Source organism: Passer montanus, unplaced genomic scaffold (assembly GCF_014805655.1).
Source record: "Passer montanus isolate IOZ18808 unplaced genomic scaffold, ASM1480565v1 scaffold123, whole genome shotgun sequence".
In the NCBI taxonomy this organism is placed as follows: domain Eukaryota; kingdom Metazoa; phylum Chordata; class Aves; order Passeriformes; family Passeridae; genus Passer; species Passer montanus.
In genome coordinates this window covers 503,281-643,041 of record NW_024359056.1, presented here as the reverse complement: position 1 = coordinate 643,041, position 139,761 = coordinate 503,281, and the positions used below count along the sequence as shown (strand labels likewise).

General features: G+C 48.7%; 4 protein-coding genes across 12 annotated transcripts; 2 read left to right on the top strand and 2 right to left on the bottom strand.

Moving 5' to 3' along the window:
• Positions 1–33,231: 33,231 nt before the first annotated feature.
• On the top strand, positions 33,232–114,264 carry DOCK5 (dedicator of cytokinesis 5). Its single transcript, XM_039698364.1, is given in 49 exon segments — positions 33,232–33,513; positions 48,817–48,900; positions 55,094–55,134; positions 56,013–56,068; positions 56,827–56,923; positions 59,989–60,137; positions 60,857–60,992; positions 61,151–61,308; positions 61,952–62,033; positions 62,868–62,997; positions 63,889–63,961; positions 65,394–65,787; positions 66,305–66,443; positions 67,428–67,531; positions 67,808–68,000; positions 68,722–68,819; positions 70,096–70,185; positions 70,538–70,638; positions 71,466–71,600; positions 72,299–72,410; positions 72,695–72,765; positions 74,041–74,147; positions 74,771–74,907; positions 75,572–75,667; positions 76,946–77,044; positions 79,238–79,332; positions 79,869–79,947; positions 80,146–80,246; positions 81,037–81,095; positions 81,560–81,714; positions 82,542–82,627; positions 84,340–84,496; positions 86,154–86,194; positions 86,289–86,379; positions 87,075–87,194; positions 88,197–88,286; positions 89,050–89,154; positions 90,416–90,557; positions 92,757–92,838; positions 93,031–93,115; positions 93,476–93,562; positions 93,988–94,164; positions 96,630–96,713; positions 97,113–97,250; positions 98,617–98,783; positions 100,388–100,565; positions 106,105–106,243; positions 108,163–108,260; positions 110,103–114,264. Coding segments are annotated over 49 exon segments (5,583 nt in total). The 5' UTR covers positions 33,232–33,470; the 3' UTR covers positions 110,205–114,264.
• Positions 108,272–117,711, bottom strand: GNRH1 (gonadotropin releasing hormone 1). Of its 3 annotated transcripts, XM_039698361.1 has the most exons (4): positions 117,696–117,711; positions 117,053–117,194; positions 116,230–116,325; positions 115,494–115,727 (listed from the first exon to the last, which is right to left on the bottom strand). In XM_039698361.1, exons 2-4 carry the CDS (start codon positions 117,191–117,193, stop codon positions 115,560–115,562), a joined length of 405 nt encoding a protein of 134 aa, XP_039554295.1. In that variant the 5' UTR covers position 117,194; positions 117,696–117,711; the 3' UTR covers positions 115,494–115,559. The 3 variants fall into 3 exon arrangements, with proteins under 3 accessions (XP_039554297.1, XP_039554296.1, XP_039554295.1); XM_039698363.1 differs by lacking the exons at positions 115,494–115,727; positions 117,696–117,711 and adding an exon at positions 108,272–108,388 and having other exon boundaries at positions 117,053–117,205; XM_039698362.1 differs by lacking the exons at positions 115,494–115,727; positions 117,696–117,711 and adding an exon at positions 114,540–114,706 and having other exon boundaries at positions 117,053–117,205.
• A 1,953-nt stretch (positions 117,712–119,664) lies between these two features.
• Positions 119,665–127,677, bottom strand: KCTD9 (potassium channel tetramerization domain containing 9). Its single transcript, XM_039698374.1, has 12 exons — positions 127,551–127,677; positions 126,588–126,709; positions 125,582–125,625; positions 125,325–125,421; positions 125,063–125,121; positions 124,312–124,440; positions 123,831–123,898; positions 123,402–123,497; positions 122,625–122,774; positions 122,267–122,372; positions 121,919–122,052; positions 119,665–121,732 (listed from the first exon to the last, which is right to left on the bottom strand). Exons 1-12 carry the CDS (start codon positions 127,596–127,598, stop codon positions 121,616–121,618), a joined length of 1,170 nt encoding a protein of 389 aa, XP_039554308.1. The 5' UTR covers positions 127,599–127,677; the 3' UTR covers positions 119,665–121,615.
• Positions 127,678–127,795: 118 nt separating this feature from the next.
• Positions 127,796–139,521, top strand: CDCA2 (cell division cycle associated 2). 7 transcript variants are annotated; one of them, XM_039698402.1, is made up of 15 exons: positions 127,796–127,989; positions 129,000–129,560; positions 130,296–130,426; positions 130,996–131,137; positions 131,695–131,894; positions 132,138–132,216; positions 132,557–132,819; positions 133,378–133,465; positions 133,962–134,173; positions 134,632–134,710; positions 135,310–135,365; positions 136,002–136,145; positions 136,630–136,804; positions 137,405–137,604; positions 138,152–139,521. In XM_039698402.1, exons 2-15 carry the CDS (start codon positions 129,059–129,061, stop codon positions 138,971–138,973), a joined length of 3,093 nt encoding a protein of 1,030 aa, XP_039554336.1. In that variant the 5' UTR covers positions 127,796–127,989; positions 129,000–129,058; the 3' UTR covers positions 138,974–139,521. The 7 variants fall into 7 exon arrangements, with proteins under 7 accessions (XP_039554336.1, XP_039554339.1, XP_039554335.1 ...); XM_039698405.1 differs by having other exon boundaries at positions 127,796–128,006; XM_039698401.1 differs by having other exon boundaries at positions 127,796–128,112.
• The last annotated feature ends 240 nt before the right edge of the window (positions 139,522–139,761 follow it).

The window sequence follows — 139,761 nt, the reverse complement described above, 5'->3', positions numbered from 1 at the left end:
ATTTCTGAGGGATGGAATAGGAACCCCCTCCATCACTCAGGTTTATTTTAATTCATCACTTAATTGAAAGGTTTGCAGAGGTCTGCAAATACTCATCTCCACTTCAGCTATTTCATCCCTGGCACTTCTCCTCCTGGAGAGAAAAGGGCTTTGCACCATTCTGATGCAGAGAATAAATTATAAATTACCCAGCCTGGACACGAGGTTCTCCCAGCAGGGTTTACTGTGAGTACCAGGATTTTCATTGGCACTACTGATAAGTGAAGATAAGGAGTTGCTGGTTTTAATTTTGGTGGTTTTTTTTTTTAGGGAAATATTTTTGTATATTTTTCTCTGTACAATTTTTTTTTCATAAATACTTCACTGCCATTTAAACTGCAGCTGGATTTTCCTTTTTTTTTTTTTTCCCTTTAACATCTCTTTCTCTTAGTCCTTTCTATAACCCTCAATAAAACATTAAGTGGTAAAAACTTGAGTATTGAGACTTCTGTTTCAGACACTTTATTTGGATCCTTTAATAATGTTCACATTAATAAACCTTTACCAATTCTTTTCTGTTGGCTTGATCATCATAATAATATTTTTCTGGTTTGTTAAATATACATTTATTATTCTTCCCACAATCTTTCCCTCTGTCCCATCCCATTTTCTGGGTGTTTCCTCTAGACTTAATTGATGCCAAAAGGAGTTCAGAGCCTGTTTTCCTGAAGAAGACCTTAAGGATATTCAGTATTTTTAGTATTCCAGCACTTGCTTTGTGACAAGGCAAGTGCCTTTAAAAGCCTTTAGGTTGGTAGAAATTACAGTACCAGTTTGGCTCTTATAGAAAAGAAATGTATTCTTGAAATTGGCACCAGTATTAGCTAACAAGGAAGTGGAACATTAATTGTGGGACATTCCTGGGCTGGCCCATTGCAATGGGGTGAAACTCCCCAGCAGTGCAAGGGCTGCAGTTTTGGGGCCTCCACAGCAACAAAAATCAGAGCTAAATCCTTAAGGCTCTGCTGATTCTCAAACAGGGCCATCAGAACTCCTGGAAAAGGCTTTAACTCTGCTTTTCCAGGAGAAGAGCCTTTGACTCTGCTCTTCCAGAACAACCTCTAACTTTGCTTTTCCAGAACAGCCTCTAACTCTGCTTTTCCAGGAGAACAGCCTCTAACTCTGCTTTTCCAGAGCAACAACCTTTAACTCTGCTTTTCCAGGAGAAGAGCCTTTGACTCTGCTCTTCCAGAACAACCTCTAACTCTGCTTTTCCAGGAGAACAGCCTCTAACTCTGCTTTTCCAGGAGAACAGCCTCTAACTCTGCTTTTCCAGAGCAACAGCCTTTAACTCTGCTTTTCCAGGAGGACAACCTGGCCGTTTGTCCTCAGGCAGGACAAGGCACCTGAGCTGGGGCTGCAGAGAACGGGCAGGGATTAGGAAGAATGAGGCAGATTTCTCCTTTGTTTCCCATTTTCCTGCTTCTCCCATGGGATCCATGAGAGGCTGTTTGTACAGCTGTAAAAAGGACATTTCAAAGGCTGAAGGAAGCAGGGGAGGTCCCATTTCACCTTCCACTACACAACGAAGCAGCTGGGCAGCATTGTTGGTTTGCAGGGGAAGGTTTTGGGGTGGATTCTCCCTGGTTTGTGCCTGGTGCAGCTGGAATGACGTTTGGGAAAGCTGGGAAAGCTCCCTGACCCACAGCACTGGACTGCAGTGTTCCAGTGGCCCTGGAACAAAGCTCTTTTTGTGGGATAAAGGCACCAAAGTGATAAAACAATGGGAGCAAGAAATAACCAGGAGAGAAGAGATGGCAGCAAAGGGTTTTCAAGTGAGGGATTCACTGAACCATCAAACCAGGTGTGTTTTGTTCCATGGTTTGAGTTGCTACATGTGCATTATATATCCAGCCAAGGTTCTCCCTCCCAGTTCCGTGCCTTGGGCTGGAATTCCTGGAAATCTTCATCTGGCAGAGGATAAAACACTTGAAGCTCTGTGTAATTGAGGAGAGGTTTGCATCTGTGACACTGCAGAAGGGCTGGAAGGGTTTGTGGCTCTGTGTTAGAGGAAAATCCTGTGTGGTTTGGGAAACGTTTCCCTGGTGTTCAGAGGCCTCTCATCCCCTGAGCAAAGCAGACATGAGTCCATGGACAACCCAGAAATGGGGGTCAGCAGATTGAAGGAAGACTGGGCAGGTCAGTCACTCCTCACACACCTTCACAGCTGCTCTGCAAAGCAGCAGCTTTGGTGTCTCGGTTTTCTGGTGAACATTTCCCCTTCCCAGCTCCCGTTTCCCTAATTCCACTGCAGGCTCTCTCTCAGAATTTGTGTCCTCACAGTCTCCACATGACTGACATGGGTTTGCAACGTGAGGCAGTAACAATAACTGTGGAGATGGTTTGTCATCCTGAGGGGAAATGGCCTTTAGAAGGTGCCACGGAAGATTCTGTAAAAGCTGCACTTTTGAAATAGTGAGGAAAAGATTTCAAAATTGTTTTTTATTATTTCAAGCAACATTTTTAGATTTCAGGAAAGGAGGCTTTGCTTTTTATGCCTGTTGCACATCATGGAAAGCAATTTCACAAATACTTCTTGGCAGTTGTTTTGTTTTATTTTAATTTGGTTACAAGCAACGTGTTTTCCATCTCCCCTTCTCCTTTCAGTGTGCAGGTGAAGAGAGAAAGAAGGAAATTTTCCCGTTCCCCAGACACATCTCCGTGAGGCTGTGCTGCTCCTTCTGCTGGATTTATTGGTTTGGGAGTGTGGCAGGGCTTCTTCCCAGGCATCCGAGCACACAAGTGGCACAGCCTGGGCTGTTCCTGTCACTAAAATCACATTTAATTTTTGGAACACCTTAATGTTTGTTTTAAGACCACAAAGCTGGGTGGAGGCTCTGAGTCTGCAGAGTTGGCTGCAGGAGGAGGAGGAGTTTTGGCAGCTCCTGCACAGCCAGGAGTGAGCAAAGGGCCAGGCAGAGGCAGCTGCAGGTGCCTTTTGGGGCTCTTTCCTCCAGGTGTGTGTGGAAGAGCTGGGGCTGAACCAAGGAGAAGGAAGGAGTTATTCCTGGCAGAAACACAGCTGCTGAATAAAACAGGAGGCAGCCACTGAGCTCAGAGGAGAGGGAGAAAGCCCAACCAAAAACCTCCTGCAGATTTCATTTGGGCTGGGCAAGAGTGTCCAAATCTGGAGCTGCCATCCCTCTCTTCTGACCCAAATCACCCCTCGGGAGCTCCTCGCCCCTGGAGCAGCCTGCACGGAGCTGGGAGATGCTGTGGGTGGGGAAGGAAAAGGATGCAGCAAGGGTTAATCCTGGATTTGCTGGTCCCTGGGGGAAAACTTCGGGAATCTGGGGCTCCTCCAGCGCCTCCTTCTGGGAATTCTCCCCTAGGCAGCTGCGGTTTGGGGGATTAGGGAGCGCAGAGAGAGAGAAGAAACTCCTCCTGCTGGATTTTGGAGGGGAAAAGCTCCTGCAGGAGACCCGGGGTGTCAGGAGAGCACCAGGGGCAGCCCCAGGGCAAACCTGGAGCCCAGCGTCTCTGCCTCCTTAGGGAGGAATGGGATGTGGCAGAGAGGGACGTGGCCTTTTTCCTTGGCAAAGGAGGGGAACTGCCTTGCAGGAGCCCTTGGCAGCGCCCTGTGCTTTCTGCAAATGCGGTGGTGGGACCCAGGGACTTGTGAATGCTCTGAGCAGAAGGAGAAGGGCTTGTGTGAGCCCTGCTGCCAAGAGGAGCCCAGGGAGAGCATTTTCTCCACCTGCCTGCTCCCTCCTCCCTCTGCAAAGCTGCTGCTGCTTCTGCAGCAGGTCCAGCTCCTGGCAAAAGTTCAACGCTGCAGCAGCTCGGGAGGAGAGAGGAGGAGAGTCCCGCAGAAAGGAGGAGCTCCGCTGCTCCAGGCCACCTTTGGCCAGCAGCAGAACTGCTGCAAGCCAGGCAAGGGCTGCAAAGAGCCCGTTCCCCTTCTGCATCAGCAATTCCTGCTGTGCCCCAACCTCCAGAGGGTTAAACAGGCTTTTAGCACCTCCAGCATCACCCTGAGAGCTGCAGTTTGTGTTTTATGCCACATAAAACTAACCCAAACGAGACAAAAATGCTGCAGCAAGAGATTTGGAATGTCCATGGGAGCAGAACAGTTTTGTCTCAGGGAAGGTGGTTTGGTTTTTAATGAGGCCAGGTAAAACTGGATGAATGGGGGGAAAAGTCCATTTACACCCCAAATCAATAACAGTCAGGAGGAAGGTGTTAAATGAGGAATGGAGAGGTAGGATGGGAGCAGATGGAAAGCCCCAGGTTTGTAGCAGCCTTGGGGCTCTTCTCCCTCCCTCCTGCCACCTTTCCCAAGCCCTGGCACACGGCAGAGCCTGTGGGCACCCAGTGCTTCTCCACACCACGTCCAGGCTGCAGGAGTGGGAAGAGCCCAGTTCCCCACTGTGGGATTGGGTCCCCACTGCGGGATTGGGTCCCCACTGTGGGAGTGGGTCCCCACTTAGGGATTGGGTCCCTACTGTGGGATTGGGTCCCCACTGCGGGATTGGGTCCCTACCTGCCCTCACACCCCTGACAAAACAAACCCAGGTGTCCCAGGAGCTTGTCCAGGAGCACCTTCCCGTGCTGCTGCTGCAGGAGAGCAGCCTCAGCTCTGGGTCTGGGAGTTTGTCCCAATTCCCCCCACTTTTTTTGCTGCCATGGCAATTATTAGATCAATTACAATTCTGTGAGGATTTGGAGGGGTGCAGGGCAAGAGGGATCAGCTGCTCTTGGTGAGTGGGAGGTGAAATGGCAGAGTGGGAGCGAGCAGCAATTCCTGCAGATCCCAGGGAGGGTGGTGGTCTGCCTGGATTGCAGAGGGAGCTGGGAACATCCTGGCTCTGCTGATGCTGTCCCTGCAGGAAGGTGGGAACGTCCCAGCTCTGTCCCTGCAGGAAGATGGGAGAGACCTAGGAAGATGGGAACGTCCCAGCTCAGCTGATGCTCCTCCTGGAGCCAGACCCTGGGAAGGGGCTCAGAGTTTAGGAGGGTAGGGGTAGTTTTTATGGTTTTTTTTTTTCCATTATGATCACACAGTAAATAATTGTAAAATGTTTAAAATGGTGAGATAGATGCAAAGAAACATTTGACCATTTGACAAACCATTAAAATCCAGTTTGTCCTCAATTTCAGGACCAGGGTGGCAGGGGTGGCTTTGGAGGGCGCTGGTTTTGCAGGAGGTTTTGGGGCAGGGAGGGGTCTGGCGGGGTCGGGGGTCTGTCCCGCAGGGATTGCCGCTGGAGGAGGGCGGGCGGTGCCCCGGCCCCGTTTTGCCGCAGGAGGAGGATGCTGAGGAGGAGGAGGATGCTGAGGAGGAGGAGGATGCTGAGGAGGAGGAGGAGGATGCTGCTGGGGAGGAGGAGGAGGAAGATGCTGAGTCACTCCCGCAGCTCCTCCGCCCGAGCCTTTCCGCAGTGGCAGTGATGGAGACAGCTCATGCTTCTCCCACAACCTGACTTTTGTTTCTCTTCTCTTCCTCTCTCTCTTCCCTCCCCTCTCCCAGTCCCAGTCCAAAGGAATCATTGCTTTAAAACAAAGATCTACGGCTGCAGCTGCCACGAGATGCTGCTGAGTGCTTTCTCATGTGGTAATGGATCTTCCGTTCCTCCGGAGAGCAGCAATAACCTTTGATGCACACTGAGAATGCTGCAGCAATTTTCTTCTTTAAAGGAGCCCTCCCGGGCACCGAGTGAGTCAGCAGCGATTCTCCATCACTGGCACTTCTTGGAACAAGGGCTGGGCTGGGGAAAACTTGATTTTTTATTGTTTTTTTTTCATTTCTTGCAGGAATTGACAGCAATAAAAAGCTCTCTGCTGCTGCTTTGCACTGCCTGCTGTACAAGCTGCTCCTTTAACCCTTTTTTCCTCTGGGATTCCCACAAAAGAGCTCAGTAAAACTCTCAGAAATTGTCCAATGCGCAGCTTTGGGGAAAATGGGAAACATTCAGTGAGGCCAGGCTGGGTGGGGCAGCCTGGACCAGGGAAAGGCCCCTGCCCATGGCAGGGGCTGGAACGAGGTGGGATTCAAGGTCCCTTCAAACCCAACCCAGCCTGGGATTCTGTGGATCATTCATTGCCTCCAGCTCTATTTTTAAATCCCACTTTCATTTGTTCAGAATTTTTATATATAATATTAAAAAGAAAAAAAACCCCAATTAACTTTTGCTTTAGAATCTCTTTTGCCTTCCCATATTTTATTTTAAAATGCCATCATGGTGAGCATTATTGCTCAGTTACCTTGTTTCCCTATGACAAAGTTTTTAATTAAGTGATAATGCACATTGTTTTCAGAGCACTTGCAGATTCATGCAATGAACTGAAGTTTATATATTGACTTTTTATTTTATTTCTGTAGTGTTTAACCCCATTTATTTCTGTAGAGTTTAACCCCAGTTAAACTCCGTAGTGTTTAGAAAATTTTTCCACATTTTTTTCCATTATGATCACAGAGTAAATAATTGTAAAATGCTTAAAATGGTGAAGTAGATGCCAAAAGAAACATTTTACCATTTGACAAACCATTAAAATCCAGTTTGTCCTCAATTCCAGGACCAGCCAAGGCCACTTGTGGCTGGTCCCACAATAAATCTGCCTCGTTAACAATTCCTGGCCTGAAATCTCCCCACAGAAAAGAAAAATCCATGGCAGCAGCAGGGCAGCAGGTCTGCACATGAAAAATCCCCATCCCTGCTCCTGGCATTTGTAACTCTTTATTTTGGCTTTTCTTTCAGTTTGGTGGCCACAAATCCAAATGTCACCCATGGTGCTTGGTTTTAAATCTCACCCAGCCCAAATCCTGACTCCTTTGGAACACGACTTCCAGAACTTTCTACAAGGACTGAACTTGAAAATTTCTTCCTGAGCCCTGAAATTCCAGATTTTCCTGAGCTGCTGACGAGGTCTTCTCCTTTTTCCTTGGAATCTGCTGGAGGAGTCATTGCTCCCTCTTTGAAATGCGTGCAGACATGCTCAGCTGGGATGTGGGGGTGGAGGGGGAATACTGGAGTTCAGAAGCTCAGAATTAGGAAATGCCTTTTCTCCAGCCCTGTAATTTCCACGGAGCTGTTTCTCCAGACAGAATTGTCTGTGTGACATCAGGTACAGCAGGATTTCATCTGAGCAGCCTGAGGGGTTGATCCAAGTACCAAGGAGTGTGTGGGAAGTGCAGGCCTTCCCTCCTCTGCCTCCCTCCCACACTGCTCAGCAAAGGCTCCAGGGCTGAGAAACTCTTCAGGAACATTTGGAGCTGATCCCTCGGAGCTTCCTCTGGGAGCAGCTCGCTCCTACCACACCCCACGCAGCCCAAAAGGAGCATTAAAGCCCAGGCTCCTGAAATGTAAGGTTCAGCAAAGAAATGGAAATAAAGGATGGAGGAAAATGAAGAGGAGAGGAAGCATCGAGGTTTTCCCAGTTATTTCATTCCAGAGGGTGCTCCTCTATATGATAATATCAATAATATATGATAATACATTATTCATATATATCATATTAACATTATATAGACAATAATTAATAAGTATATACTTATAAGATACATGTTATATATGGAATATTATCTATCTATTAATATATAATAATAATAATATATTTTTGTATATGATAATAACAATTATAATGTCTTGTTCTGGAGCTTTCCATTTGCAGATCTCAAGATGCACCAAAAACATGAATCAGCTTCAAAGGAGATTTGCATTGTCCCAGCTAAATATGGAGTTAAGATTATTTCAGTGGCCTGGCAATGGTTCCCAAGGATGTTCCTGTTGCATTTGCTCGTTAAAAACACCACAGACACCCACTGGCTCCTCATGAGCTGCTCCAAAATTAGACCCCTGCAAAATGAACCCCAAATGGGGACATTTCTCTCAGTGCCTTGTGGTAATGCTTTGATATTGATCCTGCTGCAGAATCGAGCCGTGTCTTTCCAAAGGGAATTGCTGCGCCCTGCCCTGTGCCAGCCTCTGCAGCGACCTGTGCAGGGACAGCTCCTCATGTCACCAGACCCCCTGCTGCAGGAGGAATTTACACATCAAGGCACAAAATTGGCTTTGCATGGCCAGGAAAATTGGGATGCAGATCTGCCAGCTGAGCCCTGCTGCAGCCAGGGCTGCACTGCGGGGCTGGGCTGGGCTGGGCTGGGCTGGGCAATAAAACCCTCCCAGTGACAGACCAAGCTGGGCTGGGCACTAAAACCCTCCCATGGACAGACCAAGCTGGGCTGGGCACTAAAACCCTCCCAGGGACAGACCAAGCTGGGCTGGGCACTAAAACCCTCCCAGGGACAGACCAAGCTGGGCTTTGGAGCTGCAGATGGGGCCCAGTCAAACCCCTGAGCACTCCCAGTGCCCTTCATGGGGAGCAGGAGGTGGAACAGGCTGTGTCTGTTCCAGCCTTTAGCAACCACATTTAGGAAAGGCTTTATTTTCTCCTGGGGTGTTTTGTGGTACAGGTTATCAATGGTGAGTTTATTAATGAAATGGTTATTAATGAGTTAATTGATTAATTACTGTGCTGTGAAGGAGGGAGCATGGGCTGAAATACAGTCAGAATGTTAAAGAAAATGTGAAATTTATTAACATTTAAGGGCACCTCTGTTATGGATATGACACTGTCTGTCATTACCTGTGCCTTGCTCAGGACTATTTTATTTTAAAATAAAATCCCTGGCAGTTTCGAGGTGTCAGAGCAAGGCAATGAACTTGGTCCCAAGGCTGGTGTCACTGGGGTTTATTTCTGGGGACCAGGCCCTCCCTGGACAGGCAATGTTACACCTTTGACACCAGAGCAAATCTTCACCTGCTCCCGAAAACCCAGACAGGAACAGTTTGAGGAACAGCACCAGAGATATCTAGAGATGATTTTCTGAGCACTTCCACAGCAGGGTAGGGACCTGAATTCAGCCCCACTGTTACCCCAGAAATCTCCAGTTCTCATAGAACATAAATAAAGACTCAAATAAAAAAAGAGAGGACAAAAGTCTCCCCAGCTGCACCCACACAGAGCCCAGCTCTGTGATTTCCCTGGATTTATACCCAGTTGTGGTGTAAGGCAGAGCTGCTCTCATCCACTGCCCCAGATCTGCAGCACTTTGAGATGCCCCTGCCTGGAACAGCCAGGAATAAAGTAATGAATGACTGCTGAACAGCTGGAGATTCTATTCCACGTGCAGCTGCTGCAACGTTTTTAATTCAATTTATTAAAGGATATAGACATCAGCTCTATTAAATTACCTGCCCATGAGGAATGGGGGGATGGAGGGACCGTTAGCAAATGCCATTTGCTGACCTCAGCCTTGGCCACGGGGGGAATGAATTATGAACAAAGGCACATCCCCCTTTTGTGGTTACCCAGAAGGAAGAGGCTTAAAGGGTCAGCAATCCATTATTCCTGGAGACCAGGGGTGGGTCTGGGCCAGGGGCAGATGTGAGATGTGATGGATATTCCTGATTTCAGCCCCAACAAGGGCTGAGCAGAGCAGGAGGATCCTGCTGGGCTCACCCTGGATTTCCTGAAGCTGATCTGCCCCCTTTCACCAGCAGGAATGGTGGCACGGACTGGAAGGAGCAGGACAAGGCTGTGTTGGATATTGAGGGGTGCTGCCAGGGCACAGTTTTGGTGCTGTCCTCAGAAGGGGCAGAGCCCCCAGCCCTGCCCGGGCTCCTGTCACTCCCTGGGGAGGGAGGCACATTTGGTGCTCTGCAGTGACAGCCCCAGACCTGGAAATAACCCATCAGCCATCCTGGCTCCAGTTCTCTTCCCTGACACAGCCCCTTCCTGCTCAGAGAGCAAAACATCAAATCCAGATTTACTGAGATTTTTTAGATAATTCAGATTTTTTTTTTCCAGCACACTCATATTCCAGCTATTTGATAATACATTTTCTTCCAAATGCTTTTTATTGGAGTGTTTCAGGCCTGCCCAGAGCCCTGACCTTGCTTTGCTTTTCAGAGCTGTTGTGTAGCTCCCATTATGTTTTCCTGGATGAGAACTAAAGCCCAGCGTGCCTCCAGAGGATAAATAATGTATAGAATCAAGCTGGAAGCTGGCTAGAAGATAATTGCCTGCAGTCCAGTCATTTGGAGCCCCATTTAAAGTTCCATTTAAGGAAGCCAATCCACCAGCAGGGCTTTGGGGATCAGATCACTGCTGCTGCTCCCTGTCCATTTCTGGTCCATTGATGCTGTGTGCAGCTGCAGGCCCAAATCAATCAATCAATCAATAGGATCAGGCCCTGCAGCTGATCAATGCAGCTTTAAAAGCCTGCAGATCACATTACAAGGGCACCTGCTCCTGCAGGCTCAGCAGATGTGGCTGCAGGCTGGGATTTGGCACGGAAATTATGGAAGCAAGGCAGCCCCCAGCCAGGGAACAATGAGCTTTGAATCCATGATTTCAGGAGGCTGATCAATTGCTTTATTAAGCTATACTGTGTTATACTACCCCTATCCTAACACTACATTGTACTATTACACTATACGAAGAAAACCCGTGACCCCTTACAGACAGTCACCACACAGCTTTGGCCTAATTAGTCAATTTTATCAGCCGTGCAGGGACATCCCACAGCCTGTTATCAGCAGATGTTCCCCAGGAAGGATTGGGTGTGGAAGAGATAAGGAAAACTGCCGGATGAACAGGAGACAGCTGCCATGCAGATGGCAAATGGAATCCAATGTGCTTGGCAAGCCAGGACATCAGTCAATCCAAAACACCCATCACCAGTGCCCAATTAACAAATCCCTTTGGGTAAACAATCTCCATAACACATTCCACGTGTGCCAAATAACAGATGCAAGTGAAGGTAACAATTGTTTTTCTTCTTCCCTGTGCTTTCTCATAGACTTTCCCAGGCAATCCTGGGAGAGAGAATTATGTCTTTATGTCTCTCTCTGGCCAAAGAATATATGAACACTACACAGAAATGGGAATGAAAATGAAAACGAGCCAGGCTCCCCTGCACCCCACCCTACCGCCTTTTCCTGGGGGCCCTCTCTTTAAAGCCCTTTTTGTGCCATGGCTCTGGCATAACCAGAAATTTTCTTGGGTTTTGTCCTTCTGTTCCGTTCTTTGCACAAAGCAAGAGGAATTTCACCTCGGCAAAGCTGCTCCAGCCCTGCCTTCACTGATCACACCCCTGCCCACAGTGACAATATCCACCAGGAGAGGAATTCACTCCCACTGTTGTGCCTGACTCCCACCCTGGGGGCACCGAGCAGTGCTGAGGATGGGATGGAGCTGAGCAGGTCAGGGGATCTTTTACCAGACATCACCCACCAGGATTTACTTATTTCCTTCCACTTGATGTGCAAAAATGTGCGTTTTATTTCTGGCAATCAGCCTTTTTCCACTTATCTCATCTGTGACATTTTGACATATCGATAACATTCTGAAGGCTCATCCCAGTGGCAAGATAATATAAAAAAGCTGAGGATGAAATATCCAGGTTTGTAGAAGTTTTGGAGGAGAACTCTACAAGCACTGATTCCCCCTGAGATATTGAGAATTTATGAGGCAAGTAAAGAATGGAGGATTTGCCCAAAGTGACACAAAGCAGTGAGGAAGAGCAGTTTGAACCTGGACATTATTCACAGCTACCCACTAATTACTGTCCCTCCTTAACTTACACATAATAATAAAGGAAATTCCACAGAATTCCACACAGGAAAACATCTCCAGTGCTGTGACCTCACCCATCAAGTGCTTCTCTCACCTTTATGCACAGCATGCCCTAATAAATACCTGCATCCTAAAGCACCTGAAGAAATTTGGGCTCTTCTCTTGAATTCTCTGGACTTTTAATTAGGGATCCACCTCTAATTAGGGACACAAAGGTGCCTGAGCCTGTTACAATTCCACCCAGTTCAGGAGAATATTCTTGCTCCTGATTTCTCAAGCCAGCAGGAGTTTTCTGTGGGATGGAGACACCCCTGTGCACATCTCCTCTGGGAGGGGCAGAAATGAAGAGAAACTTTTGAGGGTTAATGCCAAATGCTTTTAAATCCTTAGCAGCCATGGCTGGGCTCCACAGACACTAAAATACCTAAAAATCTGTTTATTTAACACCTTGTTTCAGCTCAGGGATCCTTTTTCCTCCAAACCCTAGTGCCCTCCCCCTGTTCCACAGCTGATGCTCCCTGCAGATCCCTCTTTCCCATTTCTAATAAATTTGTTCTTTTGAAATGCAGAGCAGTGGCAGGAACTGTGGTAGGGGGAGAATCCTGAGTCTGTAGCTGAGAAATCTTTATTTTAAAAACGGGGGGTTCACAAACAGGACAAGAAAAGCTGTGCAGGAAGAGGGGGTTGGCTCTTCCTTCCCAGGCTGCAGGTAACTCCTGTTCTCACCCAGAACTTGGGGCCATCCCATTCCAGTGTACATTGAATTCCAGCCTGATTTTTTATTGATCCTGAGATTAAAGGAAGGGAATATCAGACCCTGGACCACAGGAACACTGCAAAGCCATAAAATGTTACAGAAAAAAATCAAGAATCATGGAATGGTTTGGGTTGGAAAGGACCTGAATCCCATCCAGTGCCCCCCCTGCCAGGGCAGGGACACTTCCCACTGTCCCAGGGTGCTCCAGCCTGGGCTTGGACACTTCAGAGAACCAAGGACAGCCCCAGCTCCTCTGGGAATTCCATCCCAGCCACTCCCCACCCTCCCAGGGAGGAATTTCTTGTAATATAAGAACCCTCCTATACAATTTAAATTTTTGTTACCAAGCACAAAATCCTGCTAATTTTCTTTCTATTTTAGCCACAGGGGTGTTTGTGTAAGGAGAGATTCAGGACGGATTTTACCTTTTATTTTTCCTGAGACTATTTTTGCCCAGCCTGGCTTGGCACAGCTGCAGAGTGACCATGCCTGAGCTGTCTGGAGATCAGCAGTGACAGCAGAACACGACACAGATCAGCAAACAAACTGACCCCGTGTATCCCGTGTGGCACTGCAACAAACCACTCTGTTCTGCTGGCTTTTTTCCCTGCTTTTTTTCCTCTCCCTGCTTTTTTATTCTTTAAATATCTTTTATTCCTCTCCAAAAGACTCCCAGCTGTAGCATTCACATTTTCAGAAAAATCCCTTTGCTCAGGATTTTCTCCTGGGAAGCTGAGAAGCCTCAGAGAAAAATGAGAACAATTTTGTCTCATTTGCTTCTCCTGTGTTGTGCTCCTTTGGAATGTGGTTGGGGATTGTTTACCCACAGGTGATTGTTTCCTTGGTTTCATGTGAATTGTTTTCACTCTTTGGCCAGTCAGGGCCAAGCTGTGTCAGACTCTGGAGAGAGTCACAAGTTTCATTATTATCTTTTTAGCCTTCTGTAAATATCCTATTCTTTAGTATAGTATAGTTGAGTATTCTTTAATACAATATGATATCATAAAGTAATAAATCAGCCTTCTGATGTCAATGGAGTCAGATTCATCATTCCTCCCTGCCACGAGGGTCCCTGCAAATACAATATCCAGAAAAGATTATTTATTTAGTGCAGTGCAAATTCACTGCTTCCCTACCACACTCTGTTTTGTCCCCATCCTGTGTGCTCCACACTTCCTGTTCCAGCCACCTCAGGATCCTGCCCTCCTCCAGTTCCCATTTTAAATCAAATTACATCATGCCATGACATTCTTTGGGAATTTTTTTTGTTTGTTCCTTCGGGTACTGAGGTCACCCTGAAGATTCTCCTCTCCAGCTGAACATCCCAAACTCTCCCAGCAGAGCTGTCCCTTCCCCTGATCATCCTGGAGCCTCCTCTGGACTCTCTCCAGCAGCTCCAGCTCCTTCTCTCCAGCAGCCCCTGGGCTCAGGGCTTGGCCAGCCCTGCAGGTGGTTCTCACCTGGCTGGGACAGCATGGAAGAAGCTGGGAATGTTTCCATGGTTCCTCTGGCCTGGCTGGGACATTCCTGCAGCAGCCCCAGCCCCACCTTGTCTGACTCAGCAGTGGCAGCCAGGCTCTCCCATGGAGCCAAAAACCAGCCCAAAGCCCTGCCAGGTTTTCATTTCTGCTGCTGGAGCTCCAGAACACAGCAGAGTGTCCACACTCACCCAGTTTGCTGCTCCAGGCTCCTTGTGCTGGGAGCTCAGGGTCACTCCTGCCTCTCCCAGGGATTTCTTGGGCTCCTTCCCTCTCTGCCTGGGGATGTTTCACCCTGCCCTGGTTTTCCTCTGGTTTGCCCCTGGTTTTCCCCTGGTGCAGCCTCAGGCTGGGAGCAGCAGGGCTGGCAGGGCCCTGGGGCTGCCTCCCTCTGCAGTGCATCCTCCTGGCCCTGCTGCAGAGGCATCAATAAATCCCAGAGCTTCCTCAGCACGCCCAAATCTGGGCTGCCCTTCACAGGGGACTGAGGAGAATGCTGCTCTGGCTCTTCCCAGATTCAGATCAGTTCTGACCTCGGGAACTGCTCTCATTTATGCTCTGGGGCAGCTCTCAGTGACAGATCAAAAGTAGGGGACTGCAGAATATCCTGTCCAGGTTCCTCAGACCCTGGCACTGAGGTTTGTCCAAGGAAGAGCAGCAATCCAGGTGAAATATTTGTGTGGAATAGATGGATTTATTTGGTGATCTGACACAGATTCTTATCCTGGAAAGAAATTCAGGTCAGTTGTGAAATTAAAAGTCAAGACATTCCCTTAGGAGATATTTCTCAGATTAACTTCAGCAAAGTTCCACTTTTGCTTCATCCTTCTGGCCAAAAGTATTTTCTGATGCAGAGCTGGATTTACAAAAAACTAATTTTTCACCAAAATCAGAGCCTGTGAGAGAGTTAGCGTGGAGCCTGTGCCTCAGTTTGCCAGATAAACCAGCAGGGCTTGGGAAAATTGCAGTGTCATTCCTGCCTTGTAGTGGAGCTTTGCAGTGAGGATCCAGGAACTTGGATTCCCAGGCAGGCACTTCAAACCCTGCTGCCTGCAGCAAGGAGAGGAAAAAGAACAAACAAAAATATCCTTTCCTTGCCCACATGCACAGAAATATCTACTGAACTTTGTTAGGAGGGAAGGGGCAGTTGCAGCAAACACAGATCACTCCAACCTGGAGTTTCTGGCTGCAACCCCGCATTTTTCTGCCTTTTTAATTAATTTATTTATTTTTAGGCAGTTTGCCCTGAAAAGAGTTAAGCTCTGGGTTTGATGCCAGCATTGCAGCAAGGGGATGGAGCAAAGCTGAAGGGCAGCAGGATGGATGTGCTGCATCTTTAACTGGGTGTGCCCAGCCACTTGCTGCAGTCTGTGCTGCAGTGAGGGCTCTGCTGCCTCCTTAACCCTCTTCAGTTAATGACAACTGCAGCTGGTGGCACACTCAGACAGAGAATTTGTCTGCCCCTTGATGTGAAACAAAAGTAGCCCATGAAGGGTGGGAAGCCTCCCCCAGCACATCCCCCAGCTCTGCCAACACCCAGCCCAGGGCACTGGCTCTGACCCTGTGCTTTGGGGAGTTCAGAGGCGCTGCTGGGCACAAAAAGGAGCCAGGCAGGGATTTCAGCACCCGCAGCATCTCCCTGCTAGAGCCTCACACCCATCAAACACTTCTGCAGTCCCTTAAAGCCATCTGATGTGTGGCCATGAAAGGTGCTGGCTTCTAAAAGTCCTGAGAAGCAGCTTTTAGAGGATTAAGATAGAAATTATTTTGAAACTGTGTTCTGCCTTCACAACTGCAGTGGCAGCTGGGCTGTGGCCACTGGTCCTGTGAGGGCTGGGGATCCAGAGCTTTCTATGGGATGTTTGGGGATCCAGAGCTTTCTATAGGATGCTCTGGGGATCCAGAGCTTTCTATGGGATGTTTGGGGATCCAGAGCTTTCTATGGGATTCTTTAGGGATCCAGAGCTTTCTATGGGATTCTTTAGGGATCCAGAGCTTTCTATGGGATTCTTTAGGGATCCAGAGCTTTCCACGGGATGCTCTGGGGATCCAGAGCTTTCCCAGCCTCCTTGGGGGCTCGTTCTCTTTCTACAAAACCAGCCATCTGTGACAGAAGTAGCATATTAAAATCCTGTGGAATTTGTTTGTTCTAAACTTGACAGACAGTGTTTGCAGCTATTTTTAGAGACATTTCCTCAGCACACCTTGCAGCTCCTCGCTGTGCAGACACAAAGTGCTGCTCTCAGAACAATCCCAGTGTCACCAGCTGCACTCTCTGCTCCAAACCTCATCCTTTTTTAATTGAGGTTTTGATCACAAAATGCATCTGAGACTTGATCTTCCTTCTGAGAAGCTGGAGTTGGTTTTTTTTAACCTAAATCCGAGAGTGATACTCAACCACAATGAAACCCTGATTTCGCTGCTGCTTTAATAGCAGCCTGCACGATCTCACCCAGTGGTGTCTGGGGCTCGTGGGTCTGCGTGAGCTCCTGCAGGATGTGTGGCACCCAGCAGAAGCGGCCAGCTCCTGGCGAGGCTGATGGAGGGATCGGTCCCGGAGGGCAGGGCAGGGCAGGCACCGGCCCTGCCCGGGAGGGGCTCGCTGTGCTTTCGGGGAACGGCAGAAGTTGTTCTGTTCCCACCGCTGCTGGGAAAAGTCACAGTCCCGAAGCCCCGTGGAGCCTTCAGAGGGGGCTGCAGGAAGCAGAGGCATTTCAGTCAGGAGCAGAGAGCGCTGACATTTCCGAGGGATGGCAGAGCCAGGATGGGAGGGGTGGAACGCAGGGAGCCGCTCGGGAGCCCGGCGAGCACCGCACAGAAATGCTGCTGATTCATCCGAGCGCTCTCCTCCCTCTTCGGACGAGCTCTGGTGCCACCAAGTGCCAGCTCCCCGGGCACGAACCAGCCCTGCCCTCCCCGCCCGACCCTTCCAGGGAATGCGGCGGGAGCAGAGCTCAAATAACCCGAACGGCGCTAGGAAGGGACACTCACACTAGAAACACTCCCAGCACTTGAAGGGGACATTTGCACCGTGGGACTTAAACCTGATTGCAAATTAGCTGTTAATGAGTGATCTAGCCACGTTCTCAGCTTAAATGTGGTGACTGGAATGTCAGAAACAGCAATGCAGGAGGCGACCCAGCAGATGTAGGTCCTGCAGCTGAGTTTAGACCCAAAGAAGTGTCAGATGCTTCATTCCTGAGCATGTCCTTCTCCCCAGCTAGAGCCTGGGCAGGTTACTCAGCAAAATGTGCAGGGGTGGCCTGAGAGCCAACTTGGGGTGCTGGGCTGGGCTCTGCACCCAGGGAAAGGGCTGGAAAAAGATTATTTTGGAAAAGATTATTTATTTTGAAAAAGATTATTTATTTGCCAGGGAAAGAGCTGGGAAATGATTTTTTTTGTTGGCCTCTGAAATCCAAATTAAAACAGAAGAGGAGGGAAGGTACAGCCTTAAACTGTGACAGCTTTAAAGCTCTGACGGGTGAGACAAAGGCACATCCTGGGGATGCACTGATCTTATGTAATGTCAGATGTAAGAGTGCCAGCACTGACGTAAACTGGGAGCTGGGACATTTTTAGGTATTCACTCCTGAGTCTCAAGTGGACTGGCTCTGCCAGCACGCTCTGTGCTGCTTGGCTTTTGTTCTCAGGCACTCAAGGTGATTCAGGCTTGTCCTGCATTCCTTCTGTGCTCTGGGAAGGGAATAATGCCTGGGCTTCAGAGCTCAGGTAATATAGAAATAGAAACTCCTGCTGTTCTTTCCCATCAGCAGACTGTGCTGAACTGCACCATCTCCAGCAGCTGGGGGCTTTTTTCAGCCCTTGATTCCTTTAGAACAAAACGTGGAATATTTTATTCTGGCTAAGGATGGTGTACTACTACAGCAGTGCTGTTAATAAGACTGGATGTTTATATATGGAATTAAACCTGTGTTAGCAGACAGCTCTGAGTATTTGCAGCACATCCCTGCTGGAATGGGGATTTCAGTGGAGAATTTTCCCCCACAGTGGATTTTCTGATCACTATTTTCACTGACATTTCCCAAATCAGTGAAGATGGGAAGCAGCCACAGGACAAATAAGGCTCTCTGAATGTTCCTTTTCTGCTGTAGAAGAAAGGACAGAGTGCCTCAGTCTTGGCAAAGTGGATCACGAACCTCCCCAGGAGCTCAGTCTGCTCCTGCAGTGCTGAACAAAACCTTTCCATGTTCCCAGGGCTGGGGATCATCAAACACCAGCTCCACTCTGCTCTGCTCTGCCTCCCTGCCCTGAACCCATCCATTGATGTGCCTGAGCTGGGGCTCGCTGGGAGCTGAATCACAGCCCTGCCTGTCAGAGCTGGGCTGCAGCTGATGGATTTGTGCTTTGAGGAGCACTCAGGAGCAGGAGAGGAGTCAGAGCAGGCAGGGAGTGGGGCTGGCTCCCAGCAGGTCAGCTCCTGCACGCTCCTTGGCTCTCTGTGCACACTGCGGATCAGTAATTAGGGACTGATGGAAGAAATGTGCTTATTTTCTCTTAGCATGACAGGATCCATCCTTCTTGTGCAGTTTTTTCCCTATTTCTTAAGCAGTGAGTCTCTAATTCACATGTGAGCCCTGAGTCCCTATTCTGGGCTGAGAGCTCTCATCCCTCCTCTCCTGTATTGAAGAGTGTGCCTGGATCTGGAATCTCGCAGAGGTTAATCCTCCACCCCGAGAGCTGCTGCTGGGTCAGGCACTTCTGTCTTACACTGCTCAGACTTGGATTAGGAAAGCCATAATAATAATAATAACAATAATAATAATAAAACCCAGCCTTCCTGCCTTTCTGTGCAGCTTTGGTGAGATGAGGCTGCTGTGTTAGAGATAACTCTGGTGGGGCTGAATGACTGGGGCAGGGCATGGACAAGCTGCTCCTCGTCCACATCTACACTAAACTCAATAATTCAAATCCCAACAAATAGCAAGACACAGAGAAGCTTTTCCTCACGCACTACAGGCAGTTACAAGTTGCCAGCAAGTAATTCTATTTCCCTTTGCTTGCTGGGTTGGTTCCCTGCTCCAGGCAGTGGGTACAGCTCTGAAAGCCTGGCAACAGCGAGCTGACATCAGCCCAGCAGTCCCGAGCCCTGGACTGAGCTTTGTCAGGAATTCTCCTTGGCCAGAGCCACATCCAGCCCCAGCAGGCACAGGCTGGGATGGTAAAATCAGGGCGCCCCCGATGAAGGAAATGATTGGCATCTGACCCCAAGGCTTTGGAATGCTGAACTTTATTAAAACTATATTATTAAATTGATTATATTTATTAAAGCTTTATTAAAACGATATTATATTACATTATACTATACTACATCTATACTACAAAGAATCCTAAAGAATACTCACTGCTAACTACTGAGATATTGCCAACAGTTAGGACCCAGCTTGAACTGATAGGCTAATTAACATAATTCTACCAGAATCCAATCAAACAATTCCTTCAGGTAAAGAACCTTCCAACACATTCCACATGAGTACAAACACAGGCGCAACAAATGAGATAAGAACTGTTTTGGTCGTTCTTTTCTCTGCTTCTCTCGGTTTCTCTCTGTTCGGAGGGCATGTGCGTACCCCAGGCTGGGTCTCGTTCCCTGGGAGCAGAGCGGGGCGAGCCGGGCTGGCTCTGCCGGGCTGCGGGTGGTTCATCCGTGCTGCCGGGCTGGGAGCAGCGAGAGCCCCTTCCCTGCAGGAGAAAGTCGCTGCTTGTCACCGGCTGCCACCTCCCGTGCACGGCAGGGCGGCACAGCCGCTGCTCTCAGCATTCTGGGCAGGACAGGGGTGCCAGTCCCTCCCAGTTCTGCAGGACCAGCTGGCAGTGCCCTCCCAGTGCCCCTCCCAGTGTCCTCTCCCAGTGCCCCCCCAGTGCCCTCCCAGTGCCCCTCCCAGTGCCCTCCCAGTGCCCTCCCAGTGCCCCTCCCAGTGCCCTCCCAGTGTCCCCTCCCAGTGCCCTCCCAGTGTCCCCCCAGTGCCCCCTGCCCTCCCGCGCTCCCGCAGTCACTCAGAACAGGCGATTTTACTGAAAAATCGATGAATATTCGTGTGTGACGCCCTCGAACCGAAGCGGGGCTGGGATGGGAGCCCCTGCCGAGGGGATGTGTCACAGGGCTGGGAAGTCTGGGGGTTGAACCCCGGTGCTTTGTCACTCCTAAAGCTTCAGCCGGGCGCTGCAGTTCGGAGAAGGGAGGCTGCCGGGGCTGCACTCGATGTCCGCAGCTCCGGAGGGTGGTGGCACAGCCTGACTCTGCAGGTGGCTTTCTGTCCCCGCACGGAGGAGGGCAGGCTGTCCCGGGCTGCATTTCCCTGCAGGAGGACATTAACCCTCTGCTCCTTCTTGCTGCTTGCTGCAGGAACCCCCGGGGCGAGCAGAGACTCGGGAATCCCTGCAGGAACCCAAGCACCGCTGCAAATTGCTTTTCCCGGCATTTCCGGAGCTTTTCCCGTGCCTCTGGCTGGGAACAGTGAATTGTGGAAAAAGAAACAAACTCCACAACTTTTGCGAAAGTTGTAACGCCGATGTGTTTATTATTACAGCGCTGGACGCGTGTGGGGATCGCCCCCCCTTAAAAATACATGAGTGCCTCTGGGAACTCCAGATCCTTTTTTGTCTTCCTTACTAATCCGTACGCACGGATTTCACAACAGGTTTATACGTATTCATTCACTGATTTCGCGTTACCCTTGCAGCTAGTTTATTATCAGAAAGTACAGAAAGAACGCCTGGGTCACCCTGCCTGCCTCCCGCAGTCTGTCTGTCTGTCTGTCTCCCCTTATCTCTGTCCTTCAGCCCAGGCAGTTTTTTCCAGCACAGCTTTTTTTGCGAGAACAGGCAGGCAGACTAAACAGCTATGTTCACAAGCCACAGACTTCATTCAAAGATGTACTTCCTACCTGAATTGGAATGGATTTCTGCTCTGGATAATTTCCACTCTGTCTCACCAGCAGGGAGGAGAACAGAATTAGGAATCAGGGAATAGGATAGAGTCAGGGAATGGTTTGGGCTGAGAGGGATTTAAATCCCATCCAGTGCCACCCTGCCATGGGCAGGGGCTGTCCCGGTGTGCGGAGCATCCTCTGCCGGCCCGGGCTCCTCCGGCTGCCCCTGCCCGAGCTCCTGGTGGCACCGGGCGCTGGACACCGGCAGCAGCGGCTCCTCCCGGCCTCGGGGCAGCGGCGAGTCCTGAAACAAAGCGATCTGCGTTTTTTGGACACAAAACATCCAGCTCCACCCGCGGGCTGGAGGCTCAGACCTCGGAAAGCAGCTGTAGGATAAGGGGGAATGGCCCTTATCAGATTTAGGTGAGATTTTAGGGAAGGAATTCCTCCCTGCGAGGGTGGGGAGGGGCTGGGATGGAATTCCACAGGATGGAATTCCTCTGGATCCCTGAAACGCCCAAGGCCAGGCTGGACAGGGTTTGGAGCACCCTGGGACAGTGGGAGGCGTCCCTGCCCATGGCAGGGTGGCACTGGATGGGATTTAAATCCCTCTCAACCCAAACCATTCCCTGACTCTATCCTATTCTCCTCTGTTCCCTGATTCCTAACTCTGTTCTCCTCCCTACATCCTTTGAGTTTGGTATTTAGTGAGTCCTTTCTCAAATTTTGATCATCAATTCTCACTCTCAGGGCTTTGGGATCTCCACTGCCCTCAGCTCTGCTCTCCCTGGCCCCACAGCTGGCATTTCCCTGCCTGCTGCAGCCGGAAAAGCTCTGCAAGCAGGGAGCACCAGCATTGCCCAGTACTGCCCAGTACCACCCAGTACTGCCCAGTGTCACCCAGTACTGCCCAGTGTCACCCAGTATCACCCAATGTCACCCAGTACTGCCCAGTACCACCCAGTACTGCCCAGTGTCATCCAGTACTGCCCAGTATCACCCAATGTCACCCAGTACTGCCCAGCATCGCCCAGTACTGCCCAATATCAATCACCCAGTACTGCCCGATATCACCCAGTAACACCCAATGTCACCCAGTACTGCCCAGTATCACCCAGTACTGCCCAGTATGACCCAATATCACCCTGTATCACCCCATATCATCATCCAGTGTCCCCCAGCATCACTGGTTATCACCCAGTATCACCCAACATCACCCAGTACTGCCCAGTACCACCCAATACCACCCAGTATTGTCCAGTATCACCCAATATCACCCAGCATTACCCAATATCATCACCCAGAATCACTCAATATCATCAGCCAGTGTCCCCCAGCATCCCTGGGTATCGCTCATTATTGTCACCCAGTATCAGCCCATATCAGCTAGTGTCACCCAGTAACTCCCAAAATCACCCAATATCACCCAGTAACATCCAGTATCACCCAATACCACCCAGTATCACCCAGTAACATCCAGTATCACCCAATACCACCCAGTATCACCCAATACCACCCAGTAACACCCAAAGCTGGATTTCTGCAATGGAGGAGTTCCCAAGACAACCCAGCCTCTGGAGAATCCAACCTGAATGTGCCTGGACAATCAATTTCCTTTACATTTTAAAGCCTTTCCCAAGCCAGAGAGGACTGATTTACAGAGGACACTGAAAGCTCTCAAGTTTCTTATCAGCAGCTCTGCAAGCTGCAGTATCCTGGAAAAGAGATGATTGTGTTGCTTTTGTTTCTCTGTTGTGGTTCTCTGTATGGGGAATATGTCTCTTTCCTCTTTCTCAATGGGACAAAAGGGAAATAAAGTTAAATGAAAAAAAAAAATAGAAAGATAAAACTCATAAAAAGAGCCAGCACTGGATGAATGGAGAAATTCTTAAGGCTCTGAATGTATCATTGATGTGCTCATTTACTCGTATGCAAATGCAGCTGAGTCATAAAAGCAGACAGACTTTATTTTTTTTAATTCTAAAATGTGCTTCTGCTTTTTTTTCCAGATCATTTCTTGTAAAGATCTCCAAGCTGCTTATGCAAATAAATTAAACCCTGCAAGCAAGTAGAGAATTTGTGTTTAAAGAGGATGCAAAGAAGATGCTGCCCTTAAGTTGTAAATTAGTGCTTCTGAAGAATTGCACAGAACCACTCTTTATTTGCAGCAAAATCAAGCCCATCTGATGTTTGTAGCTCCATCCTACGTGGAGACCAGTCTGAGCCACAACATCTGGTTTTTTGTGTGGTTTCTTGGGTCCTTTATTGTCTGTGATTAGATCTAGAATTGGTTGAGCTCATCAGCTCTAAGATCTGGATTTTATTTTTCTTTTTATTAGCATTGATTTGTTACTGAAGCAATAATTAAATGTGACAGCAGAGACGAGGAAGCAGCAAATCCTGGGAGAGCACTCAGGTCCTTCCCTGCCTCTCTCTGTCAGCAGAATTTAAAATTCCCATCCCAAACCAAAAGTTGGTGACTTTTTGTGAGAAGCAACCTGTAAACCAAGGCTGAGCAATCATTTTTTGGTACAAAATGCATCTGAATTCCTTAGGAAAAATATTTTATTCCTGCATGGGGTGGGAGAGGGACTTTGGGGTGTGTGGCAGGGCTGGCACTGGAGGATCTTTAAGGTCCCTTGCAACTCAGACCATTCCATGATCCCAAACACATTTCCAGTTTAAATTTGGGATTTTGGCTCTCTGCTCTCCTGACTGCCAAAATCAGAGGATTCATTATATAGTAACACTTTTCACATAAACCTCCCAGGAGCACATGAGAAAAAAAATATAAAATAAAAGATTACTGCTTTTAAAAAAGGAACTCATTGATTGCCATCTGCTGAGGACACGTCCCAAGAATTATTGGGAGCTCATTTCCAGCCTTAGAAATGTTGATTAAATCTGACCACACCACCCCCCTGCTGAGGACACTTTCGGGAACAAGGCATTAAAGATGTAAGAGCTGCATTAAATATAAAATAATCAATATCCAGGGCCCAGCTGTGATGGATGGACACCACAGAGGGCTCCTCCTAACAGGCACTTCGAAATTAGCCAGGGGTTATTAATGAAAATCCTGCCAGAACTTCCTCCTTTTAATCTTCCCCATGATCTGGGAAGGGAGAGAAGGAGGGAGGGAGGAGCAGAATTACTGGCACAGAAAGGAAAATGTGAATTCAGAGTCTGGAATTCTCGTGGCACCCCTGGCTTAGGGCAGTTCTGTAACCCTGGCTCTGATTGAGGGTTCAGAGGTGCAGGAATAAGGGGGGAACTGGAAAAACTCCACCCGAATTCACACTGATGTAAATAAGCAGAGTTACTGCCTAAGATGCCAAAATTCTCACTGAATTTTCATCTTCTTAGCCCAAACAAACATTGCCCCTGATCATCTCAGCTGCTCAAGTGTTGGCAAAACACCTTTTTGCACTTACTGCTAAACCCAAACCCAGTGCAGCTCTCCTTGCTGTGCAGAAATTAGGAATCCCCTCATCTTGTCCTTCATCCTTCAGCCTTTGTTCCCAGTGAAATTCCTCCCACGGCTGGGTGAGGAATGCCACAAGAGCAGAGTTTATTCTTCCACCAGGAAACGAACTGAGCTCTGTCCTATGGCTCTGATTACAAACCCAGTTTAATTTCCAAGGGAAATGGGAACAGTAGAAACAGAAGAAGCCCCACAGAACCTCAGCACTGAAATTCAGTGTTTTATCAGCAATACCTTCCTACAAAACATTTATTTCCCCAGGAATTACTGAGGCAGAGAGCACAGGGGGCCTGGGCACATTCTCAGTGTCACAAACCTCATCTTGCCCTGGGGACACTTCTGCTGCTGTTCCAAATCCAGCAGAATTCCCTGCTTCCTTTGCTTCTGCACAGCTCCAAACCATCCATGGAGCTGCTCTGTGGAATTACCTGCACAGACAAAATATTAGCTAATGGGTGAATGTGGGAATTTTAATATGGTTGGAAACAAGGGGCCAAACCCAAGCCTGTGGCCTTTTAGCTCTCTAGAGATCATGAGCGGGAGGAAAGAAAAGAGGGAAGACTTCTGCTGCTGTTCCAAATCCAGCAGAATTCCCTGCTTCCTTTGCTTCTGCACAGCTCCAAACCATCCATGGAGCTGCTCTGTGGAATTACCTGCACAGACAAAATATTAGCTAATGGGTGAATGTGGGAATTTTAATATGGTTGGAAACAAGGGGCCAAACCCAAGCCTGTGACCTTTTAGCTCTCTAGAGATCATGAGCTGGAGGAAAGAAAAGAGGGAAGGGGAAGGAGAAGTGAGGATGTAACAGAGATCTTTGTCTCCAAACATTTTGTAATAAAAGCTGGGAGAACTAGAAGTCTGTATCTGCTCAGATTGCTCACTCTTTTATTTCATAGAAATAGCCACGACTTCCAGCCCAAGAGTTTTGATGATGAGATTTTACCCAAGGCCACTGACTTGAAAAACCTTCCATCAAACTCTCAGCAGCCTTCAGACACAGGAACTGCAGCACAACCTTTGCTGCCCTGTTTATGGGATGCTTGACAGGAAGATAAAACAATTCTGCTGCAGGGAAGGATCTTGGCATCACTGCCTCAGCCACAGCAGTCAGGTGGAATTCGTGTCCCAGCCCTCCCGACACTGCTGGGACCAAGGTTTGCTGTGTGAAGTGTGAAAGGAAGGCAAATTGATTCCTTGCAGTGAGGCTGGGCCGATGTCCCCCCTGAACGAGTCCCTGATCCGAGGAACAAAGCCTGGCTTCCAGCAGCAGCGCAGGCAGGAGCCCGAGGGCTCCTCTGCTGCTGCTCTCCTCGGTGCACGGGGCAGCAACACACAGAGAAAATGCACGGCTGGGCTTGTAATGTGCTTTTTTTGTTTTATTAGTATGCTTACTGTTTGATTTGTAGTTTTGTAATTTCCTTATGCTGTCCTTTCCCTGCCTTTAGAGCAGCACAGGTTTCCCATTTTGTATTTTATGTTTTAAAAACTAGACTTGCTTCCTTATTGTTATTTAGTTTAGTTAAGTGCTGGTTTTTTGCTTGTTACCCAGCTACTCCCTGCCAAGCTTTAAACCCCCTCTCCAGTTGCTAACCCTCCTGTCCCTGCCCTTTCCCAGAACCTTCCTTACTCTTCCTTTCATTAAATGTCAATCTCTCCCCGAACCTGCCTTCCCCCTAGAAGCCTCCCTGTCAGTTTTGCATTCTCCCAAACCCCATTAGTTCACTGGAGTTGTTTTTCTCCCTTGAAATTCTTTATTGGTTTACACATTGTATTCCCCGCATTGTTTTTCACCCCTAGTTCACCTGATTAGTTAAATTATTGTACCCTCCCCTAGACCTGCCCCTGTTTATAAGTCATTGTCTGCCCCCAGTTTGGGGTCCTGCGACGCTGGGGAGGGGGAGTTCTGCCATGGAATGAAGTTTCCCCAGTTCCACCCCAGGCCCGTGCTGCTGTTTTGTTTCTGTGCTGTGCCTCTGTAGCTGGGATTCAGCAGAGCTCCAGGCGGCTCTGTCACAGCCCTGTCACCACAGAGCAGGACAGCCTGGGACCTCTGGGTGTGCCACCAGCACTGGTACTATCCCCGACGTCTGGGAAGAATGATGAGCAGAACTCCATGATATCAGAATCATTAATTACTTTAATACTATATTATACTATGTCACAGAACCTTACACCAACAAGAACGATCACTCACTAGCTGCAAACCCGTGACTCCTACAATCCATATTAGGTTCTGTTTTGTCGGGCCAGGGTTTTATGAGCTTTCAAAAGGGAACCTAATACACCAAGGAGAGCTCAGCTATTACCGTTGGAGGCAAAGAATGAGCAGGATGGCTTCTGCTGCAGTGTTAGAAACAAAAAGGTTTAATAAAAGGCAAAATAACAAACAGAAAATCCGAGCCAGGTACAGAGGTCTGCTCCTGGTAGAAACACGTTCACAAAAGCAGTTCAGTTCTTTTGTCCTCCTCTTTTTCTACCTGATGGCCCAGGCGGGACTTTTTGGTTTCTATCCAATGAGGTGACCCCAAGGTTTTAGTGAAGTCTCTGGGGTCCTATAAGGTGGCTTTTCACCTGATCGTTGGGAGAAACTTCTGGGCTTCTTTCCTTTTTTGGGGGACAAAGGCCAGCTTTGCCACTCTGTCATTAGGGGCACTCTCCTACACTCCTACAAATCCCGACACACACACGTGGATGCAACTGCTCAACAAATCCAAACACCATCGCCAAACCCAACCAAGCAATCACCTCGGCTAAACAATCTCCAGAACACATTCCATGTGGGCACAAAGACAGGAGCAGCAAATGAGATAAGAATTGTTTTGATCATTCTTTTCTCTGCTTCTCTCACAGCTTCTCTCGGGAGAATCCTGAGAAAGTTGAATTTCTGTTCAGAGGGTATGTGAATACCACACTCCACCACCTGAGGGATCGCTTCCCATCATGTTTCCCTTCAGGAATATTGGATTTAGGACTTCACACCTTCCTCCTGTGCTCGCTGGTGGTCTCTCCTGAAGGAAATTCAGGCGTTTCAATCGCTGGCACTGGCAGCACAGGACGTGCTCTGAAGTGCTGCACGTGTGCTGGGCCACCTTCAAACACTGCCCAGCTCTTCTGCTAAAGCAAAAGCTGATTTTTGTGATTGATGCTTTGATCTGCACGGCCAGAGCTGCCTGAACAAAGGGAAATCACCACCTGGGGAAAGTGCTGGCTGAACGGGAGGTTCTTCTGCCTCTCCTTAGAAAGAAGCGGATGGAGGAGGGGCAGGGAAGCCAAGCTTTGAAATTTTAATAAATTCAGCCGTAAAATAGAAAGTGATGAAAATGGAAACGGCACCTGACAGCTCCTCTGACTGCAGGTACATCAAGGCAGAAACCTCCCAGCTGCCCGGGGGCTGCTGCAGTCCCATTCCTGTTTCATGGAGAGGAGCCAGCCTTCAGGAGTCAGGTGGCTCTGAAAAGATTTGCATGGAATCACAAAACGGCAAACATGACATTTCAGGGAATATTCCGCCAGAGAAAGAGCCATCAATCTGTCTGACAAACCACTGCCCTGCTCAGCTCTGTGTTACCCAATTTAACAGGGGCAAAATTCTCCTGAATCAACAGCTCTGCCCCACTAGGGCTGAGGGACTGCAGGGCTGATGGGAATGCAGGGAATTCCGTGGCACTGTGACAGAATTCCATGGCAGGTCCTGCTCATAAAGGGAATTAAAACCTTCTGGACCTCTCCAAGGAGTCTGTGCCTGTGCATTGTTGGAATCCAGATCCCAAAGTCACTAGAACTGGGAGGTTTTGGACATTGCTGAACCCAGCTGAGAGAGCTGTGGTGGAGCCACCACCCCTGGAAGTGTCCAAAGGCAGGGTGGGATCTGGAGATCTGGGGATGTGCTGTGCTGGCCACGGTGGGACTGGCTGGGGTTGGGTTTGGTAGGATTTTCCCAACCTTGGAGGCCTTTCCCAACCTCAGTGATTCAGTGCCAGGGTAGGCCTTTCCCAACCTCAGTGATTCCATGCCAGGGGCTCTGCAGCTCCTGGGTTTGAGCTGGGAGTGCTGGGGAGGTGCAGAGCCAGGTCATTACTGACTCTGACACTCACAAAGCCAAACCTGAGTGACTGCTGGGGAATTCACTGTTCCTGGATTCCTACCAGCAGGAATCTGAGGCACTTTTGGACTCTTACAAGGCGCCTTTCAGCATCATTAAGCACCTAAACACCTTTACAGATCTGTCCCCAGGAAATCTCCTGTCCAAATCCTGCAGTGTTTGGTAGTTTTACACAAAAGCAACAATTTTTTCAGGAGCACAAATCCTATTTCCAGCTGAGGAGCAGGCAGAGAACTGTGTCACCCACTGCTGCAAGGTTTCTGTCTCCTGCAAACCCAGTTCAGAGTGTTTCACCTTCCTGCAGGGAAGGAAAGAAATAATTCCTATACTGGATGAAACAACAATTTTTCTCCCCCCTGTCCAGCTGCAGATGGGAACAGGTTTGTCACACCTGGGCTCCATCAGAGCTGGGCTGTGGTGCCTGTAAATCCAGTTTAATTAATGAACTCTGCCCTTTCTCACAGCTAGGCTGGAGCCAAGGGAGCTGGTGGTGGTTTTGATGAAAAAATGTTTAGAAATACACCTGACACCTGAACAGAACACCAAATGAACTGCCCAGAGGGTAATGCAGACCAAGGGACAAAATAACATTGTCAGACAATTGGGTCACAAAATGTGCAGAGGAATATTCGGACAGAGACAGTATCTGGGCACTGGGATTGTCAGACAATATCTCAAACATTGTTCCACGATAAAACATGTGCAGGCAGCTGGGTAAACCCACTGCTTTCCTCCTTTTTGTGGGGTATTTGCATATTTAATTATCCACCCTACTCTGCTGCTTTTTCTGTATGGTTTCTGCTTGGGATTGAAAATCAAGAGTTCAATTCTTATCAGACCTGATCGTTCATCTTCCAGAGGGACTGACTTAGCACATTAATGAACACATGGCTTTTGTTGTATGAGGTTTTCGTTGGTTTCATTATTTGATTTTTTTCTCCAGTTCCATGTCTTTCTCTTGCTAAAATATAAATTGGTTTATTCAAGGACCCTCTTTGCTGTCTGTACATGCACAAAACCTGTCTTAAGAGGATCCAGACTGATCCAGGAGAGTTCTTAAGCATTATCCCAGAAAAAAAAACCAAAAAAAAACCAAAAAAACCCCAGTTTTTTCTTACTTTTCCCATCATTTTAGCTGTAGTAACACTTTAACTGCTGTAGTTTTGATTTGGACACAGGAGGGCACCAGAATCCCATTTCTTAAACTTCAGTTGTGCCACAAAAAATAAAAAAGAGGAGAGGATTTCAGAAAAATCTGTAAGAACAGGGCATTTTTTAATGACTTTAACTTCACATTTAAAAACTTAGAGACATTTAGAAATGTAGAGAAAGGTTCTCCTTTTGCAGCCTGATCGTTTGCAAATGTGTTGCTCTTTCAGCTATAAAGGACTCAGGAGTAACACGACTTTTTTAGAGCACTAGAAATGTGGGTGAACCTCAGTCACCCAAATTCTCCCCAGCTCTGATCTGTCCCTCAGAATCGGGGGTTTGATGTGGCTGAGAGTTAATTTCTGCTGCAGCCTCAATCAGAATTTAATTATTGATCCTGTTCCTGCTCAGGCAGAGAAGAACAGGCTCCCCACCAATGGCCTTGTGAAGCAACAGAGAAAACAGAATGAAAACATGGATTTGGTGATAAAAAATGAAATAAAAGACTTTCTGAAATAACTCCACCTTTCAGTGAGAGCTGAGCTGGCTCCCTGACACCTGCAAATCCTGATATTTGATGGAGCATTCCCCAAGTTCCCCCACTTGGGTAAAACCAGCACTCCAGTTGCTACTTGCCTGCCTTTCATGCTTTGCTCTGGTTTTCATTTGCTGCCAAGAATTTGTTTCACCTGGGCTGGAAAAACACTGGCACAGCTCAGGCAGCTTATCTAAAAATCAGGAATCTTACAGTAAAATCGGGGCCTGGGCTGTCAGTTCCACTCATGAGCAGAGAATTCAGGAGGCATTGAAAGAGTCTGTGTCTCCATGAAAACTTTTCCTATTGATGATCTGGCCCCAGATCTCAGCAGGTTCCTCAGTCCCCTCCTGTCCCCTACAGGACACCTCTCATGGAGCTGTTTCTCCTCTTTTTTTGGGGGTTGTGCTGCAGAAATCAATGCCCAGGCCAAGTAAAATAAAAGAAATAAAGAAATAAATAAAACTGCCTTTCTAAGGAAAGAAACAGCTGGTTTTGCTCTGCTGAGAAAAACATTTTAACTGATTTTGGGTGTTAGCACACAGAGGGCACCGTGAATTTCAGCAAGGAATATTTAATTCAAAGCATTGAAACTTTTACCAGATCTAACCATCAGCCCTGGAGGGTGATGGATGGAGCACTCCCAGGATGGAAGGGAATGCAGAGTGATCCAAAAACCCTGTTCTCCTCTGCTTCTCTTGTTGCCATACACTGCACAAAAAGGCCACAGAAAAGCCACATCCCAGTCACAGCAGGGAATATTTTTAAATCCAGGCAGTCCAAACTCAAACCTAGATAATCATGGTTAAATATCTTGACATCCTACTGACACTGCTCTTCACATGAAAGCCTCCAAGCCCTCTGCAATATGAAGTTTCCATTTATAAAGCCTGCACCAGTGAATCTTTCAGGATTTGCCAAACCCACCAATATTTTCTGTTCCCATCCCACCGGGAGGGGCCTTGGCAGGGCCTGTGAGCCCCCAGCTCCAGGGAAACGCACCCTGGCCCCACTCAGTCTTTAACCAGAGGAACTGCAGCTTTTTCTGCGTGACAACAAGGATTTTATGTGCCAGGACAACGTCTGAGCAAGGCTGACTGTGCTGAGTTGGTGTTCTATAAATAACAAATCAGTTGAGCAGCTCCAGCTTGCAAATTTTGTCTCCTTTTCCTTCTGTCCCTCCCTGCCACGCTCTGTGCTGAGCCTCAGGTGCTGCTGGAGTTCTCAGGAGCACCTTGAGCCCCTGGGCTGCCGTGTCTGGGGAGGAGCTGGGAGCATCTCCCAAGCAGCAGCCCTTGCACAAGATTTCAGGGCAGGGTTTGGGTCAGGGTCATGAACTTTCTATAAAAACTTTTATGAATTTTCTATAAATAGGATTATGAATTTCCTATAGATTAATCTCCCCCATTTGGCTGCCTGCTGTGAACTGGGTGTGACAGGACTGCACATCCTGGGTGAGTAAGGCTCTGTGTGTGTGTGACAAACCCAGCTCTGTTCCTGGGGGGTGCCAGATCAGCACCACAGTCACAAAAACCAGGGCACTGAGGAGGGACTGTGCCCAAGGGTGACAGGGAGTGTCCTGCGTGCACCTTTCGGCTTTTGTTTGGGTTGATTTGTTAGAGCAAATTGCTGATAATTAATTCTTACTTGTGCTGCTCTGCCCCTTTCAGGCGCCAGTGAAGAGGAAGGAAAACTGAACTTACTGGAAACTCAGGTGAGAGAGGAGGGTGTATGGAAAGCTCTTCCTGAACACGCCAGGCTGGAATCACAGAGATCCAAAGTGATCTGCCCAGGGCACCCGAGAGCTGAGCAACAACCCTGCCCTGCTGCCTCTCACTTGCAGTGCAAAATAATCACAAATGTGATGATCTCTCCAGATCTTCACGCTTTAATGCAATTTAAAAAGTGGTCAGATGTTAAAATATTCTGAATGATCATTGTTTTCATTTGTGAGAGACAGAGGTGTCCTGTCCCTGGCAGGGGGCTGGAAGGAGATAAATAAAAGTCCCCTCCAGCCCCACTATTCCATGATTCAATAGGCTCCACAGGCACTAACACAGACCACATCCAGTTACAACAGCCCTGGAGAGATGGGAAGAGCCTGGATCTGCTCAGTTTGGCCCTAAGGCTGGGTGAACAATGTGATTTAAACCCCTTTGGGTGTTACTGAGCACCCCTGTCCCGGGAGCTTTGCCAGCCCAGCCCACACACCTGCAGGACCCAGCTCGTGCTCAGCTGGTCCCCTGTCCCCAACTCGAGGTGCTTCAGCTCAAAGCCCTTTCTGGAGTGGCAGCTCCTGTGCCTGGAGCACAGCTTTGCGTCACGAGCGCCGAGTCAATCTCGAGAACATCGAGTCTCCTGTGAAGTGTGGCCCTGTGACATTTCCCAGATGCCTGGAGTGCTTTTCGAGTAACCTCGTTGTTTTCTTAGCTATTAATGAGTTACTGGGAACAGCGCAGCAGCCTCGGAGCAGCCTGGGCTGGTGGAAGGGGCTGGGATGAGATGGGCATGAAGGTTCCTTCCAACCCAAACCACGCCGTGATTCTGCAGAGTCCCAGAACACCCTGAGCTGGAAGGGACCCACTGGGATCATCCAGCCCAGCCCCAGGCCCTGCACAGACACCCCAAAATCCCACCCTGGGCATCCCTGTCCAAACACCCCTGGAGCTCTGGCAGCCTCGGGGCCGTGCCCATTCCCTGGGGAGCCTGGGCAGTGCCAGCACCTCTGGGGGAAGAGCCTTTCCTGAAATCCAACCTTTCCCAAAATCCAACCTTTCCCTGATCCCCAACCTTTTCCTGGCCCCTGACCCTTCCCTGGTATCCATCCATCCTTTCCCTGGTATCCAACCTTTCCCTGGCCCCCAACCTTTCCCCGACCCCCACTCTGGCTGACAGTGAAACCCCTCATTTCCAGGGACAGCGGGGCCATTTCTGCACGCTCGCACCCCAAATCTTGAAGCAGCGATACCGAAACCATGACCCGGCCCAGTCCCGAGCGCTGCCCCGCGGCCGTGTCCCGGTCCCGGGCCGGGGCCGTGCGGGGCAGGTGGTGCCGGGGGCCGGGAGAGCCTCCTCCTTCTCTTCTTCCTCTCCTCCTCCTCCTCCTCCTCCTCCTCCTCCTCCTCCCGCCGCGCTCTCCCCGCCTCTCTCCTGCGCTCGGCGCGCCGGGGGCGGCTGTAAAGTTGGGCGCGTGCCGGGGAGTTTAGAGCGTGTTTGGGATCGCGTTTGGGCGGCAGGAGCGGGGCCAGGAGCGGGCCGGAGCGGGCCAGGAGCGGGCCGGAGCGGGGCCAGGAGCGGGGCCAGGAGCGGGACAGGAGCGGGCCGGAGCGGGGCATGGCTCAGCAGCCCGGCGTGCCCGGCCCGCGGCTCCAGCGCGGGGCTGCGGCGGGCGAGGCGCGGCGCTGAGGAAGCCCCGAACCCCCCAAAGCCCCCGGGACCCCCGGGCCCGCCGGCATGGCCCGCTGGATCCCCACCAAGCGCGAGAAGTACGGGGTCGGTGAGTGAGAGCCAGCCGGGATGCCCCGGAGCTGTGCGCCCCTTCCCATCCCATTCCCCCCTTCCCGTGCCTTCCCTCTGTTCCGTACCTTCTCTCCCACTCCGTCCCATCCCTCTCTTCCATCCCGTCCCTTCCCTCCTTTTCCTTCTCTCCCGTGCCCTCGGAGCCTTTCCGTGCTCCGCTCCTCCGCCGTGCCCGCTCCGGCGGTGCCCGCTCCCCGAATCCATCGGGCTGTGTGTCCGGCGCTCTTCTCCACGAATCCCTCAAAGTTCGGGGCTGACTTGTATCATTTTGCCTCTCCAGCATGTTTTACGCTGAAAAAGGCTCTAGCACAGCAGAAGAAATTTGCCTGCTGGTGTGCCTGGAAGGAGATGTGGTTGGAAAGGATAGAGGCAAATTGAGGGCTCAGGGTGGCGTCTTTGCCAGCGGCTGGAGATCTGGATTTAGGGTGAAAGCTTGACTGGAAATGTCCCAGGCCTGGTTGGACGGGACTTGGAGCAGCCTGGGATAGTGGAAGGTGTCCCTGCCCATGGCAGAAGTGACACTGGAGGAGCTTTAAGGACCTTCCGACCCAAACCATTCCATGATTCTGACTGACACCTTGGACCTTCTGCTCTGTGCCCTGTTTAAAAGGATTTTTCTGAGTGCTGGCTCACTTGTATCTAACAGGAACAGAACTCTGTGGTGTTGCTGATAAAATTCCGCTTTGCTTGAGAGTTTTAAACCCACAGTTTTGAGGTTGGTGGTGAGAATTGGGCAGGGAAGGTTTGGCAGGAAGCCACTCATGACACAGAGCTTTTGATGATTTATGTTACTAAGAGTGATCTGTGTCACTGGTGCTCAGCACTGGACTTCTCAATGTGAGAAAAAATTACGAATTTTGTGCTTGCAAAGTGTTCATTGCCCCAGCTCCCACGAGGGTGTTCAGCCCATGAGCTTGAAGGTGAAAAACCTCACCCTGCATGGTTTTCACAGCGAATTCGAGCTGGGTGACCCCTCCACCCAGAGTGGCTGTGCAGGGAGGCAGCTCAGCTCCTCGCAGGAGCTGCACAGACATTTTACACCACACAACCTTATCTGGTTTCTCCAGGTAACTGGCAGGGTGTGGAGTGCTGACACCCTGAACTTTGTTTCTTGCTGTTTATCCATGGAAGTGTGTACACGGCCTGCTGAGATTGCTGCGGGCACCCGTAACTCCCAAACTTCGGTGGATGATCAGATAACCCGTATCCTGCCGGCTGATTGCCGTGCTGGTGTTTTCTGAGCACACCTTTGGGCAGGCTGCTCCCCAGCTCTGATGGCCTTGGGCAGCAGATGAATCACAGGCACTCCTCTGACTTCCCTTTTATTTATTACCTTCCGGGGTGATTTTCCGTGCTGGCCTCAGCCAGCTGCTCCTTGTGACAGCTCCTCTCCCAGAAAAGGCACTGGCCTGACAGCAAGCAGGGTGGAGGGAAAAAATGCCTCTCCCTGCATGTTTCCACCCAAAAAGTGTGTGGTGGGATGTATCTTGTGACTCCTGGGTGATCAGCTGGATGAAGAAGGTGGTTTTTTCCTCCTGGTGACATGGGGGCTGTCCTGCTACAGCTCAGGGGTTTAATTTGCAGCCCGGACTGATAAAGTTGATCCACAGGCAGTGTCAGAATTATTTAGGCACTGCCTGGCTTTGTCAGACTTTGACAAAGAGTCAGAGTTTGTCAGAGTTTGACTCACTTGCACTGTAATTTGGTCAGTTTGGTGTTTGCAGACTTGATGAGTGTCTCATCTGCAAGCGTGTCCCGTGCTGTGCTCGAGGGCCCAGCTCTCACTGCTTTGGGGTCACCTGGAAGGGGTTGGTGAGGTTTACAGGAAGGTTTGGGCTTTTGGGCTGGGGCTGTGCCAGTGCTGAAGTGGCTGCAAGGACAGAATGCCCTGGTTTGTGTGGCGTGGTGACACATCCCAGCCAGGCATGAAGTGCAAAGGCACAGCTTTTGTTCAGAAAGAAAAGACTGAGGGGGGAATCTCATCAATCCATACAAACATCTCCAGAGGGTGCCAGGATGGTGTCAGAGCCTTCCCAGTCATAATAAAACACAAGTTCCACCTCACCATGAGGAAGAACTTTTTCCATGGAGGCAGATCCCTGGAACAGCTCCAGGGAGGGCCTGGAATCTCCCTCTCTGGTGACTTTCCAAAGCCACCTGGATGATTCCTGTGTCCCCTGCTCCAGCTGACCCTGCCTGGGCAGGGTCTGGACTGGATGAACTCTAGAGGTCCCTTCCACCCCTTAATAGTCTGGGGTTCTGCAAAAGAACACCCAGGTTGTAGCTGCTGCTGCTCTCTGCTTTGGAAACTTCTGTAGAGCTGCTTGGATTTATTTAAAACAGACCCTGGAAGTCATGGCAATGGAGTGGGGAATTCCAGGAAGCCAGCCGTGTGATTCAGTGTCACTTGTCTGATTTCTGCCCTTCAGAAGGGTTTCTGTCCTGGGTTGGATGTTACAGATCATGCACTGTGAGTTCCAGTGGATTTGCTGGGTTTAGCTCTGCCCTGAACTGGTTAAACTGGGGAGGGCTCCCCTCCCCACAGATGGCAGAGGGCTGAGTTTGGAGTACCAGCAGCAGGGAGGGCAGAACTGGGAATTGCAGTTTTCAGGGAAGCAAACGTGAGAGACAAGCAGCTTGCAGCTCTTGCAGCTTCTCCCTCGCAGTGAGTTCCCAACCGAGTGACAGATGGGATTTGGGAGGGACAGAAGCACCACAGCTCAGCTCACAGGCAGCATCTCCTCCCTGAGCAGCAGGGTTTGCTGGTCTGCCACAGCCTCCTTGCCACAGGCTTCACCTCTGGTGTTGGACTGCAAGAGCATCTTCATGGGAAGCTGATCATTCTTGGGCCACACTGAACAAAATAACCTATTGTGGTCATGTGTTTCTCTCAAAAAGGAGTTGTCACTTGCAGAAATCCTTTCACAAAGACTCCTTCTGGTCAAAAAACTGCTTTGAGGGAAAGAGCACCTTAGGGTATTCCCAAGACTTTTAACTTTTCTTATCTATTTGTTTTAAAATTATTAACTTAGCGCATAAGGAACCAGTAATGTAATTACTTTCTTTTTCTGCTGGCAGTAACCTGGATTTGCACTTTAACTCAAGTGCTACACCTGGGTTGTAAAAGCAATTCTGTCATTGCTCATCAGCTGTTCTTCACTTTATGGCCTGGAGACTTAATGGAGTGAGAGACCCTGGAGTCTGTGGAATCTGAAATGAGCCTGTAATAAATCCATTATAAACAAGCCACCAGATCCCTTTTCCTGCCCCTTTCTGCTGGAGTGGCAGTGCTGGCCTTGGGGCCAGGCTGCTCTCCAGGTGTCTGCAGTGGTGATGGATCAGCACACCAGGTTCTTGTGGCTCCTCTGACTATGAACCAACAGGATGTGAAGTGTTTATTCATCCTTGTGCAGCCTGGGCTGAAAATGCACCAATTGTTCAGTGAGCACACAAATCTGAGCTTCCAGAATCGGGAATTATTAACTCAGGTTTGCTTGGAAAAGCCCTGAGATGTGAAAACCAGAGTAATTTGCGTTTTGGTGAAGGTGGTGGCTTGCACCTGGATGCACTGGGAGGGCTGGGGGGATTCCATTGTCCTGAGGGAACAGCTGGAGCAGTGCCAGGGGATTTTAGGTTGGAATTTGGGAAAGGTTCTTCACCCAGAGGGTGCTGGGCACAAGGCTGCCAGAGCTCCAGGAGCTTTTGACCACTGCTCCAGGGATGCCCAGGGTGGGATTTTGGGGTGTCTGTGCAGGGCCTGGGGTTGGATCAGCAGTCCCTGTGAGTCCCTTCCAGCTCAGGACTTTCCATGATTCCTTGACCCTCATTTTTGGGGCAGTGTGGCTGTTCAACAGAGTGTGTGGTGAGACCTGGGAGATGACCCTGGAATTACCCCTGCCAGGTTTTGGTGCCTCTCCCACCCCTGGCACCTGTCCTGGCTGGCAGCAGCAGAGCACTGAGCTGCTTCATTTGAAAATAAGCATTGAAATTTTCCCTGTGTGGGATCCCACTGGTGGCTGGTTCCAGTCATGGCTCAGGTGTTTGCAGCTCCTCAAACAGCAAGCAGGGCCTGCCAGCCCTGGGGGATTGATGGGGCAGGGAGGGAGCTGCAGGACCAGGTCTGCTCACTGTGGTTTGGTTTGTGGCGACTCCTGTGATGCCTTGGAGTGGCTGCCTAGAACAGGGGCTAGACAGAGTTTAAGTGGGTATTCATTCATAATAAATAATAAATGGATTAATAAAAATAATAAAGAGCCATAATAAGAAATTAATAAATATTTATTAATAATAATAAAAATATTAAAGGCCTTCAGTAGATACACCCTGGGCAGTCAGAAGCCTTCAAGGTGCACAGTGCTCACAAGTTTTTCAGACAAATAGAAGTTTGGTCCATTTACATATCAGGGGTTCACTTACGGCTTCAGGTCATGCAGTCCTTTACCCCCAGTTTGCTCCCCCCTTTCCCTTCTGTTGATGCTTTTTGGGGCTGAGGCAGCAGAGTGTCCTTGGCTCTCAGGCTGGAGGGATTGTTCTGTGTGCCCAAAATGTGAAGACAGTAACTGACACTCTCTGTGGAGCTCAGAGTTCTGCACTAAGGCAGTGCAGGGTCTGGGAAATATAAAAGCTAAAATTTAATGCATCACCTGGGCTGCTGGGCCATCAGCTCCTGGCTCCCTGTCCCCATTCCAGGCACCTGCAGAGCTCTCCCCACAGACAGTCTGGGATCAAAGCCCTTCACACTGCTGGGAGTTGTGCATCCTGTCAAATTAGGGCAAAATCCATATTTGTCTCAACTTGCTCCTTGCTTTCCCCCCACCATTCCTGTTCTGACTTGGAGCTCACGTCCCCTGTCGTGCCTCTGGTTCCTTGCAGGGCTCCAGAGGCTGGAAAAGCCAATCCCCCCATTCCTGCTGCAGAACTGCCCACCTTCCTTCCTATGGACACAAACACTCTGCTCATTCCTCCTGCTTTATTGTCATTTATGGCTAAAAATCCTCTGATGGCAATGCCAACAGAATTCCCAGTGGGGAAAAGCAAACCTTTGGCATTGTGAACAGCAAAGAATTGAATCTTCCCAGCAGATGACACTTCATTTCTGATCTAGTTTCCCAACTTTTATTGCTGTGTCTGCAGTTGATTTGATGTGAAATTTGGCTGTGCTGCTTCTTGTTTCCATACTACTTTCTATTTTTTTAAAAATCCATATTAGCCAGGGTCTGTCTTCTCTTATTTTTGCTGATTTCTACTCTCTTGCTTAAGTCATTCCCTGTGAAATTAATCCTGTGGACTTCAAAGGCATCTCACTGCCATGAACAAGACTTTCCAACGTTCCTTATCTTGCTCTTACTTTGAAAAGAAATATTTCCCCAAGTGTTTTGTGACTTGTGGGTGCTTCAGTTTCTGGCTGACATCACCTTGGTCTTCGGGAACTGTCCCACAGTTCATCTTTTTAGCAATTAAATCCCTTTATGGAGGCTCTAAAGAGGCATCCAGAGCTTGGCTGCTTCTGGAGCTTGGGCTGAGCTCTGTGCTGCTGATTAAATGTGGGTTAATTGTTCTGAGGTGTCAGGAGATGACAGGAACCAAATTCTCCCAGAGCTGGGTGTGGGACCAGTGCTGAATTTCACACCAGAGCTTGATTGTTCTCGTGGTTCTTCCTCTGGCATAGGGACTGTATTTGCCAGCACAACTGCAAATGGGAGTTAAGAAGAGGAAGAGTGAAATAAACACTCAGGAACTGAGAAAAACGTAAATATATTGGTCAAAAAACAGTGACGGTACTAATGTATAATATTTATCACCATGTGTAATAATCCTTATCATTCAGCTTTGAAAAACGCACATCCCTTCTGCCTGCAAACTTGAATTGAAAATCTACATTTTTTGCTCTTCAGCTTGCACTTTACTTGACTGGTAGGACATTTCATTCAACTATTGCTTTTAAAGAAATTTCTGCCAGGACATTAAAGACACAGCCATGACCACATCAGCCCACAGCCATAAACACATTTTCCCCTTGCTGCTGGAGCTGAGGGGATGTTTCAGGTCCAGTGCATTTAACTGCTGATGCCTGAAATCCTGCCATGGATTTGGGTGCATTTGCCAGCAAACCTGTGCTAATAAAACCAGCCCATAAATACAAGTTACTGAACAGCTTTTTGGGCTGGCAGTCCGTGGTTGCTTTCATAAAGTGATGATGTTGCAGAGTTTTAGTTGGAGCAGTTGCTAAAATGATAAAAATGTCATTTTGGTGCAGTACAGGCTGTTCTTCCCAGGGAGATCTCCCTGGACTGGGGGGAAGCAGCATTTAAAGGATTCATTCTCTGGCAGCCACGTTCAGATGGTGTCTGGCACCTTGTCACAGAGCACAGCCAAAGCCAGCAGTGCTGCTCGTGCTGTGGGGAGCATCGCTCACTGACACTGAAATTTTGGGAGCTGGTGGTGCAATCCAAGTGCCCCTCGTCCTGGAGGGTGCTGAGTCTGAGCCAAAAGTTCATTAAGGTGCAGTGGAGATAATGATTCCTGCTCTTGGGAAGCCTGGAACTTTGATCCTCCATGCAATAAAGCCATTTATGGCTTCAGCTCCAAAGTTCTGAAGTTCTGAGAGTGGCTCAGAATGTCATGGGCAACTAGTGGCCAGTTAGTTCTGGAAAAATGCCTTTTTAATTTTTTTTTTAATTTTTTGGCTTATTTCACCTGATTCTTGCAGCAGTTCCATTCTCCTACTCTGACAATGCCATGGGGGCTTCAAGCTGCAGAGACAGAGTTTGATGTAAAGGAATAAAAGTAGGGAAGGCTTCAGTAGTTAATTCTTCATCATCTGGCATCTCAGGCAGTTTAATTAAAACTTACTGCAAATTTTAGAGTAGTTTGTTCTTCATTCTTCCTGGCAACAAAATAATCAATATTTTTGTTTGGCTTTTTGCTTCCAGTGTAAGACCCCTCCATTCCCTGCCAAGATTTCCTGCTCCTCATTTTAATCCTATTCCCCCTTTTCTTGTTACCTGGGATAGGTGGCAAGAGAAGAACGTCTTGGAATTTGCATTTCTCTGGAAATGAGAAGCTGTGAAGCAGTCTGTCTGTGTGTGCCCGTTCTCTGATGGGCTGTGTTCTGCAGAACGGGGTCAGTGAGCCCCAGGCCATTGAGGGAAGGGGAATCTGCCCCAAAGTCCACCTTGGGTGAGCAGAACTGGAGGTGCACAATTGCAATCCCATTGTTCTGCACGTCAGAAATTCTCCTTGTGTTACCCCTGCCAGCTCCAGAGCGCTCTGGGGTTTCCTTAACAGGTTTAGTGGAGCTAAAATCTTCCTCAGCCCTGAATCCCAAATTTCTGCAAATGGGCTGAGCCACACTCTGAGTTCTTTCCTCAACCCCTGGGAGAGCTGCCCTGTCTCCTCCTGAGCCTGGCTGCACAGGGGAAGGTGTTGGAGCCTTTGATAAAATTCCCAGCTGTGACTCGGGTGGGTTTTGTTTGCAGCTGACAGGGGGGGTCCCTCAGCTTCAGCCTGGCTTTGCTGTTGGTTGTGTTCATGCCAGCAAGGGACGGGCTGAAGTTTGAGCTCAGGGGACCTTTCTGGTGAAGTTCAGCCCACAGGCACTGTTGGACCCTGTGCTCAGATGTTTCTCTCTTAAATCTCTGCCCCCTCAGGGTAGGAGCACTCTCAGCTCTGGGCAGGGGCATTTCCAACTTTTCCTGCTCCTGCTTTGATGTTTTGCCCAGTGAGAACTGGGACAGTAATTTCAAGCCAGTGGCAAATCAATTAATTCTTTTGAAAGTGCCACATGCTTTCATGTTGGAAATGAGCTGAGCGGTCCAATTTATGGAATGGTGGGGTCTTGCTTTTACAAATCTGCCTGAACATTTCATTGGAAACGTTATTTTGTTGTACTTAAAGTACCCAAGCACAAATTGCACTTTTAGCTCGGAGGAGAAAAGGTAATTACAGACAGACGTGATAAAATCCAGTTGCAGTTGTGTGGGTGTTATAAACAAACACTGCATCTTCACAGGCTGTAAAATGAAAATTAAATCAGAGGTTGCTTTTGTGGAGTTGGATTTCAGAGCCCTGGTAGGGGTGTGCAGTTATTAAATCAGAATCAGTGCCACGGTACTGTGGGGTATAAACTCCTTCTTGTGGAGGGCACAGCCCCAAGAATGGCTTTGTGTTCTCCCAAGTCTCTTTGTCCAAAGGAACAAAGGAAAACCAAAATAGCTCAGGTGTGTTGAGTTGCAGTGATGCCAACAAGCTGGGCTGAGCACAAACCAGGTTCTGCCCCTGAAAACCACAGGCAAAACCATTTGCTCTGTGGTCATGTTGGAATTGCATGGGGTCAGGGGGATTATTTTAAATGTTTTACTGTATTTTTGGGAGAATAGTGGTCCTTCAGTCTGGGGTCCCAGAGAGGCAGAGCAAAGCTGCAGGGCTTGGAGGACAGTAACATCAGCAGCTTGAACTCTGACAGGATCCCTGGCAGGGATCACCAGACCTGGAACACTGCAGCCTTCAAAACTGTTTGAGGCTAAGCTTCACTATTTCTCTCTCCTTTTCATGTTCAGACACTTTCAGGGAGGTGCTGCTCTCACTGGGGTGCACTGGGAGCAAAAGCTGGGCATTCCCCAAACCACAGCCTGGGGAATCACAGGATCAGGGAAGATCAGGTTGGAGGAGACCTCAAGGATCACCTGGCCCAGCCCTTCCTGGCCAAGCCTTGAGGAGCACCACAAACAGATGCATCAAACCTGATAACATTTACAGAAGTGTGAAGAGAGGCCAGGCTGTTTTTCCAGCTGTGTCTCTGCAAAGGGAACATTTCCTGGTGTTCCAAGGGGACTGGAATTGCAGGTCTGGGTGTTTTGATTTTTTTTTTTTCTGAAATCATGGCCTAGATCTGGTTGGGTGCTGTGAATTCAGGAGCAGGTTGGCTCCTCTACTGGCAGCACTGATTTATTTCTCCTCTGGCTCACAGCACTCCCTCTTGCTCCAGACAGGAGCTGAGACAGCTCATGTAGATTAATTCCTTATCTGAGCTTAAAACCCCCAAAGGCCCTTCAGAGTGAAAATAATAGAGGAAATGGAGAGGCCAGTGAAGAAAATGACACAGCAAAAGGTTTGTGTGTGAGTATTCATTGGGTGGAAAATAAACCAGAGTGTCTGTGAGGGTCAGAGCACGGGAGCAGCTGAAGTTTGGCTCCTTCCACCCTGAACATTCTCAGAGACAAAGCAGTTTGTGCTGGGGTGAAATTGTGCTGGTGCCCAAATCTGGCTGTTTAGGGTGTATCTGTGTCCTTGTGTGCAGTTCAGATGCACTCTGAGAACTGAATATTCTTTATTTTTACACAGATACCGTGGTGTAAACACTTTGCAACAAATATTTGAGGAGAAGGCAACTGCTGGGGATTCTGCAGACATGAAAATACAGAGATTATCTCTTTTTTTCCTTACAATCAGGCTATCTCGTGCTTCAGCAGTTCTGAGTGATCTCAGTTTGCCTGATTTGGATCTGAGAAGCTCTAATTAAAATCCAGGGACTCATCTCTCCCTGCTCCAGAGCTCTGTTGTGGAGCTGCCTGTGGGTTTGGGGGTGTTTAAAGCCATAAGAGACCATGGGATCATCCCCTGGGAGCCCTTGTGTAACCTTGGGAAAGCCTCCCCATTCCCATGGGCTGGGCTGTGAGGTTGTTTTTCCTAAAGCAATCCAGGCTTTAGGAGATTAAAGCACTGAGCCCAGGATCTGATCCAGCCCCGGATGGGGAGTGAGACAGGATTAGCCCAGAGATGATGAGGGCGTGGCTGGAAGCCTTCCCTGCTCCCAGATCTGGGAATCTGTTCCATTTGGGCTGTTTGGCCAGGGCAGAATCTGCAAAACCTCTGATTATTGCCTGGCTCACTCCAAGATAATCCATTATTCAGAGGGAATCAGGGAAATCTTTCAGGCTTTGATCAGGTGTGCATCAAGTCCTTGTCCTTGGCAGGTGAGCAGGACACCCTCATTTGGGATTGGCTCCTGGAGCAGTCTGAGGTTGGAAGTGTTGGAAGCCTCTTGAGGGCAGTGGCTCTTCCTGCTTTTCTCCAGGTTCCCAGAGAGAGGGTGAATGTAAAACCCAGCAGTTACAGCACCCAGATTAGAAAGGGCACGTCCCATCCTCCTGCAGAGGCAGCTGATGTCATTGCTGAAATGATTTAATGCTTATTTTTGAGATAACACAGTTGAAAAATGTTGAGTGCATTCATTGTGTGAGGTCAGCCTGGACCAGTGAGTGCACAAGGTGCTGGAATCATAAACCCACAGAATTCCAGGGAGTTTGGGGCTGGAAAGGACCCTAAAGAGCCTCTCATTCCCTGGGCAGGGATAGTCCACCTGAGCTCCTCAGAGGCTCTGCTGTCTAAGGGTGGCTGTTAATGAAAGCATTTCCAGCTGCATAATCCCATTAAATCTGAATTACTGACATCCCAAATGCTCAGCACTCACTCAGAACTTTTGGAATTGATCTGAATGGCAGCAACCACCATCCAAGAGTGGGAATTTTTTCATAACAGTGACTAAATGCCTGTATTTCCAGTGTTGAACCATGAATTACTTTTTTTTTTTTGAAGCAGAAAAGTGGCCTGACATCTAAATCTTAATTATGCCATTCTCGGTTTGTCAGACACAAATTCCTGGGAAGTTACCAGAATGTTTTTGCTCCATACATAAAAAAGACTTTGTTCCTCTGAAGAATTAATTCCTTGGGTAGTTCCTTGTTTTTTAAATAAAGCCACTGTGTTTTTGGCTGGATCTTGGCACCGGGGACCATCCCAGGCTGTCCTGCAGAAAGGCCATTCCTGAGTGCTGCAGCAGAGATCAGATCACTCTGGTTGTGTGCTGTGGGGTTTGCTGTGGGGCTGAGGGATGGAAGGAGCTCCTGCAGGGCGCTGAATGGAATCCTTTGTTCTGGGGAGCAGCCCCAGCCCCTGCTGGCAGAGGGGAGGGCAGGGGGAGCGGGACGTGGCATTTGGACAGGGTTGTTGTGTCTTTGTGGTGGGTGGGGCAGGGGGGGCTCAGAGCCAGCTCTGAGATAATGGATCTTGCAGGGGCTCTGTTTTCCAGGCCAGTAATGCACATTTCAAGTGCCCTCGTGGAGGGAAAGATTCCATTTCCTTCTGATTTGAGTTACACAGAAATTGTGGGTGGCAGTTGCTGCTTCCTTCTCTTTGCATTTTGAGGCGTTTTAGCCCGGCTTGGCCTTTAGGGCAGTCTTGAAAAGGAATGAATCTGGGCAAAATGGGTCTAGAATTAACAGAAGCATGGAATCATGGAATGATTGGGTTGGAAGAGACTTCGCAGCTCATCCCATCCCACCCCTGCCATGGCAGGGACACCTTCCCCTGTCCCAGGCTCTCCAACCTGGCCTTGGACACTTCCAGGGATGGGGCCACAAATTCTGTGGGAGCTCCAGACCACCCTCACAGGGAGGAATTCCTTGCCAACATCCCATGTAACCCTCCCCTGTGTCACTTTGAAGCCCTTTCTCCTGAAATGCCCCATCTGTCCCTGGTTCCACCCAGCTCAGGTTCCATGAGCTGCTCACAGACCTCTTGCACACCGAGGCTTCTCCGGGGGCTCTTGCACAAAGAGGAGCTTTGTGGGTTTTAAAGCGTGTTTTGGGGTTTTCACCTGCAGTGGAACTGTTCTTTTGCTTTGTGCCCCGTGCCTGGCGCTGAGGCGTGCCCTGTGTGAGCTGTGGTGCCGTGCTCAGGGGTGTGTGCTGGGCTGGCCTGGTGGCCCAGGGCAGTGACGGGGCCAGACCTGCTCCCTGAGCACCCTCCTGAGCCCTGGCTCTGCCAGGCTCCCTCTGCCACCGTGCAGTCCCTGCTTTGGGGTGACTTTGGGGCAGAGCATCCCCCGAGGTTGTGCAATGCCCTGAGGGTTCCTCCTCCAGCCCCGCTGAGGAATCACCCTCTGCCCTGGAGCAGGAAAATTGCTGCTTATCTTCACCTTCTGGCCCTGGCTGTGCCATAAAACCAACTGCTCATGGAATTATCTGCTGCCCTTTCCAATCCTGAGGGATTCCATGGGCCGGGTGCACTTGGAAAACACATTCTTCAGCTTTTAACCAAACTGAAGCACTAAACCAAACCGAGACGTTGCCTCCAGTTGTGCTCAAAGAAATTATCATTAAACAAACCCAAGCTCGTGTTTTCCACCTCTACCTCCTTATTTGGATTAAATTTCCTCAATTTCAGTGCTGCTTTTCATCTGGGATGATAAAAGAAGCAGGATCAGCACTCTGAAGTGAATTTCAAAGGACAAAATCACAGCTAAGTTTAGCTCGGAGCAAAAAGACTTAACTTCAGATATTGCTGCAAATTTGAATACAAAAGTCCCTGTATTATTTTTCCTTCTTCCTTTCTCGCTGCTCTGTCAGGATTTAAGTGAAGGGGTTTTATTTTTCCACACCATGCCCATGTTTGTGCTGTGAAGCTTCCTTTTCCTTTCAAGTCGGTGAGAGGTCACGGAGGGGGCTCAGAGCACAAATCCCTGCAGATGGGATGGCTGAGGAACAGCTCTGACTTCCAGCAGCAGGAAACATCACTTCCAACCAGCAAAGTTCCCAGGGAAAATATGCCAGCAATTTGTCTTTTATAATCTTGTACAAGAGCACGAGGGAGGAGGTTTCAGACAGTGACCCTCTGTTCTGGCTTAGTACAGTCTGGCATGGCAAGGAAAGATAAAATTGACTTTTTTTGTTGGGTTTTTTTTGATGTGGGAGTTCCTCCAGGTTGTAAATGCTGCGTGTTGGGATGTGAAACCTGCCTGGTGGAGCAGGCAGGGGGAAAGCAGGGGTCAGTTCTGTCTTGTGGCTGCTGTGATCTTTAGGAAGGGGAAGGGGACGGCTGGGTCCTCGCTGGTGCTCTTGGCGCTGAATTAACTCTGTGTTCCCACAGAAAGGCTGGGCCTGTGTCCACCCACCTTTCCCTGGGCAGCAGTTTATGGGAAAAATGCAGCCTGGTGTTTGTATAATGAGTGATTGTCCCAGAAAAAGCCAGGGCATGTGGGGATTGTGTGTGGGAATCCCTGGGTGTGGCAGCCCTGCAGCGCCACAGGGACCTGGAGGGGAACTGGGGGTGCTCCGGGGCTGGGACCCCTCTGCAGGGCTGGGACAGCTGGGAATGTCACCTGGAGAGGGGAGAGATCCAGGGAGAGCTGGGGATGTCACCTGGAGAGGGGAGAGATCCAGGGAGAGCTGGGGATGTCACCTGGGAAAGGGAGAGAGAATGTCACCTGGAGAGGGGAGAGATCCAGGGAGAGCTGGGAATGTCACCTGGATCCAAGGAGAGCTGGGAATGTCAGCTGGAGAGGGAAGAGATCCAGGGAGAGCTGGGAATGTCACCTGGAGAGGGGAGAGATCCAGGGAGAGCTGGGGATGTCACCTGGAGAGCAGAGAGCTGGGAGTGCTCACCTGGAGCAGGGAAGGCTCCAGGGAGAGCTCAGAGCCCTTCCAGAGCCTGAAGGGGCTCCAGGAGAGCTGAGAGGGACTGGGGACAAGGATGGAGGGACAGCACACAGGGAATGGCTCCCACTGCCCGAGGGCAGGGATGGATGGGAGATTGGGAAGGAAGTCCTGGCTGGGAGGGTGGGAGGGGCTGGGATGGAATTCCCAGAGCAGCTCTGGCTGCCCCTGGATCCCTGGCAGTGCCCAAGGCCAGGCTGGAGCCCCTGGGACAGTGGGAGCTGCCCCTGCCCTGCAAGGCTGGCACTGGGTGGGATTTAAATCTCTCCCAACCCAAACCAATTCCACGCTTCTCATTCACGTCCACCTCTGGCCATGAGCATTATCCAGATTTTTCTGTTAAGATGTGAATGGAATTTTTACTTATAGGCCAGTTCTGGGGTCTTTAAGGTGTGTGAACTGCACACCCAGCTCACCAGTCAGCTTTAACATCCTGATTTCCAGCCCCTTTGTGGGGAGGAAGAGGAAGGTGGGTGCAGAAGCAGCTTTTAGGAGCAGAAATCCATTAAAATTCCGGTAATCCTGTGGAAATAATGGGTTCAGAGCATTGTCCATGTATCTGTGACACAAACTGGGGCCCTGGGGACAAACCCCTGCAGCAGAGGAAGCTGTCCCTGCTTGGGATCGGGTCCTGCAGGGATCCCCAGCCTGCTCCTGCTGGGAGATTTGTAGCCACAATATTTTGAAGAAAGCTCCAATCTGGGAGAGAATTCCCGGTGGTGAAAGCCCCAGGATGTGCTGGAGCCCTGCCAGGAGGCACAGCACCTCATCCCCTGGGAATGGGAGCACTTCATGGGAATTTCCTGGCAGAAGAGCTCTGGTTTTTATTTATTTATTTCAGTCCCAGTCCAGAGCTTAAACACAAACTTTGGGAAGTCTCAAGAATTCTCTGAAAATGTTTGGGTGATTTTTTTTTGCTTTGTTAAAAACAAATGTGGTTCTTCACCAATGGATTTCCTCAGGGATACATAAATATGGGAATTTTGGGAAGATTTCATTGCTGCGTTTAGGATATGATCTATTCTTAAATCAGTATTTTAAATAAATTAGGTGGTCTGGGTTTGACCTGCTCTGACTTTGCTGACAATTCCTTGAACCACAGCAAAGCATTTCACTGATTTTATGTCTTGGTTTGAAAGCAAATTTAATTTACACTTTCTTGCCTGGTGCTAGGGAGGGCTCTGCTTTGCCCAGTGAAGCTGCAGCAGGTCCCAGGGAAAGGGAACTCCAGGAGTGTGGGCTCCTGCACTTAATCCTCTTCCCCCTGGAAATCCCATAAGCATCCAGCTTAACTTTGTCTTTGGGAGGGATTAAATTGGCACAGAATCCCAAGTTTTGGTGCTAAAATTGGTTCTTGGCTGGGCAGAGCAAACAAGGGTGATTTGGTTGGGAAAGGAGTGTTTGAGTCTGGATTGGGGGTGGTTTTTATTAACATCCCATTTCTGATGTTTTCTGATGCTGGAGTTACTCCTGAGAAAGACTGAAAATGATAATTCCAGAACTTGTTGTGCCTGAGGGGGTGGTGAGCTCTGAGGGCAGGTTTTGGCAAAGTGGGAATGTTCAGCTCCTGCAGAAGTGTCCCAGGCCTGTCTGGAAGGTAAAACCCCACCTTTGTTCTCTGTTAGTGATACTTCATGATAAAATCTGGAAATACATCCATTATGTCCTTTCCCAGTGTATTCCATACCCAGAGTGACTTCATCCCTTTATCGCCTTTCCCAAAGGAAATGGTTCATGGTTCATGGTTTTCATGGCTCTCTTTTGCCCCTTTTCTCCCCATTTTTCAGCCATCTACAACTACGATGCCGTGCAGGACGTGGAGCTGTCCCTGCAGGTGGGGGACACTGTTCACATCCTGGAGATGTACGAAGGTAGGTGCAGCTCACAGGGGGTTTGAAGGGAAAACAGGAACAAATCAAGATTCTTTTTCAAATTTTAGATCTGTATTTTCAACTTCTTTTACACCCCAAAGCACAGATTTGGTGCGTAGTGGCTGCTGTAGCATCTTAATTTTTAGAATAGTGTTAAAAATGTAGAAGTGCAGAGGATTTCTCATCTCTGTGCTGTTCCAGGCAGAGTTTATAAAGGTAAGGTTTCACCAAGGTTTCATCTCAAGGCAGCAATAAAAGAGAGAGAAACATTGAATTCTGGCTGTTCACTGCTGTTTTTCACCTCTTTGCTTTGGCTCCTCTTTGGGCCAGGCCAGGCTCATGGGATCAACTGATCCTGCTGGAAAATAAGAATAATAATTTAAGAAAAACCCCTAGCTTTTAACCTGAGTTAGTTCTTGATCTGAGTAGATGACAGAAAAGGAGAGGAAAGGGCGGATTATTTCATAATTCAGGTTGTTTTGAGTTGTAATATCACAAACTGGCATTAAATGTCCTTAAAATGCTCCAGTTGTGGAGCTTCCATGCCCTTTTTAGGCTGTTTCTCCTAGTCCTTCACTGGGACATTTTTCATAATAACTTAATGCAAACCACAGAGTGAACAAACTTCTTAATTTAAAGATTAAAATGACACTTGAGTGTTTCAACCCTCCCTATAAAATTTGATTCTTTGACAAAGATTTCAGTGTTAAGACTGGAACAGAGCCATTCAATCATTTCAAGGAATGCTCTGGTCACTGCTTCCCTCTCCAAAACTCAAAGGTAAAATATAAATCCAATTATTTTCACAAAGCAGCATCAGTTTGAATGCAGACTCTGTGCTCTGGCTCAGCACTGAGAACAGGGAGCTGCTCCTGTAGCAGTTTGTTCTTGGCCCTTTGCTCCCTTTCCCTCCTCAGCAGCAGCTCCCAGTCCTGGCAGAGTCTGTCGTGGTTTTACCCCTCTGTGGGTGACCGTGGTGGGGGAGAGGGGAAAAGGGGAAATACCCTGTGGAAATCACTGATTTATGACATGGTTCTGCAAAAAGACACAGGGCAGGAGGAGGAAAACTCCCTCGGGAAGAGGAGGCGTCTTGGACTTGCCAAAATTTGAGGGGATTTATTTATTTCTCCCTGTTTTTAATTTTTTATCATTGTGTAGCCCCTATTATTGTAATCAGTTCAGCAGAGACAGGAACAGGGAATGAGTACATAAATGGCACCCTTTTTTTGTCTTAAATCTCCCAGTTTGGAGCTCTGTCAGGACAGAGACAGGAACAGGGAATGAGTACATAAATGGCACCCTTTTTTTGGCCTGAAATCTCCCAGTTTGGAGCTCTGTCAGGGGAAAATTGCCTGCGAATAATTTGGGAAAGAGGGGAATGTTTTCATGTGTGCAGGGGAAAGTGATGGATCCCATATGCTGAGGCATCAGTGGGGAGCAGGAATCTGTGGCTGAGGCACCTCGGAATTCCTGCAGGGCACCAAAAATCCCCTTTCCCAGCAAGAGCAGCCAGAAATCCAGGCCAGACAGTTGGGAGTGTACAGGGGGAGGTGCAGAGATGGTGACTCCACTGTGGGTCTGCTCTAATTTCCTGTAAAATCACCTCAACCCCTCCCCATTCTGATATTCTGCCTGCCTGGGAGGAGCTTGTGTATTCCTGAATCTCTTTTTTTTGGGGGATATCAGCTCTCAGCTGTGTTCTCAGCTCTCTGTGGCTCTGGTTTTGAGGATAAATGTTCTCACAAGAGGCTTTTTCTGCTCCTTTTCATGCTGATGCTGCCTGCTCACCACCAGAGCTGATAAAAACTGGTTTTGTTCTCTAATCACTGCTCTTATCTGGACACACAAGCCTCGACTGAGGAAAAGTTTCCATGGAAGCAGGGTGGGGGCTCTGGGGGAGGAAAGGCTGGAGATGCCCCGTGGAGTCATTTTTGGGGCTGGGAGGTTCCCCATGAAGTCATTTTTTGGAGGGTTGAGACACGCCCTGTGGTGTAATTTTTAGGGGTTGGATGATGCCCTGTGGAGTCATTTTTTGGGGTCTGGGAATTGCCCTGTGAAATGATGAAATATGTGAATATGTGAATATGGGAAATATGTGAAATAATTTTTGGGGGTTGGGACAAGCCCTGTGAAATCGTTTTGGCTGGTTGAGAGATGCCCTATAAAATAATTCCTTGGGGTTGGGAGGAGGAAGCCCTGTGAAGGCATTTCTTGGGGCTGGGAGATTCCCTAGGTAGTTATTTTTTGGGGGGTTGGGGATGCCCTGTGCAATCATTTTTGAGGCTGTGGATGCCCTGTTCAGTAATTTTTAGGGTTGGGGATGCCCTGTGCAGTCATTTTTTGGGTTTGGGATGCCCTGTGCAGTCATTATTGGGGTTGAGGATGCCCGGTGCAGTCATTTTTGGGGTGCAGTAATTTTTGGGGTTGAGGATGCTCTGTGCAATCATTTTTGGGGTTGGGGATGCCCTGTGCAGTCATTTTGGGATTGGGGGATGCAGTCGTTTTTGGGATACAGTAAATTTTGGCATTGGGGGATGCTCTGTGCAGTCGTTTTTGGGATACAGTAAATTTTGGCATTGGGGGATGCTCTGTGCAGTCGTTTTTGGGATACAGTAAATTTTGGCATTGGGGGATGCTCTGTGCAGTCGTTTTTGGGATACAGTAAATTTTGGCATTGGGGGATGCTCTGTGCAGTCGTTTTTGGGATACAGTAAATTTTGGCATTGGGGGATGCTCTGTGCAGTCGTTTTTGGCTCCCCTTGCCCTGCCCATAGCTGAGGGCATTCCCCAGGCTGGCAGTGCAGTTCGTGGGGGCTCAGGGAGTTTGTCAGGGGCTCTGGGTCCAGCAGCCCCTGGGTGCTGTGGCTGCCATTGCCCAGCTCAGGGTGCTCAGGAGCACATCCCACCGTGTCCCCAGGGCTGCTGCTCCCTGATCCAGAACCTTCCTGCATTTCCTGAACCCAGGTGGAGCTGGCTGTGCTCTGGGGTTCTGGCTCTGCAGGGATCCATCCAGGGGGATCCATGGCACGTTCCTGCCAGGAGCAGCAGTCCTGGGGTGGGTGCTGGGGTTTGGTGTTTGCAGTAAATGTTATCTGCTCCCAGGGCTGCCAGACACAACACAGACAGCTCAGGGGCTCAGGCACAGGCAATAAAGGGAATTTTGGGTGCACTTTGGGGCAGTTCTGGGCTGCACAAACCTCTCCTGAGGTGGCTCCCAAACCCTCTGGGCAGTCCCTGCAGTCAGGTGCTGCTCCTGTGCTGCCTCACAGTGCCAGGAAACTTCTTGAAATTGCAAAATCCCTGCTGGGTTCTGCTGCCACTGCAAAGGCTGGAATCACAAAATCCTGAGTGCAAGGGACCCACAGGGATCATCCAGCCCAACCCCTGGCCCTGCACAGACACCCCAAAATCCCACCCAGACTGGGGCTGAGCTGTGAGCACTCTTTACCTCTTGTTTTCCAAGCCCCAGTTTCCAAGTTAGGCTGATGCAGCTGGGGTGGGTGGTGAGTGCAGCTGGGAAGATTTGGGGTGATAACAGAGGGAAGATAACAGACGGGGGGATCACACAGGGATGATAACACGGGAGGGATCACATAGAGAGTGATAACAGGAGATCACACAGGGGGGATCACACAGGGGTTGATAAGACAGTGGGGATCACACAGTGGGGATAACACAAGGGGAATAACATGGTGGGGAATAGCACAGGGGGTGATTGATTCATTTTTCTGACCTGCAGCTCCCCTTTGCCAGGGATTCATCAGGGGGTGATACCCCTGGAAATTCAGCTCCGACTTTTACAAAGGACATAGGGAAGGATGTTAGAGGGAAACCACAGGCTGAGCATTGTGAACTGAAGGTTCCAGGTATTTCCAGTCCAAGCTGATGTCCATAGAATGGTTGGGTTGGAAGGGACATTCAGATCATCCTGTCCCACCCCTTGCCACGGGCAGGGACACCGTCTACTATCCCAGGTTGCTCCAACCTTTCCAGGGATGGAAACACTTCCAGGGATGCTGCTGTGTGCCAGTAACAATCTGTGTAGGAGACCTGCGAGCTCTCAGATCTCTTTTCTTGCATCCCTTTCCCTTTTACACAAACACAGCCAAACCCACTGCAGAGCCCGGGGTTGTCAGTTCAGGTCCCACGCTGCAGAGCAAGGCTTTGTTTTCCCCTCCTGCCTCTGGCTGCAGAAGGGCACGAGCCCTTTGTCCAAGGTTTCTCCTTCCCCTGACAAGCAGACACGCAGTGCGTGCTCCTCCTGCCTGCCAAGGGTTCAGCCCGAGCTGCAGAATCCAGGAAAAGGAGGGAACCTTGCTGCCTCCAGGACTTTGAGGCTGCTCCAGTGCAGGGAGTCTGCCCTTGAGCAGGGAGCTGGGAGGACACTGCTGTTGAGGGGAATCTCTCCCAGTCTGCAGGATTTATTATTCTTGTTAACTGTAGGATTTCAGGGGAGCTGTGGGAAAAGCCATGCTGTGAGTGGAAGGAATGTGTGCGCACATACCGTGACCCCGGCAGGTTCTGGTCCTGCTGAAAAGAAGTTTACCTTGAATTTGTTGCTGGTTTGAGTCACCCCTGGGCAGGGTGAAGCAATGCCCTGAGTGCTGTGGGACAGGACAGGCCCCCAGGAGGAGGAACAGGGACCTTGTGGTCCCACACGTGGCCTGGCCTTGCATCACTGCGGAGAGCTTGATCATCACTGGAGTGTTGTCCTTAGATTTTTCTTTTCCATACTCCATAAAATCCATTTAGTGAAGGGTAAAGTTGAGGACTTGATCAATTAAAAAACCCCAACAAAACAACCCCAAACTTTGAGTCATTTCTTTGCAAGTCTGCTTATATTTCTGTTTTCGCTCAGATTTCAGTCTGGGTGTTGGGGCAGCTGAAATTTTTCACGTCCTCATCAGCTGCAAAACCCTTCTCTGTTTTTAGCCCATCTCTGCTTGAGGAAAACACTCAAACACTTAAACAGTCTCATTCCTCTGAAGTTTTAAGATTTTGGGGGGTTTTATTGAAGAAGAAATCATGTGATTAATTGACCACTGCCCAAAGACTGATGTTCCTTTTGAAGTGATGGGTGAAGTTATTGAAGGTGGGAGCAGAATTCCGACAGAAGTTGCACGAGGTGCTTGCAGAAACAGCTTTGCACAATCAGGCCCAACGTGCTTTTGTGCAATGATTGCAAAATATTTTACAGGAATGGGGGGAAGGCCAGGGGGCCCTTTGAAACAGGAGGAAGTTGTGCTGTCAGAGGGCTGAATGTGTTAAATGGGACCAAAACCCCCCCTGGTAAATTCCATCAGCTCTGTCTCCCACCCTGAGTAATTTGTGCTTTCCCCTTCAATTAATGACAACTTAGATAAAAATAGAACCTAAATCTTCTCATCCCTAATCCAGGACCTCATCCATGGCTCCATGAGCAATGGATAATCTTGTTTTCCTCCTGTGGAAAGCAGTGGAATTTCTTTCCTCCTAACTTATTACTGGAATGTTGGAGTTTTTGAGGTGGAGGTACCTCCCCATTGCTGCAGAAGGGGCACAAAGCTACACTTCAGAACACAAATAAATAGAAATACAACGACATGCACATAAAAATACTTAATAAAATATGAATTAAACCATTCTAATCTCTAATTTATGGTTGAGAAGTGTCAGATCCATGGTTCTTTAAGGAACCTTCTTTGATAAATGTAGGAATATTGGGGGGACCAACAATAAAACAACAAAAAAAATTTAAAACAAACCCAGAGAAGTCAGCCTTGTCTCCTCTTTGCCTGATTATTCCCTTAAACCCCTTTGCCTTCTTGATGCTGCCACTCAGCTGGACATAATCTCCTTGGATGGGCTTTAATGTCCCTCCCAACCCAACCCTTTCCATGGAAATCCTGGTTAAAACCCAGGTGCCAACGAGAGGAGAAATGTTCTCTCAGAGACATCTGCTCCTGAGGCCTGGGCAGCACAATTATTGCTTCTGTCTTGCAATCTTCAGATCTAACCAAGGTGGGATTGATAAACAGGGTTTGTGCCAGGGCAGGGAGCTCAGCTCCTGCAGACAGAGGTGTCTCCCCAGGAGTGGATCCCAGATGAAAACTCAATAAATTGGTGTTGTAGAAAGGTGGTGAGAATCACAGTTTGTATTAATTGCTGTCAGCAGGAAATTATTAAATACGAATATCTGTGTTTGCTTTGCCAGGCTGGTACCGAGGATACACACTCCGAAATAAATCCAAGAAGGTACGACCTCACTTCTGGGTGACTCCCATTTTAATTTCACACCTTGCCAGACCCCATCTGGTGCTGAAAACTCCTGCATTTCTTGTCTTAACCTCAGGCAGGACTCCTGGCCACAGTGTCCTGTCCTCAGGGACAGAAATCAGTGACCTTGAGCTGAAAGTTCAGAGCCATGTGTTGGGAATTCCTCCACTGGAAGCATGAGGAATGCAGTTGGAACTTCCAAAATTACCTGTTCCCATCTCCATACAGGAGTTTATTGCTTTATCACGATGCTCTGGGACCTGTGCACATCCAGCATTAATTATATTTAATGGGAATATCAGAGTTTTGACTGGAAAATATTCCAGAAATGACACATCCCTGGCTCTCAGGCAAGCTGCTGGAGCTTGGGCTGGAAGCTGCCTGGAAATGCAGGTTCCCCCAGGAGTGCTGGCACCTCTCCTGTGTAACATCCCCCACAGCCTCTGCTTTCAGGGGTAAGGAGGAGAGAAAAGGGGACAGAAGAGGATTCCAGCATTTCCAGAAGGTTTCTCTGTAACAACAAAAATTTGGGAATTTCTGCAGATGCTGGTGGAGGGAGCTTTTCTAGGGAGCACAGGGTAGCCTGACAGAGGACTCCAGGAATATTTCATGGCAACGACTGATAATTTTCAGGATTTTCCAGCATTTCCTGCAGGGTCATGAGGGTCATTGGAGTAAAACAAGGAATCAGATTCTCTTGAGTTGCCAATGTGGAACTTGCTGCTCCTCCCTGTCCTTTTTTTCCTGGAATACTGGGACATTTCTTACTCCTTTCCCCTGTTTTTTGTTAAATATCTTCTTGTCACATCCTATCCCACAGTAGGATTGATTTATTTAATTTCTCTCTTTATTTTTAGGGCATTTTCCCAGAAACTTACATCCATTTGAAAGAGGCCATCGTGAAGGACCGGGGGTAGGTTGGCACTTCTTTGGCAGCAAAACCCAGGGAATTTCATTCCATTTAAACCCCAGAAGAACCAATTTAAATAGCTGTGGCTGTCACAAACCCAGGGTGTACCTTCTGAGCTGCATGATTCCATTTTTCAGAGAACTGAGCAGGCAGAGCAGACGGGAGTAGGGGCAGCAGGAGATGATTTGCAGAGTTAAGGAAGCTCTGCTGGACAAGTCCGTGGTGGGGAGTTCAGTCCAGCTCCATCCAGCTCTCCTGGGGACTCCTGCAAGTCATAACACACTCCTGCTGGCAGCCAAGGCCCAGCAGGAGCGTGGATTCCTTCCTGTCTTGGAAAACACTGGAGGAAATGACTCCTCCTTGGATTCCTTGAGCTGGGTCTGTGCTCATTAACTGAGAGCAAAAGAGCGGCTGCAAAGGAAGGAACTTTATAAAACACTTCTTTTTCAACTGTTATTATCACGTAACTGTTACCATTGCAAGTGGGGATTCTTCCAAACTTTGTGCTGGGTTTGGAACAGATCCACTGGGAGTAAGAGGAGTGAGAGGAGCTTGCAGCATTTTGCATTAAAAATGGATGATGAATGTGGATGCGTGTGCTGGGAACAGCTTAAGGGTCTCGACAGCATGTGTGAGTGAATTGTGTGAACATCAACTCCTCTGGAACTTCCATTTCTACGTTTATCAGAAAAGGGTGTTTTCCATTCAGTTTTAACCCTGAGTGTGAAACCTTTCCCTGGTTGTGTCCCTTCTCTCCCCAGGCAGCACGAGACAGTGATTCCCAGTGAGCTGCCCCTCGGCCAGGAGCTGACGGCCACGCTGCGGGAGTGGGCAGTGATCTGGCACAAGCTGTACGTGGTGAGTGCCCAGGGCTGTGTGCTGGGGAGAGCAGAGGGCTGGGTCTGTGCAGGGGAGAGCCCAGGGCTGGGTCTGTGAGGGGAGAGCCCAGGGGCTGTGTGTGTGCAGGTGAGTGCCCAGGGCTGTGTCTGTGCAGGTGAGTGCCCAGGGCTGTGTGTGTGCAGGTGAGTGCCCAGGGCTGTGTCTGTGCAGGTGAGTGCCCAGGGCTCTGTGTGTGCAGGTGAGAGCCCAGGGGCTGTGTCTGTGCAGGTGAGCTCAGCCTGGGGCTGTGTCTGTGCAGGTGAGCTCAGCCTGGGCTCTGCAGGGCGCTCTGTGCCTCTGCCTGGCAGAGCTGAGTGATGCAATGGGGGGCTCTGGGTGTGCAGATGTGGGATCTGGCACTGGGAGGGTGACACTGTGGGTGACGCTGCCCTGGGGCAGCAGGGCCTGGCCCAGGTCGGTCACCCTGGCACCCTGTCAGGGCTGGCTGGCAGGCCCAGCTCATCTGGAAATCCAGGCTCTGCCCTGCCTGTGGTGTGCCAGCTCTGAATGAGGGCAGGAAAACCCAGCTGGGCACAGATGTGGGGCTTGGACACAGCTGTGGGCAGGGGTGAGCTCTGCTGGGCTGGGAGTGCTGTGGGAGCTCCATGGCCTGGCTGATCCCCACCCAGAGAGTCCCTGGGGAGCAGAACAGGGGAAGGGACAGAACCAGGGGTGTCTTGTGGGGGGAGATGTGATTGTCAAAAACCACATCATGGAATGTCCTGAGCTGGAAGGGATCGCTGATCCAGCCCCAAGCCCTGCACAGCCACCGCAAATCCCACCCTGGGCATCCCTGGAGCGGGGCCCAAAGGCTCCTGGGGCTCTGCAGCCTCGGGGCTGTGCCCATTCCCTGGGCAGTGCCAGCCCCTCTGAGGCAAAAACACTTCCCCAAACCCCAGCCTGACCCTCCCTGGCACAGCCCCAGCCATCCCTGGGTCCTGTCCCTGCCCCACAGAAGGAATGCCTCGGCTGCTCCAAGGCCTGCGTGCCTGGGGCTCTCAGCAGGGTGGGGAAGGAGCTCTCGTGCCCTAAAGCCTGAGCAGAGTCACCCCGGCAGTGGCACCAGCCTGGCACTGCAGGGGTCTCAGGACTGTCCTGCAGCAGGTGCTTCTTGCTCAAAGAAATAAGTCCACAGGGAGTTGCTTTGTTTTAAAGGCACGTTAAAGAGTCAAATTTGATTTTCCTCTGAGCAGTAACGAGTTCAGCCTGCACAAAATGTGCTCCAATACTTTAATTAAGAAGAGGGAGTGAGTTTAAATGAGCTCTAATCACCCAGTGCACCCAGAGCAAGTTTTCCTATTGGAAATTTCACCAGGCCACAAATAAGTTGTGTTTGTGTGCCACGAAACCACAAGAATTTGTTCCACCCTCTCAGTTTAATGAGAAGCTCTACGTGATGGTATTACTGTGTGAAAAGAGAGTTTTGTTCCTGGCATTTTTTATTTCTGAATAACTTTCAGATCCCAGCCTCAGAATCTGGTTTTTTTTAACAAGAAGAAATCTTTCATGTTCCTCTGCTTAACCACTATGAGTCTTAAAATAGGTTTGGAAAATGTTGTGGTTTAAAATGGATTGGAGTTTATTTTATTTTCCCTGTAGTATGTATTAAAAGAATTTTTTTTTAAAAGCTAAAGGAGGAAGGAGACATTTGAGGAGAAAAAGGAAACATGAGGGGATTTTTTATTTTGGCAGCATTTAATTTCACTTCTTTAATTTCTGTGGGTTTCATTGCAGCAGTGGCTTTATCTCCACTGCAAAATAAATACAAAACTGGGGAGAGTTTTTAATTGGTTTAATAGGAATTAGCTGTGGAGATAACTCAGGTCAAATTGAGGTCTGCTCTGGAAATTCACACAAATTGCCTTTTCTTTGCAAATTTTTTTATACAAGAACATGGGGAGTTTGTTTTGTTTATGAAATATATCTCAAATATCCTTTCTGTAGAGCTAAAAACTCAGGCAGCCCCCGTCAGCACCTTGGTGTTCACCCAAACCAAAGGGAGGATTGTTTTCATACCTTTAAATTTGAGGGAAATACGAGTAGTTGATATCATTCCTGTTCATTGCAGAGATGAGAATGGGAGATAATTGCAATTAGGTTCTTTTTGTGCTGGGTGGGAGCAGGGGTTTGCAGCTCACCATGAACAGCTCCAGCCCCCGTGAGCACCAGAAGGTGGCCCTGGCTGTAGAGGGGATGTGACCCAAACTCAGCTCCTGGGCTTTGGGCTCTCAAACCCCAGGGAAGGCTCTTAATGCTAAACCAGGCACTGAATTAGGCTGGAATTTCTCCTTTGGAGCTGAATAACCTCATCACTGTGCCAGTAACTCAAATCTGTGGCACTTCCTTGTGAAAAGGGTCAGAATCCTCCTAGGAGCTGCCCCTCTGAGGTGGCAGAGAGAGGGAAGCCTGGGTTCTCTTTTTAATGGGTTAAATGTTCTCCCTAACACTTTAAAAGCTTGTTTACTTATCTATGCAGGGTGGGTTACCACATATCCATGTTTAATTACATCCTTGGAGGTGCAGGAACAAGGTGTGGGGATGGGACTGATTTTATGGGGGTGGAACCAGTGAAGGGCATGGGAAGTGTTTTCATTAGTTGGAGATGGTAACAGAAGGAATGGCAGGAGGGGACTCTTCACCAGGCAGGTTTTGTTCAGTGTCCTTGTTCAGTTGTGGTCTTTTACCATCATTTCTCTGTCCTCTTGATAAAAAACCTCCATCAGAGCAGTCTGGAAGTGCTGGAAATCACCAGAGGTCTGTTTTTAGTGGGTGAGGTTTTTCTGAAATAATGTCCCAGGGAAAGGTAAAGCCCTTAAAGACACTTAAAGATCTTAAAGGCACTTAAACCTTGGCAGTGCCAAGTGCTGCAGAATTTACTGCATGGCTCTGATCTCGTGGTGTCACAAAGTGCCAGGTATTTTTAGTTGTATAAAACTTGTGTGGTTCTGCAGCTGCACACATTTCAGAAGGGTTGCTGAGCTAAGGTTCCCAAGTTTTCCTTTATTAAAATTTGTTTTTTTTTTTTTTTTTTTTTTTTGTCTCAGAACAACAAAACCACGCAGTTCAGGCACGTCCAGCAGCTCACCTACAGCCTGATAGAGTGGAGATCCCAAATCCTCTCCGGGACCCTGCCCAAGGATGAACTGGCTGAGCTCAAGAAAAAAGTCACTGCCAAGATTGACTATGGCAACAGGTGAGCTCCAAACTCCACCTGGAGGGCAGAGGAGGCTCCCAAACCCCAGGGAAGGCTCCTAATGCAAAAGCAGGCACTGAATTAGGCTGACATGAGGTGAAATGGCAGCTTTGAGTCCCTGTGACAGCATGGCCACCTGGCAGGTGGACATGGAGCCGTTGGTTCTTGGTGTGCCACAGATCTCTGTGCCTTGGCAGGACTTCTCCTCTCTTAATTCTGCACAAATCCTGGCACAGGGTGGCCTTTCCCTCGGAGCACAGTGTGTGCCTGGGTCTGGATGTGGTGGGGAAATGCTCTGCTTTATCAGCAGCTGAGGGGCAGGACTCCACAGACAGCCCAGCCCTCAGTGGTTTGCAGCCTCCTGGACTCATTTATCTGCCTGTCAGCTGTGATTCAGGTCCAGTAAGTGAATGAAGAAGAAGCTTATGGCAAAGAATAACAATCATCTGCAGTCTGTGAGCTTGGTAGATACTCATCCACCTTTGAACCGAAGCCATTTAAGCAGGAATGAGGGAGGTGTCACCTTAGGATGAGTTACCTGACAATTGCTTCTCCTTTTAATGGTAAAATGGGAGGGAGGAGTGTTTTGAGGCAGGAAAACCAGCAGTGAGTGAGGTTATTCCAAGGAGTGGGATGTTGAGCACTGGCAGCAGGGGCAGTGATTTGATCTTGGCTGCTCCCACATTCTGGCTCTTTTTTTGTCTCCTGGGGCTGTCCAGGATCCTGGGTCTGGACCTGGTTGTCCGAGATGACAACGGGAACATCCTGGACCCAGATGAAACCAGCACAATCTCCCTCTTCAAGGCCCATGAAACTGCATCCAAGAGGATTGATGAGAGGATCCAGGAGGAGAAGGTACCTCTGGCGTTCCTGGTTTGCCCTCTTCAGTCTCTGTGCCCACTGAGGTTTTATATTCCTCTTAATGTTGTGCTCCCCTGGCAGCAGAACTAAATCTCCTGTGTTTGTTCATAGTGGAAATATAAAATATAATGGAAATATGGAATTCTTTGCAGTCCCTGCAGCAGAGTTTGGACCTCCGGGGACAGCCAATATTCAACTCCACACACACTTACAGCCTCTATGTGAACTTCAAGAACTTTGTCTGCAACATTGGGGAAGATGCAGAGCTGCTGATGAGCCTCTATGACCCTGACCTCTCCAAATTCATCAGGTAGGGGCTTTTTTTTTTGGAAATTCTTAAGCAATTTAGTCATCAGGGTGATCATTCGTGGAAGTCAGCGGGTTAGAAAGGGAGATCCAGCAGATGTTTTCCAGTTCTGTTGGTTGCTGCCCCAGTGGGGGAAAATTAATTCCAATTACTTTGGAATGAATTTCAGAGAGATAGGAAGTCCAGGCATTGTCCCTCCTAAAGCTGGGTATTTGTTTGATCCCACACTGACTTTTTATATTCTTAACTTTCCCTGCTGTGGCTGCAAGCCTTGGTTAAGCATTTTATTAATTGTTTCCCAGTAAATAATGGATTTAAATGATTGCTATCCAGTCAGTGCCAGTTCTCATCTGAAGAGCTGGGAGGATATGAGGAGCTTTATCAGGGAGGCAGTTCTGTGTCAGGAACACTCTGTGTCCATCACTGCAGTTATCAGGTGTGGCCATGCAGTGGGAATTGTCCAGGGAAGCAGCTGCCAGGGCTCACCCCATCCTGCCTCCATTGAGTGAGTCACTTCAGAGACATTTTGGGATAAAAGATTGGTCAAATATTCCTAAAATGCCAAAATGCTGTTGGGCTTCTGCCAGGCAATGAAGATGGCAGGTGTTGATTTGTTAGAATTTACTTTTTCTCCCTCTCTTTGCAGTGAAAATTACCTGGTTCGTTGGGGCAGCAATGGGATGCCTAAAGAAATTGAGAAACTGAACAACCTCCAAGCAGTGTTTACTGTAAGTTCAGAGAAGCCCAGAATGGGACCTGAATCCCATCCAGTGCCACCCCTGCCATGGGCAGGGACAGCTCCCACTGTCCCAGGGTGCCCCAGCCTGGTCTTGGACACTTCCAGGGATTGAGGGGCAGCTTCTCTGGGAATTCCATCCCAGCCTCTCCCCACCCTCACAGGGGAGGATTTCTCCCAGTATCCCATCTCTCCCTGCCCTCTGGGCCCTGTGTCCTGGCACTATCAGTGTGTCCCTGCCCCTCGTGGTCTCCCTCCAGATCCAGAGGGCCACCATTCTTACCTGTGTAGAACCCAACAAAGCCCTTCGTGTGGCATTCACATTCTCTGAACAGAGAGAGCCATGATTCTCTCTCCCAGGATTTTTCCTGGGGAAGGCAGTGAGAAGCTCAGAGAAGAGAAAACAATTCTTATCTTTATTCACTGCTCCTGTTGTTTGGCACATGTGGAATGTGTTATGGAGACTGTTTACCCAAAGTGATTTGGTTACTGGACACTGGCGAAGGTTGTTTTGTTTCCTTGGCCACTTGGGTCAAAGCTGTGTCCTGGCTGCCTCACACAGTCATGGGTTTTTCTTTAGTATCTCCTTAGTTTATTATCTCATTAGTATGTAATTTAGTATAGTATTAGTGTAATACAGTATAGCTTAATCAGGCAATTGTTCAGCCTTCTGAAATCATGGAGTCAGAGCACATTTTTCCCTGGCTGGGGCATTGCCTGCTTCTACTACACCCTCCCTTCTTCCCTCCCTCCCTCCCTCCCTCTCTCCTTCTTTCTTCTTTTCCACTCAGGACATTGATGGCAGTAGATGTGAACTCTTTTTCAGGACTTGAGCAGCTCTGACCTGATCAGGCCCCGGATCAGCCTGGTGTGCCAGATCGTGCGGGTGGGGCACATGGAGCTGAAGGATGGCAAGAAGCACACCTGCGGGCTCCGCAGGCCCTTCGGCGTGGCAGGTGGGCACTGCCCCCCGGGGCACCAGAAACCCCTGGGGGGACGGGGACACGGGGCTGGGAGCTGGCAGCTGTGTGCTGTAGGTGCCAGCACAGCCTGGGAGCTGCCAGGGCCAGCAGCTCTGCTCCAGGGAGGATGAATTGTCCCTGTGAGACCTTTCATGAAGGGGGTAGCTGGAGATCCAGCACTGTCACTGCTCACTTTGTCACCTCCCACAGAGATAGCAGGCTGCCAGGCTGCAGCACACTCCTCAGGGCCTTAGCAGGGTGGGATTTGCTCCTCAGGACTCACAGGATAAAGCTGGAGGTTTAAAGGAACTTGGGTGAACCAGACTGACAATTCTTATTGTATTCCTGGGATTTCTTGTGAAGGGGCTTGCTTGAAATCCTTGGTGGAAATCAATTTCCAAGAAAGCAGCATTTGAATATAAGTGGAATTCCTCTGCCAGTCCCACCTGTTTTTTCTCAGAGAGTGTATTTTATATAAGAGTATTTTATCAGGGTGTATTCAGTATATTCACACTGAACGTGTGTGAATATATATTGAATATTGAATATATTGTGTGTGAATATATATGTGTTCAATATAGTCACACTGTCAGCTATGGGCTGACATGCACATCAATGTAAATGTGCTTTTTGAAAAGTTAAAATGAGAGTGATGCCCTCCATTCTGTCACAGAATCCCAGATTTTTTGGGGGTTGGAAATAACCTTAATCCCATCCAGTTCCACCCCTGCCATGGCCAGGACTCCTTCCACTACCCCAGGTCGCTCAGAGCCCTCATTTTGAGTGACACTGGCCCAAAGTAACCCCTTGTTGTTTCCATTTTGAGAGGGCAAAGCTCTCCCTGGGTTCTTGGCAGCTCTGAGTGACACTCTGCTGTCGTTGCAGTGATGGACATCACTGACATCATCCACGGCAAGGTGGACGACGAGGAAAAGCAGCATTTTATCCCCTTCCAGCAGTGAGTACTGGGCTCAGAGCTCACCCCACCCCTGGGCAAAGCAGGCCAGATGTGTCTGGGAGCCTGGCAGAGCCCCAGGGGCTCTGCAGATGGATCAGCTGATAGCAGCAGCAGCTCTTTGCAGGGAGAGGTTTCTGTCACCCCTTGGGAGCCTTTGTTCCCCTTGGTTTTCATGGCTCTGTCAGAGAATCAATTGCTTGGGGATTTTTGCAGTGCAGCTGGAATTTCTGGGTACCTGTGGGGTGAGGAAGAGGAGCACAGAGCAAAATAATATTGTGGGGCTGGGGGGGTGTGGCTTACAAAATTCTGGGGGGGTTGAAAGGCAGGATTTTCAGAGAGGCTGAGCAGAGACAGGTTTTTGTCCCTGCTGTGTGCACCCTCTGTGCCACTCCCTGCCCGTGTTTCCTGGTCTGGGTCAGTCATAGGGAAGGGGTTTCTCCCTCTTCCTGGGGAAGAGATTCCAGCCCCAATGAGTTCTGCATTTCTGCACAGAGAGTTAGACTTGTGTGTTTGTTCTGCCTGCTCTGACTGCTCCCTTTTTTTGGCACATTAGAGTAACAAAAATGGAGCTTGTTTGGGTAGACCCAGCCTTGTTGTTACAGCCCTAAATAGAGCAAAGCATTGGCTGCAGCCATTTGTTATTACAGTGTATTTTCAGGGGAGATTTGGGTTTGTTTCCCTGCCCTTTCAGGGCTTGGAAGGATGGCTTTCCCTTTGCAGAATAACGTTAGTCTGCTACGTGTTTTTTTTGTTGGTTTTTTTTTTTTTGGGTTTGCTTGGTTATTTTTTATTTGTTTAGGGGTTTTTATTTTGGTTTGGCTTTGGGTTTCTGTTTGTTTGGTTTGGGGTTTGTTTGTTTTTTGGTTTTTTTTACTTGTTTGTTTGATTTGTTTTTTGTTTTGTTGGTTTGGAGTTCTTTCCCATTTTTCTTCTGCTCCAACAAGGCTGAGTTCAGACCCCCAGCTGGATACCAGGGTGGGCAGCCTGGGGAGACCTCATTTCTCCCTCATTATTGGTGGTGTGGGTACAGGAGTGAAGTCAGGGTTGAGATCCAAACCTCACTAGTCTTGTTTGTGACAAGGGATGGGTTCAACCCATAGGTTTTGTCACAGCAGTCATTAATTTATAGTAACTTATATTAGTTTACCCATAGTTAATCTGCATAGGGACAGCTCTGAGGGAAACCTGAAGTCAGGGCTTCTGAGGTCAGTGTCACTTGCCTTAGGCCTGAGGGATAGACTGTGATGCATTTCCTAGTGTGAAGGTTTAAATGGATTTTGTGCAGGTGAAGGAATGAAAATCCCCATGGAATCCTTAAAAAAACCCACATTTATTTGGAAACCAGCCGGCTGTTGGCCAGCCCTCTCCTTGTATGTGGCTGGTGTCTGTCTGTCCCAATTCCTGATGCTGGTTTTGTGGTCCTCCTGCCCAGGATTGCCATGGAAACCTACATCAGGCAGCGCCAGCTGATCATGTCCCCCCTGATCACCTCCCACGTCATCGGCGAGAACGAGCCCCTCACCTCTGTCTTCAACAAAGTCATCGCTGCCAAGGAGGTCAACCACAAAGGCCAAGGTGCAGCCTGGGGGAAACCTGGCCTGGGGGAGCTCCCAGGGAATAAATGGGTGGTGAAAGTCAAGGAATCAAGGCTTAGTGGAGTTTAATCCCTTCCCAGAGCCCAGGGCATGGTGTTTGCCACGGTTCTCACTTTGTCCCTTTGTCACCCCATCACACACGGAGCTGAAATCCAGATAGAACCAGACAAAACTTCCATGAGAACAGCTCCTCCAGCTCCTCGCTTGCTTGCTAGTCATACATTTATATTGGTTTCTCTGGGTCTGGGTTGAAGACACTTGAGACTCCAGTTCGTGTTTGGACGAAGCACCAGCTGCAAGATTGTTTTAATTCTTTCTCTCAGCCTTCTCACAGCTTTTCCCAGAGCAGTTCCTGGGAAAGTGATCTGTTTCTCTGACTGAACTGTCATATCGACAGTTTTTGTTTAAAGGAGGAGGCAGCATTTGTAATCCCCTGCAGGACCCCTTGCAGGAAGGAGAACAAACGCAGCTCAAGAGGTCTCTTTAGCAATTTGCCAGTTGTTAATCAGAACCTCAATCAGAGACTGATTTAGAATGCACAGAGAAGTTTTCAACATATACCATCAAATTCTTTACAATCAAGCCTTTTTGTTCCTTCTTACAAAAATCCCTTACTAATTCTAAGACAATAACACACATTGTTAGTCTGCTCAAGGGTCGGGTAGTCTAACTTGTCAACAGCCCTTTTCCAGGAACATCAACAACTGCGTTCCTCCTCTGTGTGCAAACCAGGACTGATGTAAAACAGCACCGGGATGTGCTGGAGAGTGGCTGGGCAGAGGGAATGCTGTTTTCATCCTGTTCTCCCATGCAGGTGGCCATTGCCATAGAAGAAGTCAGTCGCTGCCACCTGAGGTTCACGTTCCGTCACCGCTCGTCGCAGGAATGTGAGTGAGGAAGGGACACCTGCAGAATCCTTAAAAAAATCACACTCCCACTGCTCCTCACACTCCCACTGAGTGTAGAACTCACATTTCTGCTGAGTCACAGTGTTACGGATTTTCTTCTTGTTCAGTTTACTTACTCCCACTTTTGTGGCAAGCAAAAAACCAAAAATCATTCACATTTTTTGCACCCAGAGTTTGGTGCTGGTTTTGTCCTGAAACTGAAATTTGGTAAGGAGCAACAGTTTCTCCCCCCAAAAGACAATGATGAATGTTTGTTATTACTTTGGCTTCTCACTGTAGGATGTTGCTTTTAATTGATTTCCCAAAATTCACTGCAAGGCTTGGTGGGCTTCTAATGATCTTCCTATAGGAGGATTTCTAATTAGGCTAATAAAAGGCTAATGAGAGAGTTAGAGCCAGAAGTTCCATCAGATCACTTCACAGCCCTGAAATGAGATCAATAATGTGAGGCTCAGGCATTGAAAGGATCTCAAAGGCACCTGGCAGTGACATGCTTCCATATCCACAGCTCACAAACCAAAATCCCAGCCAAAAATACCTATAGAATTCTGTATCAGAGGATCACTGAATTGTTAAGATCAAGGAGTCCAACTGTCAATTTGTCTATCTATCAGGGCAAAAACCACTAAAATTGTGTGTGGGAGATGTTCCAGGAGAATGTGTTTGTGTAGCTGCAGTTATCTATTAAATACAGCTGCTGGAACCAAAATCCCAGCCAAAAATACCTATAGAATTCTGTATCAGAGGATCACTGAATTGTTAAGATCAAGGAGTCCAACCATCATTGTCTATCTGTCAGGGCAAAAACCACTAAAATCGTGTGTGGGAGATGCTCCAGGAGGATGTGTTTGTGTAGCTGCAGTTACCTATTAAATACAGCTGCTGATGGGGTTAGAGGGCTGCATTTTGGATTGTGTGGACATGAATAAGACATTGCTAATGAAGATTTCTCCTGTTTTGCAGCCAGGGATAGATCTGAGAGAGCTTTTGGCATGGGCTTTGTGAAGCTGATGAATGCAGATGGGACAACGCTGCAGGATGGCAAACACAATTTGATTGTTTACAAGGTAACCTAGGCATTTCCAGCCTTGTCTCTTGTTTAACTCACCAAAACTCTCTCCTGGCTGATCTTCCAAGCAGTAGAAAGCTACAAAATGTGTGTGTTAGGTGGGCAATCCTCCTGAACTCTGTGGCTTTGGAAATAGCTCAGTTCATTTGCAGTATGGGCAGCTTATCCCTGAAACTAGGAACTCAGACAATGACAGAGATGAGAAAGTATTTCAAACCCATTCTGGCTGTCACTGTGGGACATGACCCTTCTCCCTGCTTTGTCCAACCAACAGGGTGACAACAAGAAAATGGAAGATGCCAAGAGTTATTTGACTCTTCCTTGCACCAAAACAGAGATGGAGGAGAAGGAGGCTCCCTCAGGGAAAAACCTGCACCCTCTGGCCAACTTCACCCCCACGAAGGACAGCACCAAGGACAGCTTCCAGATTGCCACTGTCATCTGCTCCACCAAACTCACCCAGAATGGTAGGGCTTGTGCTGGGGCTCTGAAATACAGAGGGCATTTTCTTCAGGCAGCTTTTTGTGTGTGGCCAGAGAGCTTCAGCTTTCATTTTGCTGCTCACGTGGCAGTGGCAGCCCCGTCCCTTGTTCAAGCTGCCGCAACAAACTCCCAGAATGTTTGTGCAGCCCCTAGAAAGCCTTTCACACAAATACTCAATCCAGACTGCCAGTGTTCACCCCAACAAGTTTGTTGGCACATGTGGAAATGTCATCTGTCAGTGATAGTGTCTGTGTTTTATCAGAATTTCAAATATTTAAGGTTAATTGCCTTTTTTCCTCTGCCTGGTAAGAGAGCAGCAGTTAGGGCTGAGCTCTCCAGGGTGATGATGTGCATTAAGGGGTCAAAATGAAGAGCAGTCTGGGCTGGTAAATGATGGGAGACTTCCAGCAGCTCTGGAAGGCTCCTGCACTGAGTTGTGCACTTGAATAAAATTCCTGGCTTGAGATACCTGCTCTTGAGTCCATAAAAAACCTGCAAAATGGTCTCTAAATGTGTTATCAGATGGCAGCCAGCTTTCCATTTATAGCAGAGCTTTGCTGTTTTGCCAAGGCAAAAGAAGCACCTAAAGATAACATTCTGTACCTCAGGGTGACTGTTCTTTGTGCACGGACTAAAAATAGCCCCCAGCCTTGCTGCAGCCCTTCAGTCAGCTGTAATTGCTGATTGCTCTCTGTGTCCTTGCAGTTGACCTGCTGGGTTTGCTGAACTGGCGCTCCAACGCCCACAACATCGCCCACAACCTCAGGAAGCTCATGGAGGTGGAAGGAGGAGAAATTGTGAAGGTATTCCCAGGGATGTGAGCCTCCTTGGTGCACACACTCTCGTGTGTCAGCCTGGTGTTGGACCCAAAAGGTGTCTGGGTAGCTGGGAGGGCAGGTCTGAGTGCTGAGGAGTGGGGGAATCATCAAATCATAGGATGGTTTGGCTTAGGAGGGACCTTAAAATCAGATTTTTCCACCCCCTGCCACACTTTCCACTGTCCCAGCTTGCTCCAGCCTGGCCTTGGACACTTGGACACCAGGGATGGGGCAGCCACAGCTCCTCTGGGAGCCTGTGCTCCACCTCTCCTTAGTGGAATTCACCAGAATTACAGAATCTGAACATTACAGGCATCAGGGAGAGGGTAGTGACTTTATTTTCCCCATTTATCTTTATGAAATTAGAAATGCATCCAAAGCCTCACTTTTCATTTTCAATGAAATTTTCATTTTCATTTTCCTTTGTGAATGAGGAGGGGCTTGCTGTGAATCTGGGAGCAGAGACAGCCCAGAGATCTCAGAGAATACTGCAGGGAGTGGACCTGAAATGGAGGAATTCCACAGAAAACAGTCTGCTGAAGGATTGAGGAGGAAGAGTCTCACCTGCAGAGAGGGGTCCCCAGAGTGAATGTGCTGGGATTTTGCAGGGTGATGGTTTTATGGGGCAGCTGAACATGAAGTTAATGTGTCACTGTGCCACTGCAGACAGGCTGAGTGCAGTGTCCTGCCTCGGGACAGGGCCGGGCTGCTTTGGAGAGCTCAGGGTTTTCATCCTGTGGGATGAAAGGGAATAGAACAGCAAAGTGGGGCCATTTAGAGCTGAGAAGATCTTCCTTACTATAGAGATGATCATGACAATCACGTGCATGAGCACAGGGCTGGGATGCCTTTTGAGATGTTTTCTAATAGACACAGGGCTGGGATCTCTGTTTGAGATGTTTTCTCATGGTCACAGGGTTGGATCCCTTTAGAGATGTTTTCTCATGGGCATAGGGCTGGGATCTCTGTTTGAGATGTTTTCTCATGGACACAGGGTTGGATCCCTTTAGAGATGTTTTCTCATGGTCACAGGGTTGGATCCCTTTAGAGATGTTTTCTCATGGGCATAGGGCTGGGATCTCTGTTTGAGATGTTTTCTCATGGTCACAGGGCTGGGATCCCTTTAGAGATGTTTTTTCATGGACTAGTTTTACAGTTCAGCCAGGCTGGAAGGGGCAGAATGATCCAACTCATTCTCCTGTGCAGGATGCCAGAAGTAGTTGCCTTTCCTCACCTTTTTACTGTTCCTTTTCCCCTCTAGTTTTTGCCAGACACCCTCGATGCACTTTTCAACATCATGATGGAAATGTCAGAAAATGAAACCTATGATTTCCTGGTGTTTGATGCCCTGGTGAGTGAATCTTCTATGGCTGCAGAGTTTTCAGCCACATTTCCAGTCTGTTCCTGGTGATTCCAATGAGCAATTGGTATTTTGCTCTAGAAAAAATGATATTTAACACTTCTTAAGGCTTTTTCAGGAGCCAGGACTGAAATGCACATCAGGTTTTTAGTAGCCACAGTAAGAAGAGTAATAAATTGCACACACACAGTGTTTAGTGACTGTTGTAACATGAATAACACTCTCTGTAGCATTAATGCTGTTGATAAAACAAAAATTATAACCCAGCAAAATAGATTAGAGACGGTTCTATTTGAGTTAGTGTGCAGCTCTGTGCATCTGTTTCCTTCTGGATTTTTGGCAGGTATTTATTATTTCTTTGATTGGAGACATCAAGTTCCAGCATTTCAACGCTGTGCTTGAGACTTACATTTACAAACACTTCAGTGCAACCCTGGCCTACGTGTGAGTATCGGTCCCAAGCCTCGGCTGTCCCCCAGCAGTGTCACTGAGGGCTTTGGGCATGAGATCACCTCTTGGTGATGTATTTCATTAGGTCATTTTTGATGATGTTAATGGGATAAAGGCAGCAGAGAGCAGAGTTCCATCCCTTCTCTTCATTCAGGAGAGAAAGAATCCTTCTTATTGCTCTTTTTGCCCTCTAAAAAATTCTATTGTGAGATTTTTTTTTTCTGTCAAAACAGACAGAAAAGACACTTCTGCCATGGATCTTGGCTTTCCAGCCCCTTGATCAAGCACCCCTCAGCCAAAGGTCATCACCCTTGTGGTAGCAGAAGTGAAAAGTTCAAACTGAGGCCAATAGGGAGGGCAAAACCAGAAACAAAACTGCTTTTCCTCTCTAAAAAATCTCCTCTTAATTTTTACTGATCCACATGAACTGGCTGTCACCCTAAAATAAACACAATTAGAAGTCCCCTTCTCCTGGAATGCCTCCTTCCTGCCCTGGCACACAGTCACTGCTTCCCCGTGGTTTCCTTTTCTCCTCCTGCTGCACTCGTGGGAATTCTCACACAGGGACAAAACCTCAGTCCCTTCCCCTGGGAACGGGGTTTGCATCTTCCTGGGCAGCTCCTTTTGGGGCAGAGGAAAAGCAGAGCAAGAGGATGGAATCTGTAGACTCTGAGCCCAAGATTTGAGAAGGAAATGGGCTGTGAGGAGGAGCCCTGTGGTGTTTCTGTGCCTGCAGTTCCTCTCTGGGGTGACGAAGCTGGACCTGCACAGGAGCTGAGCTGTGCCTGTATTGGTTCCCCTTTTTGTTTTTATTTCCAAAGGAAACTCACCAAAGTCCTGAACTGCTACGTGGGGAATGCTGAGGACTCCAGCAAGACAGAGCTGCTCTTTGCAGCCCTGAAAGCCCTGAAATACCTGTTCAGGTTCATCGTGCAGTCCCGGGTGCTGTACCTGAGGTGGGTCCAGCCCTTCCCTCCCTGGGCCTGCTCTGGGAAACCCACTGAGTTCCTTCCAGTAAATATCACCACAGCAGATATTCTTCACCAAATCCTCTGTCACTGACTGATTAAGAGGATCTTTCAGCCCTTTGTCTGTGGCTGGAACAAATAAGTTGAGCAAAATGTTAAATACCAGATTAGAAAGGAGAAAAACCTTTTAGTCCCCACTAACATGCAATAAACAGCCCATGGTAGAGCTGAAAAGGAACCAGTATTTATTTTTATAAAGTAAAACATTAATTTCCTCCTCATTTTCAGAAACTGTAAGAAACCAATACACAGATACTTCAGTCATTAGGTGAGGTGGGGGTGACATATTCTCCAGGTGGGGTAAAATCAACGGGGTTTAATTGCAGCTTCAAAAACATCTTTCCAGAGATTGACAGTGAGGGTTTGAAACCCTTTATTCATGTCCATTCTGGATTTTTTTTCCTGTTTAATACTTGGAACCCAAGCAGAATTGGCTGCAGTGGCAGCCTAAAAAGTGCAGGTTTTCTCCTATAAGAGATTCCAGCAGGAAATGACTGCAAAATCTCCAATTCCATTTTTACCGCCATGTCTTCGTGGAAGGAGGTGGCATTAAGATGTTGTTCCACAGGATGAAATCCTGTTTCAGCTGCTGGATTTCCGTGTGTAACTGGCCCTGTTCTTTGCAGTGTTTATGGGAAAAGTGAGGATGGGAATGAATTCAATGATGCAATTCGCCAGCTGTTCCTCTCCTTCAATGTCCTCATGGACCGGCCCCTGGAGGAGGCTGTCAAGATCAAGGTGAGCATAATTTCCAGGGAAAAGTAAAAAACTTTAATTAGATCAACTGGTGCAGTTGGGAAGGGGCTGGGCCAGAAAAAGGAATGAGAGAATTATCCAGGAACCCCTCCTCCTCCATCTTTCCCACTCTGCACTGCAGATCTGGGGTGGCTGGAGGCTCTTTGGATGCATAAATTTGATTTATTTGATTTAGAAACCAGTTCTCTGCAGTTGTCCCCAGATTTGCTTTTGACAAAAACTGGATTTCCCACGTGCATTTCATGTCCTTGGTTTCTTTCTTTCAGGGAGCAGCTTTAAAGTACTTGCCAAGCATCATAAATGATGTCAAACTGGTATTTGACCCTGTTGAGCTCAGGTAACTGTACTAAGCTTGTTTGTCCTCTAAACCCAGCTTATCTGGTGGGAAGAATTGTGGAAATTTGGCCAAAAACAGCCACTCTGGTTATGATCTGATGGTGCAGATCCTGTGCATGGACTCAGTGAGGTGCTTGCAGGGCTTTAAGGGAAGTCAGTGATGTTCAGAGGATTCTCTGCATCCCAATTTTTCATTCTGGGAGTGTCCAAGCTCAGGCTGGACAGGGCTTGGAACAGCCTGGGGTAGTGGGAGGTGTCCCTGCCCATGGCAGGGGTGGAGCTGGGTGATTTTAGGGTCCCTTACTACCCAAATCATTCCAGGATTCTGGGATCCTTACAGGCACCTTGAGATTTTACTGAAAAGCAAAATCTGAGGGCAGTGTTGAAACCTCATGCAAGTTTGCACCAGTTCTTGGTGAATGCTCCTGAAAAGTGGCAAAGGCTGAGCTTTGGGTTGTGTACATCCAGGAAATTCTCAGCCCCCTGGATGCCTGGTTGTGGTGCTCAGAGCTTTGCCCAGAGCTGCCCAGCCCTGTCTCCCTGTCCTGACACAAGTGATTTGCTGGGAAGCAGCAGACAGGCAGCAAACATCCATGGGATTTAATGACAGGGGATCTCGGGTTGGAGTGAGTCACTGCTCCTGCTGCAAGGGGCATCTGGAAGGAGGCTGTGCCTTTGTGCTGGGGATGTTCCAGCTTTCACCAGGGCTGCTGACTCGGTTCAGATGTCTTTTCAAACTCTTGCTTTCCCTGGGTGTGACAGCCACTGTGATTTACCTGGGAGGGCACAGAGCACTGCCTGTGTGTAGGTGTGGGATGTACCTGGTGTGTCCTGGAATAAAAGTGCCATTTAAAGAGGTTCAAGCCTGCAGTTCCTGAGCACTGCTCAGTCTTACTTTGACAGAATTCACAGAATTCTGTGACTAGGTTGGAAGAGACCTTAAAGATCATCGAGTGCAACCCATGCCCTAACACCTCAGCAGGACTTCAGGTCCTGTGCTAAATTCCTTGAAAATCAGTCAGGGCTCTGTAGTGATGTGCCTGTTGGATGGAATTCCCAGAGGAGCTGTGGCTGTCCCATCCCTCCCACGCTGGAGCATCCTGGGGCAGTGGGAGGTGGCTCTGCCATGGCAGGGGCTGCACTTGGGGAGCTTTAAGCCCCTTCCAGCCTGTTCTGGGATGCTGTGGGGCCCAGCTGCAGGGCAGTGTCTGTGTGGGTGGGTGGGCTGATGCTGGGTGGCAGTGCTGACCCTCTGCTCCCTCTGGGCTGCACACAGTGTCCTCTTCAGCAAGTTCATCCAGAGCATCCCTGACAACCAGCTGGTCCGGCAGAAGCTGAACTGCCTGACCAAGATCGTGGAGAGTGACCTGTTCAAGCAGGCTGGTGAGTGGCTTGGAAGGCTCTGGGTTCTGCCAGGGGCCACACAGCCTTCAAAATGACTTCCCGTGCCAGTCATCAGGGGCAATCCACTGTTAAATGCAACTCTAGAAACATTCCTTGCCACAGAAGAACTGAGTTTTTTTGCTGCCCAGTCTTTATACAATGCCCAGTAAGGGGGATCCTGACCCAGGGTGGTGATTCAGAAGGAGGGAGAAGCTGAGTGTGCTGTTTGATGGAATATACACAATTTATAAATTAATGGATGGGGTTAGATGGGATATTGGGAAGGAATTTCTCCCTGTGGGGGTGGGCAGGGCCTGGGATGGAATTCCCAGAGCCGCTGGGGCTGCCCCTGGATTCCTGGAAGTGTCCAAGCACCCTGGGCCAGTGGGAGGTGTCCTTGCCCATGGCAGGGGTGGGATGAGATTCTCCTTTTGGTCCCTTCAACCCAACCTATTCTGGGATTCCATTATTCAAATTACAGATCATTTATGACTCTCTAGTCTGCTTGTTGTAACTCCAGGGGCTTTAAGCAGGTTCTGATGGAATCAGGAGCAGGGCACTGCTGTGAGGTGCCCGTACCCAGGGCCTGCTGAGGCTCTGTCTGTCCCTGTGTCACTTTGCAGAGTGCAGAGATGCCCTCCTGCCCCTGCTCATCGATCAGCTGAGTGGGCAGCTGGATGACAACTCCAGCAAGCCCGACCACGAGGCCAGCTCCCAGCTCCTGAGCAGTGTCCTGGAGGTCCTGGACCGCAAAGATGTGGTGAGCACGAGCTCTCAGGGCTGCCAGTTCAGCTCACTTCTTCCTTTGAGAATCACAGTAAAGAAACATCCTCTATTGTGCTTTAATGAGTCAGAATTGTGATATTTATAGAAATTGTGATGCCTTGCTGTGCAGTTCTTTGTAGGGGCTCTGTCTGAGAAGGAGCCAGGAAAGGTTGAATTAGTTGTTATCACTACTAGAAGCATTTACTTCCCTTTCTAGGGACCAAAATGTCATCTCAGCTGCCTGGGTGGCTTGTTCAGTAATTTGGAGCAAGTCAAAGTATTACATGGTATAAAAATGAGGAGGTTGCTCATTCTCTCTGTTGTGGAATAAATCACTGTTCAGCCAGAAAGATGCACTTCCCAATCTGGCCATGGGAATTGTTCTGAGTGGCTGTGAACAGAGTGGTTTGAGCTGTTCAGAGAAAAGATGTCAAAGCCCCAGGATGAGCTGATGAAGCTGGGACAGATCCATTAAGGGAATTCTCCCCCAAGTGAATCCCAGAGATTTTGAATTGATTACTCTATGTGCTTAAATCTCCTTTTTCTGCTTCCCCTAATGAAATGAAGCACTGCCAGGGCAGTCCTCCCACACAGGGAGCTGCCCCTGGAAGGCTGTGCCTGAGGAATGGTCTCCAGTGTCCCTTGCTGGCTGTCCCCAGGGTGCCACTGCTCTGCACATCCAGCAGATGATGGAGCGGCTGCTGCGCCGGATCAACCGCACGGTGATCGGGATGAGCCGCCAGTCCCCGCACATCGTGAGAGCCCTTCCCCCCTGCCTCCCCCAGCCCTGGCAGGGATTCCAGCCCCTGAGAGCCCTTCCCTGCCTCCCCCCAGCCCTGGCAGGGATTCCGGCCCCTGGGAGCCCTTCCCTGCCTCCCCCAGCCCTGACAGGGATTCCAGCCCCTGGGAGCCCTTCCCTGCCTCCCCAGCAGCCCTGACAGAGGGGTTCATCCCCTGAGAGCCCTTCCCTGCCTCCCCACAGCCCTGGCAGGGATTCCATCCCCTGAGAGCCCTTCCCCCCTGCCTCCCCCCAGCCCTGGCAGGGATTCCATCCCCTGGGAGCCCTCCCGTCCTTCCCCAGCTCTCCTGACACTGGTTCATCCCCTGGGAGCCCTCCCCTCCTTCCCCAGCACTCCTGACACTGGTTCATCCCCTGGGAGCCCTCCCCTCCTTTCCCAGCACTCCTGACACTGGTTCATCCCCTGGGAGCCCTCCCCTCCTTTCCCAGCACTCCTGACACTGGTTCATCCCCTGGGAGCTCTCAGAGGGCAGCAGTGCCTGATGAACTCATCTCTCCCTGCCCTGCAGGGCCTTTGTGCCACCCAGCCGTGACTCCTGGTGTTTTTCTGAGGATTAGGATTCAGGTTATCCCACTCCAGTTTGAGCTGAGTCATCGGGGGTGATTTCATTTCCTTTTGGCCCCTGTGCACAGAATTTTGTGTCAGAGCAGTGCCTGACGCAGGATCTTTGCTGCATTTTGTCACCTGGGCTCAAAGGATGAGCTGCTGGGGGGTGAGACCCTTCAGGGGCATTTCTGACCCCTGTGTGGCAGCTGAGGGGGGGCAGGCAGCTCTGGGGTGTTTTAATTCACCCTGCAGTTCCTGTGCAGAAGGATGGGAGAGCCAGGAGCAGGGGATTTACCTGAGTTTTGGTAACACAGGGGTCACCTTAATGTGCCACCCATGAGAATTGCAGCTGGCCTTGCTAAATCTGAAAATCAGAGTCAGCTTGGAAAGGACCTTCAAGATCTGATGTAGTGGATCAATAGATATATTTAAAAAATTCTTTGTTTGGAGGATGTGTTTCTGTTGTGATCCATGGGGGAAAAGAAGGCAATACCCAGATTTCAAGCTTGAATTTTAGGAATTCTTGACTGGTTTAGAGGGCTAAGCTGTCTCAGGATGATGTCAGGACACAGATAAGGAGGATTCTGATCAGTGATACTTGATCAGGTCACACTGACATGCCACACTTGGAATTACAGTGCTTAACCCAGGAGAATAACCCAGTATTTTGTGGTTTTTCCATTCCAGGGGATTTTTGTGGCCTGCATGACAGCCATCCTGAGGCAGATGGATGATTTCCATTACAGCCATTACATCAACACTTTCAAAACCAGGCAGGACATCATTGTAAGTCAGCCTGGCTGGGGAATGACCTCAGCCCACCCAGCATCACCACCCTGCTCTGCAGGGTCGTTGCTCTGCTGAGTTGGGGTGAGCAAACCCTCAGCAGTGGCTCCTGGTGCCACAGCTGCTGGGAATTCATTCCTGTCACCCTTGCTGGGCATTGGGGGGCTGCTGACTCAGCAGAGCCCAAGCATTTGTGGCATTGAGGAAAAACATCTTTAATAGGTAAAGAATGTTTGATTTGAGTCAGGAACCAGAAGAGGGAATGAAGATGGAAAAGCAAAAGCATTTCTCTTTGTCTGGCTCTCACTTTGTGCCCCTGTTCTCTTTATCTAATTCTTTCCCCTCCTCTGAAGTTCAATTAAATGCTTGAACCTTGCTTTAGTGGCAGCAATGCAGAAAGTTATCAGAATGTTAAAAATTCACGTCCCCAAAAAGCTTTGGCTGTGAAACAAGGTAAAATATTATGTTTCTGAAGGTTTTTTCTGCTTAAAATCAGCAGATTTTCCCCCAACTCCCCAAAATGGCCCAAACTAGTGTTTTAGCAGGACTGGTGCACAACACAAGAGCTGTTGGAGCTGGTTTGTCCCTTTATTCCTTATTTTGCAATTGGGAAGTGGCTGTTTACTGAATACCAGCTGGGGAAGGGCCTGGAGTTGTGTTCTTCCTGTACCAAAAGCCACCAGAAGGTTTGGAATTCAGTTTGGGGAGCCAAGGTGATCCCTTTCTCCCCTGTGCAGTTGGAATTACAGAATTTCACAGAAAATCACTTGCAAAATCAGCTCTTGAGCCAGCGTGGAGCAACACAGCCATCTACAGGTCACTCAGGCTTCATGTGGGTTTAGGACTGGTTTTATCTTTCCCAAGTGATTTGTTGGGAAGGGAGGAAGGAAGGAAAGAAGGGAAAAAAATGCCAAAATCAGGCAGATTCAGGAATTCTGTAAGTGTTCATCCACTGAGAAGATTTTCAGGGTGATTATGGAAAATAGTAATTTCTGATCTGATTTTTATGTACCTTTAAATCTACAGGAGCAAAGCTGCCTTTGTAGTGGTGTGGGAGTTGTTAATACCAACAGAAATCTGTGTTTCACTGCAATAACTGCTTTTTAAAATACTTCTTTTATTTTTGTTGTTCATTATTGGGTTTGTCTTTGCTGGTATTTCCAGCCCTGCTTTGGCATCATTCCCTGGTTAGTGTGGCACTTTCAGGAGTTAATTCTTATCTTCAAGGTGCCCGTGTCAAGCCCAACCCTCTCATCAGGCTCTGATTTATTAATGCCAAAAGGATTTTTACTGAGGCAGCACCAAGTGCTCCTCTTCTCCATCAATATCTTGCCAATTCTTCAGCCCAAACTGTTCAGCTCAACAGATTTTTTTACTGGTGATCATTTCAAGGGGATGGCTCCTCCTGTGACCTTCTTTGTGTCCCTCTCATATTTGAATATTAATGTGCTGCTGCAGAGAATAGAATTGACTTAAGAGCTCAAAGTGGCTTTTGTACCTGCTGAGACCACAAGGAGGAGATCAATATTCCTTATGTTCCCTTCTTTTGCTCATCTCTGTTCATTTTCTTTTTTTTTTCCTCTTTCATTCTGCAATTCAGCCTTGTTTTTTCCAAGTTTGAAGTCGTGTTTGGAAGGTGTTTGTGCAAAAAGTATCTTTTCTACAATAATGTAAAATAATTCTAAATCACATCTCTGATATTATATTCACTGCCTCTCCTTAACTGTTCTTAAACAGGACCAGGAAAGATTTAACTAATTAGTGAGTGAAAATACGTTGTAATTTCAGGCTTTCTAGATCATTGTGTTGCATTATCACCACTCAGAGATTTGGGAGCAAGCCCTGCAATATTGGTTTTGCTCTCTAATCCAGCTCGTGCACAGGACTCCCTCCAGCACAGCTTAATGCAAAACAGCAAAGACAGACACCATTAAACAGACCAGCATTCTGTGCAATTATTTCTCCTTGTGGCTCTGGATGGATGAGATGTCAGGAATAATTTCATTATTGGGCCGTGCCCACACAATGAGAGGCCCCCCCTAGGCAGGGCAGGGCACTGATTGCCAATCAGCATGATCATTAATCAGTGCAGTCCCAGCATTTGCATTTCACGAGGTCACAGCATCAATTCCCTGTAATTCCATGGACACAAACCCACCACGTGCAGCCTGATGGGTTTTGTTTTTCCAACAGGACTTCCTGATGGAAACATTCATTATGTTCAAGGATCTGATTGGGAAGAACGTGTATGCAGCTGACTGGATGGTCATGAACATGATGCAGAGCAGGTACGGGGTGAAGCCTGGGCCAAGTCTGGCTTTGGAGCCTCCCTGGACCTGGTAGGAGGGCAATTCCCACAAGGCAGTTTATTTTCTTCAGCCACTTCATGCTGGTTTAAATCAGATTCCAGCCAGTTTTAGCTCCTGTGCATTTCCACTGGTGGAACTGGAAGTCTCTGTCCTGCCCAGAAAATGTAATCAAACCCTGGGGTCTCTGTTACAGCTCAATCCAGAGAAGCCTTTTTGCTCTCAGTTCTGGGGGAATCACATGGGAAACCTAAAACCAGGACTGGCCAATGCTTAACCACTCTTCCAGAGGGGAAATCTTCTCTGATATCCAACCTCAGCCTCCCCAGTGCAACTTGAGGCTGTTAAACCAAGGGTTAACTTTGCCTGAATATTCCCTGATTTAGGGAATTCCTGCCTTTTTTGGGAGCATCTGTTGCTGTCTCCTGAGTTTACACATAGGGGCTGTAAGCCCAGAGCTGCAGTGTCATTGATTTTGTGTCCAGAATCACCTTAATTTGATGTTTTTATCTCTTCAGGGTTTTCCTCCGGGCAGTGAACCAATTCACCTCTGTCCTCAACCGCTTCTTCCTGGATCAAACTCATTTTGAGCTCCAGGTGATTGTCCTGTTTTTTCTGGGTTTCCTTATGGCTCCCAGACCTGCTGGAACAGCTGAATCCCACTGTTAGCAGGCTGTGGCTCCCTGAGGTTCCCCTCCTCATGGAGAGCTCTGCATTGGGGCTGGGCAGCTTTTTTGTGCCTGCTCTTGCTTTTCCTTTGTATCCTCCCATTTTAATCTCCTTTCTCTCCCCCAGCTCTGGAATAACTACTTCCACTTGGCCGTGGCCTTCCTCACTCACGAGTCCCTCCAGCTGGAGACCTTCTCCCAGGCCAAGCGCAACAAAATCATCAAGAAGTGAGTTCCCATCTCAGGCCCTTTCTGCTGCCAGGAGGCTCCTTTTGGGTGTTCCAGACACCCCCAGGGTGGGAGGAGGCGCTGTGGAAATGCTGATTAAGGCACTGTGATAAAGGAGTGACCAGGATAAGGTCAGGGCTGTAAATCAGGGCTGTTTGAAGTTTGGTCAGGCAGATCTCGAGCTGTTGCAGGGCCTTGCCAGGAGTGTCTCCACTGGAAGGTCTGGAATGGAAAGGTTGTCATGATTCCCAAAATGCCCTTAGGCAATTCCTCGGCCTTTATGGAAGGTAGGTCAGAGGATTCCTAAAAGCCCTCCAGCTTTTTAGTCCCCCACCTTTTACTCTTCTTCTTTTCAGAGCCATTCATAGCCCCAAAGCAGCAATGTTTAGTCACTGAGCAGCTTTTACCTCCTCATTCCTTGGAATTGTGTGCCTGGATATGTCTGAGCATCTTGATGCAGACTTTTGTCATGATTTGTCCCTTTTTTCTGCAGAAGTGGCTTGAAGAAGCCTGATAATTAAATCTTTTTGCATTACCTTGATGTCAGAGGTTAAAGCTTTAGGAAAAAACAGCCAAACCCAACCCAAGTGGGGTGGAATTGCAGGAAGCAGAAGGGCTGCAGCTTCCAGGAAATCTGAATTCCCAGGAAATTCTGCTCTCAGCAGTCTGCAGTGCCCTGTCAGAGGGAGCCGTGGTCATTTGTGGCTTTGCTACTCACTTCTTCAGCAGCAGTCCCAGGACCATTTCTGTGCTTGGGCCTTCTCATCTCTTCCTTTTAATGCTTTCTTAGGTATGGGGACATGAGGAAAGAAATCGGCTTCAAAATCAGGGATATGTGGTATAACCTGGGTGAGTTCCAGCTAAAGAATTCTCTTTATTCCAGCTCTCAAGCTGGCTTTCAAATCCTTATTTCCTTATAAAAGCTGCACGTGTTTAATGTGGAGAAATGCACTTATAGTTCAGCTGTTTCAGCACACAAAAACCCCTTTTTTTCTGTGAATAACTGGAAAAGCTGATTTTCTCCTCACATCAGCTGCTGAGATAATTTCTTAGATTCCCTCCAAAGGATGTTCTGCCATGTAAAGGATGAGTGGGATTTTTCAGAGAGCATTTTTTTGTGATTTACAATTCAGCTCAATCATTTCCTTGGGCTGTTCCTGAATTTTGGAGCTGTAACCTGTTAATTCTTCCTTAAGTAACATCCACGTAAAATCTACATTCTGAGCAGAGCATTTGTTGTGTGAATAATGTGCTTAAACATTGGGAAATCCAAATCCTGCCACTGGATGTATTTGACTTTAAATTTCTTGCAGGTCCCCACAAAATAAAATTCATCCCAGCCATGGTGGGGCCAATCCTGGAGGTGACCCTGGTCCCAGAGCCTGAGCTGAGGAAAGCAACAATTCCCATCTTTTTTGACATGATGCAGTGTGAGTTCAACTTCAGTGGGAACGGGAACTTCCACATGGTAAGGGATGCCAGATTTAACCCATATGTATAATAATACAATATATAGATAGATATTCAGTGCAATATAATATGAAATATATGTACAGTATGTGAAAAGACACAGTATTTTAACATATATAAAATTATTATACACCATGTAATTGTATATTCATTATATATGACTATAAAATAATATGTATATGAAATAATATATATGTATAAGTACACTATAATACTTGTATTTGCAATATGCTCACAATACTGGTATCTTCACTACAAATGTTCCACATTGTCCATAGTGTAAAAGAAAAATAGAATACTTTAAAAAATAAAAAACATCCTACCCAAAATTGTGCCAAACCCCCTGTGAAGTCCCTGTGGTTTGTAGGGTTCAGGACATTGCAGCTCTGTCCTGACTGAGCCTTTCCATGACTTTGATAATCCCTGAATTCCCCTTTTTTCACCCTTCCCTGCATTTGCAGAGCTGTCAATGCTCACCTCTGAACTGTGAAGAGTTTGGAGGCCCTCAGAGGGTCTAAAATGTCATTTTAGCTTTATTTACCTTTAGAATAACAACGTCCATCCCCACAAGAGCCTTTTCCTGGGCAGCCAGATACCAGGGTTGTGGGGTGGTTCAGTTCCACCAGAGCTGTGTGGGGTGAGAGAGGGAGGATTGCATTTCCTCACTCCAGTCCTGCAGTTTGGGTTTTTATCCTTGTATTGAGCCCTGAGCACAGCCTGAGCCTGGCCTGCAAAGGCAGCGTGTGCTGGGGGGCTCAGGAGCCCCCCAGGGCCAGCCCTGCTCCTGCTCTCTGTGTCACTGAGGGTTTGGTTTTGTCTTCCCAGTTTGAGAATGAGCTGATCACCAGGCTGGACCAGGAGGTGGAGGGGGGCCGAGGGGATGAGCAGTACAAGGTCCTGCTGGAGAAACTGTGAGTTTTATAGAGCACCTGGAGGCTCCTTTTATATCTCTTATATTATATGTATTGTTTGTACATGATGTATTTTTATTATTTTATATATGCTATATTTCTATACTATTTAATATTAGATATTATTTATATATTATATAGTTATATTATTTTATATTATTGCTATATTATATATATCTTAGATAGTTTATATTACTTTATATTATATATGTTATGTCAATATATTGTACTTATATATTATTTCATATTCCATATATTATTTATACTTTACATGTTTTATATTATATATATTCTATATATTATTTCTATATTATACATTATATTATAGATATTAATTTATGTATTATATATTATAAATTACAACAATAATGATAATAGTTGTATTAATAAATCTTAATATAAATTATTACTAATTTAAATTATATGCTATTATATATTTTATATTAATTAATATTATATATTATTTATATTAATATATTTCATATAGTATATAGAATTATATAAAATATATTATATATATAGTTTTTTTTTATATATGCTATATTTCTATACTATTTAATATTAGATATTATTTATATATTATATAGTTATATTATTTTATATTATTGCTATATTATATATATCTTAGTTTATATTACTTTATATTATATATATTATGTCAATATATTGTACTTTTATATTATTTCAGATTCCATATATTATCTCTATTTTATATTTTTATATTATTTATATTTTATAGATTATTTCTATATTATACATTACTTATATAATATATATTTTTTATTAATTTATATAATATATTATTTTATATTATAATAAATTATAAAATAATAATTATACTAATTGTAATAATAAATTCTAATATGAATTATTATTAATTTAGATTATATGTTATTATATACTTTTTTGTATTCATATTATGTATTATTTATATTAATATATATTGTATATAGAATTCTATAAATATATTATATATATTATATATATAGTTTTTATATGTATTATATATTTTTCACACTTTATTGGGCTGCTTTCCCAATGCAAAGAAGCCCTAATTCATTAATTATTCCAGTGAGCAGGAAGCTGCTGCAGGTGCAGTGATCTCAGTGCTGTGCAGGTGTTCTGGGGCTGATTGCCCTAAAATGAGGGGTTTGTTCTGCACTTAACTGCCCTAAACTGGAGATGGAATTCAGAGTCAGCTGCCAAACTGGGCAGGGGGCTGCATGTGGAAGTAATTGGGTAATTTCTGAAAATTATCGAGTAATGAATCTGCCATCTATTTTTTAAGATTGCTATAAGAGTATTCCATGTAATCAGCAGACTCATCTAATTCTAAAGAAGAATTTTAGTGACAAAAGAAGTATGAAATGCTTGTTTTACTCTAATCTGCTTTAATGTAATCTCGTACTTCTGGGAAAGATTGCTTTATGGCCATTTACTGCCTTCATTTGCTGTGCATGAATGCAGCAGTGCTGAGCAAGCAGTAACATCAAGGTACAGAATGCTCAGTTCAAAGGATTCAAAAGCTCAAAGTTAAAGCAAAACTGGACCTTTTAGCAACAAAAAGTCCATTTTTTGACCAGCAAGAGCTGCCTGAGCTGGCTGTGTCAGGTGTGGCTGTGCAGCCCTGGGGGAAACGCTGAGTTTTTGGGGAATTCACCCCAAACCCCGCTCAGCAGCACGGGGCAGCTGAGCACTGCTGTGTCCTGCAGGCTGCTGGAGCACTGCAGGAAGCACAAGTACCTGGCAGCCCCGGGAGAGGTGTTTGCCCTGCTGGTCAGCAGCCTCCTGGAGAACCTGCTGGACTACAGGACCATCATGCACGACGAGAGCAAGGAGAACCGCATGAGCTGCACCGTCAACGTGCTGGTACGGGGCCCTGGGCTGGGGACAGCTCCTCTGGGCTCTGGGGACAGCTCAGCTGGGGGCTGGGGACAGCTCAGCTGGGGGCTGGGGACAGCTCAGCTGGGGGCTGGGGACAGCTCAGCTGGGGGCTGGGGACAGCTCAGCTGGGGGCTGGGGACAGCTCAGCTGGGGGCTGGGGACAGCTCAGCTGGGGGCTGGGGACAGCTCAGCTGGGGGCTGGGGACAGCTCAGCTGGGGGCTGGGGACAGCTCAGCTGGGGGCTGGGGACAGCTCAGCTGGGGGCTGGGGACAGCTCAGCTGGGGGCTGGGGACAGCTCAGCTGGGGGCTGGGGACAGCTCAGCTGGGGGCTGGGGACAGCTCAGCTGGGGGCTGGGGACAGCTCAGCTGGGGGCTGGGGACAGCTCAGCTGGGGGCTGGGGACAGCTCAGCTGGGGGCTGGGGACAGCTCAGCTGGGGGCTGGGGACAGCTCAGCTGGGGGCTGGGGACAGCTCAGCTGGGGGCTGGGGACAGCTCAGCTGGGGGCTGGGGACAGCTCAGCTGGGGGCTGGGGACAGCTCAGCTGGGGGCTGGGGACAGCTCAGCTGGGGGCTGGGGACAGCTCAGCTGGGGGCTGGGGACAGCTCAGCTGGGGGCTGGGGACAGCTCAGCTGGGGGCTGGGGACAGCTCAGCTGGGGGCTGGGGACAGCTCAGCTGGGGGCTGGGGACAGCTCAGCTGGGGGCTGGGGACAGCTCAGCTGGGGGCTGGGGACAGCTCAGCTGGGGGCTGGGGACAGCTCAGCTGGGGGCTGGGGACAGCTCAGCTGGGCTCTGGGGACAGCTCCTCTGGGCTCTGGGGCATGGCCCTGGACTGGGGACAGCTCAGCTGGCTCTGGGGCATGGCCCTGGGCTGGGGACAGCTCATCTGAGCTTTAGGGACAGCTCCCTGGGCTCTGGGGACAGCTCAGCTGGGCTTTGGGGACATGTTCCTGGGCTTTAGGGACAGCTCCTGCTCCCCTGGGCTGGGTGCAGTTCCTCTGAGCTTTGGGGACAGCTCCCTGGGCTTTGGGCACAGCTCCTCTGAGCTTTGGGGACAGCTCCCTGGGCTTTGGGCACAGCTCCTCTGAGCTTTGGGGACAGCTCCCTGGGCTTTGGGGACCCATCACCCGAGCTGGGAACCCCTCCCCAGGCTGGGGACCCCTCCCCCAGGCTTTGGGCACCTCCCCTGGGCTTTTCTAGACTCCCCTGGGATTATTTTTGATCTGGAGGAGGATTTTAATGACTTCCTCCTGCCATTTTTGGTTAATGGTGTGCTCAAGTCAGGCTCTGGAGCTATAACCACAGAAAGATGGACAGTCCAAAGTCAAGTCCTTGATCCCCCAGTCTGGAGCCCTGGAGCCCAGGCAGAGAAGGTGCCTGGCTGGTGGCTGGCATCCCTGTGGCCCTGCAAAGAGCCTGTATCACTTTAGACAAGGGAATTCTCTGATTTGTCCCTTTTTGGAGGTGCTGGTGCCCCTGTGGTGTGAAGGGCTGGTCCCAGGGATGGATCCACCATCCAGCCAAAATGACAGCAAATATCCCTGAACTGCCTAAAACTGCTGCTCAGGTTACTTGTCTGGAGATGATTCTGAAATCTGGGGTGCTCTGCATTGCCAATGTTTGACTTTCCTCTTGTTGGCAGAATTTCTACAAGGAGAAGAAGCGAGAGGACATTTACATCAGGTAGGACATGTCCTTGAGCCTGAGGCAGCTCTGTCCCTCAGAGCTCCCTGGGTGCAGAGTCCTGCACTCCAAGGAACTGCCTTGCTTTGCTCAGGTACCTGTACAAGCTCAGGGACCTGCACACAGACTGTGAGAACTTCACAGAGGCTGCCTACACCCTGCTGCTGCATGCTGAGCTGCTCCAGGTATGCAGGGCTTGGCATTCCTGGGGCACACACAGCTCAGAATAACCAAAGCCTTTCTTTTTCTGCTTTTGATGGGTCTTTGAATATGTAGGTACCAGTGGTCATTGAGGGGCTTCACAGTCTTGGGGATTCCACAGCAAAATAGTTATAACTATGATATATATAATGATATCTATGAAATTATATAGTTGTGTATGTAATGATATAATGAGGTATAAATAATCATGTGTTATATACATGTATAATAATTTTATATTATAAAATATATCAAATAAGTTGTATAATTTAATAATAATAATAGTAATAATAATAGTAGAAGAAAAGTAATTATTAGCATCAGTTTGTTGCGTGCTCCTGCTGCTGTGAGCTGGGAGAGAATGTATCAGGTTTATATTTTTAATAATAATAATAATAATAGTAATAATAATAATAGTAGAAGAAAAGTCATTATTAGCATCAGTTTGTTGCGTGCCCCTGCTGCAGTGAGCTGGGAGAGAATGTATCAGGTTTATATTCCTGCCAGAATGTCTCAGGTTTACATCCCTGCCAGAATGTCTCAGGTTTACATCCCTGCCAGAATGTCTCAGGTTTCTATCCCTCCCTTTGCCTCCGTGAGGGATTTGGTTTGAGTCACCCTGTACGGATTTGTCTGGGAGGGTTCCAGTTGTTCACCTTTGCCTCCTGCCCTGTCGCAGTGGTCAGAGAAGCCCTGTGTCCCTCACCTGCTGCAGAGGGACTCCTACTGCGTGTACTCCCAGCAGGAGCTCAAGGAGAAGCTCTACCAGGAGATCATCTCCTTCTTCGACAGGGGCAAGGTGAGTGTCTCGCCCTGCTCCTGCAGCAGGCCCTGCCGGGGCAGATTCACTTTGGGGTGGATTTAGGATTTCCTTGCTGGTGAGTTCTTGGCTCAGTGGCTGGGGCAGGCTGGGGTTGAAAAGCAGATGTGGTTCCATACCAGGCTGGGTTTCTGACAGGGGTCCCAGCTCTGCCATCAGCAGGGCACGTGTTTGTCTGGAGATATTTAAATCCTATTTCTGTGTTGGCCAAAGAGTGTCTGGAAGGTGAAGCTGTTCAAGGTTCTGGGTAGAGCAGGGCAGGTGTTCTCCTTCCTTCCCCTGGGAGGGGCTCCCTAAACCTCCCAATGTTTTGGGCTTGCAGGGAGAGAGGCTGGCACTGACCCTGGGAGCTGCACCCTGGGGAGAGGGTTCTGCCAGCCTGACTGGCTTTGAGCTGAAATCAGGGAAATTTAGATGGGATCTTGGGAAGGAATTCCTCTCTGGGAGGGGCTGGGGTGGAGTTCCCAGAGCAGCTGTGGCTGCCCCTGGATCCCTGGAAGGGGCCAGGGCCAGGCTGGAGCACCCTGGGACAGTGGGAGATGTCCCTGCCCATGGCAGGGGTGGCACTGGGCTTTGAGGTCCCTTTCCACCCAAATTCCATCATTCCATGGTGAGTTACAAAGCCAAGGAACCCCTGTCCAAGAGGAGACCACCTGTGCTTCTCTCTCTGCTGTTCAGACCTGTCCTTCCTCCTCCCAGTGCCTCAGTCTGTCCTGCCAGGACCTCAGTGGAGACCTGGCTTTATAAATCACTCTCAGATCTCCAAATCACAAGATCTGTATGACTGTAATAATCCCTGCAAAAAAAACCCAAATGCACAGCAGAGTCTGAGGGAAAGCTGGCGGAGCATGAAAGCAGTGCCTGAATTAAAATCAGCTGCGTTTTTATTTACCTATCTGTGCTAATGAAGGCTTTTAACTGAGCCTTTCATGTTGCTTGTGCTCTTCTTCCCCCTCCTGCCTGTCCTCACCCTCTGTGGAGATGTGGGAAAAAGCCATTCAGCTGAGCAAGGAGCTGGCTGACATGTATGAGAACAAGGTCTTTGACTACGAGGGACTTGGTAATCTCCTGGTAAGGCTTTCTTCCTCCATATCCAGCAGGCTGCTGACTGCTTAAATTAATGCTGTTCAAGCAGGATAAGCCTAAAATAAATGTATGTTGAAGACAAACAAACCAAGTTAACCCCCTGGCTTTGTAAAGGTTAGTAGTAGAATAAATATTTTCACAGTGGCTTTTCACCTCCTAATTAGCATGATAATACCATGTGCAGATGTTTAGAATTCTTGATCTTAACCAAATGAAGTAACAACTAGGGTGTTTTTTCAGGCTCCATAAATCTCATCACCTTGTTATTTCTGTGGTAAAAGTGCTGGACATGAACACAGAGCTAGAGAATCCTCTTGGCTCTGAATTCTGCTTTTTAGTGGTTAAGGCTGGAACCAGATGGTCTTTATGTTCTTTCACAGCAGAATCATGTGCCCAGTTTTATTTCTGCCAGTTCTCTGACATTTGTCACCATTTGTGACTGCTCTCTTTCAAAATATAGTTGTATTTCATTTGTTTTCCCCCAGTGAAGGATTTCAAATATCCTTCTGGAATCCTAAAGCCGTGGCATTGTTCTCATGTCTGCAGAGCAGGAAATGAAGTTGGTTCTGGCCCAGACAAAGCAAATATTTAATCAAGTAAATGGATAAGGATGAGACTGCATCAAAAAGCAGTTGTGAAGTGTGTTCTGAGGGCAGAGCTCAGAGATCAGGAATTGTCCCTGGGCATGTCAGCTGGCAATGCCCTGGAGTATTCCAAAGTGAAAGTGTGCTGTTGTTTTCTTTTCCAGAAAAAAAGAGCAACTTTTTATGAGAACATCATGAAGGCCATGAGACCTCAGCCCGAGTACTTTGCTGTTGGGTACTATGGGCAGGGTTTTCCCTCTTTCCTGCGGGTAAGGATCCTTCCCCACTCAGCTTCTGCCTAAAAGTCACAACTTCTGCAGAGCTTCCAAGAAAATTCAGTGCCAGACTCCTTTTCCTTTCAGTGGCACTGACAGATCTAAATCCCAGGAGTGTTTCAGTGTCTAAAAAGAGTCAAGTCAGAGGTGAAATTTGGTGTGTTAGCAGCTCAATTGGAGTCTGGGTGTTACAAGAGGATTTTTAGATGATTGATCAGTTCTTCTATGGATTTAAGCAGAATTTACTTTCTGTATTTGTGCTTCCTCTGAAATGTGATTGTGGCTGTTAGAAACTGTTCAGCCTGTGAAGAATTTTATTTATCCCATTGCTTTTCAGCCTCAATCAACCAAATTTTCAGGACAGAGATTATTCCAGTGGTCAGGGAGAGTTTGTCCCACACAGAAGAATTCAAGTGCTTCTTATTCCATCTGCTGAGCACTGCTGGATCTGTGTGGAGGACAGGAATGACTCAGATCCATGGCCAGCAAGGCTGAAAATATTCCTCTTACTTAAAATTCAGGGCCATTTTACCTTCTCAGACTGGAGCTGTTTGAAGCTCTGGTCTTCAGTGGAAGCCAAGCTTAAAAAAAGAGAAGAATGTTAAGTTAGAACTGTGAAAGGAGATGGCATGGAGGGATTTCAACTCCAGGCCACGTTTTGGAATCCATCCCTTCCTGAAAGCACTGCCAGGTGGGAGATGTTTGGCCGTGGTCTGGTGTTGGGTGTGTGACCAGACCTGGCAGGGCTGGCACTGCGGGTGCTGCTGGTCAGGAATGGCACTGGGGAAAGTCCCACCTGTGCCCAGGGCCGTCCCTCAGGGAGCTCACACCTGGGCTGGCAGGCAGCAGGCAGGTCCCTGGAGTTAAGAATGTCCCAGCACATTTATTCTGGTACTAAAAACCAGCCCCTGGCTGAGATTGCTGTGCTGGGAGGTGTGAGCAGCCCATGGCTCTGGTTTGTGTTTGTGTGGACAGCCCCACCTGTTTGAGGGTGTCCCTGCTCACTGCAGGTGGCCTTTAAAAGCTCCTTTCCAGCTCTGTTTGATGATTCTCTGTGGAGCAATGGATTTTTTAGATAAATCTGAGGTTCCCCTTGCCAGGCCTGGCTCCCAGGAGTTGCTGTGCCCTCATTCCTTCCCTCACCTCTTCTGTCCAGCTGGTCAACCCTTCCCATAAACCAGCTCGGGGGGGTTTGGGAAGCTCTGTCCCACTGCTTTGTTGAATTTTAATTCCCTTTTTCTTCTCCTGCCCACAGAATAAGATTTTCATCTACCGTGGCAAAGAGTACGAGCGGAGGGAGGATTTCAACCTGAAGCTGCTGACCCAGTTCCCCAGTGCTGAGAAGATGACCAGCACAGCCCCTCCAGCAGAGGAGATCAAGGCTTCCCCCAAACAGTGTATCTTTTGGGTTTGGGGCATCTTGGCACACCCCAGAGCTCCCTGTTCCCTGGTGAACAGCAGCAATGGGCAGTGAGGGATTATTGCTTCAGGGGGGTGTGGAGGCAGGCACTGGGCATGAAAATGGGGCTAGCCAGGGTTGTAAGGGTGGATTTAAAGGCTGTTTGAGGCTGTCAGAGTTAAACAAGTTGCTGTCAGGGTGAGCAACAGACCAGGGAGGGTTTCCTGTGTTCTCACTCAGGTGGTGCTGGCTGCTCTGGCCATGGTGGGACCCAGCTGGGAATTTCTGGGTGAAAGATGGGAAATGCAGGCTGTGAAAAGTGAAGGGTACTCCCTTCTTCCTTGCAGTCCCTTGGCATTATGAAGTGCTGGGGTTTGTGTGTTTTTTCCCTGGAAGTCCCTTTGTAAGAAGTGTGAAGTGATTAAGTCACTAAAAGTTGTTGGATGCAGAGCCCTTACTATTTTTTAATTCTTATTTTTCCCCTTGCTGGTGTGACTCCAAGCTGTGTCCCAGGCTCCCCACCAGGCTTAAGATCCTCTGAGTTGTGAGTGGGAGCCAGTGGAGATGCTCCAGATTGCTGCCAGTGGCTCCAGGAGAGCCAAGTCCTGGGCTTCCAGCCTGTGCTCAGCAGGCCAGGCTGAGGAATCTGAAGGTCCATTTTGGCCCTCCAACCCTGTGCACAAAGGCCCAGCCCAGGCAGTGAGAGCAGATGCTTCCTGAGCAATGCTCCTGCCAAGCTCTGAATCCACAGAGGAAATTAAAATCCATTCAAGATCAAACTTGGTATCAAAAATGCCTCTTCTGTTGCTGCTTTGTTTCAGCTGCTTCCTTTGCATCTGTTTGTGTTTGTTGTGATGTTCCTGGCTCGGGTGAGCCCGAGCTGCAGAGTTTGGAGGCAGATCTGAACCGTCCCCAAGGTTTGGGGGTGTTGGGTTCCGGGGCTCTGGCACAGCCCTGGGATGAGGGGAGCAGCTGCAGGGCTTGGATGTGGGACAGCATCTCCCTGCACTCCACAAACACCTCCTGACACGAGGAGTGCCCTGATCTCTGTTGTCTTAGGCAGACCTTGCTGCTCCTGGGGCTGCTTTTGCTTCCAGGCTCCTTGAACCTCCTTTGCCTCAGGCTCTGTTTTATTTCTTTAGGCAGTTTTTTGCTCTTTTATGACAGAATACCTCGTTCTTCTTTTGGTGGTGATGTGCTGGGGCTGCCAGGTGAGCTGTGCTGAGCCTCAGGGTTCCCTGCACCCAGAGCAGCTGAGCACAGGGGGCTGTGCAGGGGCTCAGCAGGGCTCCCAGCTCCCCTGCCTCTGTGCTTTGGGGGCCAGCTGGCTCCTCGCTGCAGCCAGGGTGACTTTGGCTCTCAGAATGCTCTTCAGAGCTGCCTCAGTGAATTAAAGGATGTGTGGGGGCTGCCTGAACCCCCCACTGGAGCACTGCCACTTCAGAGGGCAGGGCATTCACAGACACATCTCCTGATGGGTCAGATTGGCTAAGCTGTGCTTTTCCAGCCAGGGTTTTGCTCCTGTAAAGCCTCAGCACAGTCCTTAGAGCAGAATTTTGGAAAGATGTTGTGCTTGGGGATGCAATTCCTGGGATCTTTTCAATGCCTGTCATTATTCACAGGTACAAAAGCTGAGTGGAAGCAATTCCTTTGTTCAGTTGGCTTCATGAATCTAAAAAGTGGGAGGGAAGGAGCAGCAGCCTCTGATAAATAACTGTGGGGTGAGAGAAGAGCCACACGCATCCACAGAGCCTCCTGCAGAGCCTTGCTGCCTTTTTTCTTGTCTCCCAAAGTAGAAATCAGTGGTGCTGAGGATTCCCAAGCATTTTCAGGGAATTTCAGCACCTGGAAGTGCCCAAGGCCAGGCTGGAGCACCCTGGGGCAGTGGAGGGTGTCCCTGTCCATGGCATTCACAGGATGAATTTCAAGGTCCTTTCCAAGCCAAGCCATTCTGGGATTATTATTTGTAAAGTCCTTTTCTTTTGGGGTTTTTAATTCACAAGGAGCCTACAAACTGCAAGGTGCAACATAATGCCTGTGATTTGTGGTGAATTAGTCAGGTTTGAAGAAAAATAGTTAATGAGAGCACAGGGATTTGTGGAAAAGCCTGACAATGGAAACAGGAAGGGTTTTTGTCTCCCTCTCCTGTTTTCCCAAAAGGATTCCTAGTTTTCCATCCTTAACCAGAGCTGCTCAGATGTGCAGTGCTTCATTGTGAAGCCTGTGATGAACCTGCCACCTAATTACAAAGATAAACCTGTTCCTGAACAGATCTTAAAGTAATTTATTTTTCTTCTCCCTCAACATTTTGTGTGTGTTTTCCCCACTAACTTGGGCACAAGGTGCTGTGCCTTTGTGTCTTGTGTAAATTGTGTAAATTCCTCCCCACAAACTGTGAGGAAACACTTGAACATTTTTGTGAGGAGGATGGGAGGTGAGGAAAATCACCTTTTTACTCTGCTTCTTCCCAGCTACTACAGAGCCAACGAGGTGCAGCAGTTCACTCACTCCAGACCTGTCAGGAAAGGAGAGAAAGATCCAGACAATGAATTTGCTGTGAGTCCTTTGCCTTTGGGTTTGTGGATGGCATTTTGACCAAGCTGTCACCTTTTCCCTCTCCCTGTGAGCAGAGGTTGGGGATGAGAAAGGAGACACAAAGGGCATTGCAGGCTCCACCTGAAGCTGGGGGTGATGCCAGGGGGCTCCACGGCTGGAGCTGGAGCATTCAGCCCCCACCAGAACCAGCAGTGTGGTGCTGGGTGAGCCCAGCATGGGGGTCCCTCCCCTGAGGGAGGTGGGCATGGCTGAGCTCCACAGCTTCTTCTGGAAGCCTCATTCCACGCAGGAGAGAGTTCAGTTACAGGAGTTCAGTATTTTCCTTACACCTCAGATGTCTTTTTTCCCTTCTCTGACCAGAACATGTGGATAGAAAGGACAACCTACACCACAGCTTATTCATTCCCAGGCATCCTCAAGTGGTTTGAGGTCAAACAGGTCACAACGGTGAGTTCTGCACGGGGGCTGCATCCTCTCCAATCCCTCATGGACCAAGCCTTGAGCACCTGGGAATGCCAGTCCTTGCACTGCTGGATGTGGCACAGATAAAGCAAATGATTTAATTTCTCTCTCAGCGGAGAGAAACAAATCACAGAACCATGGAATCCCAGAACGGTTGGGGTTGGGACCACCTTAAAATCATCCAGTGTCACCTCTGCCATGGGCAGGGCCATCTTCCAGTGTCCCAGGGTGCTCCAGCCTGGCCTTGGACACTCCCAGGGATCCAGGGGCAGCCACAGCTCCCTGGGAATTCCTTCCCAGCCCCTCCTGCCCCTCACAGAGAAGGATTTCTCCCTAAAAATTGCATGAAGGTGTGAAAGGTTTATTCTGTGACTCTAAAGAAGATTCATTCTGTTTCTTCTGTCCCTCAGGAGGAGATCAGCCCCCTGGAGAATGCCATAGAAACCATGGAGCTGACCAATGAGAAGATCACCAACATTGTCCAGCAGCACGGCTGGGACCGGAGCCTGCCCGTGCACCCCCTGTCCATGCTGCTCAGTGGCATCGTGGACCCCGCTGTCATGGGGGGCTACACCAACTATGAGAAGGTCCTGGCCCCTCCAGGGAGCCCCTCTGCAGGGCGGGGACAGCTGGGGTGGCCACCTGGAGAGGAGAAGCTCCAGGGAGAGCTCAGAGCCCTGGCAGGGCCTGAAGGGGCTCCGGGAGAGATGGAGAGGGACTGGGGACAAGGATGGAGGGACAGCACACAGGGATGGGATGTTGGGAAGGAATTCCTGGCTGGGAGAGGAGAGGGGCTGGGATGGAATTCCCAGAGCAGCTGGGGCTGCCCCTGGATCCCTGGCAGTGCCCAAGGCCAGGCTGGAGCCCCCTGGGACAGTGGGAGATGTCCCTGCCATGGCAGGGCTGGCACTGGGTGACTTTTAAGGTCCCTTCCAACACAAATCATTCCAGAATTCCCTGGAGAGGGACTGGGGACAAAGGATGGAGGGACAGCACACAGGGAATGGCTTCCACTGGCAGAGGTCAGGGATGGATGGGAGATTGGGCAGGAATTGTTCCCTGGGAGGGAATTCGATCCCAAGGCCAGGCTGGACAGGGCTTGGAGCTCCCTGTCCCTGCAGTCCCTTGCAGCCCAAAGCTGTGCAGGCTCTGAGCTGCAGCTGCTCCTGGACCCTGCGGTGTGCAAGGCTGGCAGGAGCTGGCAGGTCCAGTTCCATCTCCTGCTGCCACAGGTCTGGGGCTCTGTGCAGGGCTCAGGCAGGAGGAGGAGAGGACAGAGCAGAGGTTTGCTCTGACTGCAAGGTGGAAGTGCTAACCTTTGGTGCTCGCAGGGCAGGACCCAGCTCTTCTGGGCCTCCTTTGCAGAGGGATGAGAAGCTGCTCCTGCCTTGTGGGGCACTGAGGGGCTCGGGCAGCCCAGGTAACAGAAAAGCCCAAACCTGGCCTTTCCCCCTGCAGTAACAGGGAATGAGAAGGCAGGAGAGGCTTCCTCTTGCCAGCAGCCCCTGTGTCTTTGGAGTCTTGTGACAGAGCAAATGATTCAGGGGAAAAGCAGCATTTCCTGTACAGGTTTACTCAGCTGACTTCACTTGAGCAGTGTAGGTTGTTCTTTTTTGTGATGTTTAATTTCAGCTGTTGATTCCCTCCACCTAATGATGAAATCCCCAGCACTGCTGGTTTCCACAAAGCAGGGGAATGTGGTAAAACACTTTTAATTCTCCTCAGCTGTGTCGCAGCCCCATGAAATGAGGTGCACAATTAATTGGGAGAGGGGCTGATTGATCTGGAGTCTCACTCTGCTGATTCCAGAGGAGTTTGGATGCTTTGCCAGGGCTGAATTTGGCCCTGAATCCTCCCATTTTATGAATTAAGTTTGACATCAAGTTTAGAATTACAGAAGTGGGAAAGCAGTTAAAACTAGAAAACACAAAATCTCTGCAGCCACATCTGGAACTACTCATTTCTGGTTCATATTTTCCTATTTCAGCTGCAGATCAGTGCAGAACATTTGGCTTTTGTGGGCGGCTAAAATCTGAGTTTTAATTGTTTCATGGTAGCCAAAACCCAAAGCTGGGGTTTTTTAACATCTTTCCTCTTGCAATAATGAAGCACTTTCAAGGAAAATCCTCTGGGACCAACCCAGCAGCCTTTTCCCAGGCTGACCTCCATCCTGTTCAGGATCAAACCCCCAGCCCTATAAACTTGTACCACAGTCCAGTCTTACAGAAGTAAAAAAAAATATACACAGAGGCTGAAATAGCTCAGAGGGACAAATGAAAAACTTATTAGGGGGTTTATCCAGGAAAAAAAAAATTATTCTGAGCAGGAATTGGGATCTGTTTTAATGGGATACATCATGGGAATTGGCACAAATTTAAGTTTTCAGTCCAGGAAAGTGGATTTGTGTTCGTTCAATTTCAAACCAAGACCAGATTGTGCTGATTAAAGGTGAGCTCAGGAGAAGTGGAGACTAAAGGTGCTTTGTTGAAGGAAGCTGGGAGCCCAAATCCCAGCATGGTCTTTATTTCTACTGAATCTTTGTAACCAGCCCCAGGTGAAAACGAGGGATTTAGGGGCTGAAATAAGGAAATTGCAGCAGGAGCTGCTTTGCTTGTGTGCTGTGGGGCACTGACTGCTGGAAAATAAAGAGGCTTTTTTGAAGTCAGAACTTGAGGTTTTGGGTCTGCCACTCACATTTAAGTGAGAAGTAGAAGTGATGGAACCTCAGTTATTCAAATCAGCGCTGGTTTGTGAGAAGGGAATCAGGACTGAGGAAATCATTCTGATGCAGTAACTGTTTTTCCATGTGTTTCACTAGGAAAAAAACTGTGATTTTTTAAAATAAAAAAGTGGGGTTTGTTCCCTTTTCCCAACAAATAACCCTGGTTCTTTTTCCCTCAGCTTGGTGCCAGCAAAATTGGGGTTTAATCTGAGGAATAATGGCAGTGAATTGCTTTTAAAGGATCTTCCCCTCAGAGTAAAATAAGGAAGCAGGGTCTGTGTCACCCGTGTCACCTGTGTCACCTGTGTCACCTTCTCTCTGTGCTTCCAGGCCTTCTTCACAGAGAAATATCTCCAAGAACATCCTGAAGATCAAGACAAAATTGAGCTGCTCAAGCAACAAATTGCTATCCAGGTATGGAATTGGGAATGAGCTGGAGGCACTGGGGGAGGGAAGAGGGAATCCTGGAATCCTGGTTTGGGTGGGAAGGGACCTTAAAGCCCATCCAGTGCCACCCCTGCCATGGAAGGGACACCTCCCACCATCCCAGGCTGCTCCAAATCCCATCCAGCCTGGCCTGGGGAAATTGTTGGTGTTTGTTCAGCACCTGGAGTTCCCTCACTGGCAGCAGCTCTGGGGCAGCAGCTCAGCTCCCTTGCTGTGTCACTGTTTATTTTCCCCTCTGCAAACACAAAACTCTTTGATTTGCATCCTTTATTTTTATCTGAGCTGTTGAACTCGCACCCTGGGGAGCAGGAGGGCTGGTTTGTGCTCCTGCAGCTCATTCTGCTCCTTCCTCCCACCCTCCCTCAGATGCCCCTCCTGGCAGAGGGGATCCGGATCCATGGCGAGAAGCTGACGGAGCAGCTGAAGCCCCTGCACGAGAGGCTCACAGCCTGCTTCAGGGAGCTCAGGAGGAAGGTGGAGAAGCAGTACGGGGTCATAACTCTGGTGAGGGAACCTGCTTTTTCCATGTTTTGCCCCTGAGGAACCCAACTCCCCCTTTTCCACCCGTGGGTGGGTGTGAGGTGGTGCCGCAGAATCCCAGAATCATCAGGGTTGGGAAAGAGCTTTGAGACCATGGAGTCCCAGCTGTGCCCAGTGCCCACCCTGTCCCCAGCCCAGAGCTCTGAGTGCCCCATCCAGGCCTGAGCCCCCTTTCCATGCAGAAATTCCTGCTGTGCCCACCCTGAGCCTGCCCTGGCCCAGCCTGAGCTGTTCCCTCTGCTCCTGTCCCTGTTCCCTGAGCACAGCCCGACCCCCCGGCTGTCCCCTCCTGGCAGGAGCTGTGCAGAGCCACAAGGGCCCCCCTGAGCTCCTTTTCTCCAGGCTGAGCCCCTTTCCCAGCTCCTGGGGCTCCAGCCCCTTCCCCAGCTCTGTTCCCTGCCCTGGATTCCCCCCAGCCCCTCCATGTCCTTCCTGAACTGGGGGACCCAGAACTGGACACAGCACTCCAGGTGTGGCCTCCCCAGCTGCAAGGGGACAGTGCCTGCCCTGGTCCTGCTGGTCACTGCTCCTGATCCCACCCAGGTGCCTTTGGCCTTTTTGGCACATGGGCACACCTGGGCTCATGTCCAGCTGCGTCCATCTGTCCCCCCAGGTCCTTCTGTGTCCAGCAGCTCTGTCCCCAGCCTGGGGGTTGTGCAGGGCCCATGGTGTTGTAACCCTGGTGGCCCTGGGGTCAGGCCCTGGGCCCAGCCTGCCCAGGCCCTGTGCAGAGCCAGGCTTGCTGCAGATCTGCTGCTTGCTCACGGTGTTCCCTCCATGCTCAGGCAGTTCCCTCCTTGCTCAAGGTGTTCCCTCCATGCTCAGGCAGTTCCCTCCTTGCTCAGGGTGTTCAGTGTTCCCTCCTGGCTCCCGCGGTTCCCTCCTTGCTCATGCGGTTCTCTCCTTGCTCATGGTGTTTGGTGTTCCCTCCTTGCTCACACCATTCCCTCCTTGCTCTCACTGTTCCCTCCTTGCTCAGGGGGTTCAGTGTTCCCTCCTTGCTCCCGCGGTTCCCTCCTTGCTGATGCTGTTCCCTCCTTGCTCCCGCCGTTCCCTCCTTGCTCCCACCGTTCCCTCCTTGTTCCCTCCTTGCTCCCGCCGTTCCCTCCTTGCTCCCGCCGTTCCCTCCTTGCTCCCGCCGTTCCCTCCTTGCTCCCACCGTTCCCTCCTTGTTCCCTCCTTGCTCCCGCCTGTTCCCTCCTTGCTCCCGCGGTTCCCTCCTTGCTCCCACCATTCCCTCCTGGCTCCCATGTTTCCCTCCTTGCTCCCGCCATTCCCTCCTTGCTCCCACCATTCCCTCCCTGCTGACGCCGTTCCCTCCCTCCCGCAGCCCCCGGCGCTGACCGACAGGAAGCCGAGCAGGTCGGGCTCGGTGGTGCTGCCCTACATCATGTCCTCCACCCTCAGGAGGCTCTCGGTCACCTCCGTGGCCTCCTCGGTGGCCTCCACCTCGTCCACCTCGTCCGACAGCGCTTCCTCCAGGCCCGGCTCCGACGGGTCAGTGACTGGCAGGGATTGACAATGGTTGGCAGGGATGGGCAGTGCTTGGCAGTGATTTGCAGTGATTGACCATGACTGGCAATGGTTGGCAGTGATTGACAATGACTGGCAGTGGCTGAAAGTGACTGGCAGTGATTGACCATGACTGACACTGACTGTCACTGACTGGCAACGATTGGCAGTGGCTGGCAGTGGTTAGCAGTGGTTGGCAGTGATTGACAGTGGTTGGCAGTGATTGACAGTGGCTGGCACTGACTGGCAGTGGTTGGCAATGATTGGCAGTGACTGGCAGTGATTTGCAGTGACTGGCAGTGGTTGGCAGTGACTGTCACTGACTGGCAATGATTGGCAGTGATTTGCAGTGGTTGGCAGTAGTTGGCACTGACTGGCAATGATTGGCAGTGGTTGGCAGTGATTGGCAGTGGTTGGCAGTGGTTGACAGTGACTGGCACTGACTGGCAGTGGTTGGCAATGATTGGCAGTGGCTGGCAGTGATTTGCAGTGACTGGCAGTGGTTGGCAGTGACTGTCACTGATTGGCAGTGATTTGCAGTGACTGGCAGTGACTGGCAGTGGTTGGCAGTGGTTGGCAGCAGGGGGAGGTGCTGTAGGCAGGATCAGGTGTCACCGCTGGGGCAGGACCAGGAGTGAGGCACACACGGGCCCTGGGTCTCTTCACAAGGCTAATTCCAGTTTATTAGAAGCCCATTCTTTCACACACCCTCCTGATGCAGGTGGGCCCGATTGGTCATTCCATCAACACCCCTCACACCACTGGCTCATTAAGAAGACACCTTTGGTAAACATCTAATGAGAAAACAGCTGTTCAAAGCACCAACTGCAAGATTGTTTTAGTTCTTTCTCTCAGCCTTCTCAAAACTCCCCAGAACAATTCCTGGAAAAGTTTATCTGGCTTTCTCTCTCTGACTAAACTGTCACATCCACAATCAGGTGCTCTGAACATCAAGATTTCCTCCATGGAAATACATTTGAAATGTTTCTGGAGGTCAGTGTTGCTGTTCCATGTTACAGACAGGGGTTTGGAGCACAAGCAGTGGGAGCTGGGCCCCAGCTGCTGCCTCTGGAGCCCCACTGTCCCCAGTGCATTCCAGGCACCCACTGCCTCAGTTTCCCAGGAAGACAGGGGTGTGAGGCACCACAAAGGGGTTTATTTTGGTCAGCCAGGAGGGGAATAAGGCACACAGCTCTTGTTTCACCCTGTTTGCACTGCATCCATGGCATGTCCCCAGGAGTGTTACCTGGGGACATCCCCTGATGTCACTTGTCTGTCCATTGGCTTTACAGCTGGCATAACCAGAGTTCAGGTGATTTTAGTCTCCAGGGCAGTGAGACTCATGGCTGAGCATGATGTGCAGCTCTGCTCCCTCTGCAAGCAGATCACACTTTACCTTGGACAAAAACCACATCATACTCAGAATTGCAGGGGTAACAGCACAAATCCCACTGGAAAATCCATGGTCCTGCCTCACTTTTTTCACAGCAATCCCTTACACAAACTGAGATCACAGCTTTTTAACAAACAGCCCTTTCCATGTCTGATGGACTCGTGTTTCATGTTTTTCTCACTCTTTTGGGCCACAGATCCACCCTGGAGCCTCTCTTGGAGAGGAGAATATCCACCTCTTCCAGAGCTGAGGAGCTGCCTGTGAAAGACGAGGGTGACAACAGGATTAGCAAACTCAAGAGGAAGGAGTGGAGCATTAGCAAGTCTCAGGTTATTGTGGAGAAGGAGCCAGAAACAGAACTGACTTCCAAAATGGTAAGAAACCCATCAGAATAATGACAGCAATAATAAAACCACAGCAGGAGCTGAGTGTTTCCACTGCTCTCAGCCATGCTGGTCAGGGGGAGCCTCATTAAACAGTGGGAGGGGTTCAAATACCAACAAGCCTCCGTCATCTGAGTAATTCTCTCTTTTTAATTTGGAAAATTCCTGTCACAGGCCCACTGCAGCCTGGCTGGAGGTGCTGAGCAGAGCTGAGCCCTGGGCTGCTCTCAGCACAAGGGCAGAGCCCTGTTTTGGTTGGAGCAAGGAGCCCCTGCTCAGATCCAGCTGCCCAGCCAGATGTTGAGCTGCTCTCGGGCAGCAGCACTCACAAATCAAATGTGAGCTGCAGAGCCCTTGGATGGATCAGGGAGTTGGGAGAAGGTGCCCTGGTGGTTCAGTCACCAGCTCTGGGAACCTGGCTCTGCCAGGCTGTGCTCTGCTGCAGGGCAGGGTGGGCACTGATGAGGAATAAACCAGGATGTGCCCCCCAGAGAGCTGGGATGAGGAGCAGAGCAGAGGCTGTTGGGCTTTAGGGCTCTCAGTGGGGTTCAGAGTGATCACCCAAAGCACAGGGATGAGTTTCAGCCACAGGCAGAGCTGTACAACCTTGGGGTGTTGTCCTGATGGAGGTAAAAACTGTGTCACACCCTGGGATGATGTCCTGATGGATGTAAAAACTGTGTTACACCCTGGGACATTGTCCTGATGGATGTAAAAAAACTGTTACACCCTGGGATGATGTCCTGATGGATGTAAAAACTGTGTTACACCTTGAAATATTGTCCTGATGGACACGATGGATGTAAAAACTGTGTTACACCTTGAAATATTGTCCTGATGGACATAAAAACTCTGTTGCACCCTTGGACATTGTCCTGATGGATGTAAAAGCTGTGTTACCTCCTGGGATAATGTCCTGATGGAAATAAAAACTGTGTTACGCCTTGAAATATTGTCCTGATGGACACAAAAATTGTGTTGCACCCTTGGACATTGTCCTGATGGATACAAAAATTGTGTTGCACCCTGGGACATTGTCCTGAAGGATGTAAAAACTGTGTTACCTCCTGTGATATTGTCTTGATGGATGTAAAAACTGTGTTACATCCTGGGATAATGTCCTGATGGAAATAAAAACTGTGTTACGCCTTGAAATATTGTCCTGATGGACACAAAAATTGTGTTGCACTCAGAGTCATCACCCAAAGCACAGGGATGAGTTTCAGCCACAGGCAGAGCTGTACAACCTTGGGGTGTTGTCCTGATGGAGGTAAAAACTGTGTCACACCCTGGGATGATGTCCTGATGGATGTAAAAACTGTGTTACACCTTGAAATATTGTCCTGATGGACACGAAAATTGTGTTGCACCCTTGGACATTGTCCTGATGGATACAAAAATTGTGTTGCACCCTGGGACATTGTCCTGAAGGATGTAAAAACTGTGTTACCTCCTGTGATATTGTCTTGATGGATGTAAAAACTGTGTTACATCCTGGGATAATGTCCTGATGGAAATAAAAACTGTGTTACACCTTGAAATACTGTCCTGATGGACACAAAAATTGTGTTGCACCCTTGGACATTGTCCTGATGGATACAAAAATTGTGTTACACCCAGGGACATTGTCCTGATGGATGTAAAAACTGTGCTACACCCTCAAGCTGAGAGAATTGGGCACCTGGGTATTTCAGTGCTCCTCATCTCACTGAGTTTGGTTGCTGATCTGATTTAGCTCAGGCTCATTTTTCACAGTAAGGAGAAACACAAATCCCTGTGTTTCCCTTTCCTCTCCCAAGTCCCAGCTGAATCTGGCAGGGACAGGTGATGCTGATCCATTTTCAGGAGTTCTCATCAGCTCTGAGGGATGCTGCCAGCACTTGGAGGCTGCAGAGTGTTTCTAAGAAGGAGATCTGTGGTGCCAGGGTGCTGTCACTGGTACTGACAGCATTTCCAGCCCAGGAAAACTGGGGTTGTGGATGTTGGAGCTGCAGGAGGCCTGGCCCTCTGCCTCTGGAATTGCTGTTGGATGAAATCCCCAATATCTCTGAAGAGAAGGAGCCATCCAGGGTTCCAGTCCTGCCTCAGGAAAAGCTGCTTTTATGGCTGCTCTGCTCCATGGCTCCCCAGTGAGAGCAGGAGGAGCACAGAGGGATTTTCTGGGCTCTGGACTGAGCTGTTTGGGAGCTGGAAAGCCAGAGGGAAGCAAAGACTGCCTGGGCTTTGTGTGCTACATCTGCCAGTGTGTGGTCCCTTCTGTGCAGAGAGAAATGCTGAGCTGCTCAGGGATGGAGAACTGACCTCTGAAAAAGAGTTTAATTACGTGTTTGGGTGACAGCCTGCTCTGGGAAGGAATGAACTAAGATTGGAAAGGACCCCAGCATTCCTGCACTGGACTTTTGGGGCCACACTGAGGTGGCCTCGTGGTTTGAATGAAGAGCACAAAGGATGTGACACTGGAAGGAGCTGGATGCAAATTCCCAAATGCAGAGGATTTGCTCTGTATATCCTAAAATAGACTCATTTCACAGCCCTCAGGAGCTGGAGGATACCAGCAGCCCTGACCAGCACCCAAAATTTTATTTATCTTTATTTCTTGGAAAGAGTTCACCTTCACTCCCCTCCAAAGTTATTCACAGAACTGCAGCAATTTTTCAGTGTGACATCTTCAAACTCTAATGAATACAATTAACTAATACATTAATAATACCATTAAAAGCAGTTTAGTGCTGCTCAGGAAGTGCCAGGGGAAGCTGGGCTGTGTCCTGGCAGCACACAGGGTGCCTTTGGCACGGGCAGGGCAGGGCAGGGCTTTCAGTCCTGTTCTCCTCTCTGTGCCTGTGTTTGTGACACTGACAGCTCTGATTTACCTGGCTGTGCTCAGCTCTCTGTGCCTGTGTTTGTGTCCCTGACAGCTCTGATTTACCTGGCTGTGCTCAGCTCTCTGTGCCTGTGTTTGTGTCACTGACAGCTCTGATTTACCTGGCTGTTCTCCTCTCTGTGCCTGTGTTTGTGTCACTGACAGCTCTGATTTACCTGGCTGTGCTCACCTCTCTGTGCCTGTGTTTGTGTCACGGACAGCTCTGATTTACCTGGCTGTGCTCACCTCTCTGTGCCTGTGTTTGTGTCACGGACAGCTCTGATTTACCTGGCTGTGCTCACCTCTCTGTGCCTGTGTTTGTGTCACGGACAGCTCTGATTTACCTGGCTGTGCTCACCTCTCTGTGCCTGTGTTTGTGTCACGGACAGCTCTGATTTACCTGGCTGTGCTCACCTCTCTGTGCCTGTGTTTGTGTCACGGACAGCTCTGATTTACCTGGCTGTGCTCACCTCTCTGTGCCTGTGTTTGTGTCACGGACAGCTCTGATTTACCTGGCTGTGCTCACCTCTCTGTGCCTGTGTTTGTGTCACGGACAGCTCTGATTTACCTGGCTGTGCTCACCTCTCTGTGCCTGTGTTTGTGTCACGGACAGCTCTGATTTACCTGGCTGTGCTCACCTCTCTGTGCCTGTGTTTGTGTCACGGACAGCTCTGATTTACCTGGCTGTGCTCACCTCTCTGTGCCTGTGTTTGTGTCACGGACAGCTCTGATTTACCTGGCTGTGCTCACCTCTCTGTGCCTGTGTTTGTGTCACGGACAGCTCTGATTTACCTGGCTGTGCTCACCTCTCTGTGCCTGTGTTTGTGTCACGGACAGCTCTGATTTACCTGGCTGTGCTCACCTCTCTGTGCCTGTGTTTGTGTCACGGACAGCTCTGATTTACCTGGCTGTGCTCACCTCTCTGTGCCTGTGTTTGTGTCACGGACAGCTCTGATTTACCTGGCTGTGCTCACCTCTCTGTGCCTGTGTTTGTGTCACGGACAGCTCTGATTTACCTGGCTGTGCTCACCTCTCTGTGCCTGTGTTTGTGTCACGGACAGCTCTGATTTACCTGGCTGTGCTCACCTCTCTGTGCCTGTGTTTGTGTCACGGACAGCTCTGATTTACCTGGCTGTGCTCACCTCTCTGTGCCTGTGTTTGTGTCACGGACAGCTCTGATTTACCTGGCTGTGCTCACCTCTCTGTGCCTGTGTTTGTGTCACGGACAGCTCTGATTTACCTGGCTGTGCTCACCTCTCTGTGCCTGTGTTTGTGTCACGGACAGCTCTGATTTACCTGGCTGTGCTCACCTCTCTGTGCCTGTGTTTGTGTCACGGACAGCTCTGATTTACCTGGCTGTGCTCACCTCTCTGTGCCTGTGTTTGTGTCACGGACAGCTCTGATTTACCTGGCTGTGCTCACCTCTCTGTGCCTGTGTTTGTGTCACGGACAGCTCTGATTTACCTGGCTGTGCTCACCTCTCTGTGCCTGTGTTTGTGTCACGGACAGCTCTGATTTACCTGGCTGTGCTCACCTCTCTGTGCCTGTGTTTGTGTCACGGACAGCTCTGATTTACCTGGCTGTGCTCACCTCTCTGTGCCTGTGTTTGTGTCACGGACAGCTCTGATTTACCTGGCTGTGCTCACCTCTCTGTGCCTGTGTTTGTGTCACGGACAGCTCTGATTTACCTGGCTGTGCTCACCTCTCTGTGCCTGTGTTTGTGTCACGGACAGCTCTGATTTACCTGGCTGTGCTCACCTCTCTGTGCCTGTGTTTGTGTCACGGACAGCTCTGATTTACCTGGCTGTGCTCACCTCTCTGTGCCTGTGTTTGTGTCACGGACAGCTCTGATTTACCTGGCTGTGCTCACCTCTCTGTGCCTGTGTTTGTGTCACGGACAGCTCTGATTTACCTGGCTGTGCTCACCTCTCTGTGCCTGTGTTTGTGTCACGGACAGCTCTGATTTACCTGGCTGTGCTCACCTCTCTGTGCCTGTGTTTGTGTCACGGACAGCTCTGATTTACCTGGCTGTGCTCACCTCTCTGTGCCTGTGTTTGTGTCACGGACAGCTCTGATTTACCTGGCTGTGCTCACCTCTCTGTGCCTGTGTTTGTGTCACGGACAGCTCTGATTTACCTGGCTGTGCTCACCTCTCTGTGCCTGTGTTTGTGTCACGGACAGCTCTGATTTACCTGGCTGTGCTCACCTCTCTGTGCCTGTGTTTGTGTCACGGACAGCTCTGATTTACCTGGCTGTGCTCACCTCTCTGTGCCTGTGTTTGTGTCACGGACAGCTCTGATTTACCTGGCTGTGCTCACCTCTCTGTGCCTGTGTTTGTGTCACGGACAGCTCTGATTTACCTGGCTGTGCTCACCTCTCTGTGCCTGTGTTTGTGTCACGGACAGCTCTGATTTACCTGGCTGTGCTCACCTCTCTGTGCCTGTGTTTGTGTCACGGACAGCTCTGATTTACCTGGCTGTGCTCACCTCTCTGTGCCTGTGTTTGTGTCACGGACAGCTCTGATTTACCTGGCTGTGCTCACCTCTCTGTGCCTGTGTTTGTGTCACGGACAGCTCTGATTTACCTGGCTGTGCTCACCTCTCTGTGCCTGTGTTTGTGTCACGGACAGCTCTGATTTACCTGGCTGTGCTCAGCTGTGTCTCTTTCCAGCAGGGCACGGCAGGGAAGGCACAGAGGCCCAAGAGTCTGCAGCTGGGGGACAACAGGCTGACCCTGCTGCCGGGCTCCTCGCTGCAGCAGTGCACCTGCAGCCCTCCCCCCATCACCCCCAAGACCCCCCGGACCCAGAGTAAGTCCTGTGCTGGGATGGGGTGGGGGTGGCTCTGTGCTTGCTGGGGGAGCACGCTGGGAGGGAGGAGCTGCTCCGAGTTCAGTCGCAGCTCGGGGCTCTTGGAAGTCTCAAAAATCAATATTTACTCCATGGAAATACATTTAAAAATGTACTGGAGGTCAGTGTTGCTGTTCCATGTTACAGACAGGGGTTTGGAGCACAAGCAGTGGGAGCTGGGCCCCAGCTGCTGCCTCTGGAGCCCCACTGTCCCCAGTGCATTCCAGGTGCCCTCTGCCTCAGTTTCCCAGGAAGACAGGGGTTATCATTTTTGTCAGATAACAGAATTTGGCTGTGGTATCAAAGATCAGATCTGTGGCTTGCACATCACTTGTTGAGGCAGTGCAAAACAGGAATTCCAGGGAACAGTTTCTGGGTTTCTCAGTTCCTTTCTTGTTTTCTCCTGTATTGACCTGGACAAGAAGGATGGGGAGGGACTTTTCACAGGAGTGTGGAGAGATGGGACACAGGGGAACAGTTTTAAACTGCCAGAGGGCAGGGTTAGATGGGATTTTTGGGGAGAAATGCCTCTCTGGGAGAGTGGGGAGGATGGAATTCCCAGAGCAGCTGTGGCTACCCCTGGATCCCTGGCAGTGCCCAAGGCCAGGCTGGAGCAGCCTGGGACAGTGGGAGGGGTCCCTGCCATGGCAGGGCTGGCACTGGATGGGATTTAAGGTCCTTCCTACCCCACCTGTCTCATGACTGAATTTTGGGCAGGTTTATGAAACCCTGGGGCAATCAGCACGTGCAGTCAGTGTAGCTGGCTGTGAATCACAGCCAGGTCTGCAGCAGCATCTCCATGGATCCCAGGAGGGCACTGCAGGGATCCCACGGTGTTTGTGATCAGCTCTGTGCCTAAATTATCAATGCAAGCCCTGAGGGGTCTGTTAATTAATGAACAGTAACTCCCATCACATGGCAGAGAGTTGTAGGAGAGCTTGCTCTGCTGCTTGGACATGCAGCTGTAAATGTTCCACCTGAAGGAGATGGAATTTCTTTTCAAGAATTAACAAAAGGAATAATTTCAAAGGTTTCAAAAATATGGTGAATGTAAAAGAGCACAATAATCTGATCTTGGAAAAGAAGAGGGGAAAAAAGCCCTTTCTTGTATATTCAGGAAGTTCTGTAGTTAATTGTGCAGCACATTTAAATGTGGCCTAAGGTAAAAATAAAAATCCCTGGGCAGTTCCACCCCTAGAACTGGCTGGCTGCTGCATTTCCCAGTCTGCTGCTCTTTTTTGAGAGGAACAGAAGTTCCTGGGTAGGACCTGGCTGTCCTTACGTGGGTATCAAGTAAGAATCCAGGGCAGATAATGATCTAAACTGGCATGAAATTGTCCTGAGAGGATGAAAACAAAAAAAAATCCTTCCAGGGCAAGGGATGAGTTGGGGAGACAACCAGAAACAAATTCAGGAACTCTGTGAAGAAAAATCTGTGAAAGGAATGGAAAACCTCTCTCTTCTCCTTAGCAAGGGTTTAATTGCTGGAATCCTCTGAAGTTTGGGTTTTATCTCCTCATCAGCTGGAGTTAAAATCAAAGTGGGTTCTGAGGGGCAGCCCCAGGAGCGCTCCAGAAGCGCTGATGGAAGCAGTTTGCTGCTCCCTGGGGCAGCTCAGAGCCCTTGGGGGAAGGGGAAACTGCTCAGGGCATTGGGGGACTGAGCTGGGACCCAGCACATGCAGGCAGGCTGTGCTGGGGCAGGGAGCTGCTCACAGATGGAAACCACAGGGCATTTCATGAACCTGCCTTAAAATCTGTGTGCAACCCCATTTCCCCTTCTCACCTTTCTTATTTGTTCTTTTTTTATTATTATTCTTATTTGTTCTTATTTTTTCCCTTGTTTTTTGTTCTTTCTCCCCTGATTGTTGTTGTTTGCAGGCTCCCCCTCCCTTCAGGCTGATGGATTGGCCACACCACCCCCCCCTCCACCCAAAAGCAAACCCTACGAGAGCAGCACCCCCAGGAACTCGGTGGAGGTGAGGAAATGGGGGCTGGCAGCTCTTTGGAGAGCAGCTTTGGAGCAGGAGGCACCCGTGGAACTGTCCAAGCTGATCTTAGGGTGGTGCTGCTTGAAACCTGTCTCATCATTTCACTGCTTCACTCCCTGAACCACAAAAGAAGGAAAAAAGGGTTTTTGCTTCAGGAGAAGGCAGTGGAGTGCAGGGCCTTTATTTATTTTTTTTCCAAGTGGGAGTTGTGTTGTCCTTGGTCAGGAAAAAAGTGTGTGGGGGTGGGAAGAGATATGGAAAACACAGCAGCAGCAAAAGTTTCAAAAACATGATCAGCCTAAAATACTGCAATAATTTGGGCTGAAAAGAAGTGTGGGGGGAAATCACAATTTTCAGAGGTCTCCAGTGTCTCCTTCTAAGCTTCAGCTAGGCAGAAACTGATTTTTCAAGCCATCAGTGACTTTTAAAAGCCTGTATTTAAATCCTGCCCTTTGTCTCCATTCCATGGAGTGATTTTCTTGTAGGAATATCAAGCTGGCCCTTTGTCAGTGCTGTACCACTGATGTTTCTCTCACCTTGGTGTCTCCAGGCTGTTTGGAATCCCTCACATGCAAATACTGTGTCAGAATCGTTTCACCTGCCCCTGAAATGAAGGTGCTGGTGGTGCCAGACTAATTCCTGAGCAGTGGGAAGCAAGAAAGGATCTTTTTGTGACTGAGAGAGGGATGGTGCTGGGTTCCCAAAACCTGTCAGGAGTTACATTTTGCAATTGGGAGGGAGGGATGTCTTCCCCAGTCTGGTTTACAGAGAGGATTTGGGAGCACCTGAGTGACATAAACTGGGCTTTGTCCAAAAAGAATTTGAAGAGGGATCACACTTAACTGCTTTAGCAGCATGGGAAGACAAGAAAACACTGAATTCTGTTGTGACACTGGAATAAAGCCTTGAAATATGGGATCAGGGGAAAGTTTTTCTTCTTTGCCCTTCATTTGGCTGGAAGTGAGCGTGGCTGCTGTGCCCAGCAGAGACCCCAGCTCCAGGGAAGCTGTGGAGTCACTGATCAGGAGGATTAATAAAAGAGCCTCCTTCCCTTGAGTCTTGTAAGGAAACTAATTACTGCCATGTCCTGGCCTGCAGTGTCCCCCTGGCTGGCAGCCAGAGGGAAAGGATTCACAGGCTGTAAAGGGAGATTGGGGAGGGTTTTCTGAAGGGTTTTGTTAGTTTGCTGTTGCAAAGTTGGGTCTGTCTTCCTTTGGTTAAAACAATCCTGAAATGTTGAGTTTTGGCTGGGAAATGATGAACCACACAAGCTTCTCACTCTCCTGGCCTTTCCCATCTCATTTATTTACAGGATGCCCCTTAAAACAGGCAGAGACAACATGAATCCCCCTCAGTGCAGATTTCTGCAAGAGCAGAAACGCCCTCCGAGCCCCTCTGCAGGCAGGCAGGATGTGGCTTGTTTAATTACAGCTGCCCTTGCTCCCATGTTAGGGTGTAAAAGTTTGCATTCTGCTTTGAACACATTTTACATCCTTTTGGGGCAGTTCAGCCAGCCAGCAGGAGAAAAAGCTGAATTTTGAAACCTGGAAGGAAATGGGTTTGTTGCCATTTTACTGGTCACCAAAAGGAGGGATAAATGCTGAAGCTGGCTGCAGAAGCAATTAAAGTCTATCCTAGGCCTGCTCTAGCAAGTAAAACATTTCAGCTTCTGCTGTCTCCTGGGGACCTGTCCTTGTTTGGCCCTGTCACGTGGAGCTGAGGCTGAGCTCCAGGGTTTGCTCCATCACCACTTTTTGGGTTTCTCACTGGTGAAGCACAGCGTTCTCCACTGTCCAGCAATGGTTTGATTTTGTGTTTCCATCTCCTCAGGTTGCTCCACCGCTGCCCAGCAGGCGTGAGGCCAAGCCTCCCCCTCCACCCCCCAAGGCCAGGAAATCCAGCGTGGTGTCCTCGGAGCCGGGGCTGCCCTGAGGGCTGGGCTCTCAGCCACCCCTGGCTGCTGCCTTTCCAGCCAGCCTGGGATCTCCCCTGCACCTCTTCCCCTGGGAAATACCTTCCCACCTTTCCTGGGAAAGGCCACAAAGGAGACGTGGCTGGGGCTGGACTCCCTCCCCTGTGTTTGCCTGAGCAGTGCTGGCACACGAATCCCGACGTCTCCCTGCTGGAATTCTTCTCTCTCCTGGTCCTCTCTGTCCCAAGTTTGTCACTGCTGCAATCCCAGTGTAACTGGGAACCCTGGCTGATCTCACTGGTGGTGTCACTGCAGGCCACTGGAGTTTCCTGGGGCAGGGTCTCTGCCCAGCTTGTGCTTGGTCTGGTACAAGATCTCATTTTGTGCTTTTTAATGGGGTGGAAAAAATCCCTCCTGTGAATGTTGGAGATGACAGAAGCTGCACTTTGGCCAGAGCTGGACTGGTACCCCCTGACTGACACCAGGGCTGGCCTGGCACCACCTGCACTGGTACCAGGGCTGGCCTGGCACCACCTGCACTGGTACCAGGGCTGGACTGGCACCACCTGCACTGGTACCAGGGCTTTAATGGTACCAGTTCCATAAGCAGCTTGTGGCCTGTTTATTTATCATCAATGTTGATGAAGATTTTGCTTTCTCTTTCAGGAAACAATTTTGTTTGATCATTCTGTCATTTAGCTTCTGATTATCTTGTAGAAGTTGGGAAGAGCCACTAAAACCCTGCTGAGGGTGTTGCTCACAGCAGGAAATACAGTTATTGTTGGCTGGGGGTTCACGGGCCATTATTGTGCTCCCCTGACTGAAGTGGGTTTCTGACCTTACTGAAAAACCAAAGTTTGTTAAACCTGATGAAAAGTTTCCTCAGCATAGGCTTTCTCAGGGAAAACCAAACCCAACAAAAAGCACCCACAGGAGAGCTTTGCTCAGACTGAAGTTGCCATTTTCTTTTGTCCTTCCCAATTCTTTTGACACTGGTGCGACTGCAGGAGTTGCTGTGCTGCCTGCCCAGCTCTGAAAGCACATTGTCCTCATCCCAGAGTCATCCCAGATTGCCATCAGCTCCAGCTTGGAGCTGCTCTGGAGGTGGCACTGCAGTCACATCCCATCCACCCCCAGCCTGACTGCTGCTTGCACTTCCAGCTGTCTCCGGGCTGCTGCTTCTCAGGGGAGATCTTGGGACTCTTCTGGACACCCTGGCCAGCTTTGCCCCTCTCTGGGGCATTGTGGGACATGTCAGCTCCTCCTTGTGTTCCTGGACACAGACACTGCTTGACTTGAAAGCCGCTGGCTTTTCTTGCCTTTCCATTTTCTGTGCCCTCTCCCTCCCGCTGCCTCCCTGCTGTGCTCACACCCCCCGGGATCCTCTCAAAGTTCCCTTCAAAAGCAGCTTTTTGTCTGGGCTGGGAGTTCTGCTTCAGGCACAACAACAGGATGTGGTCTGAGGTGTCTGCAGTGCATCTTAACAGCACCTACTGTTACTGCAGTGCCTTTCCCCACTCTGCAGCTGCCTCTGCCCTCAGTCCTGGCTGCTTTTCAGGCAGGCTGGGTTTAACTCCTTGAGTGGATCAGCAGGAGCAGAGGAGGGGTCCCAGGAATGGTTTCCCTGGTGTGGGCAAGCAGACTGAGCTGTCAGGTTTGGGTGTTCTGGTTCTAAGTGACTTTGGGGTCCCCTTTTCCAGCCTTTTTGTTCTGCCTTAGCAGCATTAACATATGTACATACCTTTTGCATCCAGGTTTTTTCCTGTAGAAGGAAAACTCCATGCAGAAAACACTCACAGGAGGAGGTCTGACCCTGGGAAGAGTTTTTCAGCTGATCTTTAACCAGCTTTCTGCTCTTTTACTCTGGGAGATTTGGCTCTGGCTGCATTTTGCAGTTACAGACCAGGATTTTGAGCAGAATCTTTGGCAAGTCGGTGGTGAATTATCCCTCCCTTCCTTCCCTGCCTTGGGCAGTGCAGCTGCCACCTTCAGCTCTGCTCTGCCTTGAAATTGCTCCTCTCACCTTAAACCTCACCTGGGTTTGCTGCTCACGAGTTCAGGCTTCTCCTCTCCCTCCCTGAGCCTGCCCAGGTGGGCACTGGGATGGGCACTGGGATGGGCACCCTCTGAACTGGGAGGAGAGGAGCAGCTGACACTGAACAGTTCAGAGCAAGTTTTCCCTTGCCAGGGCATTTTGGGCATTTTCACTGGCAAATTTGCCAGAAAGGGCACTAAATTTGGTTCTTTGGGTTTTTCCTTTCTCAACAATATTTATGTTCTAGAGTTTGTGAACTTGTCCCACTCCTGCTCCTTCTGGCAGTGTCCCCAGACTGGGCTCCAGTTCTCTTACCTGGCTGATAAAAGCTGGCATCTCTGGCTCAGAGGTGCAGGATGAAATTTCTGTTCTGTGCCCAAATGATTCAGGGCTTTGGGGGAAAAAATAATCCAAGTGTCAGATTTTTAAAGGCAATTGTGTGAGGAGGAACAGGGCATTCAACTGATTTTCAGTAAGTGGATTTAAGTGCCCACTCTTGGGAGAAATCTCACCAGAACCATGATTTTTGAAGTGTTTGCTCTTTGCTTGGGTACCTGCCTGACTTGAGTTGTGAGATTTCATTTTCAGAGGCAATTTAAGGTGTCTCTACCTTGTTTTTTTACACAAGAATCATCTCTTCAGGTGGACTGGGTGCTTTAGGAAGTGCCTCTGATGTGTTTTCAGCTGGAGGGTTTAAAGTGGGAATAGGACAGTCCATAATGATGATCTCTGCACACCACAAATGCCAGCAGTTTCTGCCAATTCATGGTTTTGAATAAAATCTCAGAGTTCAAACATCCAGTCTGCAGAGGAGACAAAACCTGATCCTGTTTCAGAGCCAAGCTCTTCAAAGCTGCTGTGAAATTTCAAGTCTTCGAGGATTTCAGTTTTTCTCCTTTGGAGAAATGTGCTCAACACTTGTTTTCTGGAGCTTTTAATTAAAATTTGTCGTGCTGTGATAAATTCCTTTAAAAATATGGCAGGCTCTAATCCACATCAGGGGCAGAGGGGAGCAGCAGCTTTGCTTTCAGTGGATTACTGGATTAGGAAAGGACACAGATTCCAGGGAGAGCTCTGTCATCTGCAGTGGCACAGAGCTCCAGGATGGATATGCAGGGCTCGTTTTGGCTCCTGCATCCCATCAAGTCCCTGCTCCCAGCCCAGGCTTTGCTCCACACTCACACTGAGTTGCACTTGCAGTGACAACGCCCCAGATTTTCCTCTCCTTATTTATTTTTACCATTGTAAATGGAAATAATAACTTTAAATCTGTAATTTAACTAATTTTTTTTATAGTGAAAACATTCCTGACCTGCTTCTCCTACCTTCTTTGGATTAATTTTATTTTAATTAAAAACCTAATTTTAATGTTGCAGACCAAATCCTGTGGTGGACCAGGGTAAGCTTTTCCAAAGACTACAGCAGGGAGGAAAAATAAATAATGTGATTTTGTGGCTGTTCAAAAGCACCAGGTTCACCTGATTTTTCTTTCTGAACATTAATTAAAGCACTTTGAGGACAGTTTGGGCACTACAGAGGTTACTCAAAGGAGGTGTAAATCCATTTTTCAGGTCCATGTGGTGCTGGTTTGTATTTTTAGGCAGAGGTGGAGGTGCCTCAGCAGCTCCAAAGTTCACCCCAATGTACATTTGAATATTTTTTCTCACTGTGGTATTACAAAGGTTAAATCACTCTAAACCCTGGGACATATTCGTTGTGAATTCAGGAGGATTTGGGTGTTGTGGAAGGAGTTTTTGTGTGTTCTGGGATCCTGGATTGGTGGTTTCGGTGCAAATCCACTTTTGCAGACTGCAAGTACAATGTTTGGGGTTTTTTCAGTCTTTTGCAACTGAATCAGTAAAAAATACAGCTTTAAAATGGCTGTGGAGAGAGCAGCAGCTCTCTGGGTGAACGCCACATGATTCACTAAATCTGTAAAGTAAGGTGTACACATTTTTGTGGGTTTTTTAAATGCAATGATTGTTGTAAAGTTTGTAAATACATTTTTAAAATAAATGTAGTTTTTATGACTGAACCAGAAAAAAGAGCAGTAAAAGTCTTTCTTCCATGGACCGCTGGTGGACAGGGGAGTTAATTCCAAAAGGGAATTTATTCTTTTATCAAAGTTTCCTTGCTGTTTTACCCAGAGGGGAGTGAGATGAGGCCAAGGTTTTGTCTGGATATGTGAAACAAAAGTTGTCACATCCAAATTGTCCCTGCAGGACTCAAAGCAGACCCCTCTCTGCTGCTCCCACTCTGGACTGGGAAGTGTTCTCTTCTGCATAAATCCAATCATCTACACAACAATTTTCCACTGTTTTAATGCAATTTCAGAATATTTATTCACATATTCATCCAAGCAAAGACCATTTGAGGAGGAATGTCTTTTAACACAATTTTGAAACCTCACTCTGGCTCTGCGGCTCCATTTCACTCTGGAAATTTTTAAACCTTCTTTCTTCTGCCTTCTCCCTCCACCAGCCTCTCCTGTAACCACACACCAATTTCCAGGTTGAAAGAGCAGAAATGACTTTGAGGATGGAATTTTCAGGTGCTAAAATACCACCGAGGTGATGCCCTGGGGTGGTTTGGATGGAGATGAGCTGGGTGAATGTCTGGGGCTTTGTTCCCTGAAGTGCCTCAGGGAGGGGGAATTTTGTGCTCCCTCCCACCTTCCCCAGGAAATGATGATAATTGGAGTTTTTCCACGGGGTGCAACATTTCCAGCCACTCCCCTTTTTTCCCCTGTTTGATATTCCTTTAGCCCCACCAGGAATGTGTTGGGTTGGAAAAGCTGGGTGTGGGCAAAGCTCATTTGTTTTCAGTGTTATTAAGCAGCAAGAAATGAGAAGTTCCTGAGCAAACCTCAGGATCTGCTGGGGTTTGCTCCTTTCAGCTCTGCCAAGACAGGCCAGGTTTCCCTCAGCGAGCCAGAAAGGACTCATTTCAAATATCCTGGTAATTATTCTGGTGTGTTTTCCTGCATAACATCATCTCTTGCAGTAAAAAAAATACTTAACTATAGTAAATTACTGCTGCTGGCTCTTCACTGTGCAGGCAATGCTGCTGGAAGTCATGGGCCACAGTTCCAGTACACGTTCAGTACAAATAGGATTCAAGATGAGCTAAAATCCTATTTATCTAGGTAGTTTCTGCATGGAATCCAGTGGAATGCAGGCTCTGCATTAGTGTTCCTGATTTTATGAGCCCTGGCTCCTCAGTGAGCCTGGAGGGGCTTTCAAGCACTCCGAGCTTTGGGGTTTGGCTTCAGCTTTGCAGTAGAGATGGAGCTTTTGGGATGGCCAGGGATGTCCCAGGAGGTGGTGCCCATCTGGCCCCATCAGGGCGTTGCAGGGTTGGTGACAAAGCCCATTTTTGCCTGAGAAGGCTCCGTGTGTGTCGGTGCACCCAGCTGTGAGCTCTGTGCTGTGCAGCAGCTCCTGGAAATGCAGTTCCCAGCCTGGGCACCCTGGGAGCAGCAGCTGCCATCTGGCTGTGCCTGCAGCAGCTGGGACAGGACAGGGACAGGGATGGACAGGGACTGGGACAGGGACAGGGACAGGGACAGGGACAGGGACAGCCCTGGGACAGGGACAGGGACAGCCCTGGGACAGGGAAAGGGACAGCCCTGGGACAGCAGCCAGGGTGCTGTGGCTTTGCAGGGAGCCCAGGAGGACTGGGCTTGATCTGGGTTAACTCGGGCAGGAAATGTCCTGCTACAAGGGGAGCTTTGGCATGATGGATCCCTGTCCTGGGAAGGGTGCAGGTGACAGTGAGGGACCCCTGCAGGTAATTTTGGTCCAGTGGGAGGTGTCCTGCCCCTGGGACAGGGGGATTTTAGGTCCCTTCCAGCCCAAACCATCCTGGGATTCACAAGAAGGGCAGAGCCAGTATTTCCTCATGTGAGCTAAACTTTACTCCCTCTTCCTCCTGCACCACCTTTTTTCCCTCCCCTCATGTATCTTCTTTAAATCTTCCCATAGCGATGACAGAAGAAGCACATTACTCACCATGGCTTCCTTCAGATCCCTGATCCTGGGGTTCTGCTGCGAGCCTGGGCACTCACTCTGCTGCACCTCCTCTAATTTTTCCATTTCGTTTGGAATCTGGATTGGGAAAGTGACACAAGGAAGTGACACAACCCTCAGGAAGGGAGAAGGCAGATTTTTCTGCCCAAAGCAGCTCTACCCCACTCACAGATGGAGGTGAAACTCCACAACTGAATTTGTGTAGTGGAGTGTTCCACCACACTCCTGAAATTCACCTTTTCCTCACGAGCCCCAGGATGCTGAAATGAGGAGGAACTCACATTAAATATTGATGGGAAAAGAGGGGAAAACCACTGCTGGACACAACCTTCCACATGTGTTTTGTCATTTCATTGCTGAGCATCCACCACATGCAAATTGCCAAAATGCTAAGGGAAGTGGAGGAATTGTCATAAAATAAGACATCAGAATGCTGGAATTTAGGGAAAGGATGAAATCAGATTTAACCTGGACCTCAGAGCCCCATCTCTCCCTTGGAGCTGGCTGCCCAAATTATTCCACAATGCTCCAGTGAAAGTTCAGAGAGATTTTACACACAGTAATTATGAATTTATTTTTTTTTCCTCCACACAATAGTTTTACTTCTGCCAGCTGCAATGTGCTGTTCTTTGTGCCAGGCTGACAAATGTCACCTCGCCCCTTATTTTCCAAATCCTGCTTCAACCAACGTGTTTGTCCCCAGATCTGGGGGTGTCTGGGGGACAGACAGGTGCAGAGGGGAGCCTTTGCCACCTTTTTGGCTGCATTTTTGCAGGCCAGGGTTGTTTCCCAGGGCAGGACCCACCTCCTGGAACGGTCCCAGCAGGACCTGGGCGCTCCTCTTGCCCCCTGGCTGGAGCCCGAAGGACCAGTGCTGGGCCAGGCACAGCCCCACGGCCAGCACACACAGCAGGACACTGGCCACCATCCTCCTGGGCTGCTCCATCCTGGGGGAGACAAAAAAACCACCTGGCTGGTCAGAAAGGCATCGCAGCTCCATTTGTACCGTGCAGAGCGGGGAAAACGAGGATTTCTGGGTCACAGAATTATGGAATGTGCTGAGCTGGGAGGGATTCCCGAGGGTGATGGAATTCCAGCTCCAAAAATCCCACCCTGTGCCTGCTCCAGTTCTGATCTGCACCTCCTGGGCAGGAGCCCCAGCTGGGTTTGCAGCCTCTCAAAGTGTGGATCAGCTCACTTGAAAGAGACTGGACATCTGAAAAATTTGGATGAAGATCTAAATTAGGATTTCTGAGTTCCAGCATGTGTGGACCTCAAAGGTTGCATTCCCTGCTGGTGTTTGGCAGATGTGTTCAGCTGGTTTCTGCTCTGATGTCCCTGCTCCTTAAAACCTGCCCTTTGCAGTCTCTTCTATTTTTTTTAATAGGAGCATCTGTAAGCGCTGGATAAATAAAAAGGGAACGTGGGATGTTGTTCCAGCACATTACCTGAGAGGTTGTGGAGTAAGTCCAGCTCTTCTCCTCTGGAAAATGTCTGTAAATGTGCTCTCAGCTCACTTTTTATACCCAAGGACCCCAGTGCCACCCCGTTCCCAGCAGGAGACTTCTTCCACCTCTCCCTCCCAGGCTGCAATTTTGGTGGTACTGTTACAGTGGCTGTCATGCTCACAAGTAAAGCCCATAATTGGGACACCCCGGTGCAGCAATTAAATTCAGCTCTTTTCTCTAAAACCCATAAAAGTAACAGCTTTGCTTTTGCGAGGTTGTAAATCCCACTTTGGGATCCAGATGATCCTGCTGGGAAATGCAGGAGCTTTCCTGTCAGTCAGTTCTGGTTCCTTCAGTGAAAGTTCTTGGGTGAGTCTGAATTTGTTGAAGGTGTGAAATGGGTGAGGAATTGAGCTCAGTCTTTAAGAATCCTGGAATGTTTTGGGTTGGAAAAGACCTTTAATACCTTTAATTCATCTATTTCCACCCCTGCCATGGGCAGAGACACCTTCCCCTGTCCCAGGGTGCTCCAAGCCCCACCCAGCCTGGCCAGGGACACTGCCAGGGATGGGGAATCTATGCAACACCTCATGCCCATCTTCATTTGTATCAGGCATGAAGGAAACAACCCTTCAGTGCTCAAACAGGAGCCTGTGGTTGCACAAGTGCCCAGAGCACTTTGATATCCTCCTCCTGAATATTTAACTTCAGGTGCCTTGGTGTTTGCTCTGTAAATGCCAGGTGGGATTAAACTGGATGGGCTGGAGTGATGATTGTAAATGTGCTTTGGGGGCACAGGGGAGTCTCTGGATCCCCAAATCCTTTTTAGAAGGGCCTGGACTGACAGGGACAAGGGGGAATGGGTTTAAACTGACAACAGAGAAGGTTTAGGTCAGGAAGAAATATATTTGGGCTTATATTAGAACAAATTCCTCTCTGTGAGGGCAGGGAGGGGCTGGGATGGAGTTCCCAGAGCAGCTGTGGCTGCCCCTGGAGCCCTGGCAGTGCCCAAGGCCAGGCTGGGCAGGGCTGGGAGCAGCCTGGGACAGGGGAAGGTGTTGGGGATGGAATTGATGGAAATGATCCTTAAGGCCTCTTCCAACCCAAACCATTCCATGAGTCCCTGTTTTTCAATCTTGAGAGTTTGTGCACTGCGGGTTTATAAGGATTTATTTGGATGCAGGAGTTCAATTCCCTATTTTTGAGTGCAGGAATTGTATTTTCCCCACTTGCCCGCTCCTCTGCCTTGCTGTGCACTGCTCTGTGCCACCTGAACGTCCGGTGGAACTTTAATGGATTAAAGTAATTTAAGAAGTCCCTAATTGAGGGAGGCTTTGGTGACTCTTGGCAGTCACTCTTGCTGCCAGGGCTCCTCCCAGCCCCGAGCTCTGGCTCACTGCTCCAGCTGGGTTCAGAGCAGAAAGGCTCCTGCTCCTCTGCTGGGCACCTGGAGGCACCAGGGACTTTCCTGTGCTGGGAACCTCCTTCCTTCCCTGGTGAGCCTTGCAAGAATGAGCTCATTTAAAGGTGAAAGCAGTGGGACACGTAGAGCTCAGCCCAGTCAGTGCAGCTCGCTCACACACGGACCCTGGCTCTGAGAGCCTGCCCTGAGCTGCTGGGAACAGCTTGTTCTCCACAGCTTTCTGCTGCAGCCACAGCAATTGCACTTTTGTGACCCTTGGGTCCCTTCCAGCTCAGGATATTCCATGATTCTCTGACTATTCTGCCTCCAACTATTTTAGTAAGCAAATATGAAGGGTGGGGACGAAAAGGCTGAGAAGTCTTGGAGGGGAATGACAAACCAAAACCAATCCCAGGCAAATTCTCCCAATGAATGGCTCAGAACCCCCACAAGCACAGTTGTTTTTCCAACAGGTATTTTATACTTAAAACTAAAAAACTCTTGCTCTTCTCACACAAACCAGGTAAGATTTGGGTTTTTAAATTAAAATGAAGACAACCAAGCCACTTTTTTCTTTCACACTTTTTATTAATGCAACTTAAATTAGCTGGAACCTGCAAATTCTGCACAGGGCTCTTTACACAGCTCTGTCCTGGCAAAAGAGGTACCTAAAATCCAGCTGTGAATGATGGTGCCACATGCTGTGATTATTCCATAGTGCTTCAGTGAAAGTTCAGAGATTTTATACACAGTGATTATGAAAATATAGATATATATATATATATTTTTCCATACAATAGTTTACTTCTGCCAGCTACAAAATATGATAAAGAAAAATAATTCATTTGTTTCTCTAGCCCTAGGAATCTTCTACTGCAACAGACACAACATTCCCACTGAAAGCTATGAGGTGTGAGAAAGGACTCCAAAATCCCACTGTAATAGTTCCCTGGAATCTACAGATCATTTCTCCAAGGATATAGTGTTGTCCTAGAGCTTGATCCAGAGGGATCTGCAGGAAATAATCCCAATTCTGAACCTCGTGGCTCTGGGATTTTGAGCCTTGAAAGTTCACTCAGTCACTCAGTGACTTGCCTGAGTCAAAGGAACTTGGAAAGGAGGGAGAATCCTGCAGTTCCCCCCAAACACATCCTTTGCTGACCCTCAACCATCTCTGATCCTCCCAGACTGGTGGCAAAGCAGCATTTTTGTAACAACAACTGAGACAAGACGACAGAAATTGCACTGCAAGGGAGAGACAACCCCCTGAAGAACTGTGGAACTCCAGCTCCCGTGGGCCTCAGCTGGGATCCACTGGTTCTTATTCCTCCTTTGTATTTCTACAGTAACAGCTTGATTTCCTTAAATTCAAGGTTAGTTTTAACTTTGGGGTGGTTTAAGCATCTGAGGTAAGTTCTTGATGCACCTTCTTTCTTTTTTTTGGTATAGTTTCTTCATGTGCTTTTTGATTGTGTGTAAAATAAAGGTGGTGTGAGCTGAGAACTCTGTGGATCCTACAGGGAAGCAGCTCCTCACCCACATCAGGGCTGCTGAGGCCTCTGCCCTGCACAGCTCCCCACACAAGCAGCTCCAGCTGTCCCTGCACAGGCACTGCAGGTGTGGGAGGGCACGGAGGGCACCTGGCCCAGGATGCTTTACAGCCACCTGAAGCAGCCAAACAGAAGAGGAAGACCCAGCTGGGAAAAGGACGATGCCCAGGGAGCCTTCAGGGAGTCTTTGCATAGTACATGGAGGGGAAACAGGGGAAGATTCACCTGCTGAGGTCATGAGGGGAGGGCAGAGCACGAGCTGGGGCCCCTCTGCCTCTCTGCTTTGGTGCCAGCTCTGTACTTTCCTCTCTGCATTGAATTCACCACCAAGGGTGAGAACACTGCAGGAACTCCAGCCTGCAGTGGTCAGGACATGTGAAAGCAGGATTTTTGTCACCAGCTGTGACTGACAGTGCACCTCCACACTCATTTGGAGAGGATTAATTAAAGATATCCAATTTCTGAGCAGGGATGTTCCCATCAGCTTCCACCCCAGCAGAGACCTGAGCAGCCCCTGGGACACTGAGCCACCCCTGGCATGGATCCAGACTGCAAATACACCTGTAAACCTCAACTTGGTTGCTACTGTACAGGAGTAACATTTTCTATTCATATTGCAGCTACAGATTTAATAAATAGAATTGCATATATTGTGCTTTATATATTAAAATGCATTCCAAAGTGAGGCAATGCTAAACAATGAAACCATTGAACCTTTCCCCCCCAAACCAGCCACATTCTCTGATTCCAGCACCAGCTCACTTCCTCACTCTGCTCACAGAGGTACAAACTCTGCTGGTACCTCTGAAAACAAAAATTCCCTCCCCAAAAGTGATCAAAAAGAGTTTACCTAGGCACTACTGCAAATGTAAGGTGGCTAACAACCATGACTTTAACTCAGGAAGGGGAGGAGTGAAGCAAGTCACGATGAATGTTTGGATTCCTTCCTCTTCAGCGTGTCCTGGCCCCTATCTGACACTCTGGGACATGTGCAGGGGTGTCAGCATCTCCTCAAAGATGGCTCCTTTCACGTTAGATCCCCTCAAATTTGCTTCTTGTAGGTCACAACCTGACAGATCACAATTCTGAAGGGGAAAGGGAAAATAATGTTAACTGAATAAAGACAGAACTCTGTTCAAAAGTTTAACTCCCCTTAGCTCCATGTAACTTTGCAGCAGGAGAAAAGCCAGCAACCCCCCAAATTCCCATCTTTCTGCCCACATCCATATATTTATATTTCCATTTGTGTCCAGGAAATGATGCTATCTCACCTCCAGGTCAGTGCCTGCCAGCGTGGCTCCTCGCAGGTTGCAGTTCTTGAGTTTGGCGTTTTTCAGCGTGGCCACCCGGAGGTTAATCCCGGTCATCTGACTGCCCTCCATGTCCACACCCTTCAGGTTGGCCCCTGCAACACACCCAGAAATGCAGCAGCTCCAGGAGCTGCTTCCCAAGAGCTGGGAGAAGCCAAGGCAGAACTGGGAATTCAGTGATTATTTGGCAGAACCAGCCCAGAGTTGTGGGCTCTTCCCATGGACTGCACAAACACAGCTGAGCTTTTGCCACATAAATGTACAGGCACAGGGCTGATTCCAGGGAATAATTAACAGGCAAAAACTTACCTTCCAAATTAGCTTTAAGGCCTGATGGATCTTCAAAGTTGCAGCCTTTCAGGGATGCTCCCTCTGCGTTGGAACACAACATCTTCACCCCCTGCAGGTTTGCACACTGGCAGAGACAGGATGTGAGTCACGAGGGTGTCAAGATAAATACCAGAAACCAGCATTAGACAGATTTAAATTCTGCATTGCAACTGCACCCCCCAAATCACAACCCCCTGTTACTGTGACGGAGTGTGGCAGCACTGGAAGTGGGACAGTAAAAAAAAACAACTTGGGAAACTTGATTTTTTTTGTTCCAATTCCTGCTTTTTGAGACAAGTGCAGGCAGCCCAGGCTGCCCAGGGTGCAGCACGCTTACATCCAGCACGGATCCAGAGAGGTCAGCTCTCTCCAGGTTGGCACAGCACAGGTTGGCATGGGCCAGGTTGCAGCGGCTCAGATTGGCCATCTTGAAGTTGATGTAGCGAAGATCCAGGCGGGAAAGGTCAGCTCCACTGAAATTCAGACCCTGCAAAAGCCAGTGAACACCCCCAAAACGGTCACAGAAGGGAAGGGGGAGGTCTGGATGCAAAAGAATTAAAAGGAACACGTCTGGGTAGTTGTGTATATAAATCCATGCAGATAAACAGATGTACTGAAACACTTCCAGTACCTGCAGGGGCTGATAAAAAGATGGCAGATACTTTTTATATGGACAGAGAACGCCAGGACAAGGGGCAATGGATTTGGAGATCAGGTTTAGATGGGATATTGGGAAGGAATTCCTCCCTGTGAGGGTGGGGAGGGGCTGGGATGGAATTCCCAGAGCAGCTGAGGCTGCCCCATCCCTGGAAGCATCCAAGGCCAGGCTGAGCAGCCTGGGACAGGGGAAGGTTCCCTGCCCATGGCAGATTGGAACAAGATTATCCTTAAGGTCCCTTCAACCCAACCATTCCACGGTCCTAGACAAACATACACTCACAAGATCATTACTCTGTTACATAACACCATGAAATGTAAATAAATGCAAAGCTCTCAAGATTTGGGTATTTCCCTAAAACAGGCTGTGGTTTTAAACTGTAAGAGGGCAGGGGTGGATCAGGTGTTAGGAAGCAATTCCCGGAGTTTTTTGGAGACAAAGGCTGAGCTCCCTCACCTGGCAGCGCAGCTCGGACTTGGTGGGCGTGGCCAGCAGGAAGCGCACGAACTCCTTCCGAGAGATGGGAGAGTGATCCTCAGCCGGCTGGGAGTTCTGGGGACAGGGACAGGGACAGCACTGAGCCACATGTTCCCTGGCTGAGAGAGGAGAGTGATCCTCAGCCGGCTGGGAGTTCTGGGGACAGGGACAGGGACAGCACTGAGCCACACACCCCCTGGCTGAGAGAGGAGAGTGATCCTCAGCCGGCTGGGAGTTCTGGGGACAGGGACAGGGAAAGGGACAGCACTGAGCCACACACCCCCTGGCTGAGAGAGGAGAGTGATCCTCAGCCGGCTGGGAGTTCTGGGGACAGGGACAGGGACAGCACTGAGCCACACACCCCCTGGCCCAGCAGCAGTGCATCAGGGCTTACAAACAGCAAGGTACCTTAATAGCAACTTCCAGGTGTTCAATGAGGGAGTCGATCCCAAAAAACCTGGCTTCTTCCAGAACCCCTACAAACAAAGCAGTGCTGGTTATTCCAGGGAATTGCTGCACCCTGCTCTCCCCTTACTGGAGCACACACACACATTCTACTGGATGTAACTGGGGAGAGAGAAAAGGTTTGCTTGCAGCTAAAAGGAAAAACATAACTCAGACACATTTCCAACACCAGCATTAGGTTAAAGAGATCAACTCCAGAATTCCAGATATTAATCCAGTATGGATTTTTAATGCTCCAAAGAGAAATAACCAGCCTAGCCTCATTAAAGCAAGCACACGGAGCTGCACTGCTGAGAATAAATCCACCAAAGGAAAACTCCCAACCACGAGGATGAGCACACAAAGCTCCCCCTGGCTTCACCACGGGCAAAGCTTTAATTCCAAGGAGGAGTAATGCAGGAGATGTCAGACAGGCAATACCTACCTAGCAAATTAATGCCATCATTTACAATGAGCTGTCCGTGACGCAAATAGTTCAAAATGGGCTCAAAATACTCGGGACTGCGGTCAATGAGGAAAGCTCCTCTAGGATCTTGCTTATTCCCCCAAGCATCTGTTTCCACAACATATATATATATAAAATTACTTTTGATGTAGTAATAGAAGAGCATTTGCTTCAGTTTTCAGAGTTTTTTATTACCAAAGGGGACTGGAATAGCAAACATTCCACTTGGAAGGGCGGTTCGGAGAGAGAAGGAAGGAAAAGAGGAGTGGGGGGAAAAATCAGCTTCAAATGAACTTGTTCCTGTTCTGAATAACTGAATTTTTACCACACACAAAAGAATCCTGGCTAGGATAAAAGCAGCACTGAAATTCTAGTCTGACTGTCTCCCCAAGGCTGCCTCGTGCAGTTTGCTCATTGGCTCTGCTGACAAAACTGGGGAAGATGCAACGAGATGAAAACCTCAAATCAAATAAACAAACCAAGGACCCAAACCACTCACAAAGGATGGGAGCTGTACTTGCAGCTTGTGAGGCAGATGATCAACATTAGGTGGTGAGATGATAAACAGAGAGAAATAAAGTTTTACAAAATAATTCCCTGTCCTGCTCTGGTACTTCAACATACTTTGGATATTTTACTTTATGAACAAGAGCCTCAGCTTGACAGTGACTTTTGCCTACTTTGCTCATTTATTACTTAAAAATAATAAAGTTCATCTCAACACACTCACCTTTGTCTTTGAACATGTGTGCCAACATACTGTCAGGTTCTTTGTTAACCAAAGTGCTCCTAGAAAACAAAAGCAGCCCAGATTTACCTTTCCTTCATCTGTAAATGTTTAAGAATTAATTTCTTGCAAAACTGTGGTGCCAAATACAAAATCCAGAGAAAGCTTCAGGGGTCAAAGACCTCCTGCTTCACAGTAAGTTACTTTTTAAGGTATTTTGCTTTATTGAAATGAAGCTTTGGAAGTTTTTGAAGACCATTTTTACCGGGTGGTGGTGAAATATCTGCCTCCCACATTGAGAGTCAGCCAGTCTGTGTGGGACCCTGTCAGCTCCTCCTGAGCTCTCCCATCAGTCTGAGGATCTGCAGAGAACAAAGAAAGAAATTACTGGAAAATTTGTTAATATTCTTTAATTACAAAGAGACATCTTCTGAAAACACCACAAAATGAAATCTTAGGTTTATATGAAAGCAAAACAAACTGTATTAAATAAAAGGTTAGTGATAAGAATGACAGACTCACCAATGAAGGGCTCCCCTTCGCAGACAAACAAAACATCATCATCCCTGAGACACAAGGGGCAGAGGGAAGAGAAAAAGAAGGTTAATCATAATTTATTGTTCTTCTAATTGACAGTGGAACCTCTCCTGATTCTTTCAGGTAAATTATGACCAGTGGCCATTAGCTGGAAGTTCTGTATCTGGTTTTTATCTGTATTTTGCAGGTTCTACTGGACTGGAATGGACTGACTTCAGAGATTTTACCTGCAGCAGCCAGGTAGGGACCATTTGTGTAACCAATTAATTCTTACAAAACAGCTGCTTTTCTCCCCAGTCTGGGACTATTGTGGGAAGCCAAAGTACTGCCAGAATTTGTCTCCTTTATAAAAACCCCCCATTCCAGGGCTGACTGAAACAGTGGGGATTTCATGGCACAAACACTGCCCTGGAAACAACACAGGAGGAGGTGAAAAGGCCTCAAGCACAGCTTGTATCAAGCTCTGAATCAATCAATGGTTTGAAGTTAAAAAGACATGAAAGGACCTTTGGGCATCCTGGCTGGAATGATCACATCTGGTTTTGGGCAAGCACTGGCTATGGCTTAAGCAGGATTAACAGGTTAGTCTCTTAATCCCCAGGCCTGATTTGCCTTTTCCTGGCTGCTCCTCACCTAATCAAAGCAATATCATCAATGAGCCCCCCTTTGCCGTTGTACACGCTGGTGGCTTTTATCCCAAGCTTGCTGCTGGCCACAGAGAGCAAATCCGAGAGAGTCCCATACACAGCCACGACCTGGGGCAGGAGAGAGCAGAGGAGGCTGTGAATCAAAACAAACCCAGGCAACCTGTGTATCAAGCTCTGAATCAATCAATGGTTTGAAGTTAAAAAGACATGAAAGGACCTTTGGGCATCCTGGCTGGAATGATCACATCTGGTTTTGGGCAAGCACTGGCTATGGCTTAAGCAGGATTAACAGGTTAGTCTCTTAATCCCCAGGCCTGATTTGCCTTTTCCTGGCTGCTCCTCACCTAATCAAAGCAATATCATCAATGAGCCCCCCTTTGCCGTTGTACACGCTGGTGGCTTTTATCCCAAGCTTGTTGCTGGCCACAGAGAGCAAATCCGAGAGAGTCCCATACACAGCCACGACCTGGGGCAGGAGAGAGCAGAGGAGGCTGTGAATCAAAACAAACCTAAAGATCTGCCACTTCAGATGTAGCAGGGCTGTCAGGAGCAAAATCCGTGTGGATCTGGGGCAGGAAAGAAGGGAAAAGACCAGCTTTGGTGTTGGAACACAAAACCAGGGGGCTTCACAGCTCCCACCAAAGCTCACTGCAACAGCAGGGAGGGAACAAACGCTGGTGCTGCAGGAATATCATTTATTTCTCTAAAACATTGCTACTTGCTCTGCCCCAAGGCTCTCCCAAATGTACTTCGCAAGGATTAAAGGAAGGGATGTGAGCTGTCTGCAGCCAGGCTGTGGATGGAAAATCGGGCTCACAACACAATTCACCACAGCTGCAAGGCTGCAATGCTGTCACATGAACCCCTGCACTCCAGGCCCGCCTGGAAAGAGCGGGATCATGGGCAGGATTAATGGAATTAATAATTAATACACGTTAAAGCACAAACACATCGCCGTCTCCACTCGGAATGTGGATGGCAACACCCAGATCACAGTGGAACTGCATCCCGGGGCCTTTTCCTCTGCCGGACAAGCTCTGCTTGGGCCTAAAAGTCCCTATTTCCAGCCTTGACGCGATTTTAGCGAGGTTTTAATCCACCAAACGCGGTTATTCCCAGCGTACCCTCCCGCAGGGTCCAACCCCCAGAGCCCTCATCCCACAGCCTGACACAGCAGCCGGACGCGACTCCCTAAAGGCTCCCAGCGCCTCCACCCGCGACAAATGCCCGCCTGCGGCGACCCCCAGCAGGGGCAGGGAGGGGGCCCGGCGGTGTCCCGGGCAGGGCCCGGCCCGGCCCGGCCTCACCTTCCCGTTGCGGGCGCTGCCGTTGACGAACAGCGTCACCCGCCTCATGCTGCGCCCGCCGCCGCGCCGACACCCGGAAGGGGCGGCCGCTGACGGGCAGGCCTCACTGCCAATCAGCGCCGCGCTGCGCCGCGCATCTGCCCAATGGGCAGTGAGGAGGCGGGGCAAAGCCGGGGCGGCAGCCAATCGCGACCAGAAGAAGAGCCCGTATTTGCATAAGCCCTCTGTGATTGGTTGTCGCCCGTCACGTGCGCGCGGGCCGTTGAATGAATTCATTTAATCATTTTATTTTTTCCTCCCGCACCAAAGCGGTGCTGCGGCCCAACGGCCCGCGATCTCTCCGCCGCGTCAAAGAGTCCCTCCTGTCCCCGCCAAGCCCCGCGGACCCCCGGGGCAGAGCAGCGCTGAGGGGCCGCCCCCACGACCCGCCCTGCCTGCGGTGCTGCGGGGACCGGGGTGGCTGCGGCGGGCGCCGGGGATGGGCGAAGGGGCGGGGGCGCGGAGGGATCCGCGGGGGCGTGGCGCGGTTTGAAAGCGTGAGGCGGGCCGGGCGCGGGCCCAGGTGAGGGCGGCCGGGCAGGGGCGGGAGCGCTCGGGATACCGGGGGGATACCGGGGGGATACCGGGGGGATACCGGGGGTACCGAGATTACCGAGGGGTGCCGGGTGTGCCCGGGGTGCGAGTGCCCACGGCCGGTACCGAGCGGGGAGCCCCGCGCTGGGAGCTTCCCCTCCTCGGCCGGTGGCTGTGCCTGGAGCCATCGGCCTCCGCTGGGCCTGAGAGCAGAAAAAGGGGAAATAAGAAAGAAAAAGGTTGCCCAGACGTTGTAAAGCGGATCGATTTCGGTAATTTTGATTCTAAAAGTGTTCGCAGAAGCGGAGTTTCAGAGTCACGGTGTTGAGTTGTACATCATTAGCTAAAGAAACTAACTGCAAAAATCTGTAACCTTTTAAAGTGTCTATTCAAAAGCTAGCGGGAGTTCAAAAATACATTTTACTAGTGTTGTTTCTTCCGCTGATTTCTTTCTAAGACTTGTATGCTCTTTCTGCTGCTGCTAATTAGTGTTATTAAAAGTAGTATTAAGCTGCTGATATCTGTTGTAACACTTGGAGCAAAACGGCCGCAGTGTGATTGTGATTTTTGCATTTTATAATTTTATACACGTATCTTATGTTAATGTCAGTTTGACAGAGTGACATCACAGCCCTGTGGCTCCTTACCCTGAGCCACTCCTGTGCACGTTTATGATGCAGGTTTTCATTGCTCTGTGTTTTTCTTTCTGCTCCCTGCCCCTTGTGTCCTTTCCCTGCAGGTTTTTGGGGATAAATTTCCCTTCCCACCCCACTATTAAACACCTTGTCCAGGAAAAATGTGGATTTGGGAGAAGCTGGAGTGTGGTACTGAGCACTTGCTCTTAGCAAGTAATAATATATTTTTTCTTTTTAATAGGAATCTGTAATTAAAGCAGCAAAGGCTGAGTGGATGTTCCTTCAAATAATTCCCAAACAATGTTCAGAGGATCTAAATCTCCCCTGAAAGCTAAAGAAAATGAGAGTGGTTGTCCTGAGCAGAAGGAAGAGGCCTCTTTCCCTCTGCCAAGAGCCCGGAGGAGCTGCAAAGTGACCAAATCCAAAGGCATCAGGCCATCCAAGAAGGAGAATTTCACTGATGGGAACCAGACCCGGTCACCCAAGGGTGCCCCGAAGTGCCCCAGGGAGGGTCTGTGCCACCCCCCGGGGGCTGGCGTGGGCTGGCAGCTCCCTGGGGGCCCTGGGGCCCTCAGGGGGGATGTGCCCAGCGAGCCCCCCCTGCCCCTGCACACCAGGGAGGCTTTGCCCAGCAGCCCAGCTGTTCCCTTGGGACACGACTTCTCCACCCCTGAGAGGGACAGAGCGGAGGGAAAACCTGATTTGGGACTGTGTGAACAGAGGAGAACGCCTGAGGGCTTTGGGGCTGTGATCAGTGCCGAGTGTGGGACCGCTCGGGAGAGTTGTGCAACACGACCCACGGGTGAGCCTGGCGTGACAAACGACTTGTGTCCTCCTCAGAGGGGCTCCTCCAGCTCCTGTAGTCCAAGCTCATTCCAAAAGCTCTGATTTAGGGCAGGTTGAGGTGATCAGAGCTTGGGTGTGCCCAGGAGCACACTCTGAGAGGCTCTTGCTGCAACATCTTTATGGGACATCCCACCTAGGGGATAGGGCATCCTTTATAGGGCATCCCACCTGTGGGATAGGACATCCTTGATAGGGCATCCCACATAGGGGACAGGACATCCTTGATAGGGCATCCCACCTAGGGGATAGGACATCCTTTATAGGGCATCCCACATATGGGAGAGGACATTCTTGATAGGACATCCCACATAGGGGATAGGGCATCCTTGATAGGACATCCCACCTATGGGATAATTACACCATTTAACTGCAAGGTTCTGTCCTACTTGGTTCAAGGCTCCCTGTTTGTCTCTCTGCAGTTAATCAAGGGAATTGCAAGACAAATTCTGCGAGTGTTGGTGCACACTAACAAACAATTGAAAAGCTGAAAGGCAGACTTGGTTTGTGATTATTTGATGTGCTCAGGGAGGTTTCTTGGGCTGAGCAGGTAATTTTGGGTCTTAGAATAAGTAGCATTAATTAACCTTAAAAAAGACAAAATTACCATTTTAAAGCTTTAGGTATTACAAAACATTTTTGTGGTTTTGTGCTTTGTTTTTCTTTTTAACCTCTCTTCTTGTCCCCTTTTCAGGGACATCCCCAAGCTCACTAAAATTTAGGAGAAGATCAACCATTGGCTTGAGGGGCTCACCAGAAAACAACACCCTGATCCGGTACCTGGCCCAGCAGAGGAGCAGCAGGCAGAAGGAAGCTTTCACCCAGGTGAGATCCTTCCCAAAGATCTCACGGGGAGTCCCACTCCCTCCAGGAGCCCCCTGTGCTGGGAGAAGGGGAGGTGAGCCTTGGCAAGAATCAGCAACAGGGATAACATGGCATTCATGTGCTGCTGTCCCAGGACAAGGGGGTGTTCCAGCTTTTGTTTACACTGTGTGGAGGCTGGGATTTCTTCTCCATGTTGAGCTTGCTGATAAATTTTAATTTTTGTTACCTTCCTGTGTTTGCTGCACTTGGTTTTTGGGTAATTAAAATGTTGCTGGTTCCAAGTGAAGTCAATTTCAAGGGTGAGTGACTTGGTTAATCAGATTTGTTCATAATTTGAGTTATCCTGGGCCGTCAGAAAGCAAATTCTAGACTAGAGGAGCAGATTAAATGCAATAAAATGTACCAGACTTGTGGTAAAGTTCCTCTTTTCCTTATTTTTCTTTACAGCTATAATTGCAGCCAGATTAAATGCTAGATTCTTTGTATTTTATGTCCATGTGTGAATACAGAACATTAAAGCTGCAATGTGGGGGAAGAAATGCCTGATGGGATTAATTTTGTTTTGGCAGATCTGTCCTTTCAAACCTGCAAGTGTGAGGTCTCTGAAGGACAAGATCGACGCTTTCCAAGCCTCCTTTGAGTCCCTGCAGGAAGCTGAGGGGGAGGCTGGGCTCTCCCACCTGGGGGAGCCTTCCCAGCAAGGAGGTTCCTGTAAGTTGATTAAATGTCCTGGTCAGTGATTTACCTCAAATATCAGCTCTTCCCTTAGGCTCGAAGTATGAAACTAGAAATACTTCTTTATAAAACAAAATATTCTTCCTTTATTAGGCTTGGCACAGGTGTTTGTGCTTGGTTTGAGGTTTGTTTAAACATCTTATTGCACCCTGATTAGTGGTTTCTCTGAAAACTCATCTTTTTGGGTCTCTTTCCTTAGTTTTAGTTCCTAGATCTGTACTCTTTGATGGATTTCTCACTGGGCATTAATGTCTTTGCACTTTTTTTTTGTGAAACAGAGAATGGTTTTCATTTTACTTCTCTGTTTTTGTGGTCTTAATAACATTTATATGAAAAGAATCACTTATTTTGTTTTGAAGGTTGATAATGTTATCTTCAAAGTAGATTTAAAAAAAGTGTTCTTCTCCCTGCCTAGAACATTTCCTGACTCTTTGCACCTCTTGATGGAGAAACACAAAAAGAGGATTCATTGAAAAACCTGAAGTTTGTCTTTGTGATATATTTGGGTTCTGTTTTATTTTTAATTGATGCAGCTCAGAACAAAGCACCTTTTAAAAAAGAGCCAGACCTGGAGCAGTGGAGTGAAAAGTTCGTGTTGGGCAACAGAGGAGCTGCTTTGAAAGAAAACTTAAAAGAAAATGGGAGCAAGAGCAGCAGGAGTGAGCTGAGGATCTGCAGCATCCTGTCCCCACAACGAGCTGTGACTGTCACCAGCCCTGCTGCTGCTGCAAAGGTGCTTTGAACTGGGGAGAAACCTCTAAGTTAGACATTAAAATAGACAAAATCTTCATTTGCCATGTCTAATCCTATAAGCATTTAATTAATTAAGCATTTTCTAAGCATTTCCCTGGGTGTTTTGGGAAAACAAGTTCAGCTGAAATAGTGGATGATGGAGAAAACTCTGAAATCCTTGTCTGTGGGATTAAAACCCTCCACAGTTTGTGCTGTTGTAAAAATCCTGTAACTCTTTCTTTAGGAGTGGGTTTATGAGCAGCAAAATCCTGTTAAATCCTTGGACACTGCTGTGACTGGAGATACCCTGGAAGCTGGCCATGGTAAGAGGATTCAGCACTGTTACAATCTTTGTTAAATGCTCTTTAGGAAATAAAAATACTGCACTATTTGTCAGGAAGTGTTTCAGCTGACATTTGTCATCTTGCCTACAATTTAGGATGCAGTAGAAACCTGATGTAACTTTTCATTCATGCAGTGCTCCTTTAGTATGTTTTATAAATTTCTGAAAATAGCAAATGTACATGTGGCACAAAAGAGCCAGAATTTACAGACTGGTGGATTTCTGTGGGGTGTTTCTGCACAGGATCTGTGGAGCTGTGTGTGCTTTTGTACTCATGCTTTTAGTACTAAAGTTGTGTCACTTTTCCTTCAACCCTTCAGTGTCACAGCTGCGTGCTTGCCCTGAAGCTGCCAGCTGTGGGCACAGTGATGCTGCCTCAGAGCTCAGCACGAGGAAGGCTGGGGCTGTGGAAGCTGTGAGCCTGGCACTGCTGGGTGCCAGCCAAGGCCCTGGGAGCACTCCCAGCAGTGACCTCTCCCAGAGCAGCTCCCTGCTGAGATCCATCCTGAAGAAAACCCCAGCCAGGGAGCCCCCAGCCAGCCCCAGGGCTGATGCAGTGCTTGCACTGAGGATGAGCTTACAGGTGCTTTGGTGACTGATTGCTGTGGCTTGGGAATGATTGGGAAATGATTTCATGCTGCTTGGTCATCGTGGGAGCTTAGCTTGGAGCCCTCATGTTGGGAGAGGATCAGGGGTGACCCAGCTGCACCTTCAGGACCCGAGGGGGTGACAGGGAAACCAGACTTTACAAAGGTCTGGAGTGCCAGGAATGGCTTCAGACTGACAGAGGGCAGGGTTGTGTGGGATGTTGGGAAGGAATTGTTCCCTGGGAGGGTGGGCTGGGGGATGGAATTCCCAGAGCAGCTGTGGCTGCCCCTGGATCCTTGGAAGTGTCCCTGGCCAGGGCTTGGAGCACCCTGGGACAGTGGGAGGTGTCCCTGCCCATGGCAGGGGTGCCACTGGATCATTTTAAGCTCCCTTCCCACCTGAACCATTCCATGACTCCATGAAATGAATGTTTTTGAGTTTTATTCATGCAGCAAACAAGGAGGTTTGGTTAAACAAAAGGACTGATTTTTAAATGCTTAGAGGATAATATTTTAATTATTTTTTATTAAACTATATCTCTTAAATTTGACAGGAATACTTAAACAGTGACATTGACAGAGGAGGAGATGAACCTGCTGCAGTCTCTAATTGTGTAAAAGCCCCTGAAACACTGCAAACAGGTCAGATTCTCTTTCTAAGAAAAAAATCCTTGGCTTTCTTTATTTCTTTTTAAAATAAGTGAAATATTGTGTGGGATGATAAGGTTTTTGCCTCTTTTCTGAGTCTGGTAATTGGTGTTAATCACCACTGAATGACCTCCTGCTGATGACATGGAAAACAAGATTGCCAAGGGAAGGCATGTCTATCCAAAAAAATGAATCCCACCCCAAAACTTCAGAAAGCCTTGAACACCTTAATAGAATCCTTGATTTTTCAAGGAGTCTTAGACTTTTCAACTGGAACTTGGGGAACAGGAGTCATTTTTAGTCTGTTTCTTCCTTGATTTCTTAATAAATCCAGAGTGCAAATCCTGGCTGGCCTTACAGGCCATGTGAGGGTGGTGGTTTGTGGATAGTTTGGGTGGTGATTTTTAGGAGAATATTTAAATCTCTTGCAAAGCCTTTGCTCTGTGCAGTTCCCCTTCACTCAGCTGTTTATTTCCTTTCATTCCAACAGAGAGACCTGACAGTCAGAGCTCCAAAACACCAAAGAAGAAAAAAGTGACTTTTGGGGAAGTTCTGAGCCCCGAAATCTTTGACCAGAGCCTGCCTGCCAACACCCCCTTACGCAGAGGAGCCTCCCCAGGGTGTCCCCAAGGGCAGAGCCCCTGGGCAAGGCCAGGCCTCTCCCAGGAGCCTTTGCCCCTCCTGGATTTTGGTTGGGATGATGTGAGTTTGTTGGTCTCTATTCCCTGTCAGTGGCCAATCCTTGGTTCATTTCCCCCCCAGCCTGCTGGGTTTTGCAAACTAACTGCTGAAATATAAAAGTAGAGTCTGCTTGAAGTTAAAGAATCACACTGACACGCCTGCTGGGTTTTGCAAACTAACTGCTGAAATATAAAAGCAGAGTGCTTGGAGTTCAAGAATCACACTGACAAGTTGAGTTTTTAGGGATTCTGAACAGCCCTTTGGCCTGGGGAGCTGTTTTAGAAGGTCTCTGCACCTTGAAATGTTTCCCCCTTCACTTTTTCTTATATTTTGCTGCTGTGTTTCTTTTTGCCACACAGAGCAAAGATGTTTTCTTTAAGGAAACAAAATATTGCCACTTTGTCTACAACATTGATGGACAAGGTCCATCAAATATCTGCTGTAATTTTTTGCTAAGAAATGTCATTTTTTGTTTGAAGGAAGGTGTTGAGCCTCTCCCAGAATTCCTGGAAGGTGCTGTTGCTGCAGAAGCCCCTTCACCTGTTGAAATTGCAGAAGGTAACCCCAGCTTGTGTTTTTATCAGTAGATAATGAATCTTTTAGAACCTGAAAACTGAGAGTTGAGGGCTTTGGTTTCTTTTTCTGTTTGTACTTCTTCAATATAGGGGATATATTTCAATTGTGCTAAAACTTAAATGCTAGCATTTAAATTGAAAGATTTTCTTCTGAAATTCCTTGCAGTGTTTACCTGAGCTTTAGGTTAACTGGATCTTTTTTAAACTTGTGATATCTTTCTGTGGAAATTTAAATTTTACTGCTTAAAGTAATTTTATTTTTAGAATCTTGATTCTGATCCTGTAATTCTGATGACTTTTAAACAGCAACCCAACAACAAAAGAATTGAAAGTGGGCTGTGCATATTTATTTATGAAAGCTTTGGATGCTCTAATTACTGCTACCAAATCCTCCCAAGTTGAGTTTTCCTCTATTTTGTAAAGCAAGGTAGAATTTTTATCTTGCCATGTTTGATAGTCCTCAAGATTTAGTTTCTGCTCAAGACTAAGGTGGCTGAAGTGCCTAATATCAGAAATGTAGACAATTTCCTCAAAATGGGATTAACTTGCATTTAATCTAAAAATCCTCTTTTTCCTTTACAGTACCAGAGACTGACAAACCTGACGTGGTAACAACTCATTCTTCTACTAAAAGGAAGGTGAGTTTCCTTGGTGATCAAATTTATTTTGTTTATTTGAACTTCTTCAGGCAGAATTGTTCTTTTATCCCTCTTGATGCTTTAAAAAGTTTTTCCAGCCTCAGGTAGGAGGATTATCTATATCCAGGTATATGGAAATACCTCCTGTTAGGGCCTTGAGGAAATGAGATTTATCAGTGAAAGTGATTTTCCAGTTATTAAAAATACAGCCTGATACTTTAAATTGACAATTTCTATTGAACTTTCCAGGAGCTTTTCCAAAGAATCTGACAAAATGTCAGATGTTTGGCTGCTGGAATTTCAAGGCACAGGATAGATTGTACAAGAAGTGCTTTCAGACTTCAGTGTTGGACAGCTCTGGTGGGAGGGGAAGGCAGACTATAGAGGAATATAAAAAAAGTAACCCATTTTCTTAAAAGAAATAACTGAAGATGAAAATTTGCTGTATTTTCATGATAATACAAACAGGACTGGATTGTACTGTGGGAAATGAGTCTGTAATATTTAAGTTCCAGTTGTGCCAACCCCTAATGAGGTGATGAGAGATTCATTCCATTTGATTCTTGTGCCTGCTGGGCTCTGGTGGGTTTCTCTAAGCAGCAGGTGCCCCCAAGCCCCCCAAATCCTGTTCCTCAGCAGTGCAGGGCCGTGGCACAGGACACTGATCAGAGCAGCTCGGGAGCCACAAACACTGATAACGACAAAGACACGAAAAATCCAAGGAGGAGCAAGATTCAGAGACAGAAGAATCCAACCACAGCTGCTCCCAGGAAGACCCAGGTGAGTGGCAGCCACTGCAGTTGCTGAATTCTGCTTTTATTTTTATTTTTTTCTTTCTCCATGTGTCTTACCAGGATTATTTTGATCTTCCTGTTGCTGCCAGTCTTTTCTTCTTCATCCCCATCTTGTTTTCCTGCATTTCCTGCCCCATCCCTTTTCCTTACTGACTTGAGGGCTTGAATTCTTGTAGGGCCAAAAGGAACTTTTTGGAGAGAAGTGTTTGTGTGTCACTTTTCAGACTTGAGGGCCAACAAATGAGTTTGTGGTTCTTCCCTTACCAAGTTCTTGCAGAGCCATGTTAGGATAGTAATTCTTTTTTGCTTTTGAGTTTCTAGATTATTCTGTAGCTGGCAGAAGAAGTGGAATCTTCCTTTTAGGGGAAACAGTTGTCATCAAAATACAGTAATGGGGTCACTTACTGAAAAATATTATAGAGGATGATTAAAATTTCACTGTGCTTTGTTCTCCTTCTCAGTCTTTTCAGAAAAGAACCCACCTAAGCTATGGGAAAAGAAGAAAGAAAAAGGTCAAGAAATCTTTGTATGGGGAAAGAGAAATGGCTTCTAAGAAACCCCTTCTCAGCCCTATCCCCGAAATCCCAGAGGTTTTCTCTTCTGTGTCATCTCCAAACTCACCAAAGGCAGATGCACTTCCAACAGGTAATTTGGCTTTTACTTTTGTTTTGCTTTGCTCTTTCTATTCCTTTATTTCAACAATTACACAAAAAAAAAATTATTTTTAATTGCTTCTGTAATAGCGTTTTGCTTTGCTCTTTCTATTCCTTTATTTCAACAATTACACAAAAAAAAATAAAATTTAATTGCTTCTGCAATAGGAGAGTCTGGAGGATCTAATAAATTAATAATGTCCAACTGATAAATTCAGTTCTTGTTGGACTCCAGTGTAAATCTGACAAAAAATCCACCTCTTTACTTTGGGTACTGCTATTTTCAGAGTCTTTAAGCTGGTATGAAGAGTGAAGGGATGTGTAGAGCTTTCTGTTGGGTTTGATCCCCACTGTTCATGTGGGATGGTTATTTTTATATAGGTAAATAAGTATAATAAGTCAAATAATCTATACACAAAGTAAATTACCATGCAGCTTTTCTTGTAAAGCACAGGAGATGTTATAACTCGGCCAATTAACCCCATGTTTGCTCTTGTTCAGAGGGTGCAAGTCTAAATTACCATGCAGCTTTTCTTGTAAAGCACAGGAGATGTTGTAACTCGGCCAATTAACCACGTTTGCTCTTGTTCAGAGGGTGCAAGTGTGGGTGCTCCCACCAGCAGGGATGCCTGCAGGGCCACTGCCCAGGAGCCCCAGGCGGGAAGGACGCGTGGCAGGGGGCTCTGTGCAGCTGCTGTGTGCCCAGGGCCTGGGCTCCTGCAGGAGGCAGCGGCCACCAGCTCTGGGCCTGGAGACCCTGGGGTGCCAGCGAGCCTGGAGGCTGCTCCTGAGGTAACTGTGGCCTGAGGGAGCACACAGTGGTGTCTGGGGCTGATAAAGCTGGGGGCCAGGGGGCCTGGAGGCTGCTCCTGAGGTAACTGTGGCCTGCGGGAGCCCACAGTGCTGTCTGGGGCTGATAAAGCTGGGGGCCAGGGGGCCTGGAGGCTGCTCCTGAGGTAACTGCTGGCCTGAGGGAGCGCCCAGTGGTGTCTGGGGGTGCTAAAGCTGGGGACCAGGGGGCCTGGAGGCCATGGAATCTCCGTCCTTGGAAGGAGGGGTTGGGGATTCAGAACTCAGCTGAGCCTCTGAGCAGGCTGGGCCCGTGGCAGGGATGGTCTTTAAGGTCTCTTCATCCCTGGCCATTCCAGCATTCTCTGCTTCCCAAGCAGCCTAAGTTTGGCCTGCAGGATTCCCTGTCAGGTGTTGGGCTTTTGGAGACTCAGGAGCCAGTTCAGCTTTTGGAGAACAGGAGCCAGTTCAGCTGTTTGAAACCAGTTTTTTATGGATTACCTCTTGCCTATATTTAAAAAAATCAAGGATTTTTTTTTTATCTCCCCAGTTTTCAAATGCTGTGCCAGATGCAGAAGGTGATTTGGATACATCTTATTTTCAGCAAGGTGAAGAGACTCCATGTGAAAAAGAAGCAAAAGAAAGCAGTTCCTTGATAGAAAAGGAAGAATTACAAGGAAATCTCCTAACTGGGCTGGAAATTCTGGAACAACAGGATGTGCAGGAGGGTGCCCAGAGAGCCAAGTGTCCTCTAAAGGATTCTGTCAGAGGTGATCCAGCAAGGAGAAGAAGAAGGAGCAGTGCCTTCTACTTCCCTCCTGTTGAAAACTTGGAAACAGCTGGGGCTGGTCTTGCAGTTTGCTCTTACAACGTGGAAGAGGTTTTGTCAGCCCCCCAGGCCGAGGAGGGGTCCCTGCAGGCCTGCAGGAGGAGCAGTGCCAGCGCCGAGGTCAGGGTCAGGCGCAGCATGAGGCTGAGCAGGGCTGCAGCAGCGAAGGGACTTGCATGGATTCAGCTCCCCAGTGAGCTTCCCCTCCCAGCTGCTCCCAAAGGCAGGAGAAGCATCAGCACATCCATCCTGGCAGCAACTGAGAATATTCACCACAGGGAGCAAAACCTCCTCCCCTTCCCAGCCCCAGGGAAGGAGAATGAGGGCTCTGCTCCTCTTGCTGCTGGTCCTGGCAGGAGGTGGAAGAGGAGAAGCCTCTGTGAAGCCACAGCTCAAGGAATGCCCTGGGCTCCCACCCAGAGAAGGAGAAGCACAAATTCTTTGTGTGGGAAGGACAGGAGTGACCAAAAACACTCAGAAGCAGCAGAAACTCTTGAGCTAAGATTGAAAGATGTTTCAGGCATCTCTGATTTTCTGAAGTGAAGGTGCTTCTTGGAGCCTCGTGTTGTCTCTCAAGTGCAGTTTTCTTGTATTTCCTCATTTATTTTCCTATTCATTTTCTGGATAACTTAGAACTCATTTTTCTTGTCTTGATGCCTAAGATGCTTGAAGATCTGAACTGTGTGGCAGACTGGCTCAGAGCATTGGTCTGGTACAGTTATGGCAGGTAATGAAGAGTATTAAAAAGCTCTTCTCCCTGATAAATGTGGGTTTGTCTTTGGCAGTTAAACCACAGTCAGATGTGTCCCTCCAGCTACAATTGCTCCAAGGGTTTGTTTCCCATGTGTGTGACCATTCCCTATAAATTGCTGTTGAAATCTGAATATATTTTCATCTAGATGGCAAAAATACAGTAAAAAGAGATTGTCTGCAATGAATAAAGGAATCACTTCCTCCTCTTTCCTTTCAAGAAGTGGGGAGCCTGTTTCTATCTTCTGAAAAGGCTTTGGCCATGAGCAGAGGTGTTGTTCCTTAGAGTAAGATTTAGTGTTAAGAGTTCATGAACAGTGCTCTGATGGAAAGGGTGGTCATTAAAGAAAAAAAAAAGCTTTTACATCTTTATTTGTATAAAATTCATCTGACAAATGAAATTGGCTGAGAGAAGTATTCCTCACCAGGACCATTAAAGAAAAAAAAAAGCTTTTACATCTTTATTTGTATAAAATTCATCTGACAAATGAAATTGGCTGAGGGGAGAGAAGTATTCCTCACCAGGATGGCTGTGCTTCATTTCCAGCCGTTCCCAGCCCTGTGTGTGTCCTGAGTCCATC

Coding starts and splice junctions, on each gene's coding strand:
- GNRH1 (XM_039698361.1), bottom strand. CDS start 117,193: ATGGAGCAGCCCAGGAGGATGGTGGCCAGTGTCCTGCTGTGTGTGCTG. Junction 116,326..117,052: donor TGCTGGGACCGTTCCAGGAG/GTGGGTCCTGCC, acceptor TTCCCAATCCAG/ATTCCAAACGAAATGGAAAA. Junction 115,728..116,229: donor GGGATCTGAAGGAAGCCATG/GTGAGTAATGTG, acceptor GTCCTGTCCCAG/CTGCTGCAGGCACAGCCAGA.
- KCTD9 (XM_039698374.1), bottom strand. CDS start 127,598: ATGAGGCGGGTGACGCTGTTCGTCAACGGCAGCGCCCGCAACGGGAAG. Junction 125,422..125,581: donor CGAAGGGGAGCCCTTCATTG/GTGAGTCTGTCA, acceptor TGTTCTCTGCAG/ATCCTCAGACTGATGGGAGA. Junction 123,899..124,311: donor TGATGGCATTAATTTGCTAG/GTAGGTATTGCC, acceptor CTTTGTTTGTAG/GGGTTCTGGAAGAAGCCAGG.
- CDCA2 (XM_039698402.1), top strand. CDS start 129,059: ATGTTCAGAGGATCTAAATCTCCCCTGAAAGCTAAAGAAAATGAGAGT. Junction 132,820..133,377: donor CACTGAGGATGAGCTTACAG/GTGCTTTGGTGA, acceptor TAAATTTGACAG/GAATACTTAAACAGTGACAT. Junction 134,711..135,309: donor ACCTGTTGAAATTGCAGAAG/GTAACCCCAGCT, acceptor TTTCCTTTACAG/TACCAGAGACTGACAAACCT.